We start from the raw sequence: 144,179 nt of genomic DNA, 5'->3' as shown, positions 1-144,179 counted from the left end.
ATTATTCACAAAAACACCATTCATACATTGATACAATACTACGTTCATTTACAATAAATGACATTTGACCTTTATCATTTGACCTAAGACTTGTCAGTGATACTAGATTACCCCTATATCCACATTTTATAAACTGTATCTAAACTTTGAAAGTTATGACAGTAATATAGTATTAATCTCCAAAATGGCCAAAGTTCAATAACCTTAAATGACCTTTGACTTTGGTCATGTGACCTGAAACTGACATGAAATGTTCGGTGATACTTGACTACTCTAATATCCAAGTTGATGAATCATATCCATAAGCTTTCAAAGTTATGATGGTAATTCAACAAATACCCCCAACATGGCCAAAGTTTATTGACCATAAATGACCTTTGACCTTCGTCATGTGACCTGAAACTCGCACAGGATGTTCAGGAATACTTGATTACTCTTATATCTAAGATTCATGAATCAGATCTATAAACTTTTAAAGTTATGATGGTAATTCAACAGATCACCCGAACATCACTAAAGTTCATTGACCTTTGACCTTGGACATGTGACCTGATATCCGCACAGGATGTTTAGTGATACCTGATTACTCTTATGTTCAAGTTTCATGAATCAGATTCATAAACTTTCAAAGTTATAATGTTAATTTAACAAATACCCCAATTGGCCAAAGTCCATTGACCCTAATTGACCTTAGTCATGTGACTTGAAACTCAAGCAGGATGTTTATATACTTTAATAACCTTATGTCCACGTTTCATGAACTAGGTTCATATATTTTCTAAGTTATGATGACATTTCAAAAACTTAACCGTAGGTTAAGACTTTGATGTTGATTCCCTAAACATGGTCTACGTTCATTGACCATAAATGACCTCTGACCTTGGTCTTGTGACCTGAAACTCGAAAAGAATATTTTGTAATGCTTGATAAACCTTATGGTCAAGTTTCATGAACTAGGTCCAAATACTTTCTCAGTTATGATGCCATTTCAAAAACTTAACCTTCGGTTAAGATTTGGTGTTGACGCCCCCTCCGCCGGCATCCATCTTTGAGTGCCAAAAATGTGCATTTCCCACCCCTAGGTCGTATGAAACTCTTATCACTCGTAACAAAATCTTTATAACTCGTTCATAGCTCGCTTTAAGTCGTATAAAGGTCACCGCAACTCATACTAAGCTCGGCCTGACTCGTTTCGCGCTCGGTTCACTCGTACAACGAGCGTAGTGAACTCGATGTTGAGTCGTTTGTCACTCAAGCAAATTCCAGGGAAAAATGTAAATTTCACGCGAGCTTGTGCGAGCTAAGGCGAGTTAGAGCTCGCGAGCTTGTGCGAGCTAAGGCGAGTTAGAGCTCGCGCAGCTCGCGTATGACTCGCAACTCCAACTCGCCAAAGTGGAAACCTTGCTTTATTGTGTTTACCTGAACTTATATCTCAATTGCTATGTAGGGGGCCTTTCATATAATCAGTAGGTATCTTGTTTATGTACCTGTTTTATAGATGTATTCCATTTCTGTTAAATATATACATATCACTTATAGATACATATTTACACTTACCTTCTTCTCTTAGTTTGTTTAATGCTTTATCATATATACTTATATGTCTTTTGCACATTATCAGTTGTTCCCCATTCTTTTTCTTTTTTCCCCCACTCTTATGCACCAGTTTATTAAGCCTTTCTTTGTAACCTGTTTGACCCACCTCTCACTAATTCTCTTGTTTTTCATCCCATTATCACTGTTTTGTTCCAGATCCTGTTTGATGTTGCCTGCCTCATTATTTTAATCCCTCTTGGCTTGAGGTCTTTTACTGGCCTAACTTCCCTTTGTGTCTGCCTACTCCTTTTCTTTCATCCCCTTCACTAACCTGATTGGTCTTCTCTACTCACTAATGCCCCTTTTGTCTCCTTGTTTCTAGTGTTGCTGTAGCTTGTTTGTGGTCTATATTATGGTTGTTCCACTTTATATGTTTGTCATTTTGCCTCCGACGAAGATTCTGCTAGGATCGAAAGCTTAGGCCCCTTTTTGACCTTCTAATTTACTCCATTGGCTCTCTTTTATTAGATAAGCAGTTTTCAGCAGCTTCTTTTTGCCAAATATATATACATGTTAAAATGCCCTTTTCAGAGATTTCTACAATGCTGCTCTTTTCAGTATGTGCTTTTATTTTAGTATATCAAATTTAATTGGATATGCTGTTTTTTAAATCTATTTCTTTTAAAATGTGTTTGAAGATGATAGGTGATTACCATTTGTAATATTGCATTGCGGTTCTTTTTTAGATCGCCAAGGAAATAGCATGATGTTAAGTTTGTGCAGAATGTCATTTACATGCATGTAGATAGGTCTATGCAATTTAGCTTTGACTTTGGTTTAATAAGCTTTGTTTAGTGCTTCCCTTATAAAAATCGCCAATGGTATTTGAATGGTGGCGAATGGTAGTTGAATGGTGATCTGAATGGTAAATGGTACGCGAATGGTATTTAAGTGGTGTTTCAATGGTAAGTTCTTAATGGTAAGTGGTAGTTTATGGTAGTTGAATGGTGATCTGAATGGTAAATGGTACGCGAATGGTACTTAAGTGGTGTTTCAATGGTAAGTTCTTAATGGTAAGTGGTAGTTTATTTAATGGTAAATGGTATACCATATACCCAATGGTGTCTTAGTGGTATGTGTCTAATGGTATGATTGGTATGATGAATGGTATACCATACCCAATGGTGTCTCAGTGGTATACAATGGTGTCTCAGTGGTATACAATGGTGTCTCAGTAGTATGTGCCTCTAATGGTATGATTGGTATGATGAATGGTATACCATATACCCAATGGTGTCTCAGTGGTATTCAATGGTGTCTCAGTAGTATGTGCCTCTAATGGTATGATTTGTATGGTGAATGGTATACCATATACCAATGGTGTCTCAGTGGTATACAATGGTGTCTCAGTAGTATGTGCCTCTAATGGTATGATTAATGGTATACCATACCCAATGGTGTCTCAGTGGTATACAATGGTGTCTCAGACTCTCAGTAGTATGTGCCTCTAATGGTATGATTGGTATGATGAATGGTATACCATATACCAATGGTGTCTCAGTGGTATTCAATGGTGTCTCAGTAGTATGTGCCTCTATAATGATATGATTGGTATGGTGAATGGTATACCATATACCCAATGGTGTCTCAGTGGTATCCAATAGTCTCAGTGGTATATGTGTAATGGTATGATTTGTATCAATGGTATACCATATGCCCAATATGGTGTCTCAGTAGTATGTACCTATATAGTGGTATAATTAATGGATAGTTGTTGGATAATTGTAACGCAATTGTGGCTTAGTGGTGTGTGCCTAATGAATGCTATTTATGTTAATGGTGAATGGTATGCCCAATTGCATTACCCAATAACATAATTCCGAAGATTTAAAGAAAAAAAAGATCAAAGATTAAAAATTAGAATTATTAAAATTTTGAGTTGTGACTTTTATGCGAGCAGCTTCCCCAAATCAGGCCCATTCGCTCATGATGGCAAACATGGTCTGTTGCATTCTTTTAAATTGTCTTTGTCTTTATTAAAGGTCAAGTCCACTCCAAGAAAATGCTGACTTGAATAAATAGAGAAAAATCAAACTAGCATAGTGCCGAAAATTTCATCAAAGTCGGATGTAAAATAGGAAAGTTATGACATTTCAAAGTTTCGCTTACTTTTTACAAAACAGTGATATGCACAACTAATTGAGTCAGTAGATGATATCCATCACTCACTATTTCTTTTGTTTTTTATTGTTTGAATTATACAATATTTCATTTTTTACAGATTTGACAATAAGGACCAACTTGACTGAACCATATAGTATCAAACAATGCTAATTCCACATGTTCAGGGAGAAATTAATCATTGTATCACTTGACAATGAGGAGAAAATTAGAATATTTCATATTTCATATAATAAAATACAAAAGAAATAGTGAGTGGATGACGTCACAGTCTCCTCATTTGCATACCAGCCAGGATGTGCATATAACTTTTTTTTATGAAATTAAGCGAAACTTTAAAATGTCATAACTTTCTTATTTTACATCCGATTTTGATGAAATTTTCAGTGTTATGCTTGTTGGATTTTTCTCTTTTTATCCAAATCAACTTTTTGTTGGGGTGGACTTGTCCTTTATTAAGTAAAAGGCCTATATGTGTTTAAATATTATTGAACCAGTGCTTAAAATACAATATTATTAATTTGTTATATTTTACAATTGTACATATTACCTTCTAAATTTATATCTGATGCATTGAGTGCAAAAATAAAAGGAGTCAATGAAATCTTATTTGATAAAAAGGGTTTTTATTGTACCTTAATATCAACGGACAAATTATTTCACAGCCGCTCCCGAAAGGGAAGAATATAATCATCATTTACCGTAAAAATCTTGAAATTAAAACATGCAATATTTAAAGAGCATGAACAAGATGTGTATCGTACTAAATAAATTGTACATTTCACCATCCTTTCTTTTCTCTTTTTGTTTCTTGGTATAATTTGAACGGCACAGCACCTCTCCTATCTGTACGGTATACAGTTTTTTTATGTAACGCCCCCCCCCCCCCCTTCTTGAAAGTTTTGTTCTATTTTAAAATTAATTTTCTTATTTAATTATGGCCACTTTTTTATAAAGAGAGCTATGGGGTGTTGCAAGAAAATATTTGCAGTCAATCCCAAAATTCGGTTGCAAATTACAAGTGATAGACTAATTTCATCTAAAGTAAACCAATTTATAGATTTATTGATGGAAGAAACAATAAATCAGTTGCAAGTTTGCAATGAAAAATAAGACTTTCAATTGATTTTGGAGTTTGAAATTGACTTGCGTTCAATTGCAAGTTTCTTGCAATGCCCCATAGGTCATTATTTTGCTTAAAATGAATTCACTGTTGGTTGTCTTCCTCCCCCGACCCCTATTGAAATTCCCATCGGCAAACCCTGATTTTGGTCTGCAACGACCAAAGCCCCCTCCCGGCCAATTTATATATCGCTACTACTGCTTTTTATCATAAAACATTCCTCTTTTTTTTTCTTTACAAATTGTGTTTTAATTATTTTTTCTCACTCATGGATGGTGTTTATAAAGAGGAGAGCTATTCTAGGCCGGTCATTACATGCTTAATTGAAATGATTTGTCTGTTATTGTTATTGCCCCCCCCCCCCAGTATCAAAATTCCCTGCCGCCAGGCTAGTACAATATGCAACAGAAAAAAATCTAATGAACGAAATTCTCAATTGCAATCAAAACAAAAGCGAAATTAAACAAACTATAAGAGAGAAAAGGAAAAAAGAAATAAGTAAAAAATATATATATCGAAAAACAGAAAAATAAATTTTAAAAAAGAAAAGAAAAAGACTAAGACAAAGAAAAGAAGAAAGACTGAACAGAAAAAAAGATGGAAAAAGAAAAAAAGACAATGGAAAGAAAAAAAAGAAAGACATGGAATTATAGAACAGAAAAAAATTGAGCTAAATGATTTTTTTTCATAGATCCTTTCAAAGGATAAGCAGTGGCAAAAATTGACTGCATGGTTAATTGCCAACCCAGAACCAATCAAGAAAAAGACACCCCTGATTTGGTCTTACATGCAATTCACTCCTCCCCCATATCGGGATGTATCTTGGCTAAGAAGCCCCCTCCCCCTGATTTGGTCTTGATTTACCCCCCCCCCCCCCAATATCGGGATGTGTTGGCTGCGCTGCTAGCAAGCTCGCTCTATGTATATGTAAGTGCATGTTGTTCTCGCACGCGCGCGCGCGCGCACGTACGCATGTAACCGCCAATTGCAATATTTGAAAAAAGAACCCGATCAACCACTGTTTTGCTGTTCAGAAGTCCGTCTATAATTCATCATAAACTAAAGGAACACAGGTCAGATTCGGACAACGACTTCAAATTCATTCGCAGAATACGCTAAACAGTAAGTTAGATAACAATTTTCTTTGATATTGTTTTCGTAGTTAGTGGCTCGGCCTGATTTTCTAGAATGTTACTGTTAGTGTTACTGTTAGATGTCGTTGTACTGCCACGGGGATTCACTGCCACCGCCACTGCCCCGTTGGCGCGGGCCGGGACGCGCCTGTCTCTGGCGAAATGGATTATGGGGTGCGTTAATATGCTTTGTATTGGATGAGGTGAGCTGAGCCGAGCATTGTCATTGAGTAGTAATTCGCTCGTATGGCCTGATATCTATTGTCAATGTTTTACAAAACCATCTCTGAATACCGGTATGAATTAATGAATGAATGACTTGTTAAACTTAAATTAATGCTGTACAGTGCAGTACTGTCATGACATTGACTGTCAAAGTGTCAATTAGGCCATTGGTTACTGCACAACATTGACATTGTTTCACTGAAATGGAAACCTTGCCGAAAAATATTGCTCTGGAATGAGGCCTATAATTTGTTGTTGTTGGTAGATAATGTTGGTAAATTAAGATGACATGGACATGGTAGTATTCAGGTGAAACATGGTAAGGTGTCCTAAATTTTAAAACATAAAGTAAAGCCTTAAAGCCAAAGGCTACGCAGGCCCTAAAAAGCTACGCACCACTTATTGCGCATGCAATTTCAATGGTAAAATGTGCACTTTGTGTGCGGAACTGTGACTGGAGAGAGTGACAAACGATTCCTATTCAATTTTTCTAGAGAGACTGCAATAATTATTCAGAGAAAACCTACAACTGTTTGGAATTAAAATATTTTAGAAATTGAGGCAGAGAAATATTCCATGATAAATCAAGAAGTGTTCTGAAAACATGGCGGGATTTTGGTATTAGTGAGTTATGTGATATTTTCTTCTTGGTTAGGCCTAAGGTTTTTTAGAATATTTATTACATATGAATACGATATAATTTGTTCAAATATAAAAATTGGCATAGTTTTTGACGTTTGTAAACAAAATTCGTAGTTTACATGTATATGTAAATGTATCCCCCCAAAAAAGGGCCTATACTAATCTGAACTCAGCCATGCCAGCTGACTAAAATCAAAATTTCTGAATTTTTTCCTTGGGATTTTTCCGTGGGATTGGGCGCTAATTTCGCACCGACCAACTTCGAGCAAAATTCACCACCAAATGTTGTTCTCAAATGTCGTATCAAGTCTGAATTGCATTTGAATGTCCATATGCCCACCGCTTTTCCAAATATCGGGAACAGCTGTATATCGGCTTCGATCTCTACGTCATTGTTTGAATCCTCATGCGTTGCTTTGCCGTAAGTTTGATATGGACTGAAGTTCGTAACCAAATCATGCAAACTGCCGCAGGCAAATCTTTTGGTCGCTAACTTCAGTCCTTATAAATAATGGCAAAGCCAAGCAAAGTGATGTCTGACTGAGAATTTGAACGATAACGTAATGTTTAATGTTGGGGCCCGCAAAGATAACCTGGCTTGAGCCCGGACCGGAAGGTTTAGCAAAACAAATTCTGGGTCCTGGATCGGCCCGGAACTCGGAGCCACCGCTCAACACCGCTGCTGCAGCCCTAAGAAAAACCTGGCCCCGCTAATCCCGAATGCACTTTCGTACCCTGCGATGTTCGCGAACTAATTTAACCTAAATATTTGTCCGAATCAATTCACTGAGCATCAGGAACATCTTTATTCCGGCTTCCACCATGATTTCATCTTTCGAGTTATCAGATTTAGGGTCTCACTCCACCGTATATTTATTTGGATATTTGCTGAAGTTAGCGATTACAACGCGCAAACACGAAGTCAACAGTGTTGCTGCCCTCTGCGTTCGTTTGGCAAAATCTGACTAAGAATTTTAACTAAGACGTCAAGATCAAAGCTAAAATAATGCTGTTTCAACTGCTCAAAGTGGCTGAAATTCATGTAAAGGATAAATTAAGTTAGATTATTCGAGAAAATAGATGAGCTTGGTTCATGAATATTGGTAAATGGTCACATTATCTTGGTGTTTATTTGGTATTTTTCGGAGACATAACAGCTTCTGATCTTCGCTGTTTTGGCTCTCAACCCGTACCGGCTTGGCCTGGGGAAAATCCCCCCAACTCACTGGTCTCTGAATTCCACCCCGGCATGGCTCCCACCATTACGATAACATCGGGAATGGAGCCAAAATACCGCCGTTCCCGATCGTGATGTTTGGAAAAATGGTGGGCATACTGTGTATTGACCTCAAAATGTGTGTAGACAATTTCTGGTGGAAAATTTTGCTCGAAGTTGGCTGGTGTGAAACTGCATTAGTGCGGGAGAATAATCTGAGATCCTTTCATAGGGCTAGGCATATCCACTTTTAAAGTTAATTATATTCTTTTAAATTAAGTTTGTCCTGTGATCACTTTTTATCTGTGTTTATTTATTTACTGATCAAAAACTTGCCCAAAATAATGTCTAGAATTCACCCACTGGCATATGATTGTCCAGGGACGGATCCTGGATTTCTCAAGGGGGGGGGGGCACATTTTCCCAGGAAACTTTAACAAGCACAAAAAAAAGAGATCTTTACTTGTGTATGAGACAATTACCGTGTTTACACTTGATCAGCTTTTGGTTCAGAACCAAAAGCCGATGCAGAATCGGCTTTTGGTTTATCTTGCACTGCATTTACACGCTGTTACAGCTTGAGGTGCAGAATCGGCTCGGGTGTCAAAAACCTCAATTGATACGCTCACCAACAATATACGTCATAATAAAGACAACGCTGGATCCGTGCGCTTACAATTATGTCACAATGGTAAAGTAAATGAAATGCGCACCAATTGCCGATGCAGAATCGGCTTTCTGTTTACACGTAGTAAAAAAGCCGATTCTGCATCGGCTCGCGGTTCTGAACCTACTACTTTGGTGGTGCAAATTGCTGATTCTGAACCGCGAGCCGATGCAAGTTAATCGTGTTTTACACGCTATGAAAAAGCCGATTAAGTGTAAACACGGTATATATTTCCGTTAGAAATATTTGCTGTATCTTTCAAAAGGAGGGACACACCTGTGTAAAGACGCCATATTTACATTAAACGCATTGACCCGAATTCACAAAGGTGGTTTTGAAAACCCACAGTTGAGTCCATGGTGTATGCAGATTTCCTGTATAAATTACGCTTAATTTAGCACGTATCTGGCGCGTGTATAAAAAATGTCCAATTCTAATGCGCACTTTTGTCGCAGTGCGCCAAATTGACGCCTGTTACCATGGTTAGATACGCTATTTTATTCATGAGTCCACTGTTTGAAGAGTGGACTCATTAATTCAAAACAGTGGACTCGTGATTAAAATAGCGTGGATAACCACGGTAACAGGCGTCAATTTGGCGCACTGTGACAAAAGCGCGCATCAGCATTGGACATATTTTGATCTACGCTGTAAATAAGCGTAATTTATACAGGAAATCTCCATAAAACATGGACTCAACCGGGGTTTTCAAAACCACCTTTTTGAATTCCGGCCATTGACTATTGCTCTCAAGGGGGGGGGGGGCACAGGTCAATTGTGCCCATCTGGATCCGCTACTGTGATTGTCAATACCAAGAAAAGAAAATCATATTGAATGTTATCAATTAATTGATTAGGCCTACCTTTTGAAAACTGCTGCTCTGGAAATATGACTTCAGATCATTCTTTTTCTATTAGATAATTTTCTCTTGCATATCTACATGATTGCTGATCAAAACACGTTACGCAGCAGAGTAACTGTGTTATATTGATCTATATATTTCCAGCATGCACACACATAAAATCTTTGGTGGGGGAATTTTATTTCTGTGACATCAATTTCAAACATATTTTCAAGTGAATTTGCTGCATATGTTGAAATAAAAATGATCATGATGCTGTATATGAGTGAATCATTGCATTTTGGAGCTTAAAGAAAGTTTTACTATATTAGTATTATATTTTTGTTTTTATCTGCACATGCATATTTTCCAACACTCAAATTGATTTTATTTCATTTAAGATTGGACGACGGATACACTGGATGATAATGTAGATGGTCCAGGATTATCTGGGAAGGAAACTACAGGTGTTGAACACAGAAAACCGTTTACAAGAAAACAACTGGAGTTTGTGAAAGGTAATTGTGTAAGAATTCACTTCAGTGGAAAAAATTGCAAAGCTTCCTATAAATAAAACAGATTGTACTCCTGCAGTGGCATAGCTGAAAAAAAAACTTGTGAGGAATGGTAAAACTACTGAAAAAGGCCAAATGTCATCCCCATTTATAGGATTACACGTCCTTTCTAACACCCCCCTGGAAAAAAAATCAAAATGCTGGCGGGGGGGGGGGTGGACACTTTGGCCCCAGGTATGCATGTGGTATGGTATTTGTCATCATTTGGGCAACCTCCCATTAATATAACGGGTTATTTTCTGCTAATCTATGGTTAAACATGAATTTCTTTATCATATTGTACGAAATGTTTTGTTGATATTTGTTAATTGGTTCTATTCAATTGAAGGGTAGTGTATTATGCAAATTTCTCGATATTTTAGAAAAATATATCAATTTCTCAAGAAAGCTTGCACGCACAACAAGCATTGATGTTTTGAACCCGTAGCTGACATACTGTCCTTTGCATTGTTTTCATCCCATATTCCTTATTACAGCTGCAAGAAATTAATCTTGCCGGGTACGCATTCACTTCACCTTGGTCGAGTGCAGCACAGTGGATAAATGTGTTGCTGAAGAAAAACACCATTGCTAGGATTCAAACCCACGACACTCTGTTGAAAGGTGAGAGTCAGAACCACTAGACCACGACGCACCCACAATTAACAAGCTGATGTCATACCCCCACTTGTTCTTTTGTATTTTATAACAAGAAGTCATGTTTATTCACATTTTGACCTCCAAGAACTAAAAAGTGGAGTGAAGATTTATTTAATGTAAACACATGCATTGCTTGAAATCATTTTATGCTACGTGGGACATATCATACACACGTGTACGAAAATATGAAATTATTATGATTTCATTTTATAACATAAGCCTAACACATATTCCTGACGATCATGTGCACATTCCAGTAATTTTAACGAAATTGTCAACATTATGCTTTTCTGATTAATTCTCTTCCTACCTAAATCTCCCCTTTTCTCATGCTTTCTTTCTATGGTCCCCTTCATTATCCTTATAACTATGTTATATGTAAAATGTAACCGGTCGTCCAACCCATTTGATTGAAGGGGTAGGTACTCTAGACTGAAAGTTATGTGATTTAAATTCAAAGAGTACATCAGACAAAAAAAAACACTGAAAATTTTATCAAAATTGAATGAGGATTAACGAAATTATGACGAATTAAAGTTGTTATTTTTTGGTAAAACTGTTCTCTGCAAGTCCTCATGAATATACAAGATCCCAATTTATATTTTTTTTGTATTATATGAATTCAAATTTTGTCCAAGCTAGGTTGTAAAAAATTACGATTGACTACTGATTTACTGTGTAAGACAAAAATTATATTATTTTCACACATAGTTGAGTTATTCATCTGATTCAACACAACAAAAATAGACAAAAAAGAAATAAGTGGGAATCTTGTATATTTGAACTATGGGAAATAGTTAAAAAATAGATGTGCTACTAAGAATTATTTTCTATATGATTTGCAAAATATAAAAAAAAGATGTCGCTATGTTTCTTGTTTTTTTTTCTATTTTCATGATATATTCTTTATTATTCTATTCTATATATTCTATTTTTGATATAGATATTATTTATTTCTTTATGTATCTTTAATGTATTTATGATAAACTTTTGGCATGTTTCTACAGAAAATCATTAAAAACGATTTATCTTTTCCGGACTCGAAAAACCTTATTGCCCTTAAACCAACCTGCTTCTACAAACCGAATAATCTGATTAATTCGCTTTTCGCGTTGCAAATACGGCGGAAATCGGAAAATTCAACCTATAACCTCACGTTGCATTGTACATATGCCCAAAATTGCATCTTCTTAGGAAAATTTTCAAAATTTGTGGTAGATCTCACTCAATGTAGCAGGTATACGTGTTGCACGATCAGCTGGCGAGATCGAAAAGGCCAGAATGTGCAAATATATGTACTGCAAAATTGCACTTCCGGGATTAAGCACGTCCGCCAGACACGATACGCTATTTTGCCGTGTGATTTACAGAAAAGTTAAACGGATTAACATGGCAATAACCACCTCTCAGAGATGGTTATGAGAAACCATATTTTGCTTGAAGCAGTTTATCAATAAACCGCATCGCGTCTGTTTCTACAAAATTCTACAGGAAAGATTTCCGGGATTCTGGATAATTACGCGGGTAATACCTTTTAACGATACTATGTAGAAACACGCCGTTTGATATATCTTTTAGGTGAAAAGAAAATAGAGAAATATTAGGAGGTTCTATTTTTATGGGGGTACTATTTTCCCCCCTTTTGGGGATATTTATTTCCTCTAAGTTTGGTACTCTTTACCTTTAATGAATCATTTGGCCATGTGAAGGCTATCACACATTTTGAGTTTAATCTTCGAAATTTGGTGTTCATCAGTTTGTTGTCCAAACTCTGTCTTACATGTAGATTTGTTTATAGGAAGATTAACATAATATCTATGTGGAGTGCAATCATTGACCTCTTGTAGAGTCGTGCAGTCACATGTATTCATAATGCTGGTGCTTTTATGCCATACATGTACTTGTCAATACTGGGTTCCACTCTTTTGTACTTTAACTCATTAGTAAAAAAAATATTTTATTAATGTCATTGAAGTAGCTGTGTGAAAGCAATTACACACAACAGATTTAAAATCAAGGTTATTGTATTACAAGTATCAGGTTTGTTTGCAGAACAGTGGTTTTGCCAAGTACTCAATCCACGTAAAAAGCCATCAGAGAGAACATGTTTATTCTTGGAAATGTTATTCATTTGTTGTGTTTTTCAATTAAACTCTGTCTTGATACATGTTTATTTTAGATACCAAGATTGACAGAGTATAGATGTCAACGAGGAGCAAAGTCATATATATTCATAACTTATGTGCTTTAATTATAAAGTCTATACTTGTGAATACTGTGTTCCATTTATGCTGTACTTAAACTTCTTATAGTAAAAACATTTGACGTTCTTGAAATAACTGTTTTCATCATTTTTTTCTTGTGCATACTTAATCCATTATCAAACCTACCATTAACCCGAGCTATATATGCTGTTCACCATTGGTCTACCATTCACTGTACTTTATTGGCCTACTATACATTGTACACCTTTGGTCTACTGTCTATCATTCAGTGTAAACCATTGGTCTACCATTCACAGTACACTTGTGGTCTATAATGTATGGCCAATGGTGTAAATTGAATGGTTGACCAATGGTAAAGAGTGTATGGTATGACAATGGTGTACAGTGAACGGTAGGCCAATGGTGTACGGTAAATGGTAGGTCAACGGTGTATGGTAAGCCAATGGTGTACGGTGATTGGTAGGTCAATGGTGTATGGTGTATGGTAGGCCAATGGTGAACTGTAAATGGTAGGCCAATGGTGTACAATGTATGGTAGGTCAATGGTGTATGGTGAATGGTAGGGCAATGGTGAACGGTGTATGGTGAATGGTAGGTGAATGGTGTACGGTGAATGGTACGCGAATGGTGTACGGTGAATGGTAGGTGTACGGTGTATGGTGAATGGTTTATGGTGAATGGTACGCGAATGGTGTACGGTGAATGGTACGCGAATGGTGTACGGTGAATGGTAGGTGTACGGTGTATGGTGAATGGTAGGCGAATGGTGTATGGTGAATGGTACGTGAATGGTGTACGGTGAATGGTACGCGAATGGTGTACGGTGAATGGTAGGTCAACGGTGTATGGTGAATGGTAGGCGAATGGTGTATGGTGAATGGTGTAAGGTGAATGGTAGACCAATGGTGTCCAGTGAACGGTGGCTGAATGGTAAATGGTAGGCCAGTGAATGGTGGCTGAATGGTGGTCAATGGTAAACCTGTCTATAGTGGCCATGGTAGATCAATGGTGAATGGTGTTTGATCAATGGTATATGAATGGTAAATGGTGCTCATGAATATGGTAATAGTAACGTCCCAATTATTTAAATTAGTTTGAATGGTATACCATTGGGGCTTGAATGGTATACCATTGGTGTATGATGGGTGCTGTGCGAATGGTATTCCAATGGTATATCAATGGTGTATGGTGTATGGTATTTCAATGGTATACCATTCAATTTTTTTTATAAGGGTTTGAACATGATTTTAACAATGAATAGACCTGTTTACTAATGTACTTCATTTCATGTTTCTCTCTATAGTACATGGTAGGGGTGAAATAAGAATACAAAGGTTAGAAGGAAAAAATAAAGAAGATTGGGGAACACTGGAAGACATAATAGAGGGAGAACGAGAGTCACAGGCGGAAAAGGGAGAGGGTGAGAGAGTCTAACAAAAGAGAAGGGCAGAGATAGATCGAGACATCGCAAGAGAGAAAGAGGGAGGCAAGGAAGGAGTGAAGGGAGAGGGTGAAGAGTAGAGAGAGAGAGAGAGAGGGATGCAGAAACAAAGCAAGAGAGAGGGGCAGAACAAGAGAGGAGAAGGGGAACATAGCAAGAGAGAGGAGAAAGAGATGCAATCGAGGCACTCTACTAGCATAAATAGATTTGAATATTTACTATATAGAGAAAGGGAAAAGTTATATAGACATAGACGATGATGATCATGATGATGATGAACATGAAGGTGATGGTAATGATAATGTTAGATGATGATAATAATGATAATGATGATGTTGATGATCATCAGACCATCACGATGATGATGATCATGATGATATTGATGATGATGATCATGAGCGTGATCCTGACATCTTAATGAAAAAATGAGGGGTGGTTTAGATAGCATATAGTCTCAGCTACAACATACTCGAAAATCAACAAAATCCAAGCATAAATAACGGCGAAATTGCTCGCAAAAGACAGGAATGTAGAATCCAGATTTGAGAAAAAGTCATCTCGCATAGAGATTACTAGTCCAGAATCTGCACGGTCCTTATTTTCCCTACACACTTGATTCAAGCCGTCGAAGATGGCGTTATCAACAAACTCATAATAATGCTACGCAGCCCGCCCAGCCTTTTTCGCCGGGCGTCCTAATTTAATGATCACGCCATCATCGGCTGGTAGCAAGTAAGTAGGGAGAGGTAGCGTCAGTGTGGTGGAGATCAAAATTAAATAGGCCAGATTCTGGACTAAGGGATTACACGCCAAAAGTAATGGATCAAGTGATAATAGGGTAATAATAAAGTAAATAGGGTTGTTTATTACATTATTTGCGATTCTACGTGATTCAATATTCAAAGGAGACGGTACTGTACAGTGAAAGGTCGAATAGACAAAAAAAGTGAAGGAGAAAATTGTTGGAGACGCCCGGACTCGAACCAGGGGTCTCGAGGTCCGAAGTCAAGTGCGTTACCGATATACCAAAACATTTCCTATAGCGATTAAACGTAAACGAGAAATGGAATTCTCAAATCCCACGTTGCAAGTGAAATATGAGCATGATTTCGGCATCTGATCGAAAAATAAAGGGCACACTTGTGATAGCTTATTGTCTCAGCTACAACATACTCAAAGCTCAGCGTAAACAAAGATAAAACGACGGAGATATTGCTCGCGAAAGACGAAAATGTAGAATCCAGTTTTGAGAAAAAGTCATGTCCCATAGAGATTACACGTAAAATGAGGAAAAATGACATGCCTCTTTTCATCGCAATTTTACACCATGATGCGTTTTTCAAAATGAAAATTCATGACAACTGACGAGAAAGACTACATTCTAAACTACAACATATCGAAATCTGGGCGAAAAATGATCAATATTCACGGAGTTATGATCAAATTTACATAAATTTGATGACGTCATTTTTGAAAAAATGAAATTTTCAGTTTAGGCGCAATTTTGATGACGTCATGATCAAATTGAGGGACAATGCTGACATGAAATCAAATCTACAACTCATACTCTATCGATATATGAAAAAAAAAAATTGGGGTCAACGGACTATTTAAAGAGCTACAGTGAATTTTCAATAGACATGTTTTTGCCCATATATGGCCTGTAGTGAGAGCTCGCGCGCACACGTGCTGCAAAGTTTAACGGGTGATAATTTCGTTATTACTTGTCGTAGAAGGTTGATCAAGGTATCAAATTGTTCAAAATTATATTATCGGTGCATTGATATAAAAAAATTTGGCGATTCTATGTTGGAAGATGCAATTACGCGCGAAAACGCGCGCGCATGTGCGTGCGCGCGTTTTTTTGCAAAATGCTTAAAATGGCCTAAAACGTATGGAAAATTAATTTGGAACGAATTTGAGCATTTTCAAATCATAATGCGCGCGTACGTGCGCGTCGAGGTGCGCGCGCGGAATTTGATGAAATTTTTAGTTGAACGTTGACCTGAAGTTGATGTATACCAAATATAGTTGATTTTTGATGACTCGTTATCGAGATATGATAATGACCTGATTTTTACAAAATGGCGGCTGGATGACGTTACGATGACCTAATGACCTTGAAAAAGTTGATTTAACTTGAAATCATAGGGCTTGATGACTGACAGAAATTTGAAGGAAATTGACCATGTCGATTTCGAGTGAACGTGTGTACAAAAAAGTGTACGGAAGAAATAAAAATAAATAAAGAAATAAAGAATAAATAAATAAAGAATAAAGAAAGAAAATTCTGGCGAAATCAAGAGGTGATCTGTCATAGACAGACCACCTAATGATCACGGACGGACATTAATTTCATCACGGACGGACAATGTAAATTCACTCAAATTCAATTCACTCTATATAGTTTTATTGTTTTCAAAGTTACTCCAATTTGGTTTGGATTTTCTTGTACTCTGAACATTAATCTATCATCAAACATAAATTAGTAGAAAAAATATGGGAAGTAAATTTTTCTGTTAGATGTTAACATTCCATTTTGAAATTTCCGTCCGTGATGAAATCAATGTCCATCCGTGATCATTTTTATTGAGTTTATGATATGGATAATATGTATGGATTCAGCTTTTTATTCTTTATCAGAATAGAAGCAAAAATATAAGTGTGTAGAAGCATCTCACTAGACACTGTACATCATTTCATTTAAATATAGCTAAAATCCATACATTTTATCCATATCATAAATCAAAATAATCGCAGACGGACATTAATTTCATCACGGACAGACAATGAGCAAATACTGAGCAGATTATGAATTTAATTTTAGTTCCAATTTGCAGTGAAAAGTGGTACTGAGAATTATTCAAAACTCAAATGGATGGAAACCTACAACTCTTCACAATTTTTTGTGAAATCTTTCTTTGGCTGTTATTGGGGCTTAATTGTTGTCAGGAATTTTTTTAAAACATAATTGGAATGCAGATAGAGTTGGAAGCTACATGTATGCCAAAAAGCAGGAAATGAAAAAGAGCAAGAATAAGTCAAAAGCTGTATATTTCATCAATTGAAGCTTGCAGAAAGTGATGGAAAGGAAGAAAGTAGAATGCATATTCTGATAAGCAGAAAAAAAAAAAAATCCATGTACAAACCCATGGATTCACAATGCTTCTACTAAACAGAACATGACATCACATTCTTGAGGCTTGTGAAAAGTACAAGAATTCTTTTTTTAAAGTCCATTTTGGAGCTAATTTCGAGCAAATTGCTGATCTGGTAATCTGAAAATGCATACAATTCATATAAAGCTTGCACTGCAGTGTTTACAAGTCTAATTGGTATTTGATTTCAATTTTAGATTCGGTCAGGGCCTAAATACATGAGGGCTGTTGATGTGAAGGGGTGTCTCCACTTTAATATGGACAAAAGATGAATTTGAAGAGAGCCTGGACAAGTGTTGTGGTCATACTTGATCCACCAAACAAGCATAATGATCAGCAACCTGTGAATCTTTTGGATTTACTTAATGGACATAAAAAAAAAAGTGCTCTTCAAAAATTTATGCCTAAAAATGTATGAACATGTATCATCATGATATATCATAAAAAGTATCAACATGATCATTGATCCACTGGATGTTGATTTGGTACCAACTATAGTATTCTCTAATACAGTGTTTACACTTAATCGGCATTTGAATGGGCTCGCGGTTCTGAACCGCGAGCCGATGCAGCATCGGCTTTTTCATAGCGTGTAAACGCGAGTAACTTGCATCGGCTCGCGGTTCAGAACCGGCAATTTGCACCACCAAAGTACATGTAGTAGGTTCTGAACCGCGAGCAGATGCAGAATCGGCTTTTTTACTACGTGTAAACAGAAAGCCGATTCTGCATCAGCAATTTGTGCGCATTTCATTTACTTTACCATTGTGACGTAATTGTTAGCACACTGATCCAGCGTTGTCTTTATTATGACGTATATTGTTGGTGTGCGTATCATTTCAGGTTTTTGCATTGGCTCGCGGTTCTGAACCGCGAGCTGTAACAACGTGTAAACGCAAACTAAAAGCTGATTCTGCATCGGCTTTTGGTTCTGAACCAAATGCCGATTAAGTGTAAACACGGTATAAATTGAAAAGAAGACAATGTGCATTTGGATGTTTGATTTGAAAAGAACTGTGTTTAAAAGCAATCATATGGCTAGATTATTTTGTGTGTCTAGCATAGAAATCATGTTGCTACAACTTAAATCAAGTTGTAGCAACTTGACTGAAGTTGTAGCAACTTGATTGTGCAACTAATGTTGTTTAATTATATTTAAAAATGTACAAATCATCAATATAATAGCATTTGTTCCCCCAAACAAGTAATAAGAACTTCTTACAAGGTACTTCCAATGTATTTTAATTGTGTCCGTCCGTGATGTCCGTCCGAGATGTCCGTCCGAGATGGAAAATATTTGCAATTCTCTCAGAAGTTTGATATTGGTTAAGAATTCAATATGCTGAACATAGAAGCTAACATACCTGAGTGTAAGTTGCATTAACAATTATTGGTCAAAGTTAAGCTATTTAGATAGAAACAATAAAAATGTTCAAAAATTCTGAAAACCACATTTCTATCATGTCCGTCCGTGATATGGCACATTTAGTGCCTACCTATGTTTGTAGGTAACCATGGCAACAAACTTTTTTCATCATTCAGCATACTTTGTCCTACCCTTCACTATAAAACACAAAGGAACCATGTTCATCTTATTCCTAATTTGTTACAAGCCTTCAAAGTTTTCAAAATCTATCAAATGTCCGTCCGTGATGAACCGATCACGCTCATTTATGCTTGTTGGTGCCAAGGCAAGTATTAAAAATGTATTGTTAAAAACATTCCAATAATGCAGGAGGATATGCCTTCTTAACTCATTTAAAGCACTTGTACATGAACATAAAATGCATAAAAAGGGTAAAATTACAGTACTGAGCAGAAGGTTTTATATGGCTTTTAATGTATCATAAACAGCAAATTCAAGGAAAATTGTATTTAAAAAGAAAGGAAGGGAATTTGCTGTCAAGCTTATCAAAATCAGGGATGTGGGGTTAAAAGTATTATTGGAAGAAAACTTTCTTGGATATCTGTGCAGTGCAAGACTCAAAGAATATCAACTATGTACTTGTATCAACAAAGTCTTGTAGATTGTCCATAGAAATGAGAGTGTAGAGTGCTGCAGCCCTTAGGGTCCTTTTTATGTTTTTTAATGATATTTGTGAGACAGTACTTAGTTTATGTGTAGGATCATAAAGGCAATCTTTGTGGGCCAATTATATGTATTTAAAGTGTACAACATTTGTAGAACAGTAGTTCCACAAGTTGTGTGTGGGATGAGTGTCTTTGTGGGTCATTCACTTTGTTTGGAGTATGGCATTTGTGTGACAGTAGTGAGAAAAAGTGTGTAGGATAATGTAGTTTTTGTGGGTCATTTATTTGTGTTTGGAATATATTACATTTGTGGGACAGTAGTTTGAAAGTGTGTGTACAATACTAGAGTCTTTGTGGGCCATTTCTTTGTGGTTCGAATGTGTGACATTTGTGGGACAGTATGCAAATGATGCAGTGTGTCAGCACAAATTACTTGCATGAGGTAACTATATGAACCATTTAAACCCACGAGATAAAGCTGACTGGGATTAGACTAGTTTTCATAGTTACCGCATGCACATTATTCCTACTGATACACAAACAAACCTGTGCATCATCTGTTTTATAAGATGGGCTCTGAAATCCCTGAAACTGTAAAATCATGCGTCTGGTGATTATTGGACACATGATATTGGCAAATCCATCCAATAATAGTTTATGTGTAGGACCGATAGAGTCTTGTGGGTCAGTTATTTGTGTCTGGAGTAAACATTTTTGGGACAGTAGTTAAAAAAGTTGTGTGTAGAGTGATAGAGTCTTTGTGGGTCAGTGATATTTGTGTTTGGAGAATATGGCATTTGTAGGACAGTTGTAGCAAAATTAAGTAAGTAAACTTGGCCGGAGCTTGACCCCTCAAATATTTGTACAAAATGAAATTCTTTGACAAACTCGCAATCAATGGAGCTTTCTCAGAAAATTCTTAGATTTCTTGCAGAATCAAGGGTTTAACATTAAAAAATCCTACTTTCACATTTTCATTATTAATAAGAAAGAAAAAAACACATTCAATTATACTCAATGGTATACTGCTCAAGTCAAATAGTACTAGTAGAGTGACTCTCTGTTTGTTCATTGCCATCAGAATGACACTCTTGACCTCAAGACTTTGTACAGCGACCAACCCGTTCCTGTAGATGGGCATTAGTCTTTTTCATATCTGCATGTCTAGTAAGTTGTCTTTCATGGTTCAGAATGATGAGTGACTATGGCCACTAATATAGGCCTATTTCTACAGGTCTTGCTCACCTTGACATATCCTGTTATCTAAGCAACGGGTTGATGAACCAGCTTATTCCCCCCCCCAAAAAAAAAAAAAAATCGGTTTGGATTCTTTTTTTTTAACCAAAGACATTTATCAACATGATTTAATGGTATACTTTGCCCCTTTGTAGAATGTGGATATATATGTAATAAAGCAGCTGTTTGCCAGTAGCCTTTAGGAGTTTCTGTTCATACATGCGGTAGGCAATATAATTTCCCGAGTTGATCAAATTCATCCCTTTGTGTAAGATTCTGGGCCTGTCGATCATCTTCCTGTTATCTGTCTGTCCTGACATACTTGCTGCATGATCCACAATTGTGCCCTGCATCTTTTTGTTAATCCCCAAATCCTGCAAGTACCAGATGTTAGTAAACGTGCTAAAGGATGCCTGTGGCCAGTGTGGGGATTCAGCTATTCTCCAAGCAATAGATTGACTCAGCCAGCATTCAGCTGGTATGAGACAGGACTTCGATGATTGGCTCTTTGTCCTTATCCTTCCAAGAAAATAAAACAGTATATTGTTGAGTGTGGGTATAACTTTTAAGATGAAAGGCATTTAGCATTGACCTTCATTTCCATCATTAGGTCATTGATGTCTGCAAAGTCATCCATTTCTCCTTCTCATCGTTGTTTAGACTGGTGAATGGCTGTGGTTGCTACCTATGACAAATCATGATTTATCATTGTAGCTTAATGTTATACTTCGTCTTTGACCTTTGGGTGGAATCTTTGGGATGGCTGAGGCAGTTGCAGTTGCATGTTTATAGCCTGTGAGGAATTGTTCGTACCTGTGAAGGCATCCATTTCAAAGATTGATCATACTCATCCCTTTGTCTTGTATCAGACTGTGGGCCTTTCCAGAGACTCAATCCTCCCATTAATCTGACAGGAGACCTCCCACTTTGAGTCAATTTCCACAAAATCTTCCGCTCTCCCACTTGAGTTTGATTTCTCCCACCTAACTGCATGTGTTTATCCTTAATTGTCCGGCCCTACCACTTATTTGACGAAAATGAATATGAATCAGATGATTCGATTATCGGCTTCAATTAGAGTCGTTATATCAGGATGTGTTTTAAAAATGGGTCTAACATAGCACCAGAGAGCTTCTAAGACCTAGAAATGGCCTCCGGCCGCAAGGAATTTGTACTTTGTACTTTGGTGATGTAGGCTACATGCACATTGATTTAGAATCTATTATTTGTATAAAGGTGGTCTCGATGTTTGGTGTTGGCTTCTCTGCCTGTCATGTTCTGACCTGTACGAAATAACAAATTATTTGAGATTTGATAATTTTTCCAGTGTTGTAGGGCTTTATGAGACTGGTCTTAATTAAGACCATCGATCTCTAGATCAGTTTTTAACTCTTGGTCTCAAATCTTCTGATCTCTGCGCCCCCCTTTTTTTTGCTAAGACTAGCTTGAGACTAGCACTAAAATGCACCAGCAACCCTACCGTAGATGTTGGCATGCCAGCACAACTCATGCGTATGTTATCAATACATCACATTAACACATTATACACTTCATCCATTTATTTGTCTCTGTAAACTTCACAATTGCAAAATTAATAGAGATCAAACTCAATACATGTTGATGTAATTAATTATCAAAGATGCAGCATGTTTGATTAGCGTCAACATTATGAATCTTGGTCTCTGGCAACAGCGGCCTAGATCTCAGGGTCCCTGGTATTATCAAAGGTCTGTTTCTTTTTCCTTGGATTTTATTGGCTTCAGATGGCCTAATTTTGACTATGATGAAGATTTTTAAAGTGTTTTTCAAGTAACGTATAATTTTTTAAATATGAATTACTCATAGTGGTGCTTTCCGTATGCTTGCAAATATAACTTTTTATCTGTTATCTTTTGCAGATCAACGGTGTACACATTTCATCTGATGTAGAGGCAGCCATATCAGATCTTCTGTGTAAAGTTGAAGAAAATCCACTGAAGAGCAAGCTTCCTGTAAGTTTATCCCATGTCATTTTGGCCTTATAAGTTACATGGCTCCAATTTTAAACTTTTTGATATACAGTGCTAAAGAGCATATTTTGTAGGAGAAGGGTAAAATCAAATGCTTTCATGTACTTTTTAAAAAGTTTTTTTTTGATATTCTCTTTTGATTAAGTATGATTAAATATGATTAAACATTGATATATACATGTACATGTAGTGCAGATTCAGTGGTACTATTGTTATACTTGCATGTATCTAAGCATGGGCAAAAAGGATATTTGTCTGATGAAATGCAGTTTTTGGTCTATTTAGATACAGTGATTGGGGTTATAGGGTTAGATTTGGTATATTTATATCAGTAGATTAATCAATAGTTCCACAAAAATAATAATGTGACTATAACATGACGTGACACGACTTGACTGCTGATCCCTCAGGAAGTACACAAAATGCTTTGATTGTGCTATTATGATAATGATCATTATCATTATTGCTATTATTATTTTTTTATTACTATTACTATTATTATCAATATCATCATCATCGTTATCATATTTGTTGAACCAATTTATCTTCACTATCATAGTTCCTGTTATCATCATCATTATCATTATTATCTTGGGGTATAACTCAAACAATTGAGGAAAACAGTCATACTGAAGTACTCAGCCTTGTCTTTGCAGATTTTTTTCTTCAAGTCTATTACTTGTACCAATATGGATTCTTACATGTATTTATCCATTTATCTTATCACAGAGTCGACTGCATCTGAGTATATTAAACGGGGAATCAGATGACTGCTCACCATCACCAAGTTTTGAGGACTCAAATGATCCAGACTACGTCCCTGAGTTAAAATCCCCTGATTTGGACTCCTCTGATTCAGACACCACTTCGTCAAACACAGAAATGATAAAGAAGTCAAAGCAAGAACAGAAAATTGGGTTGAGAACATAAAAGAATAATCAAAAGAAAAGAAAATGGGACAGAAAACATGCTTGTCTTTTTTGTAAACGACTGGAAAGCAAATTGCCAAGACATCTGGAAACTCACCATAGCAATGAACCATTGGTAAAGAAAGCACTTATTCAACCAAAGTTTTCGAGGTCAAGGAAAGCCATCTTTGATGAGATCCGTAAGAAGGGTGATTATGCATATAACTGTGAGGTACTAAAAAAAAGGACAAGGAGAGCTGTTAGTGTATAAAAGACCATCATCAAATACAAATGAACATCCAGCAGAATACCTACCTTGCAGTTCATGCATGGGCTTCTTCAAGAGAGCCAATATCTGGAGACATAAGAAAAAGTGTACAAAAAACAATGAAGCAAGCACTTCAAGACACAAAAGACATCAAAAGGAAGGTGTTTGTCTGCTGCCCTTATCCAGTGAAATCTCTGAACAGCTGAAAGATGTGTTGAATGGAATGTCAGCAGACAATATAACCCAAATCATCAGAAATGACAAGCTACTGTGCAAATATGGCGAACATGTTATAGATCAAACAGGTTATCAAAAGAAAAAGAATTACATCTCCCAGAAACTCAGAGAACTTGCTCGGCTTTTCAGCAAATGTCAGCAGAAGAATGCGTCCGTCTTCAAGAGCTCAGAAGATATGGTGGACCCATCAAATTTTGATGAAGTTATTGCATGTGTAAAAACTGTATCAGGTTATGAAAAGAATGAGCAAACCTTCGAGACACCTTCTCTCGCGAAAAAGCTTGGACACAGTCTAGTTATGTTGGCAGATGTCGTTCATGCAGAGTCAATCAAGGAAAGAAACACTGAGAAAAAAAATAAAGCATCCAACTTCAGAAGACTGTACAAGATTGAATGGGCTGGGAAGATCTCCCGACATGTTTTAAGGCAACAGTCTACATCAAGGTGGAAGGAACCGAGAGCTATCCCACTTACAGAAGATGTAGTCAAACTAAACCAAACTCTGTCAGAAAAAGAGGATGCTGTCAAACAGGAGTTGCAAGAAAAGGTCACCTGGGATAATTGGCGAGAACTCTGTAAGATCACCCTAGCTCAAGTGGTGATATTTAATCATAGACGACCAGGAGAGTCTCAGTACTTGAATTTGGCTGATTATGAATCGCAAACTTCTTCAGGAGTACCTGTTCATGATGAGATCTATGAAATCCTTCCTCTTGCACAAAAAGTAGCAATGAAAAGACTCAAACTTATAATAACAAGAGGTAAAAAGGACAGAGGTGTACCAATCATGCTAACACCCAACATGAACAGATTCTTAATAAGCTGAGACATAGAGTTGGAGTTGCCATGGATAATCCCTATGTGTTTGCATGTCCGACAGCAGCATCGGTTGAACCTCTTCCAGCTCACGACTGTCTGCGAAAGTTTTCAAGGGAGTGTAAGGCCAGTAATCCAAGTTCTCTTACAGCAACAATGCTGCGAAAGCATTTAGCTACTTGTTCCCAAATTCTCAGTCTCAAGGAAGATGAGTTGGAACAACTAGCCAATCATCTTGGTCACAATATTGCTGTTCACAGGCAATATTATAGACTTCCTCAGGAAACAATCTTCCTTGCAAAGATTAGCAAGTTACTACTTGCTGCTGAGAAAGGGGACCTCCACAAATATAAAGGACTTTCACTACAGGAGATTAATGCAGATCTGGAACATGAAGATGAAGGTAATGAATCAGATGGTGGAGTGCATGATGAGATGCAGAATGATCCAGGAAAACCTATGGATATACAAGAGAAGATTCCTGAAAGTGTGAAGAAACGTGATATCCAGCCCCACTCTTCCAGGCAAAGCCTATCATCAGAATATGAAGATGAGTATCAACCAAGCCAGAGGAAAAGAAAAAAATGTGGTCAAAGGAGGCCAAGGTCATGTGAAGAAAATGATGCAGTACTAAAAGATCCAGAAATGAAAATTGCTATCGAGTCAATGCATCCTCCATCATACAAAGTGTGCCAGATTGTGAAGAGTAGGCATCAATGTTTAGCTGAAAGGACCCTTAGTCAAATCAAATCAAAGATTTGGAATGTCATAAAGAAAACAAAACGGGACCTTAAGGAATGTTAATCTGCCATCTTCGCATAAGCAGAGCTAGTTTTATTCCAGACTGGGCTGAAAGGATCAGTCATTAGAATTAAATGCATTAAGCTATTTAAATATACCATTTTCATTAAAATGGCAAGTCTACCCCAACTAAAAAAAAAACAACGATTTGAAATAAAGACAGAAAAATCAAACAAGCATGACACTGAAAATTTCATCAAAAACCGATGTTGAATAAGAATCAAATACAGATGTCAAATATGAAAGTTGTATGATTTTAAAGACCAAGGTGAAAGCAAAAACAACTTTCTCCTGGAAAGCTACAAATACTCAGAATATAACAATGCAAATTTCATGTATTTTAACTGCTTACCAAATGAGTATTTTGCTTTAGGAACACTCAAATGGTGCGAGCCTTGAAAACGGGCACTATCACGCTTGTCAGTGGCCTGAATTCTATGACATCATTAAATGTGAATGGTGCTTGCATGTGTTTGTATGTAGAACAGATTGCTTATTTTGTGTTTCCAAATTACAAATTTCAAAGTTGTAAAATGAGATCGCAAAGAAAAGGAACTTCCTGCACAAATTGATAAAGCCTAAAGCTTTAGAACTTAATTATTATCAACTTAATATGTGTTCCTACTTTTTACCCTTATAAGTGCATTTATAAATGTATCACCCTTGCCTGACATAAGTAAACAATGATATCATGAAAAAATGGTCCAGAGCTGTATGTTTCTTTTCGTTTAAGTTAAATATTTCCACTGATTTCTGTGCAAATTGTTCAAATATATATATTCAGATTTGTAATCTGGAAAACAATAAAAAGTAATCACAGCTTCGTCCACACTGCAAAAAATCCGGTGTTAAAAGTGTAACACCAAGCAGGTGTCATACTGCGGGTGTTAAACTTGGTGTTGAATTGAATCCATTTGGTGTCACTTTAACACCAATGTATTTTCAATCATTGGGTGTTAGATTCTTGGTGTCAAAATGACACCAAGTGGTGTTACAATTTTGTCATGGAAAGAGAGTATCATAGATAGTTACATACTAACACACCATATTGGTGTTAGTTTCCCGCCGACAACGATCATGTGATTTTCTCTGGCGGGGAAACTAACATCGATATGGTGTTAGTTCTTCACTGGCGGGAAACTAACACCATATCGGTGTTATTTCTCCGCTAGAGAAGATCATGTGATCGCAGTCGGATGATCTCATTGGTTCGAAGTTCTACACGTATACGGCCGGCCGCCGTCGCGACGTCAATGTTCAACGTTTTTAATATGATAGTCAGAGTAGTTCTGTCCCGTTCGGGGCTAAAAAAGATAGTAAACTATGATGGAGATTTTGTTAAGTTCGTCAGTAGTGGTAAGTATCTTTTCAGTTAAATATATTCCTTACGAGTTCTGTGCTATTCTGAAAGATGAGTGTGATTTTAACGGATTCGATTGCATATCATTGACAACTTTTCATGTATGTAGCGCAGCCCAATTGTATATAACCTGCCATGCCCATGATAGCACTAGATCTTACTTTAGTCTACTAGCAGATATTGTGTCCAAATTTCGAGGATGTCCATATTTTATAGTGCTTAGGCCTTGGCCTTAGGGTATATAACAAAAAATAAAAAAAGAGATTTCTGAAATCAAATAGAATCAATAGATAGAGCCCGGGGTGGGGGGGCACTCAAATTATTTTTTGATGGGGGCGTGCCTCGCGAAACACTGAAATGGGGGTCTAAGGAACTGACTACAAGGGTGAAATACGGGGTCTTGGGAAATAAAAATGTACCTGGCCGTGTGAAAAACAGGGTCTACGGAACTAAATCAAATCAAACAGGGCGGGGAAAATGAGGTCATGGGAACGGCACATTGTACCGTAACGACTGCGATCGCGCATGCTCTATAGCTGGCGCTGTATTGTAGCTGAGGACTTTTGGCTTGATGGAGCCGTGCGTGTAGCTTGCTCTCCGATCCGGGGTACGGTAGATTTTCACGGCTCGCGGTGGACAATTTTGGCAGGGCTTGGGAACGGAGGTATTTCGTAACAGGGGTCTTGGGAGCTGATGGGGTGGCTTATGAACGGAACTTTTGTAAAATGTAGATGCTAGAGAAATGAAATTTTGGTCTGAAAAGGGGGGTCTTCAAATCGGCACGTCGCCGTACCATCAATATATGTGAGTGCCCCCCCCCCCCCCCGGGAGATAGAGGAACATAGAGTCTACCTTAGGATTTTTTTTTTTTTGAAATTGGGGAAGAATTTATGAAAATATTCACAAATATCGGCAGATGTTCCAGAAAAAAATTGAACCAACCTACCGACAAGGCAAATAATTGAATCAAGGGGGTGGAAAAATCTGTATTTTTAGTGAAGATCTTGTCAAATTTAAGTTACATGTAGACTGATTGATGTTGGAAGCTGGATTTATACTGGCATTGGAATGAAAATCCAAATTTGAAGTTGTTGGAGGAACTGTTAACTTTATGAACTATCTCTTCCACTCCAGTTGCATTGTTCACTTTTCACCACCCTGGCAGAACAGGAAATTGCCAAACCAATATTAATAATAATGATAATGTGATACTTACTAATAATAATGATAAATCAATCAGTATTCGGGGGTCTTATTTTCTTTAAGATAAAAAAATTCAAATGAATATTAAATAAATTATACACAGACTTAATGGGAGCTATGCTCTAGCAGGAAATATTTCTACATGAAAATGAAATTCATTTTCTATAGATGAAAACGAGAAGCTGCTCAAGACAAGGTGATGCAGTAGAAATTTCCCGGAGGTTTATCAGGGATTGCCGAGATCCATCCTGGGTTGGCGAGAAATGGATCTCAGAGTTGAAAGGTACATAATCTTTTTAAAATATTTTCAAATATCTTTTTAATCTGCAGAATAATGGAGGCACATACAAAATCAAATTATTTGTGGGCAATTTTATTATAATCACATTGCCAGTATCACTAACACAATTGTATTTTAGGAAACGAAATTGGAAAATATGATGGAGTAAGAAACAAGAACGAATTACAAAAGAAGCTTTCATTCTTAATAATGTAGTAGTCGCTTAATTCTGTGAAGTTTTTAATTTTTGCAAGTGCAAAGAATACCTTTGAGGCTCTCTGATTTTGTACTCTAATCGTGCAATAATTCTTGTAATTAATGTGATTTTCTTTATTTTTTTCAATAAAGACAGAATTATAAAAAAGAGTAAGATGGGGTTCAGTCAGAATCAATGGCACTGATACCTCACCTTCTAATTTAGGAATGTTCAAAACATTCCTTTAATGCTCTAAATTAAAATTTCATTTTAAAATTCATTAAATGAATAGGGAGAGGTGTGATCACCACCAAAGATGTTCCCCAAAGAACCTTCATGCTTCAGTATCCTGGAGAATTGGTTACAGCACGAGAAGGCGAGAAAAGGGAGAAGGAAGTGGAAAGTGTTTTCCGATTCTTTTTTCATGGAAAGGGAAAAGTTTGTGGTAAGTCCAGCATAGAGCAGAAAGGTCCACTAGGCCATAAATGTGTGTACATATATATGTAAATAATGTAAACAATGTTAATGATATTAAAGAAGTACTAAATCCTGCCTAAAAATAATTTTTCCTGTACCCTAACCTCAGGTGGCTCACACCAAATTCTTTTTAGTGCAGCAAATGTAATTCTCTTAATTTTTTGGTTGAACTTAAATATGATCTTTAAGGGTAATTAATGGAACCATAACCCAACATTTTCTCATCAAGATTTGCAAAATTGATGAAATTGATCATGTTATATTTTGCAGAACTGCTGGACTTGACAATCAAATTCCAAAATTAATAATCTTAACTTCATTGCTTTCTGTTTAGTGTGGATGCTACCCCAGAGCCCCTTTCCGAGTGTCCATTGAGGCTTGGACGCCTAGTGAACTATGCTAGTCAAAAAGAAATTAATTGCAAAGTGAAGATAGTTCCCTTTGAGGGACAACTGTATCTGTGCCTTTTCAGTACACGGTACGTAGATGATTACTTTTATGCTTATTAAAGTTATATTAAGTCCGTAATGCATTGACATTGAATTGAATATTCCTTAGAAGCGTATGAATCACAATGTGTCCCCTGTACAATGAAATGGTCCCTGATCCTATATTTTGTGCTCGTAAGTTTTCATGTACTTTGAAATTACATGTAGTCGAATTTTCCTAGAATCTTTGTGCAGACAACCTGATGCCAAAATGATTATTCAAATTGCCCTATCCGCTTACCATAACAATCATGAAACCAGTAGAGGCAATATAACTTAGGCAATGTCTTTGAAGCCGGTTGCGAATTTGGGAGGTAAAACTATGAAACCGTCAAACCGGTATGTTTTTGTTTTGATTAATAAAAAATTCTAAGATCTACATATCAGACATTTGACCTTTGACAAAAAATGAATAAATAAAGTTTTTGAACAAAAAATACATAATAAAAAAAAGAAGTGTTTTTCCTACACTAATGTATGATGTCAGTATTCATTTAACTTTACGAGTGGATCATGAGGAGGCTATAAGGCAAGATTCAAGCAGCAACTTAAATTTTAAAGAATTACAGTCTTCTCATAAGAATAAAAAAAGAACAAAACTGAATACTGCTTTGTAGTCACTGCCATGTTTTGAGCCATCTAGATTGCATGCACATACTATCACAACTCTGAGCTAAGTGACTGTTTAAAGCTTGATCGAGGGCAAATCTTAATTGCTACAGAGAATATGCCCAGGCCAAGCTTCGCCCTTACTGTAGTTCATGCACACAGGCTTCATGGGCTCTGTCTGAACTTTGCAGTAAACACATGACAAAGTCAGCCAATCTTAGAAAATGTCCGGTATCAAAGTTCTTTTATGCCAAAAACCAAATCCGGCTTCCTAGACACTGCGCAATAAAAATCCTTTCACAATAGTCAGGTAGACACATGACGCGTATATCTAGCAAGCATATTTAATGTTAAAAGGTTTTATCAGGTAGTGTTTCATTATTAAGAAAATGATACCAAGATCATCAGTTATGGTTGAGTAATTCTGCTTAGTTTACGAATTATAATGACCATTATTATCCCTATCGATACCTTAAGGAGACAATTGAAAGGATTCACAATTTAAAGGAGACAAGTGTCTCCGTAATATCTTGTAGTTCTTCACATGTATACCTAAATGACACTTAAAGGAGACAGTATGGATTTAGAGTGACATAATATGAATCAGAGAACACTAGTTATGGAGACAATTTTGTATCATTTTAACTGCTTTTATGTTTTAGTCAATATATAGTTGAAACCTGATAGAAAGTTACTCAAAGAATTACAAAGCCCAGAAGCTTCACAGACTTTTTGCATGGAATGAACTTGTTAAATAAAAATCCTGCGTCATTCTAGAATGCGAGTTTGAATATGCAAATTATTGTGCAAGAAAGGTTTCATTTTCAGTGCAAGTAATGCATACTACACATCTGATTTATTCACCAGCTAGAGGGTGCTTTTAATATTTTCTCTTCAGGGAAGTTCCATGTGGAACTGAGCTGCTTTTTGACTATGGCTTCAGAAGTGGGGTGGAACCATGGAATCAGGTACATGTACAAGTCTGCTAGGTGTAGAATCTTTATTAAGCTTATTACAGTACAACCATTTAGTTTGCATTCAGCCAAAATTATTTATAACTAAACTGAGTTGGAGCTTTTTTTAACTGTACTGTATACCCCAACTGTATAATCCAAAGTCAAATGGACTATTGTTGTGAAGGATGGGGTCTAGGATTTATTACCCAAACGAATCAAATAATAAAACTTTAGAAACATGCTGCTAGAATAGTACCAAGCTAACGTCCTTACCCCGTCTGAACAATTATTCAAAGATATAGAATGGTTTTCCTATCCTCAAAGAATAATGTATTTCAGATGTATGTTTATATTCAAGAGTCTAAATAATTTATCTTCTGATTTTTTGTTTAACGATAGCTTTAAATTCTATCCGAAAAACATAACGTAAGTACAAGACATGCCGCCACAACCCACAACTCGATGTCCCAAAATACAATACTGATTACTATAAATGCTAATTTATTATCACTTCAATATCAATGTTTTCCTTCCCCTTCATTTAAAACCCCTAACCACCCTCTCTAGTTTAAAAAAAGAACTCAAATCATATATTATGTCCTACAAATGTTAGACTGTTAATGGTTCTTGTGTTTCAACCACTTTAATGATTCTGACATTGTGTGCCTTTTTGTATTCCAAATATTATAATGTATTTATTTTGTATATATTTTTATCATTTGTATATACTTGTTTTGTTTTTATGCTTTTAGGGCCCCTTTTAATACTAACTTTTGTTGAAGACCACACTATTAAAATATCATGACGAAAGAGCTCCGTTTGATAACACTATACCCCTCTTCTCCAAGTACGAAAACCCTACTGCCCCAGGCATGCAATGTAAGTATCAAAACACCTGTTTCTTGACCTCGGTCCGAAGATAACACAACAGCCCGAGTGCGGTCCGGGAAAACATGTCGCCATTTTTTATTCACTTACTTTCCTTATTTCGAGGTTGATTTTCTTTGTTCGAAATTGAAAATGGGCTAGCATTGAATTTCTGAATACAATATGCCTTTGAAAACGTGATTAAATATCGAATACAATAATTTAATTCCGAAGGTCCTTCTACAGGCAGAGAAGACTTACGTAATAGCACAGCTGTTGTTATCATTTCGTCCTTGGCTCAACGCTCATAATCTGGCCTGTGGGGATTACCTGGCCAAGCGGGGTTGATCAGGCGGGTGTTTCATAAAGCTGTTCGTAAGTTAAGAGCGACTGGTGATCATGTCTTGCGGTAAATGGTACAATTGGCGATGATCACCAGTCGTTGTTAAAGTCGCTCTTAACTTACGAACAGCTTTATGAAACGACCCCCAGGGCTTGGAAATGATGTTTTAGATTTTCAAACGCAAAATGGGGTGAAATACCGCAGTTTGCAATCCGAACTGCGGTCCGTTCCCAAACGGGGGTAAGACGTAATGTTGTTCAAATACATAAAAATAAATAAATAATATGAGTGTACAGGAATTAGGAATCAGCAATCAGTTATGTGTTCCATTGCAAATCTTGCAGATTGAAATTCTTTATCATTTTTGAAATTTTGCACATGTAATGTGATATTTAATTCAGGATTTGCCAAACCACGGCCAAAAGAAAGTTTGCAAATAACCTACTTGATAAAACATGCAGACCAAAGAATACAAACTACATGTACCTTGATGGAATCGCAGACTGTGCTATCAAAAGTACTATATAAGAACCAAGTTTACAAAAGGTCTACCCGTCAAAACCCATTTAATTTATTTTTAAACGACTAACAGCTAGAGCAAGGAGACTGTGGATTAGAATATCAAGTATCACCACTAAACTAAAGCTGAATTTTGAGGTTTGTTTTTGAGTTGCTTCTTCTTAATACAAAATGTCCAGGAGCAAGGCCTTTTATGAAATTGCATAAGTGTGCTTTATTTCAAATACCAGACAGAGTTGGATGACATTACATCTGAGCCGCATGAATCCCCACCTAGATTGAGACCACCTTTTGGTGCTCAAACAGCTAGCGCAAAGACTCCAAGCCCAAGTCCTGCCAAACAACCAAGCTCTGCTAAACAACCAGCACAATTAAGGTCCAGTTCCAACCAGTCTAGTCCAAAGCCCAGCAGACGTCTACGCCAAGCACTTCTTCAAAGGTTTGTAAAAAAATTTGGATACAAGTTTAAGACATGTTCATGAGGCTTAACCCTAATCCAGCGGGGGGTCAATTTGACCTCTTTTTGACATTTTGGATAATAATTACAAAACGCATTAGATTTTTCTGCGCCATTTCATGACTTTTCCCGCATATTTTTAGACCAAATTTGCGATGTTCGGGTACATCGTTCAAAAGTTTCATAATGTTTGTACATTTTTTTTTTCGTGCGAATCCAATACAAATTGTGCTTTGGGGGTTAAATTTATAGCAATTACATTATTTGAACTATATAAATCATTGAAATCAATTTTAATATTCTAATGTAAATAAACTTTAAAAAGTGTCCCAAACAAATTTTGGTGAAAAAACAATGGGAAACAACAGGTCAGAAAAACAATAGAATATATTTTATAAGAAAATAATAAAACAATGAAATTTAAATCTATTAAGATTTCAGATATTTTTTCATTCATTTTCATGATTGCATTAATAAAAAAATGAAAACCTTTATCTAAAATTTAACCATATAATCATACAGTTTAGACCTGGCTCTATGTTTCAGCAAAAATGTGCAGTAATTGAGAGATCATTTGCCACTATCTGCAGGGGAGTCAGATTGACCCCCCCCCCCCCCCAGAAACATGGTATCAAATAGCCCAGTTGAATAAGGGTTAAAGGGGAAGTTCAGCAGTGGGTGAGAGGGCGCTTCAGAAGGAAAATTACTTTAGCAGTTGGCATGGAAACCACCATGAATATTGATGCATAATGATAACTTACAAATAAAATTGATCTTTGAGGAAAATCCATTCAGAAATGGCTGAAATATCAATAATAAAAATCAAGTAAAAGACGCGGCCGTCATTTTTTACTCGAATTTGAAAGAACCGTTGTAAAGAAAATCTGCATTATTTACGCATATTTTGTTATTCTTGATTTTAATACTACTTTTGTGTCAATACCGTAAAAGCTGGACTGGAGGACACAACGACAGAAAGGCTTTTAAAAGAGCGCCCACGTGCGACGAACAAGTCTTTATGAATATTAATAGGCTCCACCTTCAACAATGCCCCGATGTGTCTAATGAATATGTTCAATAAAAATTTGGTGTAGCATCCAGCAAAAAAAGTACACGCATACAACACACACACACACACATACACACACACACCACACCACACAAACATACACCACCCATAAACACACACGCAGACTGACACACCTCTCACACACGCACACACAACCACACACAAACTCATACAAGCACTTTCATTCTCCTTCACGCACAAACACAGATGCGCACATGCAATTACGCTTGTATGTCTCTTCGTGGGGGGGGGGGGAGAAATTGCGGAAGGTAGCCTAATATTCATGCCCAATGTGCTGGTCTGTCCCTGCCTTTGCAGAAAATTTGCTGATAGCGAACCCGCCCCCCCCCCAAAAAAAAAACTATATGGTTTATTTAAGAACCACCTCCCCTTTCTCCAATACATAGAACTGGCTTGACTCAAATGACTAAATCACTTGATATGCCTTCTTGGGCTTTGTGTGTTTGTGACTTATGGCTCGGTCAAGTAAATTTGTCCAATGTTCTGCAGAAATACCACAGGAACAGGTTCGCTGTTGCTGTGCAGTCGACAATTTGAATTAGTATTCCCAAACTACAGTGAAAACGACAATGATTGTTACGTAATGCTGTTTCAGAACAGCTTGCGAGGAATGCACAATATCGTGGTTGAATTTGTATTAGGGGCTTACTTTTCAATAAAACATTAAGGTAGCAGGGTCAGCCGTATACAGAATGTTCTGAATCTGAACTTTGTACTTTATAAGTAGCCCACTATTAGCAAACGTTCACTGTCCCTCTTCCTTACAATAATAGGATACAATGTCATGCATATCACTTGTGAATCCGGGGTCTCTCACACGCACACTCTTTACAAAGACTTTTTCCTGCTGACACCTACACACAAACACTGGGGCATGTGCACACACACACACACGCGGCCAGCTTGTACAAACAGTACAGTTGTATACTTCCTGTGGAGAATATAATTTGTTTTTGGCGTCTCCAACCAGAGCCTTCTTATGACCACCAACATATTCTCCCAGACATCCGTGAAGTTGCCTTGTTTGTGGTCGTTGTTACCGATGTGTGAGTGGGGGGGGGGGGACACGAATATTGCTTTGAGGGCAAATATCTCCTTTCATGGGTGGAGAACAGCCTCAAATTAATGTCCAATGTGCGTTGTCCTGCCTTTAACTCTGCTGAAAGCGGAAAAAGAGATCTGCAGGTGTTACTTAAAGGAGAATGAAACTCTTGGAGCAAGTTAGCTTTTGTGAAAGCAGAAAAATCAAAGAATAAGATCAACAAAAGTTTGAGTAAAATAGGACTAGCAATAGAAGAGTTACGAGCATTTGAATGTCTAGATCACTAATGCTATGGAGATCCTCATCACTAATGCTATGGAGATCCTCCCATTGGCAATGCGACCAAGATCTATGATGTCACAGATGAACAACTTTCCCCTTTTGGACACTGAAAATATACCCCCAAACATCTCTTTTTGCTCATTCTAATCATATGACAAACGATTCATCAATGATATAATGTTGTGAAATCTCTGTACTTGTCCTCTCAAAAAGAGAACACCTCACCTTGTGATAGACTCTATAAAAGTGAGAATATAGTACTAAAGTAATGAGGAAGTTGTACATGTGTGACATCACAGATCTTGGTCACATTGCCAATGGGATGATCTACATGGCATTAGTGATCTCAATATTCAAATGCTCATAACTTTCTTATTATTCATTCAATCTTCCTCAAACTTTCAACAATATGTTTCTTTGATTTTTTCTTTGATATGGATTCAGCTGGTTTTAAGGGTTTCATTCTCCTTTAATAATCGATTTGACAGTCCCATAGGCTCAATACACCAACCTAGAAATGTTCTTTCTGATGAAGTTTTTTTCTTGATTCGTGTTTCCTTGGGGTCCTAGAACAAATTCAGATTGGTTGCCCAAAGTTGCTGTTTGGGCAATTTTGCTAATTTGCATAAATCCAAAATGGCCGCCAGATGCCATCTCGAAAACCTAACTTTTGAACCCCTTGCCCCAAAATTATGAGGAATGACTCTTTTTAGGGGTTTAGGGGTGTGTAGAGCCGATTTCTATCATCATTTTTGCAAAAAAGGTCATCTTCAGGTCAAATCCAAGATGGCCGCCAGATTCCATCTTGAAAAATTAACTTTTGATCCCCTTGCCCCAGAATGACGAGTAATACCTCTGTTTATGGGTTTGGGATGTGTAGAATCTCTTTCTGCTATCTATTTTGCAATATAATGTCATCTTCAGGTCAAATCCAAGATGGTCGCCAGCTGATGCCATTTTGAAAAATTAATTATGAATACCTCTTTCTGTGAGTTATTTGGTATGTTGATTCCATTGCTGTTAATAATTTTGCAATATTGGATCATCTTCAGATCAAATCCAACATGTTCAAGATGGCCGCTAAACGCCATATGAAAAAAAAGACTTCCAAAGACTATTGAACCGTAAAGAAGTACTCTCCCTAAAAGCATACACGCTTTCCTGATGAGGTTAGTATTATGTGTAGGAGCTCATTTTAAGAAGATTTCATTAAGAATGACTCATTTCTTTTAATCACTCCATTTTTAGTTCGAGGTTAAGTCATGTCTAAGATGGTCAGAAGGTTGATAGATTTCTATTAACCGATCACTTTGGATTGAAACAATTCAAGGTTCGGGCTATGATCTATTTCGGGCGTCCATATCATTTTTTTACATCCAACTATATTTTTCTAGTGAAAGGACTTCGAAGTGTTATTTGAATTAAAAGTTATTTTTCAGAAAATTAGTTAACTTATTACCTTCCTTTATGATTATCTCTGACAGATCACGTCATAGACAAATCAGTCAAATCTTCATCCAAAAAAAATACTCACAGGATGTAAAAGAAAGCCGGTCCAAAAGGAATCAACGATCAAATCATGGAAATTGGACTGGCTTGGCATCGAACGCTGTTCAGGATCCATAGTTGTCTTCTGTCAGGCATGTCGTCGGTCGTATGCTGCTACGGGGGCTACCTCCGCCTCCGGTCCCGTCGGAAAGGGGTAGTTGTAGGGGATCAGTTTGTTACAGGCTCCTCTCATGTGAAGAAGCATTCCGCTGCTAGACACGCGAAAAGTGCATCACACCAGATTGCTTACGGTAAGTTTTGGTTTTAATTTTGTATGAGATTTTTAATGACCCAGTCCCACATGTACAATTAATTGTTTTCTTTAATCAAGGAATATGGAATTCTTCAAAATTGATGTTTCCGAACGAAAAATGAACCAATAATTTCTCTTTTGTTTATAAATTATTATCAAAAGAAAATAAATAGAATTTTCAGTGCATGCTTTGATTTAGACTACAGTGAAAAAAAATTATTGGTGGACTCAGAATTTTTTTATTTATGCCGGTGAAGGACTTTTTGATTTGGGCAGTGCAGTTCCAAGGTAACGGAATGACATTCAGAAACAAATTTATCACCCATATTTGAATTGTTATTTGCGAAGAAATGGTACCTGATAGTAGGTTCTAGTTCATGAAACCCACTTTTAAAAATAATAACATTTGTTTTAACATTTGTTTAATAATTAATGAGATATGAATATTCATAAACATGGTTACGGAGTGACAGAGTTTGGACATGCATTTTTTAGGATAAAACATATCGCTCAAACTACGTGAACTTTAAATGGCTATCACAAGTTTGAGTTATTGATTGGATTCTCTGTTGCTCTAGAAACAATATGCTGCATTACATTAAAAATTGGTGTATTATTTTCTTAATTACGACCTAAAACGTAAACCCATACCCAGTTACAGAGTGACATCTGAAATATCCACACACAGGCAACGTAAAATGAAAATCTTCTTTTAATATGATGTAAAATGGTGATCTTCAGATTATCCAAAAGAAAATTTTACAAAACAAGCAATGGTTTTTCTGTTAAATTGAAATTAAGTTTTTTTTAAATATGTAGTCTATCAAATATAGGATTTTTTTGTATGGCTTCAATTCTCCTCTAAGGAGATGCGTAGGAAAAAATTGTGTAACTAATTATGTTCCCCTTTTGTATTTATGAAATTCCATATGAGTTTTGATAGAAAAATTTGATCCAGATTCAAATAGAGCGAATATAAATTTTTGGAAAATGTCCACTTTTGCTTGAAATTACCCTTTTTATTATTTTTTTTTTATCTGATCAAATCCCCTTTAATTTTAAGCCTTGTGGTAAGTCAAGCTTATGCTATTCATTTTGATTTTTTTAAACAGATGCATGGAAAATGCAATAGAGAAAAAGGAACCAATTGTGGAGAGCATTCTTAAAATGGATTCCCAGTTGCACAACAGAATGATCAAGCTCTTTGATATATCGTATCATCTGGTAAAACACGACTTACCCTTTGCATACTTTCCAAGTTTGATCAGCCTTGAAAAACGTCATGGAGTAGATCTTGGCAATACGTATGCTAACCCGATTCAAGCGCAAGTATTCACTGGATTTCTCGCAGAAGATGTCAGATTCAAGGGAGATGAGGACATCAGGAAGGCACGTTATATTAGTGTGCTTATTGATGGCAGCACTGACAAGAGCACAATAGAAAATGAGGTTCTGTACATCAAGTATCTTCAAGATGAGATGCCTTGCATGAAGTTTCTGGGGTAACTATAGCTAATTACATTATTGTTATTTTATTTTGTGATAAGTTGACATTTCATAGTGTTTATTTTATTGTACTATTAAAAATAAAATACTGTCAATGAAATTGAATCCTGAAATATATAAATTATTCCCCAAATTAAAAAAAAATGTTTTGGTATTTCTCTCATACTTTTTTCTTCTGTGCACTTGTTAGTTACCTTCTTTTAGTTCTTTATTTCATTATTGTTATACATGTAACTGGTGTGGTCTCTCCTGGAAGACCTGGAGGCTTATAGAAATAAGATTATGAATCATGAGGCAGCCAGTGTTACGGTGTAGCCAACTAACTACCACCTCATAATTTTTCAGATATACTTTGAAGGTGATTAATTAGCCCACAACATTGATAGAACAAAATTACATGTTTTTTATTTTATCTGATTTTTTTATCTTCATTTCAGCATCAGTGATGTTGAAAATGCTACAGCTGCTGGCATCGTGACTTGCATTGAAGAGGTGTTCACTACCCACGACATCATGGACTGGAAGACAGAGCTGGTTGGATGTGGAGCAGACGGGGCAAGCACGAATTTCGGCATCAGGGGAGGTGTTATTTCAAAGCTAACCCAAGACATTCCGTGGCTCCTCGGTATCCACTGCGTTGCCCACCGCTTAGAGCTAGCAGCTAAAGATGCCTACAAGAACTCCTACTTTAGCTCAGAGGTACATATATTGTTTTGTCATTGAAAACTTTGCCCAGTTGTAATTAGTAAAAGTGATTATTGATTTTCAGTATAAATTGGTAGCCATTTGTCAGTTGTTAGTAAACTTTCTATTTCATCAAAAAGGAATGTGCAATAAAATCCATGTGATATAAAAGTGAAATCACTCAAATTTATCAGTTATTTTTCTTTTGATGATTTGTTAAATAACTGCATTGACACAAGCTTTTTATGCCTCCATCACCAGGGATGGGTAATCAAAATTTGTAATTGTAATTGATTATATATTTTCCAATGAAATTAAAAAGTAATTCATTACACAATTTTAATTGAATAATTGTAATTACAAATTTTCAAGTAATTGTAAATTTACAATTTTGATTTCAAAGTAACTGGTTGTAATTGTGATTGAAAATGTAATTGAACTCACCCCTTTTCATCACCCTTCAAGAAAATCCTGCACACCATGCTGAATTTCTTAATTTGTTACCAATATATTTTACAACACAGATCAATTCAGTACTGACATCGTACGCTTCGTTCTATCGGCGGTCGCCGAAACGCCTGAGGGAGCTCAGTGACATGGCTGATCTGCTGGAGGAGAAAATTCATCGACCTACAAGGGTTGATGGCACGCGCTGGCTGGACCACAGACGAAGGGCACTTTCAGCTTTTGAGAAAAACTATCCCTCAGTTGTAGCCCATATGAATGAAATTGGTTCAGGGGAAAGATCAGATGTTAAAGGGGAGGATGTATCAAAAGCTAGAGGAATGGTGAAGAAGATCACATCTCTCAAATTCCTTCTTCACATGGCATTATACATCGACAAAAAAAAGATTGCCATGGCCTTTTTTCGTTGTCTTCCCAATAATTTTTTTTTCAATAAAATTATTTACCCTAGTTCGAGGGTAATAAATCTGTATCTGGATGATGCAACTCTTGCATACTTAGGATTTTTAGATATTCAAGTTGGCTGCCAAAACATAGAATTTCTCCATATTTGCTCCAAAATTGTTTTAAAGTGCTGATGGTGATCTATTTTTGTGAAGGCACCTGCAACTACTGCACAACTAAAGTTTCCTGGACTCCATCCTTTCAATAAGGGGATTTTACAGCCTGAACACCCCCCCCCTCTCCCTAGAAAGTCCCTCCATGCTTCTGTTGGTGTACACATGTAAAGTTACTCCCTGTTGAATTTAATTTGGTTGGTTTTAATTTTAAGTATTTTGGTTTGAAACATTTCTTATATAAAATGTAAACCAGATCGTGATGTACAGCAATACAATCCAGTGCATCTCGGGAAAAAAAGGAAACTCATTTTTTGAGATGGATACCATAATAATCATCAAATACGATTTGATTGATACTTTGATATAAACAGTAACAGTAAAATCTTTTCTTTCATTTGATATCAGAAATACTGTGAATCATTCATGCATGACTTATTACAGACAATTACAACTCCTGCCTGTCAGAAATGATGTGCACATAATAATGATCGTTTTCAAGAAGATGCTACAACTAATGAACCATCCATTTCGTAGGCAAAGTTGTTGCATCCTTACTAATCTTGACCACTCATTCTGTGCAACTTGATTTTGACATTTAAAGGTTTAACTCTTCTTGCTCATCTGTGCGTAGCAATTTTGTATTGTGATAGGTATCGAAAGAAAGAAAAAATACTGAATTTCATAATGGGGCATATAATATTTCATGAATTGTTTTATTCTACTGAAAAATACTGACAATACTGGTTTCCTTTTTCTGGGACGCACTGTATATCCCTCTATTGGGTTCATGAGGCATGATGTTTGTGGACTAATGATTGAAAAATCCCTGATTTAGAGACCTACAGGAATCACACAGCACAATGTTCTCCTTTATTTGCTGTCTTACTTAGGTACATTCTTGTGACACTTTCTTTTATTTGTTCTGTTTTCATTTCAGACTACATACAAACTCCATTGCCATGATTTGCCAAGTAATGAGAGAATCAGAGAGAAAAAACAACCCAGACATATATGTCAGGAAAATTATACAGTCCAACAAAACAAAGGCTGGGAAGGAGAAAAAAAAAACAAGAATTCAAAACTCTGTTCATGCCTGCTATTTTGGTGGGAGGCTTGTGCAACACATTCAACCACATGTTCTAGCAAAACATCCAGAGCAACAAGCAGTTGAAAAAATCAAATCTGAACTCCAATCAAAGAACAAAAAGCAGAGACAAATAACATATTTAAGGTGCAGGGGTGATGATAAGCACAACATGCTAGTGAAGACAGAAAAGAAAGGGGAACTCTTATTGTATAGGAGACCAAAGGAAGCATTTGACATTGAAGACTTTGGACCATGCCCATACTGCAGAGAGTGGATGTTAAAGGATTCACTAGTGAAGCACAAAAAGACTTGCCCAGCAGCAAAGTTAGAAGGGGCATCAAATGAGACAAAGAGAAGTATTTTACTTCAAAGTGCAATACTACTTGGTAACATTAAGGAGTCCTCTGAGAGAATGAGAAATGAGGTGTACCCAATAATGACAAGAGATGAAATAACAGCCATTGCACAAGGGGAAAAATTGATTTGTATATTGGGGGAGTCGTGGTTGAAGCGCAGTATAGGAAATAAACTGAAATGCAAGACATTGATTAGTGTGTGTTTCTTACTTTTGATCAAGTATTTCATGTACTTATACATTTTTATTATACGCCCATCTAGACGGGACGTATTACATCATGCTCGGTGTCCGTTTATCCGTCAATATGTATGATACTGGCATGGATCTCAGGAAGCCTTCCGATTTTGAGGCCAAAGGTCAAGGTCACAGTGACATATTTTCATGTTACCCTTCTGCAGTCCTTGTAAACGCGATAACTTCAGATTAACTTAACCTAGGCTCATATAATTAGGTATGTATGATACTAGCATGGATCCCAAGAAGCCTATTCATTTTGAGGTCAAAAGGTCAAAGGCCCGGCCCCCCCACTCCGGGGTCGGAGGGACCGCATGCGTGTTCCCAAAATGTCCGGTAAAGGGGTACTTTTTTGCGGGACAAGTCCGGCCCTCGATTGTAAAGAAAAGGGGTGTATTTGACTTTTTACCCAGAGATTTCTTTAAAAAGGGGGTATGTTTTTTCCTCTCTCTCTCGGGTTCCCACAAGCAGCCATAACTGTTAGTAGAGGACAAACAATAAAAACATGTGCTATCAGACTATGAAAAGTCATTGTTTTCATGGTTTTGCTATTGTTTTTTCCTCCATCAGGACATCAGGGAACCGCTATTGTATAATGACAGCTTACCTGAGATGAAGTGGGGGGGGGGATGTTGTCTGTCCTGAAATAGGGGGTTGGAATTAGAGCTCACCAGAGATAGGGGGGTACATTGAGCAGTGTTCAGGATTTAGGGGGGTCTCCAAGGCAGGAAAAGCCCGCAAAAGGGGGGTTCAGAAATTTTGGCAGACATGAGATAGGGGGTGCTTTCAAAGGGAGGGAACAAGCATAGGCTTACCCTAAATAACACTGAGTGGGGGACCGGGGCAGAGACGAACGTTAGCCTACACAGCCTAGCCTCGGTATACAAACAAAGAACTACTAATTACAATTCGTTACCTGAAACACCCCCTCTATAGCCTTGCACATAACCATTAAGTTCGGTTTTTGGACCTCTTGATGATTGAAACATGCATACTAGTGAAAATAATTTGCTACTGAAGAGATTGGGCTGGTATTTCATCCACTAGGGAATTCCCCTTGTAATAGGCTATAGTCTTGGTATAGGTATCACAGGCCTAATTCATTTCCCATAGACTTGTGTGTTAAAGTGGCTCTCATCAAAAAGAATTCATAAAAAATAAGGAGGAAATTCGAGGGTTGAATGTTTACTAGCAGTGGATAGGATAAATGTCTGACATTCCATATCTGACCAGAAAAGGGTACCTCGGCCGGCTCATTTAAAAAATAAATCAGCATTTATTAGGACTACACCTGACGGGGTCAAATTCATCACTTGAGACAGTAAAATGGCCCAGATTCTTCCGCCAGTAAAAATATAGTTCCACAGAGGTGATATATCTTTCCAATTTGGAAAAAGGAAGTTCAGTAGGTACCCTCCCTAGAATCAGTGTTAGATTGTCAGTCATATTCATTCATTTTTGTCAATCAGCAATATCAAATTTTAAATTTGAGCTATGGGTTGGCTCGAATGAATATCTTTTGCCTGCCAAATGTAGTGTTGCCCGTGTAACCTCTTATGGGCATTTTCACGGTAACTGACATTACACGGCACAATGTTTTCACACCTTTCATTGTGTGTATCTCTAAAACAACAAATGATGGGAGTTTGCTTTTGATAGAGTTAATAAAGTGAACCTTGCTGTATACTCTGATACTAAGTTTTCCTATGTAACCACATTTTTTTACGCATCAGCAAGCAAAAATGTGTCGGTAACTGACATTACGCAAAATGACATGCAATTTCAGGGTGTTCATTAAAATTGAAATATCTCATGTCCCTGAGTAGATAGAGTAATAATTTGAATATGTTAATATACCTCCGTTACTAGGTTAAGATGTGTCAAAATATTAACCCTAAAATGGCCGGGGGGGGGTTGAATCAACCCCCCTCAACATTTTCTGCGATCATTCCGCCGCGCGAAATTTTTTGACCGCGCCACTCACAGAGTTTATACTTTTAAGTCTCGCGCATCTTTTGAGACCAAATTTAAGACCCCCGGGTACGCGGTTCCGAAATTACGCAACATTTTGTAAGTGCATGTCAGACCAAAAATTGTTCCAAAACGTGATTTAGTGTACAAAGTCAATGCAAATTGAGTTTTCTCATCTTATTCATAAAGATATGATTATTTTTACTTTATACAGCTGAAAGCAATTGATTTTAGCATAATTATGCTTCAAAAAAGTTGTGCAATAAATCTGGTGAAAAAAACAAAGAAAAACAAAAGGTTGAAAAACAAAGAAATACATTAAAAAATTCATAAAACAATAAAATACATAGGAAATTGATTTCCAAACCGAAGTTTTTTTCAATTGCCATTGTTAAGAATGCTACAAAGAATATTTTTTACCAAAAATTAGCATTCTAGGAGCTTTATTTAGTGAATTAGAGCAAAAAGTATGATTTATGCATAAATTAGCATAATTAATTCATATAAAATGAAATCTCATTATTTTGGAAAATTTTACCATACAGCCTTGTAGATTACATCGCACACTACCAGCGTGCAAATTTTTGCGGCGCTCGCGCGATCGGCGGCTGAGATCTCAGGGGGGGGGGGGTTGAATCAACCCCCCCCCCCCGGCCACAGAACAGCCAAAAAAGCCAGGCCTAGTTAGGGTTAAACAATTTGTTTTTGTCTTTTGGGGGCTATGATAATTTTTCCACAACCATGCTGGTAACTGACATTACACTTAATTTGCCATAGAGATAACACATGGAAGTCAAATGCATTGCATTGTATCTTATGTGCAGGGCTTCACATGAAAGTGAGCTTGATGTGGAAGTATACCAGAGTTTCTAGGAACATTTCAATGAAAAAACTTTTTTCTTTTTCTTAATTCCTTTCTTTGATTTGAACATTTTTATCATTACTTGTCGGTAACTGACAATACACATTAACATTTTACCAGTGCTATATGATTTTCAAAGGCATAATTTTCTTGGTAATTATATGTAAGGCTTTTTTAAATCATAAAAGTTTCATGATACTTCACATTTTTAATTATCAAAAGATAAGAAATGTATGTTTTACTTACTGGGGGGTCATAGCAGCTACATGATTTCCTATAGTAATTTAATATTGCATTGACTGTACACATGGATTTTTCTGACTATACACCCATATTATATTCATCAGTTTTATATTGACTGTTTAAACCTTTTCCTTCTCCAACCTCCCCCTCCCCTCAAAAAAGGCAAAATGAATAAGGGTCTCCTCCCCTAGGCTACACGTACCCCTACCCCGAATCTCATGCAGCCATGTAGTTTTATTGATTTCTATTCTGGTCAGTGCAAGCAATGCTTGTTCATATCTGTCGGATTTCAATTCTCTTCATAATTTGTTTAATCATTTTCTTTGCTAATTTCTTTAAGCTGTCAACAAAAAATAAACTCCAGCTTCTAAACTGAAACTGAACTATTTGTAAATTAGGAAAAAAAAAACAGTTTAATAGATCCATGCAACATTGATCAGAACTGTCAAATTTCACTTTTCATCTATACTTGTAAACCAAAAACAAAATTGTATCACACATCCACACTACTAACAGGTATAAAAACCAGGAATTTACTTTTAGCGAGGCAATACTCAAAAGAATCCTAGAAATTAAAAAAGGGACCCTGGAAATCCCCTTCATCACAATGTTAAGCTTAAACAAGTGGAATGCCTCTGGCCGTCTCACCTGCATCACGCGATTCAATATAGCAGCAGTGCTGATTTTGAAAACTACTATAACTCGCACAAGATGTTCAGTGATACTTGGTTACTCTTATTTCCACGTTTTATGAACTAGACCAATACACTTATAGAGATATGATGGCAATTCAACAAATACCCCCAACGTGGCCAAAGTTCTTTGACCTTACATGACCTTCGACCTTGATCATGTGACCTGAAACTCGCACAGGATGTTCAGTGATACTTGATTACTATTATGTCCAAGTTTTATGAACTAGACCAACACACTTTCAAATTTATGGCTGTAATTCAACAAATACCCCAATTTGGCCAAAGTTCATTGACCCTAAATGACCTTTGACCTTGATCATGTGACCTGAAACTTGCACAGGATGTTCAGTAATACTTGATTACTATTATGTCCAAGTTTCATGAATCAGATCCATAAACTTTCAAAGTTATGATGGTAATTCAACAGATACCCCCAATTCGGCCAAAGTTCATTGACCCTAAATGACCTTTGACCTTGGTCATGTGACGTGAAACTCATGCAGGATGTTCAGTGATACTTGATTAACCTTATGTATAAGTTTCATGAACTAGGTCCATATATTTTCTAAGTTATGATGACATTTCAAAAACTTAACCTTAGGTTAAGATTTTGATGTTGATTCCCCCAACATGGTCTAAGTTCATTGACCCTAAATGACCTTTGACCTTGGTCATGTGACATGAAACTCAGGCAGGATGTTTAGTAATACTTGATTAACCTTATGGCCAAGTTTCATGAACTAGGTCCATATACTTTCTAAGTTATGCTGTCATTTCAAAAACTTAACCTCAGGTTAAGATTTGGTGTTGACGCCGCCGCCGTCGGAAAAGCGGCGCCTATAGTCTCACTCTGCTATGCAGGTGAGACAAAAATGTTGCAGCTTTAGGCAATAGGTTGGGAAAAGTACCCCCTACCCCCCCCCCCCCCCCCCCCCCGAAAACCAAACAAAAACTTGTCTGATACAAACAATTAGGTACTTGGTAAGTGCATGTACAAAACAATTTCATAGTAATTTTTTTTGCACGATGGGAATGCAACTTCCTTCATAATTTCATATAGTATTCCTTGTGAACTATACCTTTTAAAAGTCAATAGCAAGCTCCTTCTGGTGTGACTTTTAAAGTGAAAGACTTAAATAACAAGTATACAATATTTCTTCACCATAAAATTGACCACATATTTGCATTTCAATATTGGTAACCAACGTTTTATCATGGTAACTGACATTACATCTCGGTAACTGACATTACATTTTCCACTTGGTAACTGACATAACATATATTTAATGGTACCCTATGGCTTCATTGTTAATTGGTAATCTTTAATTTTGGTGTAGAAGGGAGGGGTGTTACCTAGAGAGGAAATCTACCAAGTTTCATATAATATATCCTCTTTTCCAGGAAATGAGAAAAAAAGAGTTCATGTTTTCGGTAACTGACATTACATACCATATCACATACTTTATCAATGTTTTTTTATCAGATGAATGAATTACTGGTGTTTCTTTCTGTGGGATTTTAAAAAGTGTTATAATAGCAAGCTAAATCACAGGCGAAAACATCATGATCAAACCTGTTCTTTAAAAATCTGTCAAAACAATATATATCAATATACTATTTTCAACACTAATTTGTATCCATACTTTGGCAGCCATTTTGAAATAAAAAATGGTTGCTAGAGTCGGAAAACAAATTGTCTCAGAAACTTCAGGTCTTGTTTTATTAAAAAACATAAAGCATTTGACATGAATATCAACTTAATTTTTTTGCCTCTGTCCATCTGTGGTGATGCCCTTATATGTCCAAGTTTTATGAACTAGACCAATACAATTTAAGAGTTATAATGGTAATTCAACAAATACCCCCAAAATGGCCAAAGTTTATGATGACCTTTGACCTTGGTCATGTGACCAGAAACTCGCACAGGATGTTCAGTGATACTTGATTACTCTTATGTCCAAGTTTTATGAATCAGATCCATAAACGTTCAAAGTTATGGTAATTCAAAAAATACCCCCAACTTGGCCAAAGTTCATTGACCCTAAATGACCTTTGACCTTGGTCATGTAACTTGAAACTCAGGCAGGATGCTAGGTAATACTTGATTAATCTTATGTTCAAGTTTCATGAACTAGGTCCATATACTTTCTAAGTTATGCTGTCATTTCAAAAACTTAACCTTTGATTAATATTAGATGTTGATGCCGCCGCTGTCGGAAAAGCGGCGCCTTTAGTCTCACCTGCATAGCAGAAAAAAAAGTGACGAATGGCACCAAAAAAAATGAACCCTGTAATTTGGGCAGATGTTGATGAGGTGATGGGTGTGAAATTACAGGTTACCTGAAATAAGGCACAGTCCCATAGGTGCAAAATCATGGGGCATTGCGGTGTTACTGTTAATACATTTGTTGTTAGTTACATGTATTCATTTTCCAAGATAAGAAACTTGTTTGCAATGGAATTGTAAAAGTTACATTGTACATCAGAGTGATTTGCAGAATTTTAAATTTGATTTATCATGAAATGAAAAGTACTTTATTTATTTATTTATTAAAATGAAGCAAAAAGAAGGTAATCACAAAATGAAACTATAAAATTATTAGAGCAATTAATTCATGATTGCATAAATTCACACGATGCAATAATCATACATGTACATGATTGCATAATTGCATAAATTCACACAAAGCGATGATCATAAATGTGAAGATGCTACAAAAGCCTAACGCCATAAGATGGAACAAAAATTGTTGAAAAGATAAGGAAGTAGAAGTCAAAATAGATATCCTCATTGAATCTTCAATGGAAAAATAAGTCCCGTCACATGACCTGCCAACTTCATCATCTCCATCACACTGATGTGCAACTCCCTATCATCTCCATCACACTGTGTCAGCTCGTATCTAATCTTTAAAAATGTGGTAAAGACTTAAAAGACTGATAAGATTTCAATTCACAAATTGAGATTAAAATACCACCCTTTGATTAATTTATCAAACTTTTTTCAATCTCAATGGCATGTGCTCATGAACATGAATGGAAAGATTTTTTTTTTTTTCGTGAAATTCGCAATTTTATGCTGTGGCATGGTTTTCTATACATAAAAGATAACAAACAAAAAACTGTTGACCGTGATTTCATTACGCTTTCATAGAAGTACAGTACATTACTTTATGTTCATGGCATGTAATGTAGGGAGTGTGATGTATTAACTAAATTGTAACAAAAAATCTAAAAATTGTGCAGACCTTACGTGACGGAGCTGACTCAAATTCAGTCAGTGATGTGAAAAGGTCAGAAATATAGTAGCTTAGTCGCCCAAAATAGCATGCCAAACTATATTTTCCATTTTCTGGGATAGGTATCAATATAAAAACACTAATAGGAATCATGGATGAGTTGTTTGGATTTCCTTTAGTACCTATCACTGGAAATATACACTTACTGACTATTCACCCATACACAAAAATCTTTTAATTGGTCGCTTTTTTACAAGAAAATAAAAATAAAGCATATGTGTTTAATATTGAAAAGATGACAATTCACCTTTTAAAGATTATTTATTGTGATTCACTTTTGTTATTTCCTGATTCAGTTTTGAATAATTTTTGAGAGTTCAGAGAATTTATATTATAATGTGATCTTTGTTACCCAACGATTGATGCCACATGTGTGGCATATCAACAACACTACAGTCCCATGTACTTCTTTCTGTGTTTGTAATGTGCTTGAAAGCACTTGGCATCAATCTTACAGGATCAAAAAGGAATTGATAAGCTATCTTTTTTATAGTTGCAAATAACAAGATGAAACCACTTTCAAGAAAATATGGGCTTTGGAGAACATGTCATATGAGTGGAATATGAATTTGGAGGTTGTCTCACGTTACAACTTTACAGATCACATTTCTGATTGGGGTAGCTGCATTGCTTTGCTATGACAATTTAATCAATCTTAGTCATATCTGGATAAAATAATGATAGAATATTCATTCTGTTCTTTTCTCTTTCTACCCTCATTCTCTACTTTCATTTTTTTCCTTTGGAAATGTTATTTAATTGAAAATGAACAAAGGGATCATTTTTATTTTTGTTCCAAAAAGAAAACAAAGATACTTTATATATCCATTATTGACACTTGTCACAATAAATGCTTAGGTTGCTCGGTGCTAAGAATCTTATTTGTTATTTCATAATTTGTTTAGTCATGCATAGAGGTGTTGTGGCTCAGTGGATAACTCTCTGGACTTTGAACCACAAGGTCCGGAGTTCAAATCCAATCGCAACACTCGCCTCCTTTGTCAAAGTGTTTATCTGCATCTGCCACTCTCCACCAAGGTGTAGTAAATGGTTACCATGTAGGAAAGAATTTCTTGAATCAGGGATACCACTAGGTGTCCTCCAAAAATACTGAAACTTAGTGTCCAAGAATAGTGAATTGGGGCAAATTTAGGGGGGGGGGTCCACCTGAAATTTTGGGATGGACACAGGTAAAAAAATTGGACAAGCAAAAAAAAAAAGGGGAGGGGGGTCCGTCTCCCACCTCAAATTTAGGGGGGACAGGACCAAGTGGCTTCTTACCTGGTTGTGATCAATGACTTTGAAGTCAAGGTTTGAAAAACTGACGGTAGTTGTTGTGTTTTGCTCCTAGAATGCTAGACCATAAGCTTCAGTCTCTGTATTTTGGTTGTTCCGCTGATACGCATTGGCTCCACTCACCAATACATAAACTGAGGAGTTGTTCGCCCGTGCGTGAAGACAACGTATCAGCAGTAATGTTAGATCTCACATTCGGCGGAAACCCGATTTTCAGATCGTTTTTTGTACATAAAATGTCACATTATAAAAAAATAATTACATCCAAATTTACGAGAAAATGTATAAAATTCAGAAACATCGTACCTTAGACCGCAGTTACCGCTAATTCCTTTCAAATGATGATCAAAACATGGTCATCCTCGATCCTTTCATTGGTCATCGTAAGTTGCCATCTTGGATGACGTCATCATCCTTACAGACGTATTTACCAGTCGCTATATATCGCAATTCGTGCCGCTGCTTTGTGCTTGTCTACATGTATGTGCGTGCGTTCGGAACTTGTCGCTCACATTGATTGGCCAGGATATCGAGAATTCTAATCAGAAAGCCTTGATAAAAGCATAACTCAATGAACGTAGTGGGTAGTGCACATGTTTATAAATTATGTACTGTATAATACCAAATATCTCAGGGAAATATCTCTCACTCGGTCGATCGCAATCGAAAGAGAGAGGGGAAAAGGAGGACTTTCCAATTTTTTTTAATACACAGAAAACAGGAAAAGCCGGAATTCCGTATAAAGACGGAAAAGTGGCGTCCCTGTTGAATGCTCGCGCGTCTGATCAGGGCAGCCGTGCTAAAGACGGGGTAATAGTATACACCGCTTAGAAACATTTGTATTCAACGCTATATAAATGTTGCATCTTATTATTATCATTGCCAAACCCTGACCAGAGTTAGGGGGTAAGAATGTCAAACCCTGCCAAACCGAACAAAATTCGAACATGGCACCTAACTTGCACCACTAATATACATGTATGTATAAGGCGCAACCTTCAGTTCATGATTTAGCCCATGCGCCAACGGATATAGGCGTGCAGGGGCTAAAAGATAGCCCTCTTGGGTTGTGCATCCTTTGTTAAATGCTCCTTGGGCTAAATTAACACCCAGGATTTGTTGGCCCATCATTGTTGGCCCATGGACCAAATACAACCCCTGACCCACCTTTGAGAATTAAGGCCTGTATGGTTGTCTATTGTACTCTTCAATTCTTACCAAATATGCTTTCATCACAGGAGATGAGGTGAAGTGGTTAAAGTGGTAAAGAATCCCTCCATCCACGTTTGAGCCTTGTGTGTAAATCTTGGACTAAGTCAGAAAAGTCTGAATTGTCTGCAACGTTGTCATTTTCAAGCGGATCTGTTGCCAACACATAAAGCTCCCTCGCATGAACATCCTCCCAATCTCCCTGAAAAGTTGAATGGTTGAATCCAATCCACTCTGTGAAATGGTAGTCCACAGTGCGCATGGAATAACCCATTATGGTGATGTTGACTAGATGGGGGAGGTCAGACTGGTATGTTGGCACATCCCCTGGTCTTGGGTATTGACTGAAGGTAGCATTCTTCCATCGGGTGTAAGGACTCCCTTTCCTTGACAAATCTCCCATTATGAGGGGTGCAAAGCTTACCCCTTCTGTGCAAAAATCAACCTTAAATGGATTTGGAGGGCAAGTATTTGGGACTGGAAGTCCCGCTAATTCTGCAAGAGAGGGGAACATATCTACCAACTCAACAAATTCTTTCACAACTTTACCCCCTTTCAGACCATGAGAATACCTTGTTTCGCGTAACGTCTTGTTGTCGAGTATATTCCTCAGAGGAAACTTCTTTGTCATTTGTTTATCTGCAACTCCTGGTACATGAACCATAAGCGGAACCCGTGTGGCCAGTTCAAAGTTTGAGAACTTACACCATTCTGAATGCTCACCCAGCTGCCATCCTGATAAAAGAAAAAAGAAAAACTTTTCTGTTAATTTCTTTCAACATTTCAACATTTTGTGCAATCGCTACATGGCTTCATGACTTTTTTCTCTGGTGTGTTGCATAACTTTTGATACCACATTTCGGATGGTCTCATACCACTAGTCTACTTATCAGTTCATCTAACTTCACATAGTCTAAACTCATTTCGTCTACAACCAGTTCATCTAATATCCAATTTGTCTAATTCCCACTTGGTCTAATATCCAATTCGTCTAATGAGCAGTTGGGCTAAAACCATTTAGTCTAATTTCCAGTTGGTCTAATGACCAATTGGTCTAATATCCATTTGGTCTAATAGCCAAATGGTCTGATGACCACTTGGTCTAATCGCCAATTGGTCTAATGCCCAGTTGGGCTAATCGTCACTTGGTCTAATTTTCATTTGGTCTAATGTCCATTTATTTTAACATAACATCATTCATTAGTAATAGTATTTATTTGATCTAGAATTAACAAATATGGTACGTAATGGAGAAATACCATGCATCAGTTATTGTCGCCAGGATCCGGAGGGGTAGAGCTGCTGGGCGCAAAACCTTACCGTGAAAGACTATCAACGATGAGATAGTTGCTCATCAAATGGATCATTCTAATCAAACATAATTCTTATAATTAGGCTTATATATTGATTATATAGATGATGATGAAAATCATATACGGGAAGGCGGGGTAAGTTGAGCATAGGGGCAATTTGAGCCACCACCCCCAGGCCAATACTGAATGAGTCAGACATTGTGGTGGTGCCATGTACTGATGACCCATTGCATAACCCCTAACCCCACCCCATTGTTTTCAACTTCAAAACAAACAGTACTTTTTAGAGGGAAAAATACAAATTTCAGCCAAAAAAGTAAAAAAGCATGTGAAAAAGATAAGTGCTTTTTACACGCACAATAAAAATATAATAAAGACATAAGAACAACATTCTTAGGCTAGATGTGAATCTTCATTCTTGTCATAGTTTTTACATGATGGATGCATAAGAAATGTGTGGATGCGAAATTATCGCATTAAGTTAGGACTGGGGTAAGTTGAGCCAACCAACATGGGGCAAGTTGAGCCATGGTAATTCTTATGGTAATGTACATTAAAAAAACAACCTTAAAATGCCATCAATATGCAGGCAGAAAGGAGCAAATTTATATGACTGTTCTTTTCCTTTTAGAGGATGTTGGTATTTATAGAGAATTAGCAAGTGAAAAGACTTTAAATAAATAAAATTGACATGCTGGTTCTTCCCCCATACATTTTGTACATAGTTTTTGTGGCTCAACTTACCCCAGAAGGTGGCTCAACTTACCACACAGATGGGGCAAGTTGAGCCATTTGACATCTCTTTTTTCATAGGTGACAGTGACTTTCAGTGTGGGGGTAGAAAGTTATATATAGGTGAAAAATATTTCAGAAGAATTAAATTTTATTAAAGGCAAGGTACTTGTGTCTACAAGATCATTAATCATATCAATTCTATCATGCAAAAAGCAGTGTCACAACTTACCCCGCCTTCCCCTACTCATAATCATTACATCACCACATGCACATTACAGAATAATAAGTTGGGGACCTGGTAGCTTATAATGGTCGAATGGTGGGGTTTCATCAGAGTAACATTATTATGAAGAAAGGAACGAAAATACAATATAATTGATTGTGTGGATACGTATCTGGTAAACATGTTTATGCCTGTTTTAAATCATTGTTATGCACCATTACGGACGATACTTGAACTTGATGGAAAATAAGCAATAGTTATGCAGTTTGGGGATTCAAAAAGTTGCAAAGCCATTAGATTATGTAATTTTGTTATGAATATTTTGTTTAGTTATTTCAATAGTTAGTTTGGAGGCAAATAACAGACCAGTTAGAAATAGTTTGATAACACTATACAGGTTTATTGGGTTAGCTGCGACAACATCACGGCGACCAACTTGGTAGCAGCCATGACTCATTCTGACGTGTAATAACATAGTATAGTCTACGCTCGCAGACCTTTATCAGTTATCACTACTGTAGTCATTCATCTTATATCTTCTCATTCTGTTTTTTGTTCTACTTCTTCGCCTCCTCCTTAAAATGGATTGGCAGGGTTCCCAGCTCATCGGGAAATCAAGGAAATCAGGGATTTTTTAAATTATTTTTTCCAGTCAGGGAAAAAATCAGGGAATTTTGATCGGCCCAAAAGTCGAAAGCACGATAGTCAGTCAGACTCTGTTATATTTTGTTGTATATTAAAACAACATTCATTGAATGACATGTTATGGTAATTTCTTTTTAGTGTAGCCTCTTTTACTACAGTACAAGTAGGCCTACGGGTAAATATAATTGAAAATAATAATAGGCCTAAAATAATACAAGTAATTCACTGCAACAACTTATAAAACATGAGAAACTGGAATGGATTTAAATAATAATCAGGGAATTTTTAAACTTGGCAGAGAAAAATCAGGGATTTTTGCTTTCTTGAAAAGCTGGGAACCCTGATTGGGTTAAGCCAGCCGTTAACTACATGTATCTACAGTAGATAGTATAGGCCTACATAGAGGTGGATAAATAAAAATCTTACTTTTTTCACCCTATGATCGTTTATCAGCATTATTTTACAGAAAATTAGCTAATTTTATTGTTTTCACCAAAACGTTCAAAAGTTCCCTTAAATAGACAAAATATCCAAAAATTTTGTTTAATCCCCCAATTTTTTTTTTCATCCCCAAAGGCTTTTTTTGAAAATGCCAAAATTTACAAAAATTTGGGGATGGAAATATACCTCACTCTAACTTTACTCCAATATCTAGCGGCGCGCTTGTGAAGATTCAAAGCTGGCGCACGAGTAAATTAACAAATTTCACCAGAAAAATGAAAACAAGTCACCAAACTTTACAAATTAGGCCAAGTGGCAGGTAGAAAAAATGAATGTTAGACTATCTGGAAATTAGGCCAAGTGGAAATTAGCCGACGTGGAAATTAGACCATGTGGAAATTAGCCGAAATGGAAATTAGACCAAATGCACATTAGACCAACTGAGTAATGGACCAAGTGAGGATTAAACCAACTGCAATATAGACCAAATGAATAATGCATAGGCGGATCCAGGGGGGCCCGGGCCCCCCCTATTGGCGGAGCAAAAAAAAAGGAAAGAAAGAAAAAAAAAAAAGGAACAAAAAAACGGAGGGAAAAGAGAAGAGAAAAAGAAGAAGAAGCGAGTGCATAAAATAAGATGAGGGGAAGACGTGGAAAATAAAACAAATCTTTCATGCCACTATAAAAAAATTTCGCTCGCGCTTCGTGCTCGCATTACCTGTTAGGTGACTGACATATCTTGTCCAATATTGAGCTTGAATATCAAGTTTGGAAGTCAATATACAAAACATATTTCACCTTGGATATCGAACTCTCATTATTTTGTGTGATATACAAATTGATTTTCAAAAAGTGCTGTGTAAAATGTCAGTTGTATGGTCTGAATAGCAACATTTTCTACTGGCACTGCGCGCTCGCAAATTTTGATGTATCAGGTACCTATTATTTTTGTGTATTCCATAAAGTTTTCAAAATCTCCCTTTTCAGGTCTGATTGTCAAAACGTATCAGCTAGCGCTGCACGCTCGCATTTTGATTGGCGAGTTATGTATGTCTCAATAAATCCCCTTTTCATGACAGTTCAGGGTTGTTGATTTTTTTGATTTTTTTAAAAAAATCAAAAAAATCGGATTTTTATGATTTAAATCGGATTTTTATGATTTAAATCAGATTTTTTTAATTTTTTTCCAACAAAAAATAATGGTCACACTTAACAAGTTTTAAACTATATTTAAACTGGTTTACACCAATAATAGTGGTCAAGTAGTCTTTTGAACATTGTGTATTGTACTATTTGACACAATAATCCACTTATATCCAGGTAATTTTTTATATATTTTTTTTTAATTATTTGCATTATAGAGAGGGACATTTTATGGAAGCCCAAGTAATGTTATGTATTATGTATACATTTATACTCTTGAAATTTTTATATCAGTCAGTTCAAAACATCCGAAGTGTTACTCCAATGCATGAAGTACTCAAAGAACTTGAGAATTTCCAACAAAATTGACATTATTAAAGGCATGCAAATATACATGTAATTCTTATCAAATGTACACATATGCCTTCAACTTAAGTAATTGAAAGAATGGGTATTAACAAGAAGGAGGTACATACAAGTAGTTCAGCTGTTTTGTAAAAGTATCCAAGTTGTGGACTTTGAGCACCTTTGTAGATTTTATATATTATTTTATTGAAGATTTAACAGTTTGGTGTACATACAGAGAGTTATTTATCATTACTTCGTTAGAAACTTGTTGTTTTCATCAGTTTTGCTTGTTTTACAATTTGAAAATAAAACAGTGGTGTTAAATCAGACTCCATGAGGGTGTATCATTCTTTTAAAGTATCTCTAAAGCATGTGGAACAGAAATGAAAATGATTACATTGAAAGTATCTGTTAAAAAGAAGAGAAAATAGAGAAAACTAATTTTTTTCATAAAAGTTGATTTAAATCAGTGATTTTTTTGAAAAAAATCAAGTGATTTAAATCGCGATTTAAATCATGATTTAAATCGACATGATTTAAATCAAACAACCCTGTGACAGTTTATCAAAAATTTTAGCTTCAATTTGCGCTCGCATTAATGCTTAAAAATATATTAATTGATGCATCCTATTCATAATTACAAAAGTGCTTGAAATGTCCAGTTTTCACACCATAATATCATCAGATTTCGCACCCTCATTAGACATGATAAGATATTAATTTAATAATTAAATTGCCCCTTTTGTTTCATCTCTCGCGAGGAAAAGGAAGATAGTCATCATTTTCATATGATGACATGTCCTAGGGATGTCCCGATCCTATGTCAAAATTCAATGTAATAATAATTAAAAATAACAGCTCTTTATTAAGTGCGATCCATATCCACCTCACAATTTTCCTACAAAGTGCTTGACATAATAATTTGACTCTTTTTTTTCAGATCGGAATATCATATAGTTTAAGCTCGCGTTTCGCGTCGCTTTGATTTTCATGATAAAATATGTATTTAGAATGCCTAGATTCTAGATCTAAATATGAAACACGCGCGTGCAGATACTCCACTTGTTCTCTATTTAAATCATTATCCAGTTTCAGATCACAATATCAAAATTTTTCTGCTCGCGCTTTGTGCTCGCATTATTAATGTAGGAAGATCCCATATTACTCATCCTTTTCATGATTTACTAAACATGAATAGAGTGGCTCATTTTTAGTTCTAAATCTCGATTTTTTCCGCTCTCGCTTCGCGCTCGCATCAATTGTTTAGTTATGTAACTATCCTGTTCACGATTACAAAAATTGATTAAAATTTTCCATTCTATATATGTCGAAATTTTACAGCTCGCGCTTCGCGCTCGCATTATTTGATTGTTGAAATATATGTAACGTCTTCATGGCTAAGTGCAAGCAGTCCTTAACAGGTACCTTTTCGATCAGTTCAAAACGTATATAAAAATTTTCTGCTCGGGCTTTGCGCTTGCATTATTAATGTAAGGAAGATCCCCAATTACTCATCCTTTTCATTATTTACAAAACATGAATAGAGTGTCTCATTCATTAGGACGAAAAATCTCGAATTTTTCCGCTCGCGCTTCGACCTTGCATCAATTATTTAGTTATATACCTTCATATAGCTATATTACTTTTATTCCTCTAAATTGGGATTTACAGATATTTGTGAAATATATCTTAATAAATAAAAGAAAATGCCTATATCGGTGCATTGACCACCATGACATATAACAAGGCCTGTATAGAAATGAACTTTCATGAAATCCTTGATTCTGACTTCTGAGGTTGAAAATTAGACTGTGAAATTCATTTTCAGCTGATGTTCATGCTGTAACCCTATATGTAACATAAATTGCACATTAACCTCACATGTATCCTATACGTGCATCACATTTTAGCCATATCTTCTTCATTTGGAGGCATTTTTACCTGGTTGTGGTGTCTAACCCTATGTTTATGGGGAAAGTTAACTACCATGATAACGCTGATCACCAGCCAGTCAGAAACAAGGATTTTATGCAAGTTACCATTGGATGGCAAAGGTACCATTATATGGCAACCTTTATGTAACAGGGCCCAGAATAGCTAGGCCTACAGTGAAAATCAATAATGTGGGGTTGACTATAATCTATTGTTAATGATATCTATCTTTCTCCACCCCTTGAATTTAGCATATTTGACAAAACATGACTTAAAATTTTGAGACGAAACATATCTTCAATTCCTGAGGCATCTTATTCTAAACCTAAGAGCTAATTTCTATGACACTATAGTTTACATACAGACCTTGTCATGGTGGTCAATGCATGGACATACATGTATGCAGTGCAGTATGTAAAGTACAATGTATACCCACTCTAGCCCCTATGGATAAATGATTTTTTTTGTTTACCAAGATGTATTGCGCAAATATCCGTAAAACCAAAAGTAGAGGAATAAAAGCAATATAGCCATATGAAGCTGCTTGCTATTGCTGAATTCATATAATCTAATATCCAAGAACCACAGGACAAAAAAAACTACTTTTTGACTGAATAAATGCTATCAAAATTGATAAATTTAGGAAATATCACCTTTTAACTCAACAAATAATGGTTTAAAGGTACTAATCTTAGGAAAAATAAAATGCCTGCCCCAAAAAACATATGAATAGACACAAAAACCAGAGAAAAAGACCATCAAATAAAGAAGTGGTGCCCAAGAAGTTGTTGGGCTCTGTTGGAGGGCCCACTTTGTTTTCCATTTTTATTTGACAGGGCTTCAAGATATTCTAAGCATCACTCTGTTCACTATCATTTATATGCAGATGATATTCAGATTTTTGTATCATTTTTTCCCAATCAAACTAGTGCCACATAAGCCCTGTGTAATCTTGAAAGATGCATAATGGATGTTGACACTTGGTTGAAGTCAAACTTGTTACTTATGAACCATAGTAAATGTGAGTTTTTAGCTTTTGGCTCAGGGTTTCAACTTACAAATTCAACATTTCATTCCATTTCTATCTCAGACAATGACATCCCCTTGTCAAAATCATGTCGCAATCTTGGAGTTATTTTTAATTCTCACACGTCCATGTCCAACCAGATTACAAGCATTTGCAGATCAGTTCATTATCAATTGCACAATATTGGCTTCATAAGAAAATATTTCACGCGCTCAGCAATAGAGAAACTGGTACATTTACTAATTTCTTCAAGATTCAATATTGGTAATAGCCTCCTTTACACTTTACCAGATTCTCAACTCGGAAATTACAAAGGTTGCAAAATTCAACTTTGCCTATTGTAACTCTATCTAGCAAGCCCAGCCGCATCACCTCTATATTGAAAATTCTTCACTGGTTGCCCCTGAAGGAACGCATAGTCTTTAAAATCCTTCTTTTGATTTTTCACATATTCAGTGGAACTTCCCCCAGTTACAATAAGTTTTTGATGCATAATTACCAAAGAAATTTACGATCCTCATCATCTAATCTCTTACAAATTCCAGTTGCTAAGAAATCATGCGGGGAACGGGCCTTTGCTCACGCAGGGCCTATCCTGTGGAATTCTCTTCCACAGAGTTTGAAAACCCAGGCTTCAGTGACCACCTTCAAGGGCAACCTGAAAACATACCTGTTTAAGAGTGCTTTTTGATAGACATTGACTTATTGTTCAGACATGTATTATATGTAATAGTTTTTGTTGTTCTGCTTTGAAGCGCCATAAGCATCTAATCAAGATAGAAAGTGCGCTATACAAATCTCATGTATTATTATTAGTAAAACAGTGATTTTAGGAGGTTTTGGCGGCCATTTTGGATATTAGCCTGGCACACTTTTTTCTCGCACCCGAGACAAAAATATTGTCATTTTATGCCGAGATACATAACAAGGAATTAAAAAAAACTGTTGCCATATTAAAATGACAAAAAGTATTTTTGACCCATGTATAGCCCACTCCTAGTAAAAATTACATAAGTGTATGTCAGATCTGAACTTGGTCCAAAATTTCATATACAAATTCAATGCGAATTACACTTCTGAAAATAAAAATGGATCCCCATTTGTCCTTTTATTGATTAAAGGAATTGATTTAAAGTTGTTTATGATTATAAAAGTATCACTGATATCCATTGTAAAAAAAAATAATAATAAAAATAAGAAGTCAAACAATGGAAATACATAATACAGAATTACACAAGCTAAGTGAATATTACATACCATGATCTCCAACAAATACAATTATTGTATTATTTGCAAAGCCATTTTCTTCTAAGCCATGAAGTAACCTTCCTATCTGGAAATCTGTGTAGGTGGCAGCTGCGTAGTAACTCTGTCGCAGTAGGTACTATAGAATGAAAAGCGTACAAAACAGAATAAAAGAAAAATAAATGACAAAATTTGAATGGAAATCCAACTTTGCATGCAAGCAGAAATTAGGGAAAAAAAAGAAATTGTGAAATATCTGGACAAAGAATATGACAATTCACATTTTTTTTCCTAAATGAAATCTCTGTCTGAATGCACCAGAATGCATCTCATACTGGCAATTTGATGAGTATATTGTGCAGTTAATGGGAATAATAGAAGTCAGCGTGAAAATGGAGTATTATCTGCCCTTTTCTTTAATACTTACATGATAAGGTCTAGGTATAGGACCGTAGGGAAAACTGATATTGAGGGCACCAATGTCTTCCCGTTCCATCAGGCTTAAATAGGGCTCGAATGCCACGGGTGGTAGCTTAGGAGGCAGGTCAGGGTTAGAGGCAATCTCCACCTCTTCCAGAGGGTACAAAGCCTGGTACTCCTGAGGATACTTGAAAGGTATGTGAGGTTTATGGTACCCAACACCTAAAAAGAATGGCTGGGAAGGGTCCTTAGAAATACAGGAACCATTCTCTTTCATGGTAGACTTGCGAGATGGTGGGGAAGCTGGTGACCTTGAGGCAAACTGCTTGAGAAGGTCAATGGCGTAGTCGGTGCTTTGAATATCAGGAAGGCTCTTCAAGGGCATTTCAGTGACATTGACAGGGCATACGATGTTCTCATGTAGTGTGCCATCCAAGTTCTTGCACACCTGTAGAGAAATAATTATGGTAACTATTTTAAGGAACTCAACATTACAGCAGTTAATCATAAATGGCAAAGGCAATTGAGTGTGGCAACAACATCTCAAAAATTTGTTGAATATAAAACACAATTGCCTTTTTTTCTTTTAAATCATACAATATATAACCAAAAAAACAGACTTCTCCAAAACTTTGAATTCAGATTCTGTAACCGAAAGATACCAATAAATGATTGGGGAAAATAACTAAGTAATAAAACCATTGGATTACTATGATTTCCCTTCTTTGCAAAATGTATTAGAACTTTAGGGGTTGGAAATGTCAATGATGCTGCCTGCTAGAATGAAGCGCCAGCTGCCCTCAGTTAAAATTGTCTAAAACCCAAGGTTGTCGGGATCTAAAGTAAAAAGCTTTTCAAGCTCATTCATACATATAATTATTACTTTAGTATATTAATTCCATATTGTATATCATCATCATCACTATTTGTCATCACTGTCATTATCATCATATCATTGAGGATGATTTGATGATAAAAGTAATACATGTAGTCATTATCATCATTTTCATTGGGCATATCGTGCAACAACAAAAACATTAGTTTCATGCAGATATGTAAAATATTTAGATATGGGTTCATAGGGCTGGGAATCTAGATGGGAATGGAATAATTCTGAATAAAATATGTATCAACATTTTGATGAAATGGAATTGTGCTTAATGTAAACTAATGTCACCTAATGGATAATAACAAGTATCAACAAAGGAGAGCACTATTCATGGGTTTAGAAGAAAAACAAGTGGAACGCCTCTGGCAGCCTCGCCTGCATTACTTGAATTGATATAGCAGCAGTGCTGACTTTGAATACTTGAATACCCTTATGTCTATGTTTCATGAACTAGATCCATAAACTTTCTAAGTTACAATGCCAATTCAACAAATAACCCAACATGGTCTAAGTTCATTGACCCTAAATGACCTTTGACCTTGGGCATGTGACCTACTCAGGTAGGAATTTCAGTAATACCTTATAATTAACAAGTTTCATGAACTAGATTTGTATACTTTTGTATAGTTTTGCTGTCATTTCAAAAACTTAATCTTTGGTTAAGTTTTATATTGATGCCCCCGCCGTCCAAAAAGCGGCGCCTATAGTCTCACTCTGCTATGCAGGTGAGACAAAAACTTCAAAACTAATCAACATAAATCTCATCATCATCATTACATACATGTACATCAGTGCTGTTATCATCATCATTGTTATCATCAGTGACCACCTATCATTGTTGCAGTTACCATGATTATCACCACCATGATTAGTATCATCACCATTACCATTAGCATCATCATCACCACCATCCCTGGTCAGTCAATTGCCAACGTATAATATATAGTTTATTTAAACAGTACCTTCGCTCTCTTATACTTTTGTGTTGGAGGATGCCATGGTTCTACTGACCAGCTGTATGGGTAATCATCAGTTCCATTTGAAGCTTTACCTGTATACAGTAGATTTATAAAAAGAATGTTGATGTTGATCTAAATGCCAGTTTAAAAATTCTATTTCATATATTTTATTCTTGCATAATATGTCAGTATACAAGTGAAAATCTGGTAATGTAGTACACGTACTCTTTCTTTTGAGATTTTAAGTATTTCAATTCTTAATTGAACTCATAGCCATCTAAAATGATAACTTTTTTTTTATTCAAGCTCAAGTTCGTCTTTATTTATCTATATCGGAAATTTGTTTTGTTCACAACTTCGAACCAATGAACATCAAAATACCATATTATACATATAAAGCCATTATTACATAAACATTATACATGTATACAGTGAATGTGAAATACCATACAGACATGTAAAGGCTACAAGGCAAGCAATGGAGAGCTTATTTTTTATATATTAATCCAACAAACTTAAATTCTAAAGGTGAAAATATTTTGTGGTTTGGACATTGGCTGAATATATTTTCAACACAGGGCCCCTTACATCATTAAAAGAATAATACTGAAAAAGAGTGAAAGTGTTACATTAATTATAATTTATACTCAACTATGCCCAGTTTTATTTCAATATCTTTCCTTGCATGCTGAAAACTAATTCAAAGAAAAAGTAAGTAAAACATTTAAATTGGTATCCCTGTATGTCCCCTTATCCATGCAAATAGGCAAATATTTATTCATTTGATCTGAAATATTTTTTCTCATTTCTATTAAAGGTAAATTGTGACATTGGTTTATTTCAAAACTTTCTTTTAGATTTCACTCTTCGCTTTTCAAAATACTCATAAACAAGTTCTGAGTCCATAAAATGTATTGCATTGGCCAAAAGAAATGTTTTTATTCTCAAAAAAATATATAAAGAAGAGAAATTTTGCCAAGTGAGCTTTCTTTTGATGCAGATTTTGAAATTGATATAAAAAATGAAGAGCGCCACCTTGAGACCAAATGACATCAATACCTGCTCATGAATATTCATGTCCATCGCCTCTGCGCTTGTCTCACGTGCCGATCTGTATACCGGCTATACAGTACAGTATCGGATTGAACGGCGGAGTCTGTTTGCGACTTTTTCATTCATATCCTGTAGGAGCGTGTGCATTCGCGCAGTCCCTCGACGGCAAATTAAATAACTTGGAAACAACCAAGGAACTTTTTTAAATGACCATCATAATAAGTGTGATGTTATGCACGTTGTTTTTCAAATCGCGGAGAATAGGTCCTACGTACATCTTGATATCTGGGCAGAGTACCAGGTACCGAGAGACGGCTTCCTTCCCTTTCCTTGCTTTTCATCTTTGCTTCGTTTCTCTAGCTGTATTTTTTTTTCTTTACTTGTCCAGGGTATGAAGGGAGGGAGAATTATGGTTGCTTGTGAAAGGGCTATTCTTATTTTTTTTCCCGTTTTTTATTTCTATTTTATAATTATATTTACATACGCATTTTTGTTTCGATTCCGATTCACTGAATCGTTATCAATTTCTTCAGGTTCTGTATTTTGATTTGTTCATTATTATAACGTGTTGTAACATTTTTTTTAAAGGAAAAGGAAATCATTTTGTATTGAACTAGCTTTGCCGCCATTCTTCATTATTTTGCTTTGTGCGTTATATAGGCCTATAAGATGCTCTTTCTCTTCCAGTGATTATTTGTCAATATACTGCCTCAATGTATTTATCACAAAAAAATGACAAATACCGCGTGGCCTATGCCTTTTTTTTTAAACAATATATTCTGGGGCGGATCCAGCTTTCACTAATAACGGGGCCGGGGTGAACAATATTTTCATCCACATTTTTCCCGATCGATCGGCAGCTCAAAGCTAGTTTTTGTTGGAATCTATAGTCGTAACAGTACTAAACCCTATAAAAAATGCGAGCGTGAGGTATTATTTTCGGACTGTGTATTGTGTCCTGAAAATTGATCTGAGCAATATGATCATTAAACAATTAAGATGCACACTGACGGATAAGGTGCTCAAAAATTTGAATAAGTAAAGGCCTATTTAGTTCCCTTGTTCGTTTTACTATAAGCCCTTCAACAATGTTTCCGTGTTTTGTATTACATTGATCAGTTAATATTTCTTTATGTCTCATACTATTTCGATATGAATTATACCTTGTCATTGTACTTGTTACTATGATTTTATATACTAATAACTCTGAACTTGTGAACCTGTTTAACCATGACTGAATGAATAAATCAATAAATGAATTGGTATAGATGAATATATGTTCCATCGAACAGGCAATGCGAACACAAAGCGCGGGCTAAATTGTTTTTATACTTGTGTAGTGACATGATTGGCTCCCACCCCTCCCCAAGTCTGAATTCCCCTCACCTTTTTTTATTCATTCTTCCTCTTATATTCCCCCCCCCCCCCCTCTGCTTTCGTTCATATTACTTTGCGCCGCCAATATCGGGGGGGGGGGGGCGTAACGTCGGCCTCCTGGATCCGCCTATGATACCGGTGCGTAGGTCTGTATGTTATAACCATGTAACATCGATCCCCCTCCAAGTTTCTCTTTGCATTTTTCTTTTCAACTTGTTATGGTAGTATACTGAACAAGAACAAGTATGACGTCTCCTAGGTGCCTCTCCCTCCACCCACTCCTCCTCGGTCCGCTGCATGTGCTCGGATAATAAAATTACGTACTTATCATGGTGATATATATATATAATAAAATTGCAAATTTTATTGCAAAAACTGCATTACTCGTGAATTTGTGTTTCGCATTTCTGATGTCTTATTAAATATATATATATATATTCGAGGACATACAGCTAGGCGGAACTATTTGGGGGAAGGGGTCTTCCATCTCTGTGTGATTCCGAAGTTCCGATGATGGTTCAGAGAATGTACTTCATGCAAAATCACGTTTTGGCATGACCTCTCAGCGCTGGGCATATCGACGGACAAAAAAATGCAAAAATGTGATGGATCGAAATGGTAAAAAATATATATTTTAAAGAAAACCATCGTTATAAAATGCAGTCATACCAACATATTTTTGTTAATACCAGTTTGAACTTAGATAAAAATTATAACCCGAGGCTATATTAGCAGCAGGGGCGGCGGAACCGGGGGGCGGCAGGGGCACTTAACCCCCTACATAAAAAAATCCCAGTAGGAAAAAATGCCTTTTTTAAATGGAGAGTGCACTTATTTCAAAATGATGTACATGAATGTCCCTTTTCAAAATAAAATACCCTTTTTGAAGTCAAACGATACATTTTAGGTTGGAAATCACAAATTTTTTGGCTCGCGCTTCGCGCCCACATCATTTATTTTTTAGGAAGGCACTCACTTTGTTTTGGTTACAACTTGTGCTTATAATGTTCAATTTTCAGGTTTAAATGTCACAAATCTTCAGCTCGCGCTTTCCGCTCGCATCAAAGGTACACATTATGTTCTTGGTTTCAAACTGCTTAGAATATCCAGTTTTCAGGTTGAAATATTACAAATTTTCGGCTCGCCGCGCTTCGCATCAATTATTATTTATTAAGACACACAATTAAGTTCTTGGGTTAAAAAAGTGCTTAGAATGTCCAGTTTTCTGGTTGGAATATCGCGCTCGCATCCATTCTTCAATTAGATGCACATCTTTTTCATAACAAAATTGCTCGGAATGTTTGATTTTCATGTCTTATTAGTCATGTTAGTACAAGCAATGTCTAGAATTTATAGCTCGCGATTTGCGCTCTTAACACCTCGCAAGAATGCTCTTTTAACAATAATTTGCGCGATTTGACCAAAAAGCGGCGAGTTTCACAACTTCAGATTTGAAAATGTTCAAACTGTTTGCTTGCTACGCTCGCTCCCGGAAAAATAAAGCCTAAATAGATATTTTATCAATCAGAAAAGACTTTAAAAAGGTTTTGCTCAATTTAATTACTACAAAACGCACAACTACTTAACACAGATGATAATCTCATGGTGAAAATATAAGTTTGCATAAAAAATGCAATTTTTTGCATATAAGTGCCTTTTTTCGCTTTGTCCCCCCCCCCAAAAAAAAAAAAAAAAAAAAAAATTGAAAATACGTTCCGTCGCCTATGATTCCGTCACCTATGGCACTCGCTGGTATTTGAATATATCATCATTTACACCCTCTCAAAGAAAGCAGACTTACTTTTGCCCTTTATTTTGCCCACAATGGAACTTACAGGAAAGCATATCAAACAGGGTGCAAATGGAGGTCTATTCAGCCGGACGTTATTATACGCTTTGGAGTTTGGATTCTTGTTTGCCTAGAAAACGTAAAGTATTTCAAGAGTTTTTATATTTTCATTACATCTTTGTCCTTATTTCTCTATATCCGTAGCTCTACCATGTGCGTATTCGGGGGCGCCAAAATAGGGAGAAAAGGGAAGGAAAGAAAAAGGGTTGACGAATTGCTGTTTGACATGGGGGGGGGGTGGATGCGCCGAATTGATGTTCAACCTATAGTATGTATATAGCGGGCGCCGAATTGATGTTCGACCTAGGATGTGCCAAATTGATCTTCATCCTAGGGGGGGGGGGGCGAATTAATGTTTTACCTCGGGGCGCCGTATAGATGTTCGACATAGGGGCACCGAAGGGCACCGAAATGATGTTTAACCTTGGGGATGGGGCGCCGAATAATTTTTTTCTATATACGGTTGTCGAGTTGCTGTTTGACATATAGGGGCGCCGAATTGATGTTCAACCTAGGGGGTGCCGAATGGATATTCACCACACGCCAATTTGATATTTGTCTCGGTGCATCAAATTCAGGTTCAATTTACCTAGGGAGGGGAGGGGGTGCCAAACTCATGTTTGCTCCCATCAATTACCAATCATGTTCATGATTACCAAAAGTGCCTAGAAAGTCCTAATTTTAGATCAGAATATAAAAACAAATTCATCCTACTCTTCGCATTAATTGTTAAGTAAGGTGGCGATCCTGTTCATGGTAAGATAAGTGCTTAGAATGTCTGACTTTGTATCAAAATATATAGATTTTTATTCAGCTCGCGCTTCGCGCTCGCATAAACTGTTTTGTTACTGATCATCCTTTTCATGATAACCGAAAATGCTTACTCAAATGTCCAAATTTTAGGTAAGAATATGAAAAAAATTTCATCTCGCTCTTTGCGGACGCATCAATGTTTAGTTAGATGACAATCCTGTTCCTGATTACCAAAAGTGCTTAGAATGTCCACATTTTAGGTCAAAATATCAATCACTTTTTAAGCTCGCGCTTCGCACTCGCACAAATTTACGAGGTCAGAATATCAAAAAATTTGAACTCGCGCTTAGCGCTCGCATTAATTATTTAGCTATATACCCATCCTGTTCATGGTTATAAAAAGTGCTTATGATGTCCAGTGTTGGATTGGGAATTCAAAAATTGTCAGTTCGCACTTCGTGATCGCATAAAATGTTTTGTTACTGATCATCCTTTTCATGATAACCGAAAATGCTTACTCAAATGTCCAAATTTTAGGTAAGAATATGAAAAAAATTTCATCTCGCTCTTTGCGGACGCATCAATGTTTAGTTAGATGACAATCCTGTTCATGATTACCAAAAGTGCTTAGAATGTCCACATTTTAGGTCAAAATATCAATCACTTTTTAAGCTCGCGCTTCGCACTCGCACAAATTTACGAGGTCAGAATATCAAAAAATTTGAACTCGCGCTTAGCGCTCGCATTGATTATTTAGCTATATACCCATCCTGTTCATGGTTATAAAAAGTGCTTATGATGTCCAGTGTTGGATTGGGAATTCAAAAATTGTCAGTTCGCACTTCGTGATCGCATAAAATGTTGATAGATACTCATCCTGTTCTTGATTGCCAAAAGTGCTCATAGATTTTTTTCCCCTCAAATTTTAGGTCAGAATATAAAAAAAATTCAGCTCACGTTTCGCGCTCGTATCAATAATAATTGTTTAAATAATTCATATACATATCATGTTCACGGTTGCAAAAAGCGTAGAATGTTTGATCGGAAAACAGATGAAAATATCCCCCTCCCCTATTGGCGAAAGCTGGATCTAGCCCCGGTTAAGAAATTACAGCTCCCGCACATAATTTTAGTATGGTCTACCACTCTGATGAAAAGTTGAACTAAATTGAAACCCCAAAACGCTTAAAAATTCTATGCTTTCTGGTCGCATTTATTCTTTTCAAGAAGTGGATACAACTTTGATCTTTTTTTACATGGACACACTATGGACACATTAAAAAAAATGGTCTTCGATTGCCTTTTTCACGTGGTTGTGGAATAAGACAATTCAAAATGCATTTAGGCACTTTGATTGCCTGAGTGGTCGGGTCGGGGTGCAATTTTCCGAAAAGTTCACAGGGGCGCAAAAATAGTGACCCCCTCGTGGTGCAAAATCCTGGATATGCGCATGTCCGTCGGGCATCGTTTCCACTTTTGTACCTCTTTATCTATACCGGTGTGATACTATATAAGTCCATGGATCAGTTTACTTCCATTTCGTCTGATGCCAAATCGTCAAATTGCCAACTCGCCTACTATCATTAAAGTCTACCATAATTATGTTCATCCACTATCGTCTAGTAACCAGTTGGTCCAATAGCCATTCAGTCCATATACCATTTGGTCTAATTGGACAACGTGCTATTGTGCAAAATGAATGAAAATGAATTGGATACTGGACCAAATAGTTGTTCGACGAAATATTGATGGACGGAATGGATATGGACTAAATTAAATCAGACCATGTGGTGAGTGCAAGTTGGCACTTGGCAGTCGACGACTTGGCAATTTACCAATGGACCTACTAGGCCACTAAATTGAACTTGTCCGAGTGTGCCATAACACCTAAACTGCAGGCTTTCTCATATCCGATAACCCCCCCCCCCCCATCCCCGCCGCCCCAAGAAAGGGAAGGGGGGCATGGAGGAGAGAGAAGAAATAAAGAAAGAAGTAGATTGTTGAAAGGGAATCAAAATAATATGAATCAAAGAGAATGTAAACGCAATATCATACTCTGTTTGAATCGCTTCTCTTTCATGGAATTTATATTTTGAATAGATCGTTTCATTTCAGTCTTTCACATTATTTTACTTTCAACCCTGTATTTCATCAGCTTTACTATCAAAAGCCTGCGTAGCGAATTACAAAACGTCCCATCCTTGTTTCACCACCCATGACATTACGTAATTATCATTTTATTATTATCATGTAATGAAATTCATACTGTGTTTACACGCTGCATCTGCTGTCAGTTTGACTACCTTGTAAATATTTATTTACAAGGTAAAGCTTATTTCCAAGGTAATATTTATTTACAAGGTAAAGCCTATTTCCCCACTGGAAAATAGCTTTAGAGCTTTCGTGGGTCATCCTGTGTAAGCCTGTTGTTTTTAATGCTACTGTATATATATTATGGTGACTTGCGAAATAAAATCAATCAATCAATATTTTTTGACGATATCCAGTTGAAATCAGTGGCGTTCAAAATAATGGGGAAGGATTGGGGCTATATGGATTCCCAAATTTGTCACGGCCAATACAAAAAGAAAGCGAGAAGGGGAACTAATATCTGAATATTATGTCAAAATCTATCACCGATAAAAAATGATTTGTGCCCGACACATATATCTGGCCCCTTAATTCATATATTTTACGTTTATTATTTACGCCAATAGTTCAAGCAAGGTTCCTAACATCTTTCTGTATTTTTCGATGTTTACACAATTCCTAGCCTTGGGTTGGGGGTTGTGTGTATTCCTTATGTTCGCATTTTTTAATGTTATTTTTCTATTTATTTCAATATTATCCTCTCCAACTTTATTATGGTATGACTATTCAAGGAATTATAATTACTCGTTTGCTTGCATGCTCCATGACCGCTTTGCCTTCACTCCGGGGGGGGGGGGGGCACTTACATTGACGAGTGGATACCATGCGCGACCCCAAAAACACGTAAAAAGGATGTCTTTTTGTCAAAAACACAAAAATATTAAAAAAAGGGTATCTATGTTGCTAGGAAAGCTACGTGTTTAGGGTAATATTTTCGGGGATGATGAAACAAAATTAAAATGTTTTATAAAGGATGTCCTTTTTGCCCCAACACTACGTGTTTAGAGTCCGACTTGCGCGAGTTGTGGAAGGTGCATGGGGCCGTACTAAACCAAAATAATGATGTGTAAAGGTAAAACCAACGACCGACGGACCCGACATAACAATAAAATATCGCTGTACTTGTTTAGGGGTTCATTTCGGGAATACTTGCCAAGAGTATCGTTTTGTTTCCAATACTTGTTAAGGGTCGGTTTGAAACGCCAATACTTGTTAAGGGGTGCAGTTTGAGAATATGGAAAATACGTGTTTGGGTGCTTTTCGAGACCCCATGGTCGCGCATGGTATCCACTCGTCAATGGAAGTGCCCCTCCCCCCCGGCCTTCACTTCTCTCAGTGCGTATTCAGAACTATTACTGTATTCTCATTGATCCCCCTGGAGTTGTAAAAAACCCATAAAGGCAAAATATTATATTTTCATCGGCAGCACATGTGCATTAATTACATCATCATAAATTAAGTACATCAGGGTCCATGATCAGAAAAAGCGTATACCCATTAAACCTCGCCAGATGGGGCTTGTCCCAAAATAAAAATTTTATTTTTGTCTCGTTTCGAAATTTCATTTTTATTTTGGCTGCTATATGCTTCAAGCACATATTTGCTTACTGTATATAGTTTGCCTATGCATTTTACTCATTATATATATATATTTTTTTATATATTGTATTTCTCCAGTCACTACATATACGATTGTCACTTGTATTATGATCATGTCTCAAGCATTGTAAATTTGTTTTGTATATTATTCCAATAAATGCAAAAAAATCCTGCAAAAAAAGCCACATCACCACATAGTTGAACCATTCCAACTATTTATACGATCAATACGATCGCCTCGACTGATCTGATACGATTAATTATTCCGCGATTATAATTAAGGCCCTTGGAACCGGGGGTGCAAAGCACCCCCAAGATTTTACAATGGGGTGCGGCGTGCATTATTTTCCATGTAGGCAGCTCCCCCTGGAATTCTGGTATAGGTGTCGAATTGGATAAATGTAGGAAAATTACCAACATTTTGTATTGGAACCTTTTTTAATGTTTTTCTTTTGCTTTGTCAAATTTTCCTCAGCACCGCCACCAAAAAAAAAAATCGTGACAGTGTGAACTTGGCACTTTTTTTTCAATCATAAAAAATGATTATATTATTTTCCCGCATGAGTTTTGAAATATTGACACGTACGCCAGAATCTCTTTGGTCCTAATATGAAGCATAAATTTCCACGTCTATAAAACAACAGTTATCATTCGTTTTTCCTATAGTTATAGCAGGGAAATGGGAGTTACAATTCCATTGATAAATAAGTCTAAAATGTTATGCCAATCAAGATGCAAGTCCCGGATGCAAGTAATGTCTTTGTCCTGCTCATGTCGCAGTCATTCACATTTTTTCAACGGTTGAACTGCTCGTGCACACTCTGTATGCGTATAGGCCTTTCCCGGAGGCCTTTCTTCCTCTCATTTGTTATAAAATTTCATCTTTTTATCAATTCTTTCTACTTGTTTACTGTCTATGAAGGGGTAGCAAGTTGATCTCCCATGGGGTGCCCCTATCTATTGCTGCATCATTTGTATCCATTTCTCTTTGACCATCCATTTCTTGGGAAAATACATCAATTGGATGATCCATTTATATATGCCTATCCATCCATTCTTTCAGTCATCCATCCACCGGTCGTGCTGATGGTTTGATTATAGCATGGACGTAATAGGTCCATGATTGTATAAAGTATAAAGCGCCCTACTATATCATTATAGGCTACCCCCACCCCCTCCCCATACTACATAAAAACTCGGCGACCCATGTACACATTTCAAAGCAGACGTAATGTACATGCACAATTCCCTTGTACATGTTGCACCTTGCTGCTTCTCCAGGTTTGCTTAGTCTTCTTTCACATACGTTGTTGCACTTTGCCCCACGGCGTGCCTTGTAAAGTTCTGTTGTAAGACTCTACATGCTGGTCGGCCCTGGAAATCACAACTCTGAAGCACGTGCACCGCGCAATACTCAACTTCTCATTTTTCCATATCTCGATGCAAGCTTTCTTGTGTGGATGCAAAAATAAGAGTTTTCCCAGAAATCTTGTCCCTGACGTCATGTCTGCCCCCCGGGTCTGCCCCCCCTCATTTTTTGACTCATGACGCCTTTACTCTGCTTGTTCGACCTTGAGCCGTTTGTCCCCTGGTTGCTTGCTCACAGGCATTCGTGCTTTCTTAGCAGTCAGGTAAAAACCTCGGCACAGAAATAACAGAAATTAGCAACTTGATGCGTACGTTGGTCACATTCATGCTATCACGGTCTACACAATGTAGACTACACGTACGTACTTCGCATCAACAGGTTTCTCAGCTCACCTTTTGACCTCGCGAGTTCAATCTAAACAAACGAAGAGTAGTCAAGTGTTGCATTGGGATTGTATCTTCGTTATGTTTTACTACAGGCCTATATTTAACCCCGCATTGGGGTTGCATCTTCGTTATGTTTTACTATAGGCCTATATTTAACCCCGCATTGGGGTTGCATATTCGTTATGTTTTACTATAGGCATATATGATTGCATCTTCGTTATGTTTTACTATAGGCCTATATTTAACCCCGTATTAAACAAACCCTGTTTTATATCGTAGAACCTGCTCTGAAAGTGATCGTTTTTCTCTTCGCCCTTTCCCTTCATGCTTGGCTGTAGACAGAATGGTGGTGGCCGTCTGTTTAGAGTTTTAAATATTTTTGGTCTAACTTTTTTTTCCAATTTCTCCTCTGTACTTTGCGAGTGGATCTAAATAATCTGAAACTGACTGAAACATTCAGGAAAGATAAAAAAACACCAAAATATCAAATTAGGGTATGTTGTATCCATATCCCTTTATGATGGCTCTCCTGATTCTCTTTCACCAATCCACTTCTTTCTTTCTTCTCTCTCCTCCCTCCCCCTTTCCTTTGGGGAGGGCCAAGGAGTCAGTATACAGAGTATACATACAGTGAGCTGCGCTATAGCGCCTCGCTGTAGTTCCCGTATATGTATCACGCCAAGCTATACATGAAGGGAAAGGTGCATAAAAGAGCTACAATCCACATGAATAAAGATCAAACTCGGAACTCGGCCCTTGCCCATCTCTGGGATTCTCGTATCTCTTTTAGTCTTGGAGTACTTTCAGATTCATGACATAAGAGTCCGAAAGTAAGCCGTATTGGGCAATCCTTTGCTTCGTCATTCACGTCAGATAATCAACGTGTCTGAATCCTTTTTCACGCGTACGATACATTTATGGATATAGCTCAATATAGTATTCTTATCCTGTGTGTGCTATCGCAAATAGTGGATTATATCTGAAACTAATGCAGAGCGCAAGCATGTCGCTAGCCGCCTAGCATCGGCTCATTGAGCTTGCACGCACCGTTCGATGTTTGCTTTCTACTCAGCTACACACACAGAGTACTGCACTTTGTTGATACGGGGATTTCTTGATACTGCGCATGCGCCATGACGTATTTCATCAATATGCATGAGTCGTAATGAATATGCATGATTCGAACGGTGTTCTAATATCAATTTATTTTTTAACCCGAGAGGGCGTCAATAAGAAAGTTCAAACTTTTATCGTTTAACCGAGATTTGTTATAATATATGTTTCACCCCTCAATATCATGAGAATATAAAAGTTATGCAAGTTTCTTTTCCGTGATAAAATAGAGCAATAATATAGGTATTTAATGAATGTAATAATTTCAAAATTGATTCATTGCCCTTGTCTGAGATCAACCAATCATACACTATACCTTTAATTTGTTTATTTATCATAAAAAATAAAGTAACTATAAAACCTTATTCATGCTACCAAATGGAATAACAGCTGGGGCCCAGTGCAGAAAGAGTTGTATTTAAAAGCAACCCATAGGCAGTAATCTAAAGTAAGGTTTAACTGAGACCACGGTCTAACTCTGCCAAAATCATGGGGAGCAATAGATTTAAAAATGTTGTTTATATTGAATATATTTCTTATGTTTACTATTTTGCTTCCCTTTGCTTTTATATTGAAGAAAAATTCTTCAAAATACTTTAGTTATCATCTAGACAATGTGGGTATCATATGAGTTAATACATTGGATGTGTAAAGTTAGGTATTTGTGCCCTAATTGGCTCTCCATAGTTAGACCACAACTTTAAACCAGAGTTTAATTTAAACCCGAGTTCAGAATACGGGCCATAAACTCAAGCACAGGTCCATATGATTCTGATTAGGTGAAAATCATGTTGTGTTTGAATGCCATTCTTTGTGCAACAGGCACCAGATCAGATACAGTAATGGTTTCAAAAGTTCTGCAAGGGTTGTATACCATTATGAAAGACTTTTCCAATGGAAGCAGTAAAGTATCCATGTTCTTTGAAGTGTTGTGGTAAAGTAGTGTAGTTTCCTGCTGCATCCCTCCAATAAGAGTAGAAATCATAGAGCTTGGTGGTATCAGGTCTCCTACTAGTTAGGAATGATATACGACTGGGTCCACACACTGCTTGCTGCAAGACAATCATACAAAATAATTACAGCCTGGTTCCATGACATTTGCTCTGGCGACAATTGCTCCCCTGTAAGTTCAACACACTAATGGAATGACGAACCCTGGATGTAACACTGTAACTTATCCTTAACCTAACATAAAACCCTATTGCGACCCTAACCCTACATGTGTATCTTAGATGAAATAAAGCCTGGATTGCCACTGTCGTGTCACCGTCTCCGTAACAAGGTGTCCAATCTACACCCCTACCTAGGCTACAGCATAAATTTTACAGAGCTCAAAGCAAGTACATAGGAATTTTGTTCAGTAGGTAGGAGGTGGATAGTGGCAATCTAAGTGTCTTGTCATGGGTTCCAAACCTTTTCATGGTTCAAAGTCTGGGGATTATTATTTAGGCATCTCAAAATGTAGACATTTTTTAAGTGAGCTTACTAAACAAAAAAATAAAAATAAAATTTAAGTGTCAGGAGACAGGTTATAATGGGTCAACACATAGTAGATTAGGGATGATTAGCACTAATACCAGAAACAGAATTCATCAAATTCTCTGCATAAAATCCCTGAATAATGACAGTTTTGCCTTTGATATATGCCCATCCCATGACTTGATGGATCAATCAAAACTTCATGTGGAAGTTAATCATTCAATGTCCATTTCTGCCAGTTAATTTGGGTAAAACAGGATTTGTTATAGTATTTCGGGGGAGGGAGGGTGGGGGTGATTCCACTTCAACCAACTTTGAACTGTACGCTTCTTTTCCTCTTATAATTGATGCCTCAAGCATGGGTTAACAAAGGTCAGCAATGGTTGACCGTAGACATTGGCCCATATTTTGAAGTCAGGTTTAACTTAGAGTAGACCACGGTCTAACTCTGTACTAAAATTATGGGATGCCAAAATATAAAAATTCTGTTTTAATATATTTCTTCTTATATTTACTACTTTGGTTTCGTTTGCTTTCATAATGAAAGTACTTCAGATATCATTCACAGACACTTATGGATAATTTGAGTGTCAAATGAGTTAATAAATTGGATGTGTGCTGTTAGGGATTTGTGCCCCAATTGGCTCTCCATAGTAAAACCACAAGTTTAAACCAGGGTTTAATTTAAACCCGAGTTCAGAATACAGGCCATTGTGGTTAACTTTGAAATATTGCGCTATGTATGTACAGTGTTTGACATTTGCACAGTGTAGAATGAGTACCAATTGTAGCACATACTGTAGCTGCATAATGTATTTCATCGTCAATCATCAAGTACTTGCTTGATCAACCATGACCTCAATCATGATTGAAAAATAATCAAATTCTAATTGCTATTAATTCTAGTCTTTATAATTCAAGCATTTGGAACTGCTATTTATTTATATAGCAAGCCTTGACTTGGACCGTAAGCTTCCACTCTGTCCTACAGGGAGCCTATAGATGTCGTAAAATTAAATATTAATTATCAAAAGTAAAATAACATCTTCATCAAAATATAGGTCTTGGTATACAATTCTGTTTGATTTCTTACCCTTCATATGGGAAGCATGTATTTTCTGCTGTACATAGTCATCTAGTTACCAACTATACTGTGCTACATATATTTTTTTTTATCTACAACTCACATCTATTTTCTTCATTCATCTTATATCTACATTGTTTGTACTATTCCTTGGGAATTCTGACGTGTTTCAATGAGGCCAATTTCTTCAAGCACTACTACCCGGGTACTGTAAAAGATTATTATCATATATATGATTAAATTATGAACATTGTACCCATATATATACTCTGAATGTGAATTGATGTGGATGAGATATCCATGAGCTGAATTGCAGGTCAACCAACCAAGCAATGGTGAGAATTTGATTGAATTTATTTATGTTGGATATCACTGCAATACCCAACAATATTAATATATCAAAGCAATTAAAATCATCTTGGCATAATGAATACACACAACCTTTGGGGACTAGGTCCCTCACACTGTGTGCATGTTTGCTAGCTGTCTGTGTAGGCATATGTATGTTTTACAATTCCTCAGACGGATTTCAGCTTTCTAACCTTGACTATTAAAATGTCTTACCTGAGCCATTGCATGCTGGAAAACAGCAGATTGTGATGCAAGGCCATCAATATTAGGAGAAATAATAGGACCACCATAGCTAGAGAGAGAGGGTCGGAGATCATCAACCACGATGAACAAGACATTGGGTCTGCCTGTAAGGAGAAGAAAACATTGCAGGAAACATGAACAGGGTGGGACATAAGCGCTTGCCCGATTGCCCGGGCAAGTAAAAGTTAGAGTCGGCAAGTGTTTTGAAGCAAAAACAAAAACTGCTTGCCCAATTCGGGCAAGCAAAATTCTACTATTAGGAGTGGGCTATAAGCTATACATGGGTCAAAAATACTTTTTTTTTGTAATTTCAATATGACAACAGTTTTTTTTTATTCCTTGTAATGTATCTCAACATGAAATGACAATATTTTTTGTCTCATTTCTATGACACTGTAGTTTATAAATTATATACAGGCCTTGTCATATGCCATGGTGGTCAATGCATGGATATATGCAGTGTAGTATGTACAGTGCATTGTACACCGTATAGCCCCTATGGATAAGTGACATTTTCTTTTATTTGATAAGATATATTTCACAAATATCCGTAAACCCAAAGTGGAGGAATAAAAGCAATATAGCTATATGAAGCTGCTTGCTATTGTTGACCTCGTACCATCTAATATCCCAGAACCCCAGGATGATAAAACCTACTTTTTGGCTGAAAAAAGGCTACAAAAATTGAAAAATTTAGGTATAATTACCTTTTAACTCTACAAATAATGGTTTAAAAGTACTTATTATAGGAAAAACAAATTGCCTGCCCCCCAAAACATATGAATAGACACCAAAACCAGATAAATTGACCACCAAATAAAAAAGTTGTGGCCAAAACTGTGATTTTGGGGGGTTTTGGCGGCCATTTTGGATTTTGGCCCGGCACACTTTTTTCTCGGACCCGAGACAAAAAATATTGTCATTTTATGTTGAGATAAGGTAAAAGGAACACAAGAAAACTGTTCCAACAGTAAAACCAAAAATCACCCATTTATAGCCCACTCCTACTTCTACTTCTTAGTTTGTTTAATGCTTTATCATATATACTTATATGTCTTTTGCACATTATCAGTTGTTCCCCATTCTTTTTCTTTTTTCCCCCCACTCTTGTGCACCAGTTTATTAAGCCTTTCTTTGTAACCTGTTTGACCCACCTCTCACTAATTCTCTTGTTTTTCATCCCATTATCACTGTTTTGTTCCAGATCCTGTTTGATGTTGCCTGCCTCATTATTTTAATCCCTCTTGGCTTGAGGTCTTTTACTGGCCTTACTTACACTAACTTCCCTTTGTGTCTGCCTACTCCTTTTCTTTCATCCCCTTCACTAACCTGATTGGTCTTCTCTACTCACTAATGCCCCTTTTGTCTCCTTGTTTCTAGTGTTGCTGTAGCTTGTTTGTGGTCTATATTATGGTTGTTCCACTTTATATGTTTGTCATTTTGCCTCGACGAAGATTCTGCTAGGATCGAAAGCTTAGGCCCCCTTTTTGACTTTCGAAATTATATTTTAGAAAGATTCCCCATATTTCACCATCAAAATATAGAAAAGAAAAAGAGACAAAAAAAAGCAATATCATTAATTTGTTCTTTCAAAAAGTTTATAATTCGAATTGCAAAATTTGCGCCATTTTCTGCAATAAACACACAGCTCAGAGACGTACACACACACACAGAATCAATGGCTGTCTAGCATACCTAGCTAGCTAGGGCCTAGTCCACGCAGCCGATGCATGTAGTTAAGTTTCTATGGAGTACGGTGCTGCACGAACGAAGTTTGCTCTGGAAGAAATCTCCCACAGAAGTGACAGAACTGTCAAAATTCACATTTCTTACCAATGAAAATTCTTGTAATGTCCATATTTCCTAACAAGTGGAACGCCTCTGGCAGTCTCGCCTGCATTACGCAATTTAATATTGCAGCAGTGCTAACTTTGAAAACTACTATAAAATAATCATTCACAAAAACATCATTCATAATTTCATATAATGACATAATACCACGTTCATTGACCATAAATGACATTTGAACGGAGACTTAGGACTGTCAACTACACCCATGTCCACATTTCATTCACTCTATCCATAAACTTTCAAAGTTATGATGGCACTTCAACAATTACCCCAACATGGCCTAAGTTCATTGACCTTTAATGACCTTTGACCATGGTCATGTGACCTGAAACTCGTACAGGATGTTCAGTGATACTTGATTACTCTTATGTCCAAGTGTTATGAACTAGATCCATAAACTTTCAGAGCTAGGATGGTAATTTAACATATACCCCCAACACGGCCAAAGTTCATTGACCTTAAATGACCATTGACCATGGTCATGTGACCTGAAACTCGCACAGGATATTCAGTGGTACTTGATTAACCTAATGTCCAAGTTTCATGAACTAAATCCATAAATTTTCAAAGTTATGATGGTAATTCAACAAATACCCCCAACTTGGCCAAAGTTCATTGACCCTAAATGACCTTTGACCTTGGTCATGTGACCTGAAACTCAGGCAGGATGTTCACTAATACTTGATTAACCTTATGCCCAAGTTTCATGAACTAGGTCCATATACTTTCTAAGTTATGATGTCATTTCAAAAACTTAACCTTCGGTCAAGATTTTGAAAATAATTTTCCCAACATGGTCTAAGTTCATTGACCCTAAATGACCTTTGACCTTGGTCATGTGACCTGATACTCATGCAGGATGTTCAGTAATACTTGATTAACCTTATGTCCAAGTTTCATGAACTAGGTCCATATACTTTCTAAGTTATGATGTCATTTCAAAAACTTAACCTTAGGTTAAGATTTGATGTTGACGCCGCCGCCGCCGCCGCCGTCGGAAAAGCGGCGCCTATAGTCTCGCTCTGCTATGCAGGCGAGACAAAAATTGGGGTAGCTCTGTCATTTGTAGAAAAGGAGAAATTTTCACTTCTGTTATGCTTCAAAAAGATCGGGTTTCGAATGATCATCTGTATCGTACACACTGAAATACCTTGTTTGACAGTCCCACATGCATTTGTGTGTATGTTGATAAACGTGGTTTCTTTCGTAACTATTTTTTTAGCCAAGGAAATTAATAAATTTTCTTCTTTATTTATGACTGGATAGTTTGAGCTTTCTTCCTCTCTATTTTCTTTCTTTCTGCCTATCTTTCCTTCTTTTTAATCTCTCTTTATTTCTTTAAATTTCCTTCCTTTTGTTCATTTTTTCTGTTACTATAGCTGTCTTTCTTTTTGTCATTCTTTTCTTTCTATCTTGTTTTCTTTCTTCCATCCAACCTCTGTTTACCTCTTTCTTTAATCCTTCCTTCTTTTTCCCCTTCCTTTCATTCTTTCTTACTGTCTTCCTTCCGTCCATCCATTCTTTACCTTTAAGCTTCCTTTCTTCATCCCTTTCATTCTTTCTTTTCTTTCTTTCCTTCATTCCTTCCTGTCTTTTTGTCTTTCATTCTTTCTTTCTCCTTCCTTTCTTTCCTTCTTTCTTTCTTTCTGTTTTTCTTTATTTCTGTCTTTTGTTCTTTTGATCTTTCTTTTTTCCATCCTTCCTTTCTTTTCTTTCTTATTTTTTATTTCTGCCTTCCTTCATCTCTTTCCTTCATTCCTTCCTTCATTTCTTTCTGTCTTTCGTTGCATCTTTCTTTTCTTTTTTTTCCCTTCCTTCCATCTATCCTTATCCCTTTTCTTTCTTCCTTTCTTCCTTCTTTCCTTTCTCTTGTTTTCTTTCTTTCCCTTTTCCTTCCTTTCTGTTTAAATTTTTTCTTTCTTGTTTTCCTTTTATTCATTCCTTTCTTTCCTTCCTTTCTCTTCCTCTCATCTTTTTTCTATTTTTTTTCTTTTTTTCTTTTTTCTTTCCATCCTCCTTTCCCTTTCTTCCTTTCTTTCTATCTTTCCATCTTTCTCTTCCCCACAGCCATTCTCTCTCTCTCTTTCTTTATTTATTTTTTTCTTTTTTTTTTCTTTCTTCCTTCCTTTATTTCTTCGTCCTTTTTGTCTTTCTTCTTACTTTTTTTTCTATCATTCTCTCCCCCTCTCTTAATTTTTTTTTCTCTGGTTATTTTCAGTGATTTCCCGTTTTTTATTTGTGTGTCCTAGTCCCCTCCAAAATATAAGGAAAATATATGAGATTAGGAAATTAATTAAAGAGCATATTTACCATTTATTTTGTCATAATGTTCAAGATAGAAATCATTAAAAAAAAGAAATACAACTACAAGGTACATCAGTAGTCGTGTTGAAAAATGTATTTTTAAAGCCATCAATGGTATGGTATGTAAAACTATAAGGCTATAACTTGTTTTGAAGCAATAAAACTTTGTTTTGAAGGATTTTTTCGGGCAAGTGAAATCTACAATCGGGCAAGTATTTTCCAACTATTTGAAAATTTACTTGCCCGACTGGGCAAATGCTTCAAAAAGTTATGTAGCACCCTGCATGAAGAATGCTTTATTTCAAATTTCCAACAAATTAAGATACCGGTAAATATGACTACATACAGGTGCTGCAGATTGCAAATTGCATATTCAAGAATTAATCTTTATTTTAATTGTATTTTAAAAGAAAAAGGCACAAGTTTCATATGTTCCTTGACCTTGAGAATTTTGACAAATTAGAAAGTGACATTCGTGTAATTTAATTAGAATAGGTTGTGACAATGGCAATCCCAATATTCAAGGAGGAATCAAACCTTGTTTGTTTATTCTTATGAGAGAAAAAAAAAATCTATATTTCATATTTCACACAGCCCGGTTCCCCAATTTGAAGGCTCAGATGCAGAGCCGTTAAAGGGACAAGTCCACCCAAACAGAAAGTTGATTTGAATAAAAAGAGAAAAATCCAACAAGCATAACACTGAAAATTTCATCGAAATCAGATTTAAAATAAGTTATATTTCAAAATTTCACTTAATTTCTCAAAACAGTTATATGCACATCCTGGTCAGTATGCAAATGAGGAGACTGATGACATCATCCACTATTTCTTTTGTATTTATTATATGAAATATTCTAAGTTTTTCCTCATTGTCAAGTGAAACAATGATTAATTCCTCCCTGAACATGTGGAATAAGCATTGTTTAATACTATATGGTTCAGTCAAGTTCGTCCTTATTGTCAAATCTGTAAAAAATGAAATATTGTATAATTCAAACAATACAAAAAAAAGAAATAGTGAGTGAGGGACATCATCGACTGTCTCATTTGCATGTCACCGAGTTGTGCATATCACTGTTTTGTTCAAAATAAGCGAAAGTTTAAAATGTCATAACTTTCTTATTTTACATCCAATTTGGTGAAATTTTCAGTGCTGTGCTACAGTTTGATTTTTCTTTATTTATTCAAATCAACATTTTTCTGGGTTGGACTTGACCTTTAATATTAAACGTTAGATGCTACCTCTGCTGTGCCGACTTTGAAAACTACTATAAAATAACTATTCACAAAAAACCCCATTCATATAATGATTCAATACTACATTCATTGACAATAAATGACATTTGACCTAGATCATGCCACCTATCACTTGTCAGTGATACTCGATTACCCCTGTATCCACATTTTATAAACTATATCTATAAACTTTGAAAGTTATGACAGCAATCTAATAATTACCTCCAAAATACCCACAGTTCAATGACCTTATATAACCTTTGACTGTGGTCATGTGACCTGAAACTCCAATGAGATGTTCAGTGATACTTGATTACTCTTATGTACAAGTTTCATGAATCAGATCCATAAACTTTCAAAGTTATGATGGTAATTCAACAGATACCCCCAACATGGCCAAAGTTCATTGACCTTTGACCTTGGTCATGTGACCTGAATTTCGCACAGGATTTCCAGTGATACTTGATTACTCTTATGTCCAAGTTTCATGAATCAGTTCCATAAACTTTCAAAGTTATGATGCTAATTCAACAAATACCCCCAACTTGGCCAAAGTTCATTGACCTTGAATGACCTTTGACCTTGATCATGTGACCTGAAACTCACACATGATGTTCAGTGATACTTGATTATTCTTATGTCCAAGTTTCATGAATCAGTTCCATAAACTTTCAAAGTTATGATGCTAATTCAACAGATACCCCCAACTTGGCCAAAGTTGATTGACCCTAAATGACCTTTGACCTTGGTCATGTGACCTGAAACTCATTCAGGAGGTTCAGTAATACTTGATTAACCTTATGGCCAAGTTTCATGAACTAGGTCTATATACTTTTTAAGTTATGCTGTCATTTCAAAAACTTGACCTTCGGTTAAGATTTTGTGTTGACGCTGCCCCCGTCGGAAAAGCGGCGCCTATAGTCTCATACCCCTTTCAGACTGGCCTCTTCATTTCTCCCTGGCGAACTTCTCCGGCGAAGAAAAAAAATGTACCCTTTCGCACTGACATCTCTTCCCTGGCGAAAGTCGACTGGTGATTCGCTCGGGGGAAGTAAATGCAGACCCAGAGTCAATGAAAGCGCACGTTTTTTTTTTATTTGAATTTCAATCTTAATCTTTCCTTATTAATTGCAGATACCTAATTAATTTTAACAGTGAAGTTTTGGAGATGACGTCAGGTAAACACTGCTCAGCTGCTGCTGCTGCTGCTGCTCAGCTCACTCGGCACATGCATGCAGAATTAGAATAAATGAAAAGAAAATTGTAAACATTGCTTCTTTCCGATTATAAAAAGGTGTTAAAAAAATAGATTACAACATATTCTAAAAATATTAGAAGCAAAACAAAAAATCAAAGTATTTTGATATTTCAAGCGCATTTTCAGCATGCAAAATAACGCTTTTATAATAAATATTGTTAGTGAAAAAAAATGTGTATGTTCAAGGGTATTTAATTCTATGGAATGATCGAATCGCTCATAAAGCATGGCCTTCTATATTTAGCCACAGAAATAATAGCTAGCTAGCGCACAGAATCTCAGTTCAGGGGATTTCGGGGAGAAAAAAAAATGACTTCTGACATCATTAAAGAGGAGAAGTTCTCTGGTTACCTTTCATACTGGCTGTTTCACCGGCGAAGTTCTCTAGAGGTGGAGAAGTTCGCCAGCGAAGTTCTCCTGTGTACCTTTCATACTGTGTACCTCTCACACTTTCCCCTTCTCTGGCGAAAATTCGCCAGCGAAGTTCACCGGGGAAAAGCGCACTATGAAAGGGGTATCACTCTGCTTCGCAGGTGAGACAAAAATGGTATCTTCATTTAAGAGAAGATATGCGTTCATGACATAATTTTTTTCTTAAATTCGGGTTTTGTGAGATGTCAAGTTTTTTTTATTAGTAGAGGTGCTGGTCCGAAATTGGGATTGTCCCAGAAAACAAGGATATCCTCATAAACCAAGACAAATCATGTCTTGATAAATTGAGACTGTCCTTGTTTATGATTATGGGGACAGTTTTTTTTCACTTACCCTGTGGGACATACACGGCAATTTCAGGGATTGCGAAATAGATTCAGTAACCTCAATACCTCCCACTAGTCCACCGTCTAATTTTCACAACTTGCCGTCTTCCGTATAATCTTGTAATGAAACCTGATACATTGATAGGCTAGGCAATGGTACTAGATTTGTGCTGTAGGTTACATGTATGTACCCAAAAAGTCAACAGGGGAGTTGGCCTCAAATTTTCTTTCTATATTTTGAGTGAACAATGTACATGTAGTTAGCAACATCTTCACATTTTCTGGCAGCCAAGTTGATTATCTAGTATTGATGTGACATGTTTCCACAGCTACTCTCAGATGCTCAAACAGTCCTAGGTCAGCATAAAGACTTTAAAATGCCTATTTTAGCCACTAACCCACACATGGATAGACCATAAGCTTCGGTCTCTGTTATATAGGTTGTTCCGCTGAACTCGGTTAGCTCCACTCACCAATTACAGAGACCGAAGTTGTAACTCGATCTGTAGGCCTACAGGGACTTAATACCATATATGTTAATGTATTTAAGTTCGGATAAACCAGGGAAGTGGGAGTTGCGCGACAGCCGAAGTAAGTCACTTTGTCCTTTTAGGTTTTTTTTCCCGTTTTGGTGCACTTCAGACAAAAACAGAATTTTAATCTTTATTTTGGTCCAGTTCTTTTTATATATTTTTATGAAATAAAGAGAAAAATTGACAAGCCTCGGCAGGGGGGGGGGGGGATTTAACGTGTTAACCCCCTAATGGCCGCTGCATGATCGCGAGCAGGGACTCGGTTTTAAGGGGAATGAGAGTGATCACTCGCTACCGCTCTCCTTAATCCATATTTGGTAGAGCGATTTATCACTCGCCTCAGCAAGTGCTTAACAAGAGTGTCAGTCAATGATCAAACTGTTCCAGTCATCCTTGAAAACTTCATTCGCTGTCAAGGTTTTGTAAATAACACACAATTATATTGTAAGCAATTAAACACACTTGCAAGAATGACATTAAAAAGTTTAATGAGATAAATATTGATCCAATACAAAGGACTCTGGTGGAGACTTTGGTAGTGAACGTATATAGTTTTATTATACAGGCCAGGCAGGTCAATCAACAGGCATGGTATCGATGTTGCGGGAGGTGTATGAAGTGCTTAGATATCAATACTGATATCGTAACATCCCCCTTCTTCTGATAAGATTGAGAATTTCAAATTTCAATGATATTGTTTTCAAACAATACTTTTGGTAGTCTGCAAATTTTGGTAATTTGGCTATCAGACAATAATATAGAAATTGTTTGGTTTGTGAGAATAATATCAATTTGTGATAAACTGTATGCATCTTCAATTTTACATAACTTCAATCTTGTGCAAAACTGAAGATAATTTGGATTTATATAACCGGATTGATCCTGAAATCAATTTTTCCAAACAATAAGTTTTGGCTATAGTGCCTTTTTGATAATTTCGTAAACACTATTCGACATACCAAAAATAATGTACAATGATTATACATGCATATAATAAACTTTTAAACTACACTTATGTCTTCAGTGTTGTTCTCCTTTCTTCTCTTTCTCTTCTTTGTTTGAGAGTTTAGAGTGTTCATAATGTTCAATCTTCAAACATGAATCTCTCTGGTTTGCGAATAGTGCGTCCAGGGGCCTGTTTCACTAAACAGTACTTAGTGTAACGGGACTTAGTGTCGCTGCGACGCGTCATACACTAAGACGGGTCTTACTGACGTCCTGTTGGTGCGTCAGTTCCACTAAACAGTTCTTTACTAAGTCCTGTGTGCGACGAGTCTTCAACAATAAAACGTCTCGATTTTGAGTCTACGAAGCCTTATTTCGTGACCTTCGACCTTGTGTGAAGATAAAAAGTAGTAATTTCCCGCAAGTTTTCGTCTGCATCGTCTGCGACTAAAAAGCGAAAGGAGGAATTTTGTCACTTTAACATAATTTTGACTACTGTAGGATAATGGGGAAGGTATGGTATTAACCTTTTTCTTTAGACAGCATAGAAGTAAAATATTGAAAGTGAAATGTATGCACTGGAAGTTTGTGATGGAAGTTGTATTTGATACCTCGACGAATCGCGGCCGATTTAATAATTAATTATTAATTGGCAGTGAACCGTGCGTGTGGCGGTAGCGAGCCCGCTGTCAGTCTGTGGTCGTGGATTACAATCATGCTATTTCTCATGCACGACCAAACTATTATATTAACTAGACTAAGTTGTAGTAGGCCTAGGTCTAGTATCAGTACTGGCCCGGGGTACTGGCAGTAGGCCTAGACCGAAAATTTCTGTCTCTTTCCTTCGTTAGCCTCTGATTTGGGTAGGGTCGGCTCCTCTCTTGAGACCGACCCTACCCCATCAGACTCGGAGTCGGAGGCTAACGAACGAAACTAAAGTCGTAAAGTCTAAAGAGACATAATTTTTTGGTCTAGGCCTACAAGTACAACTTACAAGTAGGCCTAGTACTTCTAGATACTACTAGTAGAGATCTAGATCTAAATCTAATGTTAATCTTAGTCTTACTCTTAGACTTTTAGTTGGGGCCTAGACTATACCCTAGACAAGTAGTAGTAGACTCTCTAGGTCTAGGCCTACTCCCGACCTACGGTCCTTAGTGAGCAACTTAGTCTTACTCTTAGATTTATTTAGATCTAGGGACAGGGTCTATAATCAATACTAGCAGTAGCAGTACCAGTGGCAGTACTACCAGTATCAAGTAGATTTCTAGATCTAGCAGGGTCAGGGGACAGTCACATAGAATTAGATCTAGATGATAGATCTAGAACTCTAGACTCTAGGCCTAGACTCTAGTAGATCTAGGCCTACTAGTAGAACTAGAATAGAAGTAGACCTCTAGCCTAGAACTGAATTGGACAAGATTGTTAATGTAACTGTTACTCTTACTCTTAGTGTTAGCAATAAAACTGAAAATATTTCTGCATTATAGACCTAGATTTAGACTAGTCAAGACCCTAGACCTATTTATAAATTGAAATTAATATTTTGTAGATTCTAGGCCTAGATCTACACAATTGGTCGTACGTGAGAAATAGTGTGGATGTAGACTAGACCTAGATCTAGATCTCTATATAGTCTATGGCAGTACTATGGCTCATTTCTATTCACACTGTCTATTACATGCCCCTGAATTTGATCATGATGATGCCAGACGATACATAGGTCTACTGTCCATGAATATAGTCTATGAGTATGATATCCGACTCTATGTATCATTGAATGTGACACCCATTACTGCAATGGCGGATCCAGGGTGGGGAAACAGGGGGACCGGGCCCCCACCCTTGGCATAAAAAAACAAAAGATTAACCAAAATTTTACCTTTTTGTTTTTTCTCAAGGGAGGAGGGGGGTGTTGAGTACAAAAAATAGTGCTCATTACCCCCCCCCCCCCTCTCTACTATAAACATATTTGGTAGTGTACATGACATTACACTAAGAACAGTTCCTACGTCTCGTCGAGAGGAGACGTAGGCTACACTCTGTATGCAACTTAGTTAAATGGGTACAAAGTACGGTACGCGTCTTAGTGGTCTTTGTGAAACTCCCGCTAAGATGCATCTTACACTAAGTCCTATAACCGGACTTATGGATGCTTAAGACGCATCTTAGCGCTTAGTGAAACAGGCCACAGATCTCGTAGTTTGTGAGTATGTCTGTTGAGATTGATTAGCATTAGAGTTGGACATTGGTGTTCGTTGGACGTTGTCTCCCTCTGGTTGAGTTTCTGTGGTAAGTTCTTTGTCGAACCTCACACGCTTCGGAGTTGGGTTGGTGGATGGAACTTCCCTCAAGTGAGATCTATTTCTCCTCAAGATCCCTCCGTTCGGCGTTGAAACTTCGTAGGATGGAGGTTCTTCACAGACCTTGGATACCTTAGCTGGTATCCAAGTGTTGTCTCTTGGATGCAGAACCCTCACTGGCTGTCCTACATGCAGTGGTGGCAGATCAGAACTTGCATGTCGATCATGCACTTCCTTCATTTTGTCTTGCCTATTCAAGAGAAACTCGGTGGCAGCAGAATCTCTCGAAAGATAGTGACTCGGCAATGTGGTTCTGATGGGTCGTCCAAACAACATCTCTGCTGGTGATCTCAAGTTATTGTCAACTGGTGTTGCTCTCAGGTGCATCATGGCAAGTTGACTGTCTTGGCCAGTTTGAGAACACTTCGTCAACAGATTCTTGATTGTACGAACCATTCTCTCAGCTAATCCGTTGGATCTTGGATAGTGCGGTGAAGAAGTGATGTGCTTGATATTCCACTTCTTGCACATGTCTTGGAATGGTTTCCCGACAAATCGTGGACCATTGTCGGACACAATCTCTTTTGGTGGACCGAATAGACTGAAGATTCCCGTCATCTGTCTTGCTATAGCTGCACTGGATGTATCGGTTAGCTTAGCAATGATTGGATACTTGGAATAGTGACAAGTAGATACTCTTGTCTATTAAGCATGAACAAGTCGGTTCCCAGTCTGGTCCATGGTGCTGGTGGCACATCATGGGGATGCAGTGGCTCTTTCTGCTGTCTTGCTTGATGTTTCTGGCATGTTTCACACTGCTTTATCAACTGATCAATGTATTTGTTGATGTTTGGCAAGAACACTGTCTCACGAGCAAGTCGCCTCGTGCTTTCGATTCCCATGTGTCCTAGGTGAAGCTGTCTAAGGATGTCATTCCTTAGTGTCTTCGGTATGATGACTTGACTTCCCTTGAAGAGTACTCCGTGTGGTACTCCGATTTCATCTCTGTAAGACCAAAATTCACGAAGGGATGTCTGCAATTCTTGGATGGTCTCAGGCAATCCCTGAGTGACTATTTGCCATAGTGATCTGAAAACGGGATCATTAGCCGTTTCTCTCTGAAGCTCTGTTCTCTTGTGTTGTCCGAAGAATATCAAGTCAATCTGGTGCGAATCTTCGGCTTCAGAGCAGATGGATTCCACTCTGACATCGGAACATCGCATGCTTCCTTGGGATTAGGAAGTCGGCTCAAGGTATCGGAAAGAATCATGTCTTTTCCTGGTCGATACTTGACTTGACATCGGTATCCTTGGACTTTAATAAGCAATCTCTGTAGACATGGTGGTGCACTTCTAAGAGGTTTCTTCCATATCATCTCCAATGGTCTGGTCTGTGATCTGTTATGACGGTGAATTCCTTCCCGAACAGATATGTATGGAAGCGGTTGATACCAAACACTAGGGCTAAGGTTTCCCTCTCTATGTTGGAATAGTTGGACTGTGCAGTGGAAAGACTTTTGGATGCAAATGCGACTGGTTTGCCTTCCTGGAGCAGGCATGCTCCTAGCCCTTTCATCGATGCATCTACCTCAAGAGTTGTCTCTTTCTTTGGGTCATAGAATTGTAGACATGCACCTGATGATACTGCACGTTTCAGGCTGTTCAAGGAATGTTCATGATCATCGTCCCAGATGAATGGTACTTCCTTGTGTAGAAGTTCTCGAAGTGGCGCTGACTTCTCTGAGAAGTTAGGAATGTATGCTGCTAGGTATGTAAATAATCCTAGGCATCTCTGAACATCTTCCTTGTCCTTGGGTGATGGCACTGATGTGATAGCTTCTACCTTGCTTGGATCTGGGTAGATACCTGATCTAGTGTACTTGGAACCAAAGAAGTTGATGGCTTCCTTCTTGATAGTACACTTGGAGCTGTTACACTAAGCCTTCTTGCTTTGCTGTCTCCATGAGTAAGTAGAGATTCCTATCGTGTTCCTCCTCCGTTCTTCCTACGATCGCCAGGTCATCTGCGATGCATATGCAGCCTGGCACATTTTGGAAGATCCTATCCATAATATGCTGCTGGAAGATATCCTGACTAGTACATAACCCGAACGGTAGTCTTTGGAAGCAGTACCTTCCAAATGGTGTACGGAATGTGGTGAGATCCTGGCACTCCTCTGATAGGTGAACCGACCAGTAACCAGCCTTCGCGTCTAACTTAGAGAAGTACTGGGCTCCTGCGAAGACAGGTTGGTACCTTGTACGGGCATCTCTTCAAGGCATCATTTAACCTCCTGGGCCCGTTTCTCAACACATGGACAAGTTAGTCATATCTTTATCCACCAACCACGGAGTTAGTTCCAATCTTACTAAACCTGTTTCTCGAAAGGCTTCCTAACGAGAATACCTTGATATCGATACTATCGGTAAAAAGAGCAGACGAGACGTAGCCTTAGTCACAAAATAGCATAATTTTCCCCAAAAAAAATTATTACAAAATTGCAAATATTAATGATGAATTGGGAAATAAATCTTTTAAAAATAATAGCACAAGTGAATTATGCATCATACTTACTTAGACCATGAAGACTGGAGCATTCAATTGCAGAGAAAATTAGATTATGAATAATTCATTTCATGACTAAAAAATCACTTGTGGACGTTGAGATGGGTACCCCGGGAGACCCAATTTTAATAGTTTACGAAAGTAAACCATAACGGTTTTCTTTGTAAAATGATGATAATTATACAGCTTTTACGATTCCAAACGTCATCAACATATAGTTTAACGAAACATTTTTAATCATTGATACCGAAAGATACGATATTGGACAAATTATATGCATAAATTAGAGATAGAATTCATCCAACTGTTAATAGGGGTCTGAAAACAACAAATACGAGTTCAGTTATGGATGGCCTGACGTGGTAGAATCTTTATCGATTTAAATCATTTTACTATTTCAAAATTAATGGTTTTGTGGCGTTTACCAACAGCTTTTATAGTTTCTTTGTATTACAATTATCATTGAATGCATTAACCAACTTGTTTTGTGATGTAATTTCAACCTCTATGATTGATTAGGTAAGATTATAATTTCAACATTTCTAGGCACTTTTGCATGTCATAGTCTACCCACGTGATGGCACTACGTCATTAAGAATGAAGTTATGACAGGTTCGGAGGCGTCATAAATATTTAGTGAGGTTGTTGTACCCGATCTTGGTAAAGAGGGCTTCGTGAAACGGATAGCGGACAAGTAGCTCACTATCTCCGATTTAGTCAAGAAGTTAGACTTATGACGGTGTTGAGAAACGGGCCCCAGGGGTCAAGACAAATCCTGATGGATCCATCTTTCTTCACAACAGTGGTCATGGAGCTGCACCAATCAGTGTGGTACTCGATTTTTCTGATGACTCCTTGTTGCTCCATATTGTCCAGTTCCGCCTTGATTTTGTCTTTCAAGTGTACGCTGCACTTGCGGGGTGCGTCTATGGTAGGTTTAGCGTTGTCCTTGACATGAAGCATCGCCTTCCCCCGGAAACTGCCAATAGCGTCAAACTGATTCGGATATGCTTGTTTGAGATCCCTTACACTTGTGAAAGGTGTTTGTTTAGGTTTAGGATTGGGTGTAGGTGTTTTGTTGTGCATTGAGTGAATTGTGATAATTCCAAGGTCAGTGCAACCTAACAACCCTAGGATCGCTGGACCCTTGACATCTGCTATATAGAATGTCTGTGTTGACCATTTTGTACTCTTGTATCTACATTTTATGTCTAGTGTACCCTTACATGGAATTGGTGTCTCTCCGTAAGCTATAACTTTTACTGTTGTTTGTTTCACTACTGATTCCCACTTTGGACCGTATATTGCTTTGGCGGTACGTACGGTGATAGTGTTAGCACTTGCCCCCGAGTCCACTTTTAGGTAAAGCTTATGTTGACCTACTCTCTGTGGGCATATTATGTCAATGTTAGCAAATGCTACAGTACCTTCTGGATTTACAACTGTGTGTGGTCCATTAGTGTGTATGGTGTCGAATTGTGCTACGTTAATTAAATGGACTATCTGTAGATTGATAATGATCATGTTCTGTGGTAGTATCATGTGTAATGTCCATTTCGCCTATCGGTTTACTCTTTCGACTTTTCGAATTTGATCATGATTTGTTTTGTTTTGGTTTACGATCATCAGATACCGTGTCAGCTCTTCGGTCATCTGATCTATGATTCTGTTTACGACTACGATCATTTTTCGATTTACGCAGAATTTGGCCCAATGGCCCTTGGTGCCACAGGCACGGCACTCATCGTCACACGAGGTTTGTGGAAACGTCCGCAGTTACCACACGCTTTTCGTCCCTGTTTACGCTTGAACAAATCGATATTCTGTTTAGGGTCTATTTACGACCTTCTACCAATATTTGTTCGACCTTGTAACCTTTCGGTTGATCTAGCAATGACTTTTGGAATTCGAGACTTGGAGTTGACGCAATCACTAGCTCCATGATTCGCTCATTTAACTCAGCTTCCTCGAAATTGCAATTTTTGGCTTTGACCCTACACCTGATTACGAATTCATCGATCGTTTCATCTGGTTTCTGCCTGTACCGCATTAGCTCTAAGCTGTGTATGCGAAAATTGATATTGACCTTTAACTGTGCCTCTAATAGTCTCCATAGCTCTTGCGGTTTTTCTTTATCGGTCTCTGATAGCCCCGATTCATTGATTCGACGCAAGCCTTCATTGCCTACAGCAATTTTGATTTTTATAGCCACTTTTCTCTGATCAGTTATGTCTTGGTCTGCTAGAATCAGCTCCATTCTTTGTCTGAAAAGCTGGAACTCTTCGGGTAGGTCTGTTGCCTCCCAGTTCATTTCTGGATATTTTCCACTACTCATTGTGTATTTTCGCTGTACATATTAGGTATTTAAATGAATGAGTGTAGATATCAATGTCTGATTTATATCCACGTGTGAACTGGTCGACTGGTAATGATACCTGCAACGCACTCACAGCCCTGCGTGAATGTCATTAGGTGTTTCATGCAGTGAAAATGCTGGTCACTCCCACTCACTTCTCACACTCCAGATTTAAAATTAATATTAGGAAAATATTAATTCATTGTTCACACTCCAGTCCAGAAAATTAAGTAATTTAGGTTTTATCAACTTTTAGTGTATGTTGATCTTCTGATGCAGACCTCTGTGCCAGTGATTGAACACAGACTTTATAACTTATTCAGGCTATATTTGACTGTTTACAGTCACCGTTGGCATCTCGCTCCTTCACACAACACGGTTTGGTTTGCTGTGACAGTGCATAGGGTATGCACAGTACGGTATTCACGTACAGTAGCGATGCGATAGCCGGGGCGAGCAGTCACCCGTGGCTGTGCCAGCTGGGTTAGTATAGTAGGTTAGGAAGCATGCGTATTTCGGTAAAAAGACATGCAGTTTACTTCCAAATAGTAGCTGGTTCCTTGATCCTTGTCATTTCAAAGGCGATCACTAGTTTCAGCTGCCACCATGATCCAATAGTACAAAGGACTCTGGTGGAGACTTTGGTAGTACATGTATATACAGTTTTATTATACAGGCCAGGCAGGTCAATCAACAGGCATGGTATCTATGTTGCGGGAGGTGTATGAAGTGCTTAGATATCAATAGTGATATCGTAACAAATATTGCATGGATCAGATCTATATCTGATTGTTTGTCTCCTTTGGTTGTGGGTTATAACTTTATTTAGTGTACCAGGGTGCTACATAACTTTTTAGAAGCACTTGCCCTGTCGTGCAAATAAATTTTCACATGGTTGGAATATACTTGCTTGAAAAAATCTTTGAATTTTTTGTTTACCTCTTCAAGAGAAAACATTGCGTTTTTGAACCATAGACCTTTTTGTCTCTCTTTTGACATGAACTGATGTACCTTGTTCTTGCATTTCTTTTTCCAAAGTGATTTTATCTTGTCCGCCAAGACCAAATTTAGGATCGATATATCTACTGTGAGAATTTTTGCTTGCCCAATTCGGGAAAGAAGTTTTGGTCTTTACTTCAAAACACTTGCCCGACTTTAACTTTTACTTGCCCCAGGCAATCGGGCAAGTGCTTATGTAGCACCCTGAGTGTACATTCCTCCATCCATTTTGAAATCGGACAAGAGAGCTCCCCTTGTATGTCAAAGAAGGGCTCATTCTAGTGCTCCCCTAATGCTCCCCTTAAAAGTTTTAGAGCTTTTTATTGCTCCCCTCATAATTATAAAACCCTGTGTATGAGGAGAAATTAAAAAAAGTTTAAAATGTTTTTTAAAAATCCTCGAAACAGACAGCTGCCACCTGTCGAAGGGATGGACCAATATGCTAATTGCTAAATGCATTTCCAGGAACATTTTATGGAGTATGTAAGCCTTATTTTTCACTATTTAGGAAATTTTGAGGTTAAGTTTTGAGCAATGTCTGTGATAATAATGCTAATAAAGAATTTTACGGTAATGCTTTTTTTGTAGAAATGATGTTTCGTTTTTTTTTCATTGTCTTACCTAACAATAGCGCACCGCACTTGATTGGTGTCGGCACTTGACCATGTTGACATGGTTGACAGGTGAATGAAATTTCCTAATCCTAGTGCAGGGTTTAAAACTTAACACCTACTTGATGAGAATAAAATAATCAGTTTTAAAACAACAGCATAACTCAGGAACTCAACAGCATACATAACATATCAGGAACAGAAGACAGAGAATAACTAAACGAAGAGACTGGATCTGTAGTGTCATATCTAGGCATCTGTGTCTGTGTGTCTTAGTCTCATGCATTTATTGAAATACTGTAAGGGTTGAATTTTGCCATGTTTAATCTAATTGTTTGTTTCACACTTTGCTTTCCATACTTCTCTTCACTTCTCATTTCTATACCATTGTCACACACCTGTTTCTCTCATTCCTTAGTTTTTAGATAACATCATTCCAGTGCCATTCCAACTCCATGCAGCTCCACATGTTTCTATATTGTTCTTTTCTCATATGTATTCAGAACATTCTTCTTCATTCATATCATCCTATCTCATCCTCATTGGTTCACCTTCCTTTCACCCATGGTTCTTCCACTTTTCTGGGTTATTCCATTCTCTGTTTCTCTATTGGTTGAATTTATCATGTGACACTATTTTTTAATATATTTGAATATATTATTTGTAAAGGCAATGCCTAGTGAGGTCTGGATTTCAGGCCAAAAAATCAGAGCATCACTGGACTTCATTATGTTGACATCTTTATTTTGAGTTTAGTTCAGCTACAATTATATTTTACTTTTTTTTAGGTTCTTCTTATTTGGTGCTTCTGGCTGTTAATTGACATGATTTGAGTTTGCTTATTTACGACTGTTTTTGTGCGGTGTATCTTTGAACATTCGGCCACTATACAATACTCTCTGTATTTATACCTTCGGCCCACATCAAAATTGTTGCCACAGTAAATATTATTTAAAATTCATCTTAAAGCTAACCAATGAAATTAAAGAAAATAGAAGAACCCAACTGAAATGTAGTAATCCAATTCATAATAAACCAATGAGGAATAAGATGAAGGTGATAAAAGATGTCTGAGTGATTATGTTATTATGGCATTAGAAACTAAGGAGTCAGGTGCAGGGATGGAATAAGTGGAACACCTGAATAGAGAAGGAATGAAGATGATAAAAAAGAGAATCAGAGGAACAGAATCCAATGAGAAGGATGAATGAAACTGAAAATAATCAAACTCAACATAAGTTCAGACTGCAAGGGCAGTGCTGAAAAGAAATGCAAATGAACTCAACTCAATTCTAGACAGAACAGAAATGTAAAACAGCTGAAGAAAAAACACAAGTTAAAGAAAATGGAAAAAATAGGAAATGACAAAATAACCATCCTACACTAGATTTCTTGTGAAGTTGTGTGGAGGAATCTTTGATTGAAAACTGAGACAGTCCCTGTAAACTGGGACAATCCTAATTTTCTGAACAGCATGCACCTCAACTAAGTCAAGACAAAGACAAAGTCGACCTCCGTCCTCGGACTCTGTTATCTAGCATTAAATTCATTTTCTTTTATTTTAAACTAAACTTTGTGAAATGTCAATCAGGATTGCTAATTAAAGTAACCAGATAACCTGCCTTGCAACCGACGTGAGCTGTGTCCTGCGGATGTGTGTGTGTGAGACTTCACCTGGCCTTGGATCTTGGATTGAGACTGAGAGTGAGACGGAGTCAGAGAGTGAGAGGATGCCTTGGAATTGGATGCCAAAAGCGATAGAGAGAGCGTGATGAAAAGGCAAAACTTAAGCCACATTCTGACGTATCTGAGCTTTAAAACCGCGTCACTACCATTCATATTTGCTACAGTGTCCTTGGTTTAATTAACTGCCACGACATTGGAATTGGAGGCTACAGAAGATGGAAATAATAGTGTAAGGCCTAACTATTTTAGTATTAATAGAGTAGTCCCTGAAGTTCTGAACTGAAGTCAACAGTTGTGTTTAGTAGTATCCGCGCGGATCGACCGGATCGACCATGCGTAATATAAATATAAAGTATGGTACGCCAAATAGGGATATCAGGATTATCAGCAAAGAATCTTTGATATACCCTACCTCACCTTACCGCAAATACTGGAAGAATACTGAATTAGCAGTCGAGCTTCCAGGTCTATCTTCTTGTCAGTTTCCTTCATGCTTCAAAAAGTTTAAGGAGGCAGTGGGGCAAGTTGGTGAAAATTGACTTCTCATATCTAATTAAGAGAAGTGGGAATCATAATGCTTATCTTTCCAGTGTCGGTCTAGCCTGATTTTGAAGGTAACTGTGGGAGCTTCAACTAGCTACCTCAGCTGGGAGAGGGTTCCAATCATTGACTACTCGGTGACTAAAAACTTGCTTTCTCACATTTGTTCTGCATCTTGGCTTTACAAGTTTGAACCTATGACCTCTTGTATGACTTCTTGTATCAGCTACCAGACAATAAACCAGAAATTTTACCGTACTTTTTAAAAATCAATTTGTAAATCAAACAAAATATGAAAGTTCGATTTCCGAGCTGAAATATGTTTTGTAAATTGACTTCCGTGAAAATTTGATATTTTAAGCTCCATATTGAGCAAGATATGTAAACCACCTAAAAGGCAATAGGAGCGCGAAGCGAGAGCGATTTTTGTTTATATTGACATTTTTCCAAGTCTTCCCCTCATCTTATTTTATTCACTCATCTTCCTCCTATTATATTTCCCCTTCTTTTTTCTCCTCTCTTTTTCCTTCTTTTTCTTTTTCTTTCCCCCTTTTCTCTTTTTTTTTGCTCCGGCCGCCAATAGCTGGGTCCGGGCCCTTCGGTCCCCCCTTGCCAACAAAGAAGAAGTGCTATATGTCTATAATACCATTGTAAAGTGCATTGATGAAATAGACTTTCATAATGTATATATATTTACATGAAAGATCTTCAAATATATGTATTTGTATTTGATGTAATTTGGTAACCAATTGGAAGTCATTTCCAGTTACCCAACTGGATCCAATTAGGATTTCCAGTTACCATGCAACTGGTTCCAGTTAGGATTTCCAGTTACCCAACTGGTTCCAGATAGTTCTATCATTTCCAGTTGGAAGTCATTTCCAGTTACCCAACTGGTTCCAGTTAGGATTTCCAGTTACCCAACTGGTTCCAGTTAGGATTTCCATTTACTCAACTGGTTCCAGTTAGAAATAATTTCCAGTTGGATGTCATTTCCAGTTACCCAACTGGTTCCAGTTAGGATTTCCAGTTAGGATTTCCAGTTACCCAACTGGTTCCAGTTAGAAATCATTTCCAGTTGGAAGTCATTTCCAGTTACCCAACTGGTTCCAGTTAGGATTTCCAGTTACCCAACTGGTTCCAGTTAGAAATCATTTCCAGTTGGAAGTCATTTCCAGTTACCCAACTGGTTCCAGTTAGGATTTCCAGTTACCCAACGGGTTCCAGTTAGGATTTCTAGTTGCCCAATTGGTTTCAATTGGTTTCAACTGGAAATTGTTATATTCCAGTTAAAACCAATTGAAATCAGTTGAAACCAATTGAAACCAATTGAAACCAGTTGGAAATCCAACTCTGGTTTCAATTGGATTTTGGTCCTGGGCAACAGGTTCCAGTTAGGATTTCCAGTTGCCCAACAGGTTCCAGTTAGGATTTCCAGTTGCCCAACTGGTTTCAACTGGAAATTGTCATATTCCAGTTAAAACCAATTGAAAACCAGTTAATACCAATTGAAACCAATTGAAACCAGTTGGAAATCCAACTGGTTTCAATTGGATTTTGGTCCTGGGTGCACGGTCCGCCTATGATAATCATCCCCCAATCATCCCAAGAAATTGACACCTATATGCTTGCATTCATGATATTTTACAATTAGTATGAAATCGTTCATCGTTGAGTGATAAATTGATATATTTCTGACAAGTTAGCTATTTACAAACTGTGAAATTACTCATGTAGCTTGGATAATCAATGAAAAGTATTGGCATACATCTTTTACTTTAATCCGACTTGGATAGATGACAATTAAATGTTGAATAGAAATAGTAGCAATGGCGGAACCAGGGGGGGGGGGCGCATCCATATCCAGCCCTAGACAGCTGGCAGATCAGCCATTTGTTTTGAGGAGTTTTCGAAAAAAAATTATTTCTATATTTTCAAACTTTTTTATCTCCTTAATTGGTGATCAGTGGAGGCAACGGAGTTCAGCGGAACAACATAACAGAGACCGAAGTCTAAAGTAGCCCGTACCCTCCCCCTTTTAAGAGGCACAACAATTTTAATGGAATATCACGCATAGGCCATCAGTGATGACTTTTTTTTTTCTTTTGCTTGTCAATTTTTTTTTCCTGGGACATATGGCCTAGATTTGGTAATGAAGACATGGCCCTGGGAAGCGGGGTGCTGGAGTTGCTGGGCGTATTATTTTCCATAGGCAGCACCCCCATTGCAGAATTATGGACGGTGTGACAATATGGAGTAATGTAACCAAAATGACCTGAATTCTGAATTTCTTTACAGAACCCTTTTTTCGGTATTTCTCGGGACGAAAATTACCTTCATATATTGGAGTGAAACCTTTTTTTTCCTTTCTCTTTTCTACTTTTTTTTTGCTTGTCAAATTGACATCAGCACCCCCAGTCAAAAAATCAGGGACATTCCGATAGTCCGCGGGGTCTTCAATGACCTTCCAAAATAGCCATGATGCAGGCATTAATCGCCTCTGAAAACCACCCCAAGGGCCGCATAATTATTATACACTAGCTCTAAACAACTCAGTCAAATCATGGACCTTAGTAGGTCCATGGTCAAATTGACTAGACCAGTAGTAAGCTGGGGCCCGTTTCTCGATCAACACCGTCAAAGTCTAACTTCTTGACTAACTCGGAGATAGTGAGTTACTTGTCCGCTAACCGTTTCACGAAGTCCTCTTTACCAAGATCGGGTACAACAACCTCACTAAATATTTATGACACCTCCGAACCTGTCATAACTTCTTTCTTAATGGCGTAGTGGCATCACATGGGTAGACTATGACAAGCAAAAGTGCCTAGATATTTGAAAATAATAATCTTACGTTATCAATCATAGAGGTTGAAATTACATCACAAAACAAGTGGGATAATGCATTCAATGATAATTCTAATAAAAAGAAATGATAAAAACTGTTGGTAAAACGCCAAAAAACCATTCAGTTTGAAATAGTAAAATGACTTAATCAATAAAGATTCTACCACGTCAGGCCATACATAACTGGACATAACATTTGGATAAATTCTATCTCTAATTTATGCATAGAATTTGTCAAATCGTATGTTTCAGTTTCAAAGATTTATTTTTGTTTTTGTTAAACTATATTTTGATGATGTTTGGAATCGTAGAGGGGCGTATAATTGTCATCATTTTACAAAGAAAACCGTTATTTGATTTGATTTGATTTGATTTGATTTTACATATTTCACAAGTACAAACAAAATTATGGAACAATATCAGAAAACTTATTAATTCAAATTAAAGAAAATAGCGATTTGGAATTAAAGACAATTTAAAAGAGTGAAATATGAGGGAACCTGCATAAAAAAGCAAGGCTTGTTAAGTCTGCAGGATCCAGAAAAAAAATCGGTCATAATGAGGAGAGGACAGGTAAGTAAATTGATTATAACAAAGTAATGCCAAAAATGTGACGATTGTGTAAGGAATACAAAAAAATAAATAAATAAAAAAGAGTCCGCCACTCTATGACTATTATTTATTACTCATTACTCGGCCAGAGCGTATTAACAAAGTGCATGAATATAAAAGTTTACAAAGGGAAATTATAAGAATTGATAAGCATCGCTTTCAATTTACGTTTGAATATATTAAGTGAGGCACTATGTACCATATCATCGGGAAGATCGTTCCAAAACCTGGGCCCTTCAAATGCGATTGTTCTTTGAGCAAGGAGAGTGCGAGTACGCGGAAGGTGATAGGAGTCACTTAGCCGGGTGGGATATGTGTGGATTAAATTGTTCATTTGAAACATAGAAACAAATGTATCAGGCAATTCACCTCTTGAAAGCTGAAACATAAATATACCAACTTGAAATGCATATATATCAGAAATTTTGAGTACTTTATTTTGGAAAAATAATGGGTTTGTATGGGAATAAAAACCAACTTGATTAACCACCCTAATTGCTCGTTTTTGTATCGTGAATATTTTATTAATTAAGGTTGTATTGCAATTACCCCAGGCCAATATTCCATAATTCATATGGGATAAAACAAGTGTAGAATATAATGTTTTTAAAATGTGATCAGGAAAAAAATATTTTAGTTTATTCAAAATGCAAGTGTTGCGAGAAGATAACTTACTTATATAATCAATTTGACATTTCCATGATAATTCATGATCAATGTAAAGACCGAGAAATTTGGTGGAATTAACTTGTTGCAAATTAACATTGTTTATAATTACATGGTCCGGCAAAGAATTCAAAGAGTTACTGAAAAGCATAAAATTTGTTTTGTTTACATTGACAACTTATTTGCTTGAATCCATGTCTGAACAGACCGCAATTCCCTATTCAAAATGGTAAGTAGTAAATTAGGGTTACAGTGTTATGGTTTACTTTCGCAAACTATTAAAATTCGATGTCCCGGGGGTACCCATCTCAACGTCCACATGTGATTTTCTAGTCATGAAATGATTTATTCATAATCTAATTTTCTCAGCAATTGAATGCTCCAATCTTCATGGTCTAAGTATGTATGATGACAGATGCATAATTTACATGTGCTATTATTTTGAAAAGATGTATTTCCCAATTCATCACAATATTTGCAATTTTGTCATAATTTTTCTTTTTCAATATTATAGTATCGATATCAAAGTATTCTAGTTAGGAAGCCTTTCGAGAAACAGGTCAGTAATTAAGATTGGAACTATCTCCGTGGTTGGTGGATAAAGATATGACTAACTTGTCCAGGTGTTGAGAAACGGGCCCCAGGGTGCAACTGAAATAACTCTGTCCTAGTGAAATGCGACTAGAAAATATTCAAATGTTTCTAGAATAACAGTTGCACCCAGTTGACCCTATAATAGTCATTTCTTCTTGATTTGTTTTAAGAGTGTAGTTCGCGGGGCCAATTGACGCAACAGTAATTCACGCATTCAGCCCCCCCCCCCTTTCCCCGCCCAACTATACACGCAGTGACGGGCGGGGGGGGGGGCAGGGGGCAAGTTGCCCCCTGGCGGATTTCACCGGGAACTTAAAAAACGGGAAAAAGAAAAAAGGGAGAGAGAGAGAAAGGGAAAGAAAGAAAGAAAAGAGGAAAGGGAAAAGAAATTAAGGGAAAGGGAAAAATGAAAAGAAAGGAAAAGAAAGTACATGGAAGGAAAGCAGGAAAAGGAAGGATAGAAGAACATAATTGTGAGGATCGAAATACGCGTACAACTCCTGAAATACTAATACTTAGCATGATTAGCAAGAGAGGGATACATTGCACGGGCAAGAATGGCGGGAAAATGAGAGAAAGAGGCAAAAAGAAACAGAAAATGAAAGTAAAGCCAAAAGGCATATTGGGGAATCAGAATCTAAAGAAAAGGGACAAGAAAAAAAAAGAAAAAAAAAATAATAACACGACCGGGCTGCCGAGGATTGAAATATATAGAACGGGAAAAAAGGTGGATGGCGTTTATAAGCTTGCTAAATGTTTTGCAATAATGGTCGCAATCATTAGGACAGGGTTAGCCAAGGGCTAGTTATGTCCCCCTATGTCCTAACCTAAGTATAAAGCTTTACGCTGGCTAGATTCCCCGCAAAAAGCCTGTTTACTTTGGCTAAATTTCCAAAGCTTACTAACTGTAGATAATCCTGAAGTTAATATGTTATGTACCCGGATTTGATAAAACAGTGGCCAGCATCTGCAATGTTTAAAAATATCATGAGGTTCCGGGAGCTCCGCCCTAGACAATGTGGCGGCACCAAGGAGGGGGGGGGGGGGCACGGGAAGCAATTTTCCCAGTGAGTTGGCCCCACCCCCGTAATTTTGAAAAAATAAGAAAAATGTATAGTAAATGTTGTGATAATCATCCTACTAAAGCTGCAAAGTGCTCGAAAACAGCTTTTTCGTTCTTTAAATTAAAAAAAAATCATTCATTCACTGTAAGCCTCTAACAATTTTTATCACTAACATAAATATTTCAGATCATTAAATGAAATTCAAAATGTCGAAACTGTTGACTGAGATAAGTAAATTATCTGTTCACATGGGCTTAAAAATCCAATGTTCAGGTCTATATGCTTCTCGCGATTCGTCGTTCGTTTTATAGCGAGATACACATCCTGGATATTCATAATTTTCATAAATGAAAAATTCTCAGCTCGCGCTACGTGTTCGCATCAACTGTTTAATTAGAGAGCCATTCAGTTCATGATTGGAAAAAGTATTAAGAACAGCTAACAGGTCACTTTTCAAGTCAGTAGGGTCGATCTACATTTAAAAAAAAATTAGCTCGCGCTTCTTGCTCGATTTTGAGAAATAGGCAAAATATTTGCGTGTGCATGCCCCCCCCAAAAAAAAATGTTATTTTGCCCCCCCCCCCCCCAGGTTGAAAATCCTGCCCGCGACCCGATCCACATATAGCACTGGCCCCAAAAAGTTCTAAAACCGAGAACAAAAAAGAAAAGATGAAAGAAAAGGAAAGGAAGATGTAATTAAGATACGATGTTGTTTTGTGAATACCATGTCAAAATCAATCTCAAAGTTATAGATTCTCATGAAAAGGTGATTTTTTTTTCTCGCTCGCTTCGCTCGATCGGGACTTATATCTTTCCACTGCGCGCGCCATGCTGTGCCCCCTCCTTTTTGTACTTATTGTCGTGTTGGGATCGGTAATCATAAGAAGGGAAGCGTAATGAGGAAACTTTGGATAAGGTTATACAGTTCAAAATCACAAAGTATTTGATCATCAATATGCAGCTATATACAGTTCGAAGTACATGAAGATTCAGATATCATAGGAGACGATGAATATAAAATAATTTAGAAGTATCAGATTGAGATTCGGAGTGAAGTTAAAATAATATTCGATGGACGTCCAAGTCTTGAAGTCAGTCAGTCTCTATGGATGAGTGTTGGTCTAGTATTCTATCGTTGTATTCTCTATCTCCAATGATTAAGAAGTCTTATTTATATCATTAGTTTTGGGGTGTAACAATTTAAGGTGGGATTGATCTAAACTTGATCTGATTGGTCTGATCTACAGGTAACTGTCTATCAAACTTTCTCTGGTATAAGGGGTGTGGTGATGCTCTATGCAAGTGACTGGGGCTGGAAGTGTGAGTCATACTTCTTCCTTGAAGTTAGCTGACGTCACTGAGGGTTGGTCTTTTATGGTCAAGGTTTAGGAGTTAATTAAATGCTATTGGGGGTTTTGGGAATCTTAGATGACATTGGGGGAGTTTGTAAACAAGCGAAGGTGAATGACTGAAAGGAACAGGAAGTTAGATACATACGACATAACATTATCACGCATTGAGCTTCGCCCTAATGCTCGGGGCACAAATCATAAAAAAATCATGTTCATACCCGATATGACCGGCCTGTTGGCTCTTGCCCCCCCCCCCTTGGCCACCGACCTCTGTTACGCCCCTGTCTTAGTTCGGTAAATCCTTAACTGTACTCCAAGGCATTTCCTCTACAGGGGCCGCGGAACGGTTTTTAAAGTGGGGGGGGGGGGGGGGCTAAGCAACAAGTGGGGGGGCTGACCATGCAAAAAAATCACAATCGTATGGTCATTTTTGCGTTTTTGTACATGGTTTTGGAAAAAAGTGGGGGGGGGGGCTGAAGCCCCCCCCCCCCACCCCCCCCCCCGCTTCCGCGCCCCCTGCTCTATACCGTAATAGCAGAGCCCGGTAGCAGAGTTTACATGTATAATGATCGATCGTATCAAAGACCTTGGAGAAGTCTTGGAATATATTCCAACAGTATAGATTTACCAATGGCTTATAGGCCATAGCGAGCTGTTACGTGTTTTTCGCGGAAGCCATTATTGAAATTCGTTGAGAATCATTCCGGGGGGGGGGGGGATGTATCGCTGTACACACGCGTGGCCAAATTATTTCCATAAACGAGTTTTTCTGTGTGTGCAAAATAACTCCCTAAACAAGTTTTTCGCGGGCGCTTAATTGTCTACACATATACATTCAGTTGTCGCCAGGATATGACCCCGGGGAAAAAGCTTGGGGGAAACAACTGATTAAGTGCATTAGTTATTTACTGCCGCAAATTATTTTATCATAATGGAGACACATCATTTACACATGTATGAAAAAAATGTAATAACAATTATAAGAAAAAGGGAAGTGGGGATGTGACATCATCAGCCCACCTATAATGAATATTCATGACGATGTGCACATAACTGTTTTCACAATATATTGCTATAAACTTTGATATTAAATAACTTCGTTATTTGTTATCCGATTTTGATGAAATTTTCAGCATTTTGCTCTGTGATTTATTTAGATTTAAATATTTTCAGCCCGGACCATCGCTGTAGGACCTATATGTATTACACTTTAGATTTGGGCGAGTACTGTACGTGTAATCAAAATGATATATGTTTTAATGGTGTCACAGTTTCTGTGATGACATGTTTTAAAGTCCGTTATTCCATCAAAGCCAGGGCTTCTATGTAGGTTTGAATTATTTACAATAATCTCTTTTTCTAGCTCTGTTGATTGCAAAAAAATTGGAAGTGGCCGAGTTTCCAGATAATTCGAGAAGAGTTTTTCCGATGGTTGGATCTCTTTGGAAAGATTTGGCCCAATATTTATAATCATTCCAGCTTTGGACAATCTGATTGCGTCTTTTACAGTCCCATGTGTATTGTTTTCCTGAATAATTGATTTTTTTTGTATTTTTATTCAGTGCACTATTGATTACTTTCATGATTTTCAAATTAGTTATAGAGAAATAATTTTCTCTTAGGCTCGTCTTAAAGTACTGGATAGGCTATTTTTATATCGTTTGTATTTGTGTTCGTTAAGTATGGATGGATTTGCCTTGTATTTATATAATAATCTGGTTTTCCTGTTGATATGATACGTAGTATAATATGATTGTTGAGGTCATCCTTTTATATTGTTTGGTGTGGTTAGTTGGTGTGTTTTATGTCTGTGTTATAAAATGTACCCATGAACAACTCAAAAGCCTCTTCATAATTAAAAATTTCCGGGGGCAACTGCCCATATGCCCCCCCCTGCTGCATACGGCCATACAATGACCCGGTACAATCAGCGGCATAACAGGGGTCGATGGCCAGGGGGCAAGAGCCAAAAATTTCCCGGTCATATATGAACAGGCGTAATCAGTGGCGTAACTACGGGGGGGGCATGGGGGGGCACGTGCCCCCCCAATCGGCTGACCAAAAAAAAAAAAAAAAAAAAAAAAAAAACGGGAAAAGGAGAAAAAGAGGGAGAAAGGAAGAGAAACGTAGTGGGAAAGAAGACATTATTGTTCATTATAATGTTATATTATATCATAATTATGTTATGTTATATTACATAAGGAATATTTTTTTCATAACTTTATGAAACATAATTTGCTCAGGGCCTATGTCTTCATTGCTCCTGGTGCTTGCATTGCCTGTTTACCGAGATATATAATCCTGTTACACTAAAACCTCCCGTTTTCAAGTCAATATACACCAAACTGCCAAATATATTTCCTCGCACTTCGAGTTATTATTGTTTTATGTACAATAGTATGCTTCTTTTTCATGACTTCTTAAAGTGATTGCCCCATTTTAAGGTCTTAATATAAAACATTTCCTGTCCGTGCTTACGTTCGCAGTAGTGGATTGGTGAAATATGTCTGCTCTCCATGAATTCCTAGAATCAGTCCTTAAAATGTCCCTTTTCTGATCTGAATATTAACATTTTTCAGCTCGCGCTTCGCGCTCGCATCATTTGGTTAGTGAACTACGTGTGGTCTTCGTGAATTCCTACAAACAAGCCTTAAAATGCTCCTCTTCAGGTCTGAATTTCCTAAATTTTCGGCTCGCGCTTCGCGCTCGCAAGATTTGATTAGTGAGATGGGTATGTTAATCATGATTACAAGTGCTTTATGTGCATGTTATTCTAACAAAATCAGCAAGCGCTTACTGGCAGTCACATTAGATGACTATGGTAAGATGTGTATACTCTTAATGGATTCCTAAAATATAGTCCTTAAAATCTTCCTGTTTGGGGGTCAATATTTACAAAAATTTCAGCTCGCGCTTCGCGCTCGCATTATTTAACGAGACAGGTGCGTATCATGATTACAAAAGATTGATTATAATGTCCCTTTTTAAGTCTGAATATCAGAAATTTTAAGCTCGCGCTTCGCGCTCGCATTGCTTGACCAGTGAGATACATATCCGTTTAATGGCACTGTCCTTAAAATGTCTCTATTAGGTCAGTATACCTGGCAACTGGGCGCGCTTCGCGCGCTCACTAAGTGACTCATAATGCTAAGTGACTCATTTTGCTGGTGCCCCCCCAATGCCGTGACCCACGGTACGCCACTGGGCGTAATGGTGTAATGAGGTGACGATTTTGAGAGGGCCAGATATTACGTCAGGCAGATTTATCTTTTAAAAAAAGTTGCGAGCGAGCAAATTTTTTGACAGTTTTAATACAAAAATCAAATTTTGTGATAGATTTTTACATGATATCCATGCAGAAAATAATATATTTCACTCTCCTCTAGCTCTTTCCATTCCTTTTTTTGTGGTCTGTACGTACGCCACTGTGAACAGGATTCTTTGCGGCAGAAGCGTGAACAGTACAAAAAAAAAAAAGAGAGGCGCAGTATGGCGCATGCATGTGCTAAAAAGCTGCTTAATATAAGTTCCGAGCGAGCGAAGCGAGCGAGAACAAAAATCAACTTTTCATACCCTACACTTTTCCTTTGCTATTCTTTCCTTCTTTTTTTGTTGTTCTTGGTTGTAGAACTTTTCGGGCCATTACCCAACCCTTCCATACTCAAATACTGCAGTGCCCCCGGAACTTCTTGATATCAAAGCCATTTAAACCTCGCAGATTACCGCTATTCTTTAATCTAATCGCGGGTATATACAGAATATAGCTTTTACAAAACACCACTAGCGTACTTACGGGGGGGGGGGGGCAGAGGGGGCAGTCTGCCCCCCTGACGATCGCATAATGGTTAGTCGCGTGCATTTGAGTGTCCGAAAGTCCCCACACAGCTTCAACACAGGGAACAGTGCTTATCATTAACGCAATATTGCAGAAATCCGGGTATATCTTTATAACTATTTATAATCTCACACCAGATTGATAATAGTGTAAAAATGTTATCCAATTCCATTAATTTGATGTAAATATTATTACAATTAATTCTCTATTTACGTCTCGCTGTTCATTTGAAAGTGTCCATGTTCACAATTACTCTTGCTATATGGCAAACGGTCTAAAACCACCCATATATTTTCAAGACGCTGGAACCTTTGTTTTCCCACTGGATTGACTGGAATATCCCTAAGGGTAAAAAAGGTCGAGATTGATTGTCATCTCAATGCTAAATAGATTACCTACAGTTTGATGTATAATACTTTATGACTGGTATAATGGTTACATCTCATTTTTTCTCCCAAACTTTGAGATCGAGCAGGCAGAACATGGCATATTTCTGTGTACAACGTCACGTGACTAACGTATGATAGTTTCCATTCCTAGACCCTTTTTATTTGAAACAATTAATACAGTCCAAACAAACTTAATTAACGCATTTATTGTTGAAAGTAACAATGTTTTTGTACTGTAAAGCTTTGCCTACTGATATCTATGATATAGCTACAGTTTGAGGAAGCAAATATTGAGTCCGGAATTGATTTTGATTTGCAATAGGGTCTGCGTAAGTATACTATATACTAACAGAGTAGCATCGTCTGCTACGTAAACCAAATGAGCGAATATGACCGAAACTAACCATTATGGCCATGCACAACCCATGAAAAGGACGCATCCCTGCCCCCCCCTGACGAGCTTGAAAGACCTTTTTTGCCCCCCCTGACGAGTTTGAAGACCTTTATTGCTCCCCCCTGACGAGCTTGTTTTGTTTTGTTTTTTTTTGCTTGTCAAATTTTTTGGCGGACGGTTTTGCCCCCCTTGTGAAAAATCCTAGGTACGCCACTGCACAACACATTCATTCAACGGCCAGTTGCGTAATAAACCAAATATTTTGAGGGGGCAAAACATAGCAATGTGGGGAAAATTTGTATTAGAAAAATCGCCAGCGAGCAAAGCGAGCTGGAAAAAAAAATTCCTATTGAAATTAAATTATAATTATGCGATAGATTTGTCCGTTATATTCAGCAAATAACACATTTCCTTGTTTCCATTCATTTCATTATACGTTGTCTCCTATAATTTCTTCTTGGGTGTGGGCCCCCCACCCCTGCGCCTGTATGCCAGTGATTGAACGTAAAGCTTAATGTAGGAAGGGTCCCTACAGGCTACAGGGGGACGTTATAGAGCCATTTGAAGGTTCCTGCGTTGGGTCTGGGGCAAATCCCCGTTAGCTTATTTGCATAAAATTTAGCAAGCTTATAGCACAATGTTGTATGCAGTCCATCTTTCTTCCCGCTCTTTATTTTCAATCATCGGCAGCCCGGTCGTGTTATTAAAGAACAAGTCCACCCCAACAAAAAGTTGATTTGAATAAAGAGAGAAAAATCCAACAAACATAACACTGAAAATTTCATCAAAATCGGAAGTAAAATAAGAAAGTTATGACAATTTAAAGTTTCGCTTAATTCCAAAAAACAGTCATAATTATGCACATACTGGTCGGTAAATGAGGAGACTGATGACGTCATCAACTCACTATTTCTTTTGTATTTTATTATATGAAATAGGCCTATATTCTAATTTTTTCGTCATTGTCAACTGAAACAACTATTAATTCCTCCCTGTTGTGGAATAGCATTGTTTAATACTATGTGGTTCAGTCAAGTTGGTCCTTATTGTCAAATCTGTGAAAAATGAAATATTGTATAATTCAAACAATAAAAAACAAAAGAAATAGCGAGTGACGGACATCATCAACTCTCTCATTTGCATAATTATGCCATTAGTTGTGCATCACTGTTTTACGATGTAAGCGAAACTTCAAAATGCCATAACTTTCTTATTTTGCATCCGATTTTGATGAAATTTTCAGCTTTATGCTATTTGTTTTTCTCTATTTATTCAAATCAACATTTTTCTGGGGTGGACTTGACTTTTAATTTTTTGTTCTTGTCCCTTTTCTTTGTTTTCCAATTTAGCTTTTGACTAATTCCATTTTTACCCTCGTTTCCCGCTATTGTTTGCCACTTTGTCATCTTTTATTCATTTCCAATCATGCTATTGCATTACATAGGCCTATTTCGGTATGATTTGTTCTTTCTCAAATGTTCTCTTTCGTTCTTTTTTCCGCTTTCCTTCCTAGCTTTTCCATTAAATTTTTTTTTTCTTCGATCGTTTTCTTTTCACTTTTCCCTTTCCTTTTCCTCCTTTCCCTTTCTTTCTCCCTCCCTTTTCTATTTTTCCCATTTTGCTGGTGAAATTCGCCAGGGGGGCAGCTTGCCCCCCCTGCCCCCCGCCTGTTACGCCACTGGGCCAATAGTCCACCAATTATATATATGTCGACCGATAAGTTTTTTTCTTCAAAAAAAATATCATCACTGGCCGGCCACGGTAGCGTGCCATATACCACATCACATGCCTGCACTGGGGAGAGATCAGTGAGTACCGGTACGTACATGCATATATGCACGCGCACGCACACGTTACGGTATATCCTAATCGCACGATCTGATTCACGCATGAATCCCGTTGCCCTCCACTTAGAATTGCGTCGTCCGATCCGTAATTGCTGGCCCATATTTTGCTCAAAATCTTGAGAAGACGCTATCATATTGGAATTTGAGGCGAGGTAAGGTGAAAATTAAGGCCTTATCGTAAAATTTGTCACCTCTCTTCCACTCATTCAATGAAGAAGGTTATGTTAAGTAAGGCGACCGCACACGGGCCGCACACCAGCACACCTTACGAATACGATTAGTCTGCGACCCGATTTCAGAATAAAATGTAGGCCTACTAGTACTAGACTTTGATGCTAACATTGAGACTTGGAATATCTTACTGTGTAATGTTCTAAATGATCTTCGTACGAATACCTATGTTCAAATATGTGACTATGCTGTCATCCTTCTTAGAATAAAAGCAAATTTAATATCTACAATCTAACTTTTAGTCGTAATGACGTCTCATAAGTTACAACTTGTCTTAGTAGGATGGGGGATCGGGTGTCCGGACACTTTATATTTTTGAAGCCTTCTTTTTTGTCTTTGGTTTACACTAAGAATATGAATTCAATCTTTTTAGTCACCTTCTATTTTGTTCTTAAGAATATTTCCTAACATTTTGTACTAAAATTGCTGAAACTTCGCTTGTAAATTTATCCAAATGACTTTCTAAAATTGATCGTCCGGACACACAATCCGTCCGGACACACAACAACTGGGTATACTATATTAGTTACTAGCAGTCGTACGATTGGCTACGATTTGAAACTTATTTGGCCTTTACTCCGAAATAAAGGCTTGAAATGTTTCAAAATGGTTATATTAGTATTCTTTCTATTAATTTAAACCTCAAAGAAAATAATATGTTACATTCACATTTTTAGAAAATGAGCAAAATGCGATTTGTTCCAAAATCGGATCGCGAACAGTCGTAAGGTGTGCGGTGGCCTTTATATGTACCGGTACTTATGTACGGACTAGGCCTAGTTTGTTCCCAGTTACTTACATCTTCATCAAGTTCATCATATGTATATGTGTGGCCAAATATAAGGTTGGCAATGTTTGGCTTATTAATATTTTCACTTTTTCTTTGGGACTAATGCTTAATTTTTTTACACTGTCAGTTTCCATTACAGCTATTCATCATATAACTTGGCTCTTAAGTAAATTTGATTCTTTAAATTATTTTTTTCTCAATTAAATATAGAGATTGAATTTGAAAAATGAAAATTTTCTTGCCATATTACTTTCAACCAATAGAGGGCGTACACAAAAATATGCCCAAAATTCAGGTTTTTGAGCGCTCTGGTGAATACAAAATTTTTTCCCAATTTACTAATGAAAATAAATTGCAACTGTATGAAAATTAGTAATTTTGGTCACAAAAGTGATATTTTAATGATTTTTTGAAGTGTGTGCTCTGTATGATGGGGGGACCTAAAGCTACGCACTTTGTTTACAATTTACAAACGATAAAAACTATGCCAATTTTAACATTCTAACAAATCATCTTTCACAAATTTGTGTTAAATTTTGTAAAGATTCATAACCAAAAAGAAAATATCACAAAACTCACTGATACGAAAATCCCGCCGTGTTTTCCGAACACCTTGATTTCGCCGCCCGATATAGAACAGGGGTCTTAAAGCTACGCACTCAATTTATCATGCAAAGAAAAAGTATTTCCTGTGCCTTAAGTTTCTAAACTTCTAAATAATGTTCATATTCTTATAGGAAAATATGAAATCAAAGTGAATATAACTCCAAAATTCCAAGCAGTTGCTGGTTTTCTCTGTATTTAGTGATTTATTCTTCTTCTCTATAAGTACAGGCCACCGTCTGGCGTATTGTCGTACTGTTGTGCAGGTGCAATGTATGTACAGTCACTGTGTCTCAAATGAGGGGTCTAAAATAAACTCTAAGAGTGTGCAGCTAAAAAGACATCCGTAGAAAGTTAACAGAGCTGGATTTTCTGTACCTCCCTTTTGAAACTTGGAAGAGGGGTACATGAGACGGCGACCTGGGGAAGAGCGTTCCATAGCCTGGTTGCATCAGAAAAGTAGCTTTTTTGCAGTGTCTGTGTCCTAGCAAATGGTACTTGTAATTTCTGGTTATGACCTCTTTGTGAGGAATGGAGAGATGGGATCAGAGTCGCCTCGGGGACGGATATTAACGAGTTCTTAATGCAGAACATCATTGCAACCTTTGCCTGGGCTCTCCTTTCTTGCAGGGATGGCCATTGCAGTTGTTGGAGCATGGAGGTGACACTGCTTGTTCTGCGGTGGTCATTGCAGACAAAGCGAGCATACCTTCTTTGTATCATTTCAAGCCTCATGATGTTAGCTTGAGTGAAAGGATCCCAGATGATGCTTCCATATTCCATGACTGGTCTAAGTAGAGTGAGGTAGCAGAGCACCTTGACTTTGCGAGGACATGATCTAATGTTCCTTTGAAGAAAAGCCCTGGTGGAATTAGCCTTTTTTGCTACCTGACTGATGTGATGATTCCAGCTGAGCTTTTGATGTCCAGAGGTAGATTCCAAGATATTTTGCTGTGTCTCCTTTGTCCAAGGTGTAACCATGAAGGATGTATGGCAATATGATAGGCTTCCATTTGTTGGTTACATGGAGGACTTGGCATTTCTTGGGGTTGAACTCCATCAGCCAGTCAGCTTCCCATTGCTCCAAGGACTTGATGTCTTCCTGCAGTTGAGCACCGTCTTCCTCTGACCTTATCTTGCGATAGACTAGGCAGTCATCTGCGAAAAGCCTAACAGTGGTGTCATTAGACAGGTACTCTGGTAGGTCGTTGATAAATATCAGAAACAACATCGGACCGACGACACTACCCTGCGGAACTCCCGATGTCACTTGGGTCTTGGTAGAGATGGTTCCTTCAAGGAGTACTTGTTGCGTGCGACTGTCAAGAAAGTTGGTTTTCCTGGCTGAAAGCCGGGAAAACATTGCTATGTATAAAACATTGCAGCCTCTGTAGAAAAAACTGAATAAGAATCGTTCGTTACACTGCAGTCACTAGCTCCACACACAGAGTGCGCATCTTGCAATTGAAATTGCATGGGCATTAGAGTGGTGCGTAGCTTTAGGACCCGCGTAGCTTTAGGACCCCCTACCATACAGCATTGCCATTGGCATACTACGTCCATAGACCTACCTGTAGGCTGTAGATTCCCAACAGGCAGGATGGTTGCAGTGAACAAGTGCTCTCTTGTGTGTGTGTGCGCTCTTTGTGTATACCTCGAGCGAAGTTCGTGTAGGCTCTCTTCACTTCACTACCGCTACACTACGCTCCACCTACCCGAACTTCGAAACCGTGAACTCTATCTGATATTCCGAGTGGCAAAGGTGGGATTTTATGGGGGGAAAATATAAAATTCATGCAACATCACAATCTTTAAAAACAATTAAAACCAATATTCTTACTTAACACAAAGTTTCACTTCTTTTCCATGCTTCTATCAGTCTCAAAATTGGTGATTTAGAGCCAACAAGTTCCTCACACGTATAAATAATTCGCCGCCGATTTCAAAACATCGCATGCACGCGATCGAAGGTCCGAGCTCAGACACTCGCGCATATCGATTTCGAGTCCCTACAAAGGTAAGCAAGAGTGAAAAAAATAATATAAAAATCTGAAGTGAACAAACGTTAAGTCTCAACAATCTTGTTATTTTTGGTGGGGGTGCTAGCGAACTCTTTCCGAAACAAGTTGACACCAACAAGATTCAAGAACATTTTTTCCACCCCAAATTTAAGCAAAATTTTGTCTCACCGAGGTCAGAACTTCAGAAGCTCATATCGGGTGGATGACAAATTTTTAAAGATGTAGGGCCTAATGTAAGATGGTGAAAAGGGGTATTGGGCCAGAGTTCCATATGCACCCCCACTAAGATTGAAAATAAAAACATGGAGAAGGTTCAGAAAAATATATCTAGCCCTGATATAGAAAGTATAATATGATGGGGGAGTGGAAATACATACCAAAATATGGCTTTATTTCGGCAAACTTTGAGCAGGATCTAGTGCGTGTAATTGTCCATAGATAGGGTAGGCAATGGCACCAGATTTGTGCTGTAGACATGTGTCCAAAAAGTCAATAGGTGAATTGACCTCAAATTTTCATTCTAGATTTTGAGTGAACGATGTATTATGTACTTAAATGTAGCGACATCTTCACATTTTCTGCATTCTTGCAGCCAAGTTGATTATCTATCAATGTGACATGTTTCCACTTTCCACAGCTCCTCACAGAGGCTCAAACATTCTAGGTCAGCATACAGATTTAAAAGGCCTATTTTTAGCCACTTGCCCACACAGTAGCCTAGATGTATGGGGGTGGGCCAAAATGCTGCATTTCCAGGCACATTTTATGGAGTATTTAAGCCTTATTTTTCACTATTTAGGAAATTTGATGTAAGTTTTGAGCAATGTCTGACAATAATGGTAATAAAGAATATATTAAGGTAATGCTTTTTCATTTTTTTCGTTGTCCAACAGTCAGTCGGCAAGCCCTCAAAAAGTATTTTTTTAATATCGAAGTGATGTTCATGACTTGAGGGTTTTTGCATTGTTAAAGGACAAGTCCACCCCAACAAAAAGTTGATTTGAATAAAAAGAGAAAAATCCAAAAAGCATAACACTGAAAATTTCATCAAAATCGGATGTAAAATAAAGTTATTACATTTTAAAGTTTCGCTTAATTTCACAAAACAGTTCTATTCACATCCTGGTCGGTATGCAAATGAGGAGACTGATGACGTCATCCACTCACTATTTCTTTTGTATTTCATTATATGAAATATTCTGATTTTCTCCTCATTGTCAAGTGAAACAATGATTAATTCCTTCCTGAACATGTGTAGATAGCATTGTTTTATACTATATGGTTCAGTCAAGTTGGTCCTTATTGTCAAATCTGTAAAAAAATTAACAATTGTATAATTCAAACACTAAAAAACAAAAATAGTGAGTGATGGACATCATCGACTGACTCACCTAATTGTGCATATCACAGTTATGTGAAAAATAAGCAAAACTTTAAAATTCCATAACTTTCTTATTTTACATCCGATTTTGATGAAAATTTCAGCGTTTTACTTGTTTGATTTATCTCTATTTATTCAAATCAACATTTTTCAGGGGTGGACTTAACCTTTAATGAGCTTGGTGCAGACAAAAACACATCTTTTTATTCGGCCATTGATGCTCTCAATATTGACCAAATTTCATGTTTTTTGTATCTTTATAAAGAAGAAAAGTCATTCTTTCATGTGTTTGGATTTTTAAAAAGATTTTGTAATATAGGTGAAACTTTTGATCTAAAACATGAAAGAAAATAATTATTTTTATGCAACGAAAGTTGTTATTTTCCACTTAAATTCTGTTTGAGCCCAAATCATCTTATGCCTTGGCGTGGCGTCCGTCGTCTGTCTTCCGTCCAAAATTTCAAAATGCTTCTTCGCCATTTCAAGTCCGATTTCAATTCTGTTTGCTTTATATGATAGCATTAGGTGGGAGATTCAAAACTTCTACACAGAATTTTCAAAGTCATTAAATATGCTAATTTATGCACATTTTCAAAAATTAACATAAAATGCTTCTACTTTAATTGTTGACCGATTTTGATTTTTTTTTCTTCCATCTGGTAAAACTTCATGAGGTTCACCAAACTTCTACACAGAATTTTGAAATTTTCAGTAGAAAATTATATATGCTGATTTATGCGAATGTATTCATAAATCACAGAAAATGCCTCTTCTTCTTTATTTGTTGACCGATTTTGATATTTTTTTTCTTCCATCTAGTAGAGCTGCATGAGGTTCACCAAACTTGTACACAAAATTTTGAAGTTTTGTCTAGAAAATTATTTATGCTAATTTATGCAAAGTTTATTCATAAATCACAAAAAACATTTTTTCTTCTTCATTCATTGATCAATTTCAATTTTGTTTGCTTCATGTGATAGCTCAAGGTGAAGATACAAAATTTCAATACAGAATTTTGAAACTCATTAAATATGCTAATTTATTCATATATTTTCAAAACTCACAAAAAATACTTATTTGTAAACATGTATTTGTTGATTGATTTTGATTATTTTTGTTCCATCTGAGAGCTACATGAGCTTCACCAATGTTCTACACAGAGTTTAGAAATTTTGACTAGAAAATTATTTATGCTTAATTTATATGAAATTTATTTATAGATCACAAAAAATGCTTCTATGTCATTTCTTCATCAATTTCAATTCTATGTATCCTCAATTTATGTAACCAATGTAATTCACTACAGTGTCAACTGGGCTGAAATTAAAATTGTGTTAAATTTCGTTTCGAGATGCCGGATGAGCTCCACATCATTGATGTGCTAGTTTTTAGATTATGATAAAGCTGAAGATCTAAGCTTTAATGTGATATAATTTTTATAAGAAGCGGTATTTTAGATGGGTCAGCAGCCAGCTTTTCATAGGCCAAGTACATTAAGCAGCTCAAAAACAAGAATACTGCACTCTGATTGGTCATAGAGACCACACACCCATGCAAATTCCAATGTTTCCCACACTGGGCCTCTGCAAGGTCACACCATGTGGTAATCTCTTCAAATTACTTGCGCCTTTTGTTATGAAAACATTAGCCAATCAGAAATCTGGATTTTATGTTGTAAACTCAGAAATTTCAGAAATCTCGTCTTTGCATCTTGATGGAAAAAGCTGGCTGCTGACCCATCTAAAAGATGCCACATATCAAGAGTCACGTTGTAAGAAAGTAAAGAGTTTGAGCTTTCTGATGATATAAATAATGTTTGTGCCTAAAACACAAAATTTTGTACAATTTGCAAGTGAAAACAGAGGAAGAAAATTCTGTTTGAGTCATCTTTTCATGCCAAAAAGTCACTTATTTATCAAAATATTTTATTCAAAAGAAATAACTAATATAAAAGAGTAACATTTACTCTTTCCTATGGTACAAAAATAATCAATTTTACTCAAGGAGAAAGTGATTAAATTATGTGAGAAAGAAAGTCTCATGAGACACTATACATGCAAATTAAAGAATAAATCACTGTCTTTTGAAAGCTACAATACTTACACTGCCTATAATAATAAACTGGAATATAGTATTGTAAAAAAAGAATGCCCTAAGAAAATGGGAATTTAAATTATGTTCATTAAACTTTGTGTTTGTCATGGTCTGTAGAACAAAGTCATATTATGTTTTTAGCAAAGAGAAGTTTACAAGAGTTCAAGATGACTGTCATCATATTAGGTTTCTAATTTGTATATGTATATCTTCACATGGATATAAGCTGCTTTTTGGTATGCATTATGTTAATGTCATTCTTTATTTTTGTTATTATTATTGTTAAAATCATTGATATTTTTTGTTTATAAATGTTTTTTTATTATGTTGATTCAATAAAACACATGAAAAAAATTTATCGATATTCAGTAAATTTCATACATATTCATGCGGTGCTCCAAAACCATGCTCTCCATTGACTGTGTACACGTAGCGTTAGATTCTGGAAACCCTGACAAACACGATGCAACACTGGCGCTTTTCGGTATGATTTTGACGGAAAAGCAAAAGTAACCAAAATATGCCATTCTTTAGCAGTGAGCTAAACACTAACAAGCGACCTTATATACCCCACTCTCCCCTATACTCATCTTGTGTGTAAGCATCGCCGCTCGCTAACGAAAATCCATTGAAATTTATAATGCAAGCCTATATGGCATCAGTATGCATTGTGTGCTACACTTTGCTGGCTTTACATGGCCACCCACGGAAACTTAAACAATTCTAGCACTATTTAGCACTCATTGCGGATCCTAGTAAAAGCTTATCAAATATTCCAGATTTAGACTGTAAGTTATAAGAAGTAGTCCCCGAAAATAAAAGAATAATTTTTTGCCTGATACACTCTCAAAGTGAGCTCAACTTGTTACCCTTTCTTAACCCATCAGGGTTTATGATATTGCTTAGATAAATTAATTTGTTTAATGATGTAAGTTATATGCCTGATCCACACTGTAAAATTTTCAAGATTGATGGTAGAGTTCAAATAGAGACTTATTTCTTATTAATTTCAGCTAGGGATTAAGGGAAGATGCCGAAGAAAAAGACAGGTGCTCGTAAGAAGGCTGAGAGACAGAAGCTTCGTCAAAAGGGAATCAGGTCTGGAATAGAAGCCAGGAGCGTCGTGGAATGGCCTTGTAACTATCTCATGGTAAATCATTACCCATTAAAGGATTGGGAGGGGGCTGGGATTGGACCCCTTGAACGGACATCCCATTAGAAGAGTTTATATCATTGGAATTAATCAATACACTTAACTTTCATGCCTTGTTATTTGCCATAATTTGTCTTAAGCCCTGCCTAATTTATTTTATTGCCCTGGGCTCTATACAGTATATATTTGACCTTAGTCAGAATCATACATAATAACATATTTGTAGAGTATGGGATGTCTATTTAAATACACTTATCTCATAACAAAATCCCTTTAAGCAGTTTACCAACCTTATCGACATCCTTTTCATTTCCCCCCTTATTCCGGCACAGTAATATTTCATCTTCAATTCTTTTAAGAGATACCATTTGTTTATGATTTCTGTTTCTTATTTTATTCATGCAAGCACATGATAGAATTACTGACTTTATTCCCATAGAATCATACTGTGGTTACAATTATCCAAGATTACTGTTATCCCATGTATACAATTCTACTCTACTCTTTTTTTAAAATGTCAACATAAGATTTATTTAATTACTTTTACGTGTCATTTAGTTATGGTCATTGATATTGTATATATTTTGTATTTTACCTTGTACAGAATTTCGCAATTCAGCCTTCAGCTGCGATGAAGTTTTCTTAAACCATTTCAATTTCAATTTAGACCCCACTTTTTCTGCATATAAAAACTCACTGTCTGTGTCCTATAATCATTTCAGTGAAGAGGAGGTCCTTGTGCAGTGCATAGTACTGTCACTGTGTTTTGCAATTAGTTCACGATGGAAGTGGAGAAAATGTTGAAGCTGATATATTTTCTCTCAGACAAAATATGATTAATTTTCACAGAATCTGAATATTCAATGTTTCATGAAATAGTTTATTATACTTAGTTTTATTTTAGGTCACAGCTCTTGGTAAAGCATGAGGTATCATGCATACTTGATTTAACAGTGCCTCTACCTCATAATTTGCATTCATTATTTTCTTCCACATTGCTGTCACCTTTACTTGGAGGGCAAACAATTATAAATAATTGAATATTGACCAACGCAATCCCACTATACTGGTCTAAAGGCACCTGCACTTAGAATGTGGTCCAGGTCCCGATTCAAGTATTGTTCATTAAAGCAATAGAAATGAATTGTTCATGTACAGTATTCCCTTCTAATGTGGCTGTTCTCATATAAACGACAACCTAACAATTATTCAGATCGCAAGTGATTTGATATGGTTTGGGACATGGTTACCAGGATAATATTCAGCATACTAGACAGTATTGTACATTAATGGTATTGTTTCTATAGTTAAAGAGAAATTCCAGTAGTTGCAGTAAACACTGATTTCATGAGAAAGTCTGTAAAACCAGGCTTACTTGTCAGTATATCATCGAGGATCTAGATCTGGTACAGTTACATAAACTGAACTTTGTGAAATCTTGAGATCTACGCTGAAAAATGTTCAGACTGAACTTCCCCAACACAGATAAGCGCACGTGGGACAGTGTATAATTATTGCTTTGAGCGTCGGGCCCGACGCTCTACCCGAATCCTGTGCTTATTTGCTGATTTCTCAGCAATTACACAATTTCTTCCAGAATCCTTTGGCACATGCGTTTTATTTATACAAACAGACACTTTGGTGATCATTTCATTGGATTCTGTACGAACTCATTTTGATATCGTTACCAAAACTAGCATTTACCTTTAATGCCAATAATTCAGCATTGGTTTATTATTACTGATCAGTTTTCTCTTCTAATTTCATTTCAATGCAGGAATGCGACAGCTGTCATAGGTGATTATCATTTGACATAATTTTGTTAATCCAGGCTAATGTGATACATTCTTTATTTGGTGAAGAGATCTAAGCTATTATGTGCATATAACTATTTTTTGAATAAAGCAAATTGTATTATAACTTAATTTATATAAGATATTTGATGAAATCTACTTTAGTTAGGCTCATTTGATTTCATATTATTTGGGTAGTTTTGGTCCTTCAAGCTGATAATTTTTGCTAAGAGTGTTTTTTTTAGTTACTCTATCTTCACTTTGAATGATCAGTATCAATAGCCATCAATTTTGGGATGCAATGAAAATATAAATCATTCACAGGGACTATTCAGGTTATTTCTTTAAAGGGACATCTGTATTCTTGAAAATGATATGTGAATACTTTGGGGTCGTACATTAAAGGTCATTGGTGTACTGTACATTCTCCAGCTGACCTCTAATTGCTTTAGATTTTCTCTCTCTCTCTCTTGAGAAGATTTTATTAAGAGCTGTATACACACTGTGTTTTGTTCATGAAGCGTCATTTTAAATTGAGTAAAATAAATAATATCACCTGTAGTGTGATATACTACCTGCCAGTTATCAGGGAAATTGATGAAGCTTTGTTTGATGCTGGGATACATGATTTTTTTAATGCCAAAAATGTATGCTACATGACATTAACCCAATCGATTTTCCCGTCTTTTTTTTCTGTAGAACACAGAAGAACAGAGCCTTCTGTTATTTTTGTGCAACTCTACAAAAGCTTCCTATATGCGCACATTGTGGTAAGTAGCATTGTTTCAAAAATTACTTGCATGGGTTTAATATGCCACTTGGATTAGTTGGTCTATTGCCTAAAGCCAGTGTAATAGTAGCCCTTAGTATAAACTTTACATTATTACTATCTGTTTGGTCTAATTACCATTATACTAATTTGGCCAATTGCCATTAGGCCATCAACAGCCTTCTTCTTTATCCCATTTGGCATTACTGTATATTCAAACTTCCAACAAAAATAAGTTTATTACAAATTGGTTACAAAGTCAACACTCTTGTCCTATTGAATTATGTAATGTAGGCAAGAATGCCAGGGCGTTCCTCTTTGTCTTGTATTATAAATTATTTTACCTGAAGTCTGTTCACTGTTGCATGTTACTGTGAGAAGCGGAAGTCTAAAAGCTCTGGCATGTAATACTCAGAGCCATATTTAGATTTTGATGGTACCAAACGTCTCCTCAATTCAATTTGGTATGATTCCTAGCATTTATTTCTAATTGATTTTTTATCTTGGCAGGTAAGATGAAGTGTATGATGAAGACAGGTGACTGTGTTATTAAGCATGCAGGTCGATTTACAACAGGCTTAGGTATGGTGGTAAGTAACATATATCCTGATATCTACAATCATATTTGACTGCCCAATTGGAAATATTCACTCAATGAGTTGTCAGGAAGATTCTCTGTGATAAGCCAAAATAATGAAGAAAAAAAAATGCAAAAAAAGAAAAAGAATTCAACTGAAAGTTCAATGTTTTCTTTAAAATGTCATAGTTTTATTATCTCTTGTTCGATGTTTATGAAATTTTAATTGTTTGTTTTTCTTATTTTACTTTTTTGTTTGTTTAAATCACATTATTTCCCTGTCTGGATTACCACATTTATAAGACATCCTATGACTTTCCTTTCTTAAGGCAGGTACATTAACCAATTAAACTGGAGAATTACAGTAATTTTCATATTTATGACCATTTTTGTTCACCAAATACATGCAGTGCATGTATTTGGTGCATGTCATGCACTAATAGCCTTTCCTGAAATATCAGGGGTCCGTTTCATAAAGCTGTTCGTAAGTGAAGAGCGACTTTAAGAATGACTGGTGATCCTTTCTTACGCGCTAAACCATCGCCAATGAACATTTTTGTGTACACCATTTTAAGAAAGGATCACCAGTCGTTCTTAAAGTCACTCTTAATATGAACAGCTTTATGAAACACCCACCTGGTCAGTTCTATGCTGTATGCTGAATATATACCAGAACTTATTTCATATAGCAGGGTTGCCAAGTCTCCCTAATTGTCAAGGAGACTCCCTGAAAATTGATTGTTTTTGAGCGAAAAAGCCACAGATTTTTCAACTTCTCCCTGATTCATGCCTTGATTTTGTTCATTGGATTGTGTGTGATTGAGAAATATCTCCCTCTTTCCTCAGTAGATTGTCCTAGAAAAGTGAATATTAATTTAGCAGCTTTGATATAGATGACTTCTCTCTCAACTTGTGTTTTTTTTCTCAAACCAGGGTGCAATTTGTGATCATTGTGAAGCATTTATTTGTCATGGAAGAAAGTGTTTAGCTGTTCATGGATGTGAATGCCCACTTATTGATTCAGTATGCTTGGAATGTGATCGAGGGGTGTGGGCACATGGTGAGTACTTGGACTACAGATCAGTTATTAAGCACGAGTAGTTTGACTTTTGAATGTATGTTGTTCTTTAACCGAGGTTGTAAATATATGCATAATCATTATGCAACACCAGTCTATTTTATGATGATGATTCCATTATTTTTGTCATTACTATAAAAACCATGAATCTAGGATTCCGCTTCACAAAGATTTTAAGGCTTGATTTATACCCTATTCTCGTCTACATCCTTAAACCAGTTTAGTGGAAACTAATTTAACAAGTAATGGGAATGCTCAAAGTGGGTCATGGAAGCGTTCTTATTATTGTCTCATCTATTTTGGAAAACCACCTCGGAATGTGGTTTTTTAAACCGCTTTGCCCTGTTAAACTGGTTTAAGCCTAGGTGGGAACACAACCGTTCTCCAGAAAGCAATCCTCGCCTGGAAGTATGAGTGTGTGCATGCTGTGCACTCTACTCGGTACACACTGTAGAATGTCTACAAATTTTACGTGAATCATAATACTCGACTGAGAGCGTTCCAATAGCAAACAAGACCACTTTACCTGAAGTGGTTCTCGATCCTAGTTTAGCAGATGGTGATGAGGACGTTAGCAAAGCGATCTTCTAAGCTGGTTTCCTGAACTGGCTTAAGGGAAATTAGTTCAAGAAAGTATACTGAGAATGGGGCCTTATATTCATAATCTTTTTTATAACCTTGAAGTATCAATACATACGCATTCAACATCAGTTACAAGAAAAGTCAAGTGACTCTTTGAGTGCAATCTCACACACAAATCTTATGTATGACATTTTGAGTAGTATGTGTCTCGTGATCATAATCTGACCATTGTGATGATGTTTCATATGTGGCACGTAACTTGGAATTGAGCAGTATCCATTTATCTGGATGAAAGATACCATTGGAAAATGAAACTATAAACCAAAATTTGCTCTGTTTCAAGACCCAAGTAAAGCAATATTCCTTACTGGTTCTTATACATGTAGGTCTGTCAGGTAAGATATTTCAATTGTATAACCTGGTTTTGGCATAGCTCTCTATACTAGGCTTTATGATTCAAACAAATGCATCCCGTGGTGAGACAATCACCCTTTTCTGTGGGGCTACAGCAAATCAAGGTCCACAATTTTAACCAGAGCCAGTCAGTGAATGGTATATTGTTTATTATTTCAACCAGAGCCTCCCATTGAATGGTATATTTCAATTACAACCAGAGCCTCCCATTGAATGGTATATTTTAATTACAACCAGAGCCTCCCATTGAATGGTATAATTATAATTACAACCAGAGCCTCCCATTGAATGGTATAATTATAATTTCAACCAGAGCCTCCCATTGAATGGTATAATTATAATTTCAACCAGAGCCTCCCATTGAATGGTATAATTATAATTTCAACCAGAGCCTCCTGTTGAATGGTGTATTGTTTACAATTTAAACCAAACTCTCCTGTTGAATGGTGTATTGTGTATAATTTCAACCAAACTCTCCTATTGAATGGTATATTGTTTGTAATTTCAACCAGACTCTCCTATTGAATGGTATATTGTTTGTAATTTCAACCAGAGCCTCCCATTGAATGGTATATTTATAATTTCAACTAGAGCCTCTGATTGAATGGTATATTGTTTATACATGTAATTTCAACCAGACACTGACTCCTACTGAATGATGTATTGTTTGTAATTTCAACCAGAGCTTCTCAGTGAATGGTAAATTGCTTACAATTTCAACCAGACCCTCCCATTTAATTATTTTACCAGAGCCTCTCGTTGAATGGTATATTATTTCATAATTCAACCAGGTGGGCGTGTCTTCCAGTGTGCATACTGCAGAGGTCATCTTTGTGAGGATGACCAGTTTGAACATCAAGCCAGCTGCCAACAACTCCAATCAGAAAACTACAAATGTGAGTCTGTATATATAACACAACGCTCTAATATAGGCTCAGTGAAGAAGGAGTCATAAATTGAGGTCATTGGGAGGAATAGAGGGAAAAATTATGATTTGGGATATGAATATAAATTTGTTTACAAACAATATGAAAATGTTGATCTTCATGAATTACTGTAAGATACTACTTACTTACTTGACATTCTCAACAGGTGAAAGGTATTTTCTCTTCTGAAGTTGATCTTCATTTGAATTTAGGAGCACACTTAAGTAAAAATTAATTACTTGAAAAAAAATTGTGGCTGATTAATTTTTGTGTACTCGGCTTTGCATGAAAGTCCTGCAAAAAGTTTTAGCATGTATGTGTGTATGGGCGTATTTATGTAAGTATGCAGAATTAGAGGGAAATCATTATGAAATAAAAATATTTCATATCGCATTATTGAATGTGATATAATGTTGATTACAAAGAAATAATATGAGTAGTGACATTCTTTATACCCACCTGTGTAAATTTTGCATCAATTGGACTTTTCTTGCGATCTGAAGCGAGGGTTAAATGGACACCCCCCCCCTTTATCTGGTATTTGATTGCTGCTATTGAAAAGATGTTCGATTGATCAGTTGTTTTGTAAACTCCAGACACTATGCGAATCTTCCAGTCATTGTATGTTATTTACTTTTCCTAGTTCCTACGTATTTCAAATCTTTCATTTTTCTGCTAACAGGTGGCTCATGTAATAAACTAGGGCAATATTCTTGCTTGAAATGTAAGGTAAGAAAACTACATGCCTTCAGCTTCTATTAGCAGCATTAGATGCTATCATCATATGTGACCACATGTGGCATATAATGTTTGATATAAATTTTGTTTTTGGTATGTTTGATGGTTGTTGTTTGCAAATTTTTGTGCAATGATATATTTGATGAGAGTATGACCTTATATACAGTGCGTCCCACAAAAAAAAAAGATAAAAGGGGAACTCCAGGCTGAAAATAATGATTTGAACAGATAAAGACAAATCAGACAAACAAAACACTGAAAATTTGATCAAAATCGGACAAGGAAAAACAAAGTTATGGCATTTTAAAGATTTTGATTATTCCAGTGAAACAGTTCTAGGCATGTCTTCATAAATATTCAATGAGCAAACAGATGTTGTCATATCCCCACTTGTTCTTTTGTATTTTATTATGTGAAATTAGGTTTATTCAAATTTTCACCCCCAAGAACAGAAAAAAATGGAATGACAACTGATTTAGTGCATTAGATATTCATTGCTGCAACGTATTTCACTACAAGGGAGACATCTCATTCACACATGTATGAAAAAGTGAAAGAATTATGATTTCATATAATAACATAAGAAAAGAGAAAGTGGGGATGTGACACCATCAGCCCACCTAATGAATATTCATGACAACGTGTATATAACTATTTTCATTTTAACAATATTTTGCTAAACTTCAAAATTAAATAACTTCACTTATTATCAGATTTTGATGAATTTTCAGCTCTTTGCTCTGTGAATTTTCTACTTAGATATAAATATTGGCAGCCCGGAGTACCCATTTGATGGCAAATTACATGAGTATAATGTGAAAATTACCAAATCATATTGTTATTTTGTAATCGTAAACTGGCATTTGTTTTATACAAGAGGCTAAAATTTTATGCAATATTGTCCGTTGAACGCAGAGATATGACCCTTCTTTTAGTACACAGAAATATAAATCTGCATGATTGCCATGGCAAGAAAATTTTAGGTGATGCAATCTCCGAGACTCAAATCTTTTTTTTCACTAAACATAGTTTTTATGTTATACTAATTTATGTATGAAATTATTTTTCACTTAGGGTCACTTAGGGCCAACAAACTTTGACCATATGGGGGTATTTGTGGAATCGTTTTTATTATTTAAAAATTTTATGGATCTAGTTCATGAAACTTGGACATAAGTGTAATCAAGTATTACTGAACATCCTGTCTTAGTTTCAGGTCACATGACCAAGGTCAAAGATCATTTAGGGTCAACAAACTTATTAATATTGAATATTTAATTGTTATTTTTACTTTTTTTATAGATCTGTTTCTGTGACGATCATGTTAGAAGAAAAGGTATAAAGTATGCTAGGAATCAAGCAATACCTTGCCCTAAGTGTGGCTACGAGACAAAGGAAACTAAGGATCTTGCCATGTCTAGTAAGTCTAACATCTCAGATCAAAAACAAGCTTAAGGACGTTCCACAGTTAAAATAAAATTTATGTCATTTGTTAATAAATATTCATCAAATTTTGTGCATAGTTACTTTATTTCAAATGTATGCAAAAAATAACGTGGGTTCATGTGCTTAATTTTTTGCTTTTGAGCTTTGAAGTTCATAAAATGTGAAGTTCTCAAGAATTGCTCATTCAAAAGAATTTGGCATTTTTAGACCCCATGAGGTTACGTTCAGGTTAAACATCCATTACTAAGTCAAAATCCATGTAAATGTCATCAAATTTTACAGTATAGTTCTAAATTGTATACTGAAAATGGAAATTCATTCATATTGCTATTCCATTACCCCTTTATTCGAACTCATGGTCATATTTGTCATACTTTGCAGCAATTCAGAGTAAAGTATTCAGAAATTATAGTGGTATTTAAATAAAAGGATTGGTCCATGGATTATTTTCAGCTAATTAGTTTTTTAAAATAACACATCGGATCTGCAGTCAAAATGTAGATAATGTGAAAAATCTGCTGATACCTATAGCTGATTAATCTCCTGTTCATCCATTGTGATGTCAATGCGCATTGTGTAAAATATGCGCAGATCATGATGCGCAAAAACGTAACTGTGAAACGTCCTTAAACTGTTAAACCCTAAAAGCTATTTTGACGTCCAAGATGAGGGGACGGGGTGGGGATGAGGGGAGCTTCAGGCCCCAAGGTCTTGGCTCTTGACCACGCAGTTGCTACGAACATTTGGCATTTCTGTTGCCTGTGAATTAGTCTCCAAACTGAAATATTATCTTTTTTCTGAATATCTTCAATATTTAAGTTATGCTGATTGGTCTAATTTATTCTTGAAATCTTGTCTTTAGGGCTCAATCACTATTGATGATTTAAATTGGTTTTATTTTAATCTGAATACTCTTGACTTTGTATTTGTTTTATAGTTCGTAAAGTAGACTTTGGAAGGCAGCAAGCGAGACATTCAGATGACGATGATGATGATGATGGAGGGGGCGGAGCTTCTGGGTACGCTGCGTACTGGGCCAAACTTGAATCAGGAAATGGAGCAGGTAACAATATAGTTTGTATTGATATACTCGGATAAGAACATTTTTTACCATCCGTAAAGAGATTCATCTGATTCATAGAATTCAATTCAAACAATTTTTCATCGTTTCACAATCGCTTTGGTTTTTACTGCTGAAGTCTTACAGACTTCTGCACTGCCGATACTATGCCATCCACGGCAAGTCAGCGCTAGTCTGAAGAAGTCTGCAGAAACGAGTAGGCAAAAGCTCAGAAGGTAAATACCAAATTGATAGTGAAAGATGAAAATTTGATTGAATTGAAAAACATTTCTTTACTTTTCTAAGATATATACTCTCATATCATACATACACTTATATGTTTTTCAACTGCCCATACCCAGGAGTGTCATTGGCCAATGGTAAGACCCTTGACTGATAATTGAAAAGAATGTATGTTTATATTGTATTGTTATTCATGTGCTAATTTTATATGTGAAGAGCTCACTTGCAAAGGGGTTAGGTCCATTTTTCATCTAATTTGATTTTTATGTCTCAATGTATAGATTTTTAGTAGCTCTTTAAGATAATACCAAAGAAAAGTTTAAATTCTTATTAAAAATTGAACTAAAATGGCAAAGAAAAATCACTTTTTTTCAAAGGGGTTAGGTCCATTTCAGTTTAGTTGCAAAAGGGGTTAGGTCCACACATAATTTTTTTGAAAAAGAATTTTTAACAAAATATGAAGACAGGTAGATTTCTTTTATACCCAATTTTAAGTTCTCATGGTAGGGTATCATGAAAATTCAGTTTCGCATAAGAATATTGCAATATGGGAGAATTAAAAAAATGATTTTCTTGGAGTGGAACTAACCCCTTTTGCAACTAACCTCTTCTGAAGAACTCATATGTCAAAAGGGGTTAGGTCCATTTTTCATAAATTTTATTGTCTTCTGTCTCTAAATTTTTAGTCACTCTGATGATGCCTAATACCCTTTTTACACACGCTAAAATTTCCTTAACCCCGTACTATAGGTGGGGCTAAATTGCCATTTAGCCCCACCTATAGTACGGGGTTAAGCTTAGCCCACTTTCTTTTTACACAGCATTTTTGCCAAGTGGGCTAACCCCACCTTTAGTACGGGATTATTTGGCCCTGCAAAAAAGCAGGGTTATCCCAGCAATTGCGGTGCTTAGAGCGATAGTACGGGGTTAAGATCGCTAGTGTAAAACGAAAGTGGGCTAAGCTTAACCCCGTACTATAGGTGGGGCAAAATGGCAATTTAGCCCCACCTATAGTACGGGGTTAAGGAAATTTTAGCGTGTGTAAAAAGGTACGAGTGAAGTACTTGTACTACGAATGATCGACAAAAACCACTAGTCCGGGGTTAGCGAGTTTCGTGTGTGAAAAGCAAGCATTCCTTATCCGGGGTTAGCGATAACAATTTGGCATGTGTGAAAAGGAAAAAAAATAGTACGGGGTTAAGGATAGTACGGGGTTAGCGATAGTCCGGGGTTAAGAAAATCCTGTGTAAAAAGGGTATAAGAAAATTTAAAGTTCAAATAAAAACGTGAATGAAAGTGGCAAAGAAAAATCACTTTTTTAATCAAAAGAGATTGGATTCATTTCAGTTTACTTGCAAAAGGGGTTAGGTCCACGATGATAATTTTTAGAAAAATATATAGAAAAAAATTGAAGACAGGTAGATTTCTATTATACCCAATCACATGATAGGGTACTACATCATGACAATTTAGTTTCTCATAAGAATATTGCTATAAGTCAGAATAAAAAACATGTTTTTTCTCGGAATGGTCCAAAGTGGACCTAACCCCTTTTGCAACTAAACTCTTCATGTATTGATATGATTTTTGTCTCGCCCACCAGAGGTGAAGGCGAGACTTAGGGATCCAAATGTCGTCCGTCCGTCCGTCACAAACCTAATGACACATAACTCCACAACCGTAAGTTGCTTTTCAACCAAACTTGGATGGTAGATGGACTTGGGGGACCTGCATGTTTTGCTGCAGTCGGAGGTCAGATGGTAAGGTCAAAGGTCATTTTCAGGTCAACGTTAAAGTTTACATGCAAGACTCTTATGACACCTAACTCCGCAACCGTAAGTCACTTTTCAACCAAACTTGGATGGTGGATGTACTTGGGGGTCCTGCATGTTATGCTGCAGTCGGAGGTCACATGGTAAGGTCAAAGGTCATTTTCAGGTCAACATTAAATTTTACGTGCAAGGCTTTTATGACAAGTGTTATTCCATCCCAGTCATTTCACAATGAAGTTTCGATACAATTCTGTTGCGTGCCCTCGCAAGTCACGATATTTCTGGTTATTTTCATAAGTGGGCGAGACACAAATTCGCTTTTGCCTTGTTTTGTTATCAGTAAGGGGCCAATTTAGACAAGCAGTTGTGCTTCCTTTGACCCCTCCGCATGTGAAATATCTGTTAATGTCAATGATTTGTATATATATTTTTTTTTTTTGAATTTTCATTTTGAATTTGAAATTTTGATCATCACTATGGTGTTTCGTGTCTAATCTCTAAATTAAAGTCATCCTAACCACCACCCTATAAAAATTTTTTTTGTGAAAAAGAAAGGAAGAAAACAAAAGAAGAAAAGGAGAAAGGAGAGTACCAAAAAGAAAGGTCTGGGTATCTTGCACCCTTATTTCATCTTGCCCCCCTCCCTATCAAAATAACTTAAAGCTGCTCTTGAGTCAAAATGTATCGCTCCAAGAGATATTTGATTATCTAATTTTGACAATATTTTCCCTCAGTGCTCGGGGGAAAACAAAGTCACTTGGGGTAAAATATAACTCAGCCAAGGATATGAAATACTGTAGTACTAAACTCACATTTTAAGTATATGTAATTTCTGTACAGTTTCGAAGGCATTTGCCTCACATATATACCTTTCTCTTTTGTACATGTCTACAGATGATAGTTACCCAGGTGCTAGCTATAATGATGACGATGATGATTATGACTATGATGATGAGGATGATGAAGAGGAAGATGATGAAGAAGACGAAGAAGATGACGATGAAGATGAAAAGACGGTCACAGATAGTGTAGACAGGTTAAAAGTCGATAATAACTCTTGATAAGAACATTTGATTAGGTTTTATATATAGTTATGAACAATTGGAAGATACTATTGTCCGGCTTTGCTAATCTAGCCGTCCTTAATCAGTCAACCTACCACAAGTCCTAGATAGCTTCCCTCTTTTATTATGCTTTATGCTTTAACCCTTATTAAACTGGGGGGGACCCCCCTCAACAAATTTTGTCACTACGCCGTCAAGTCTTGCGCATCTTTTGAGACCAAATTTGTGACGCCCGGGTACGCGGTTCCAAAATTACGCAACGTTTTGTAAGTGCATGTCGGACCAGAGATTGCTCAAAAACCCAATTCCGTGTAAAAAGTCAACCAAAAATCATAAATATATGACTATTTTTAGTTTTGTTGGTTTAAGTGGATTTATTTTATGCTATTTATGATCGCAAAAAGGTCCTCGACAAAGTTCATCAGGAAAAACAATAAAAAACAAAGGTTTGAAAAAACAAAGAAATATATAAGAATTTAAATAACAATAAAATACATAAGAAATTAATTATATTTTTGCTATTTTTTAAAAGATATTTGTTAGAAATGTAATAATTGATACTCCCACCAAAAATTAGCATTCTACTTGCTATATAAATTGAGTAAAAGGCAAATACATACACAAAAAACCAAATTTATGGCAAATTTCATATGCTTAATTGCATAATTAATTAATGAAAAATATTTAAAGAAAATTTTTTGAAAATTTTACTGTACACTCTTGTAGTTTAAATCCAGCTCTATGCGCTTGCAAATTTTCGCGGCGATTGCGCAATCAACGGGTGAGATCTGAGGGGGGGGGGGGTCAAATTGACCCCCCCCCCCCCAGTATTTACTGGTCTGAAAAAGCCCAGTTAAGATAGGGTTAAATTCGTTTGTCATTCGGGGATTTTATGATTCATGATATTTTATTTTCATATTGAATTCTCGCTACCCCAAATAGCGATTTCGCCGAGATCCGGGAAAAATCCCTGTAACGCGCATTGCATTATGGGATAGCTTTTCGGTATTACAACTTCCTGTTCGGAAGTCCAATGCACTGTTTTGCCATTCAGATCAACAGTGCCGTCATCTTCAACAACAGAACGTCGCTTTCGCTTGGAAGGTTCGTGATCACAACCCTCTCTTTCACGATACAGTTTAACAGCCTTTTCTGCTAAAGTCACTAATTCTGCCCGACGCTTTCCATTGCACGGTATTCCTCTGTCAGTTAAGATTTGTTTAAGTTCCGAAACTGATTTTTTATCCATTTTGTGGTCGATGAAAAATTGAACGGAATGAATGCTGTATTGTATATATTTAGCGTCTAGTCGAATACGATCGTGATGTCAGGCCGGTCGCTAAATGCAAAATTTTAAGATATTAATTTTTTGTTTAATTTCTCTATAACCAAATAAAAACATGAATAAAAATTATTTTCACGTGAAATATATTTTTTATTTTTATTTATGATTCAAATGGAATCAAAACTGACCAAATTAAATAAAAAGTATTATAACCTGTACATATTACGCTGATTGGCATCGATTTCAGCGTGGTGGAAAACTCAGTATCGCGAACCTCGCGCGAGCATGACTCTGAACCGGAAGTGGTGATGACGACCCGACGGAGGGAAAATTATCTCGTCTCGCGCATTATGAGATTTTTTTTCCTATTTGGGGTAGCGAGAATTCAGAAAAGCATTATTGATGATCCATGATTGATATTGAAATTGTTCACAAATAGTCTACAGATAGCCTTCAATGTCCACATGCTTTGAAATGATTTCCAATCACATTACTTTTATGTCTATATACATGTAAATGAGGACAATTCAGAGTGCAATGGATCAGAGACATTGGAGAGGAAGCAACTCCTAATTTTTTTTCTTCAAAATTGACTTTTTTTTTATTTGGGATAATTTGTGTATGCCTACATGATGCTGAATGAATTAGAATAGCTTAGCCCCAATATCTGACATACAGACATTTCAAAACCAAGTAAATACTCCATCATAAAACGAGGATACATTTTTGTCATTTACTAAGAAACTCATTCCACAGAGTTGCCACCTTTTGTCATAGGACGGCAGTATTTCTCTCACATCACTCACAGAGCTGTTGCCATTGGTCACTGTATGTACTTTACTATGCTAGTCCATCTTGAAAAAATGAACTGTAAATTAAAGTCCTTCTTGAACAAATGTTCTGTACATTGTCATTATGTAAGTCATGCTCTTTATGTTAATTTTATACAAGCTGCAGTAGTGTGACTGCTACCCCTTGAAATTAAGCTATGCCATTAGAAATGGCAGCAAACTTACATCGTGGCAGTATCCGTACATGTAAATGTCTGAGCATGAAAATATCAATATAAAGAAATATTAAAGGGGAATCCAGCCTTGGCCATAAAATGTTTTGTTGGGAAGGAGAAAAATAAATTAAATAGAATGGTGAAAGTTTGAAAGAAATCAGACAAGCAATAAGAAAGTTATAGCTGCTTTAAAATTGGGATCACTAATAGTATGTACATTTCAAATTGGCAACTGGGTAAGTAAATTATGACAAGGGGCAAGGACAACTTTCCCATAGGCCATGTACTTTATTATCAGGGATTTGTGGTTTTCTCTCAAGTACCCATTCCCCTGGGGCAGTAATCTAAATATAACTCAGGTAGTATATTGTTTAATGTCCTCATGAAAGAAAAATATAATTTGAAGTAAAACTTTTGGGAAAAATGACATTTTAGCCATAATATGTATTGGAGTACATGGAAGAGTAGTCCTTGCCTTACATCACTATGACATCCCATATGCGGCCAATTTGAAGTCTCCATGAGTATAGTGATTACTAATATTTACAACTTTTAAAAATTCATAACTTTCTGTTGTTTGTCCAATATTGTTCAAACTTTCACCTATCAACTTGTCTGATTTTTCTTTTTCTTATAAAAACAAGTTTATATTTGGGTTGGATTCCCCTTTAAGTTATGAACTAGCTAACTCAATATAAATACATATGCATATGACATCTCTTTTTATGTCATTTGGCAGTTATGAGATGAGTTAATGACAGATGACACTCATGACAGTAACATACACAAATAAATGCATCATTCTAATTTTTAATTATTCGCCTCTTTTTCTATTTATTGCATGTGATGACATGATCACTCCTGTCACAAAATATATACTATAAAACATGTACAAATTTCAAGCAAGACATATATTTATAGATACAAAAATCATGTTTATGAAAGCTTAATCTTAGTGTTCCAATTTTCATCTTTTATTCATTTTTTGCATGGAATAAGTATCTTAAAACATTTTTTTTTTGCAAGTTCAGTGTAAGTGTGTATGGTGAAGGCATGCTTTCATTTCTAAATTACCAATTAATATACATACTCTTTGGTTTAACTTACACAAGTACATGTAAATTTATGACAATGACTTACACAGAAAATACAATATCAGGGCCTCATAACATAAAGCTTAGCAATTCATTGGGTGATTTCAAGTACGGTGTTGAAATCTGGTGTTGGTGTTGTGACAACACCAACACCAGCCACAACACGGTACTTGAAATCAGGCTGGTGTTGAGATTGACCTCGGAAAATATGACGTATTTCCGGCAGTTCGTGTTGAATGCTGGTGTTGAATGTCGTCTGCTGAACCCAGCACTGCGGCTGGTGTTGACGATATACGTGCAATTTCCCCATTCACCAACACCAACCCCAAGGGATTGGGAAAATCGTGATTTCAAGTTCGGTGTTGGTGTTGGCAATCTCAAGCTCGTGAATAGGCGGCGAACACGATGAAACATCCCCGTAAAATTAGCTTTTACAGTTAAGATGAGAACAAATCATTTGAGCTGTATATATTTTGATGAAGAATAATGTTCACTCTTTCGAATTCTTTAATTAATTAAAACATTGGTATTCTGTACGATGAGAATTTAATGCATTTCTCTCCGATTTCATTTTCGTCGTTGAGACTTCTCGCGTGAAGTTGAGATGATTTAGCAGCGCAGCGCAGAGGCGTGACGTCATGTGCTATCGATAACGCAATCGGTATCATTCCTCTGAACCCAGCTCGGTGTTGGAGCTCGGTTAAGCGGCCTTTTTACGCTCTCAACACCAACACCGAACTTGAAATCACCCATTGTGGGTGTGAAACCTATGATTGATTGTATTGTTTCTTCTGTTTGATCAATTAATAAATCTGCCCCATAATCAATCATTTTTATTTATGTTACAGGGCTTTGATCATATACATGTAGTTGAGACTTGTAAATACAAATTCTGGGGAGCGTTTCATCAACATTTTTGTCCGACATCTTGTCAGATCTGACAACTTTCCCTGATTTTGATTGGCTGAGAGGCAATGTTACCATGGTAACTGTCAGATAAAACAGGACTTGTCAGATACAACATCTGACATGAAATGCTCCCCAGCATTGAAATAAAATCTAATATCAATATCTTAAATATTATTTGCATTGATATTGAAATTAAAGCTAAGCATTCTTATAAACTTGCATTCTGGATAAAGTTTTCTTTGCTGCATATTTTCCCCCAACTTTTATGACTGTTTTGATGGGACTATTTAATGTGAACATATATTTGGCAAAATTATACATTAAAATTTATTGATAAAATATACAACTTTTTTTTTAATACACAATCTTAACATTTGTTAGGCTGTTAATAGTATATGCAGTGCATCTCAGAAAGAAAGTTAACCTGTTTTCAGAGAACATATCACAATCACCAAAAATGTGTTGATTTGTGGATTCAAAATTTAACACCAGATGTAAATTGTAAATGTAAATAGATTAATTAATATATCTCTTTTGCGCATTTGAGATTATTGAATACTATGGTCAATAAAATATGAGGCCTGTCAGCAAAGACTTGAGCAGAAATTCATGTGTAAATCTTTATTCAGAGATATAGTGAACAAAATATTACGCAAATATACATGTATTGAGAAGGTATAGTGGAAATATTTTATCCGAGGTTGGTTCGGCAATTACTTCCACTATACTTTCGAAAGAAACTCCTGGTATATTTGTTTCATATCCCTTCCATATCAAAGTATGAACGAAAAATATTGGTTACCTAGTCCTAATTGACCCATCTTCATGATCGGGACTAGGCTCTAATTTATGCAAAATTGGCTTATCATTCTAAGCTAGCCGGTTCCTGAATAGACTGCACGTTGCTAATGCCGGCTCCCAAGCATCACTCAGGGTGGTATGGTGTTGCGCAGCGGTACTGTGATAGATTGATCTTCTAATAATTCCACTTACCGTTTGTGAACAAACCTTGCTGAACTAAAATCAAGCCGCCAGAATTTTGAATGATTGAATGATTGATGGCCATCATTAATTTTATTTTTCAGCATACAGATTCATTATAATCAAGCAAGACACGATTTCACATTGACATTTAGTAATCAGAGAGTTAGTGATTCATCTAGCGTTGCATTTTTACCTTGGCTGATTGAGCTGCACTCAGCGGACCCCTGATAAAGTGTCTGCGCCGTCGCATCACTATACTTGCCCGGTGGAGGCAACCCGTCATGCGCTGCTGTGCCCGAGTGATTGCATGGTTTTCAGTCGACGCTAAATAGTTAAAAAACACTATTCTACTCTAATGTCATGAACTATTTTTATCTCCAATGAATTTCATTTTCCTGGTGAAATTATGATTAGTCATGTGAAGGGCTCTCTATCAATCAAATAGCAACAAATTCTCAGTAAGGGATGTAAAACAACATAAAGTGATGCTCATGAGCCATATCTCTCCTGCAAGAAAGTGATATCCTAAAAATTGTTGACCAATATGTGTAGCTTGACACTGAAATTGAATGTTCAAAGGCTGAAATATGCATCACCCTTTTACGTCATATTAATAAAGAAAAATGGAACTTTACATTGATCTCTCCAATCTTCTGGATGAAACAGTTCCAATCTTTCTGGAATGCACTGTAATACTGTACATTTATATTGAAATGCATCATATATATTTCTCTGAAATGGAATCCTTCGTGACTAGTCGGCACATCCATACACTTCAAGTTTTAATGCTGGGAAGTCTGTGTATGATTTGACGTAGATGTAAATAAATCTGGCCATCAAGAAATCACCAAGATCATGCTCCGTTACTGAACTGAAGTCAGACATTTCAAACACCTGTGTGCAAAATGATGAATCAAGAGTTTAATACAGGAAGTGATACAACATTTCCAAGTCAATTAAGTCATCCCCAGTCCTAAAGTTTCCAAGGTATACCAACAATATGAGATAAAAATAACGTTAAGTAAAATAACATGATACCACAGACAGACAAATTATCCACTTAAAACTGATGAGGCTCTCAGTCTAATTAAGTATGATTTTCACTGGAGGTGTAAATATTTTGTGAACGATGCAAATGTCGGAAAATAGCAAAGCCCAAATTCAGAGAATTATTTTCTCCTATTCCCCTAATGACTGATAAAGTATTCAGACTTACCACTGCTTCTGTACTACCAGGCTGTGTGAGGACCTCTAGATCATGATCAGCTCTAAGACGGTATCCAAGGCTAAAAGATGAGGCCCCCGTCCAGGTGTCTGCTTTGCTCATGTACAGACCCTTGGTTTCCAGCTGGTAATGAAAAGTGATCAGGTCAATCATTAAGTCTTTCAGAAAATGCCTGCATTTCAGGATCTCAGGGTACATTGAAATTAGGTTAGGTGTACAAGATGGTGAATGATTTAATATTACATAGGTTATGTGGATCCGAATCAGTGATAGGTCAATACGCCATCACGTGACCATTTATGTAGCTGCGGGGATCGCATTTGTTATATTCTAGGTTTTGACGTCACCTCAGTGAATATAACTGCATTTTATTGTAAACTGCGGCATTATATTCACTAAGGCCACGTCACTCGCTGCTAACAAGTTGCGTAATCAGGTAGTTTACTTGATGTATGCGCTAATGTTTACGCATCAATGGCATGAAGAATGCGCTTGCTGTATATTTCCAAAATTTGTCTATTAAGACGTAGATGGATCAGAGCTGCAGCAAGCATTTTGGGTTAATCATAAAGCCAGATGACGAATGCAGTCTCTGATGGGGAATCTACACAGACTATACATGTATAATATAACAGATATTGCCTTGTCCATCTTTTAATAAATAACATTTCAACTCCCCTCTGAAGCTATATTTTTCCCCCAGCGCTGCGCTTCGGGCAAACTATAATCCCTTGGGGAAAATGAATTATTATATTCAAAGTCTAGGTAGGCATATCTACTACTATTTGGGTGAGCACAATGCAGTTATATTGTATTACATCCTCTTCAATATAGTCAATGCTTTCATTTCCTTACTATTGATTGATTCTATGCATAGGCGGCGGAAGCGAGGGGGACGGGGGGGGGGGGGACATGTCCCCCCCTAAATTTGAGGTGGGGGGGAAGATCCCCCCCTAAATTTTTGTTGATTACCTTTTTTTTTTTTTTTTTTGCTTGCTTGTCAATTTTGTTTCCTGCGTGCCCCCCTCAAATTTTTGGTTGATAACCTTTTTTTTATTTGCTTGTAAAAAATTGTTGTGGTTCCCCCTAAAATTTTTGGCTTCCGCCGCCAATGATTCTATGTCTTCTGATTGACCAGATTCTTCTTGTATTGAAACTAATAACTCTGCAGAAACTTTGTTTTTATTATTGTTTGTAAAGTCAGAATAATACCATTATCATTACACTGGTCCTCCAATCATTACCCCAGTATGAATATTGATTTCTAGCATTACATTATAGAACAGGTCTTCCAATCATTACTCTGGTATGAATATCGGTTTCTGGGTCCTGCAGCATAACAAAAACGATTGTCTATGAATTATTTGCAATGTTATTACATTATTGATTTTAATTGTAAGTCTTCAACATCCATGTGTTAAATTGCAATCAATTGTAACTACTACTGATTCTATTGGTTTTTGTTACAGGGCCCTGGGCCGCTGCAATCTTGTATGTTCTGTATTGAGAAATTCTGTGACATTTGTTCCAAAATGAAAGCATGTCTTTTGAATCCCAGACCTGGGCTCCGTAACAAATTTTTGCGATGAATTGCAAATATGAAAGAACGACACTGATTGGTCCCTGGTCCGTATTTTAAACCAAATGCGCATTTAACATTGATATTGATTGGTCAGTTCATTTAGCGATTGATCGCTAATCTTTGTGTTACGGAGCCCAGATCATAAGTGAAACCATAAAACCATTAACCGAGGTCTTCCAAGGAGGAAAAATGCCATGTCACTGATGAATTTGTTATCAAGTGATTTGAGGAATCGTATTGCTCCATCTAGCAATGTGAAGCTGAGTGTGGCAGGCATGTTCTTTCCCTCTATCACCTGAATATTTTTAGAGTTAAGACATTGTGTATCACCAGCAGTGATACTGCTTGATTTAAATCATTAACTACTAAAAACATGCAGTTCACACAGACTTGGTATAGGCACCGCGCATTCCCAGAACTCAACGGATTAATTACACCTTCACATACCTTTGAGATCGTCCTTGGTCTTCCGAGGTCAATGTCAACTTGAAAGTCATGCTGTTCTCCTTCATTGGTGAAGTTTCCCAAGTCTACGGAAGGCGTATCACCCAGGGCGTAGAACCACAGCCCATAGTCATCAGAATCATCATTGTTATGCATGAGTGTTCCTGTCATCATTGTTGTGTTGACTTCAAAGGGTAGCGCACATCCTAGATGTGGAAAGAATCCAAGATTGTATAAAAGAACAAGTGGAACGCCTCTGGCAGTCTCGCCTGCATTACGCAATTTAATATAGCAGCAGTGCTAACTTTGAAAACTACTATAAAATAATCATTCACAAAAACATCATTCATATAATGACATAATACCACGTTCATTGACCATAAATGACATTTGAACGGAGACTTAAGACTGTCAACTACACCCATGTCCACATTTCAATTACTCTATCCATAAACTTTCAAAGTTATGATGGCACTTCAACAATTACCCCAACATGGCCTAAGTTTATTGACCTTAACTGACCTTTGACTTGGTTTTGTGACCTGAAACTCACAGGGGATGTTCAGTGATGCTTGATTCCTCTTATATCTCAAGTTTTATGAACTAGATCCATAAACTTTCACAGTTAGGATGGTAATTCCACAAATACCCCCAACACGGCCAAAGTCCATTGACCTTTAATGACCTTTGACCATGGTCATGTGACCTGAAACTCGTACAGGATGTTCAGTGATACTTGATTACTCTTATGTCCAAGTTTTATGAACTAGATCCATAAACTTTCAGAGCTAGGATGGTAATTTAACATATACCCCCAACACGGCCAAAGTTCATTGACCTTAAATGACCATTGACCATGGTCATGTGACCTGAAACTCGCACAGGATATTCAGTGGTACTTGATTAACCCAATGTCCAAGTTTCATGAACTAAATCCATAAATTGTCAAAGTTATGATGGTAATTCAACAAATACCCCCAACTTGGCCAAAGTTCATTGACCCTAAATGACCTTTGACCTTGGTCATGTGACCTGAAACTCAGGCAGGATGTTCACTAATACTTGATTAACCTTATGTCCAAGTTTCATGGACTAGATCCATAAATTTTCAAAGTTATGATAGTAATTCAACAAATACCCCCAACTTGACCAAAGTTCATTGACCCTAAATGACCTTTGACCTTGGTCACGTGACCTGAAACTTGAGCAGGATGTTCACTAATACTTGATTAACCTTATGCCCAAGTTTCATGAACTAGGTCCATATACTTTCTAAGTTATGATGTCATTTCAAAAACTTAACCTTCGGTTAAGATTTTGAAAATAATTTTCCCAACATGGTCTAAGTTCATTGACCCTAAATGACCTTTGACCTTGGTCATGTGACCTGAAACTCAGGCAGGATGTTCAGTAATACTTGATTAACTTTATGTCCAAGTTTCATGAACTAGGTCCATATACTTTCTAAGTTATGATGTAATTTCAAAAACTTAACCTTAGGTTAAGATTTGATGTTGACGCCGCCGCCGCCGTCGGAAAAGCGGCGCCTATAGTCTCGCTCTGCTATGCAGGCGAGACAAAAACAACTAATAAATAATACTGCCATTGATGAAATCTTGATTTTGTGGGAGTTTTGGTTGATTATGTTATGATTTTACAGTAATTATATCTCTGATCTTGTGAACTTGTTTAACTATGTCTGAATAAATTAAAAATAATTAAATAAATAATTTCCCATTTTCTTTTGATCAGCATTGGGGGAATGGGGCCTCCTCTTTTTTACAATGAATTAGTGAAAGAAAAACTGTGATAAAGGGCTCTTTATTTTACAGCTAAAAGGAGAAGGAGAAGATTTATAGTTGCACAGATCTGAAAAAAAGAAAAGAAATCCTATTAGTGCAAATCAGGCATTGAGTGGCATACCTGAGAAATACACTGCCTGTTTGCTGATACCACCGCATGGTTCATTATTCTGACCGCATGTCTGTGCACACTGATCATTTGAGGTCTCCTGATTGGCCATGCTGTTCCCGCAAGCGCACTCTCCGATGTCATTTCGCAGACCCGTGTAGCGGTACCCAGCGTCACGGCAAGAGGCGATACAGTCGGCAAAGTCCAAAGCGAGCGGAGTTGACGTGACCTCGCTAACATCACTGTTGTCATAGCAACCAATTGCCTTGTCTTTCTCTGTAATATAAGCAAAGATTAGCACAACCAGAGGGTCCACATTTTGTGCTTTGTGATGAGACAAAAATGTCATAACAATTATATGAGGATAGAAAAATAATCTGGTACCATTTTTAATTGCATCAATAAAATTTGTTTGATCCTGAAAATTCAATTGAATTATTGTTTTGCTGCATTTAAGTTGGCAACTGTTGATTTTTTATTACCAAAGCTGAAGGCAGACTTTAAATTGCTCTGTTAAGGTTATGTGTAGAAAAATCAGTCCACATCTAACTTAGATTGATATAGGGCTTTAGCGCATTTTTCAATCATAGATTCAATTCAAATTAAAGGTAAATTGTGACATTGGTTTATTTCAAAACTTTCTTTTAGATTTCACTCTTCGCTTTTCAAAATACTCATAAACAAGTTCTGAGTCCATAAAATGTATTGCATTGGCCAAAAGAAATGTTTTTATTCTCAAAAAAATATATAAAGAAGAGAAATTTTGCCAAGTGAGCTTTCTTTTGATGCAGATTTTGAAATTGATATAAAAAATGAAGAGCGCCACCTTGAGACCAAATGACATCAATACCTGCTCATGAATATTCATGTCCATCGCCTCTGCGCTTGTCTCACGTGCCGATCTGTATACCGGCTATACAGTACAGTATCGGATTGAACGGCGGAGTCTGTTTGCGACTTTTTCATTCATATCCTGTAGGAGC

General features: G+C 36.8%; 5 protein-coding genes and 2 long non-coding RNA genes across 12 annotated transcripts; 3 read left to right on the top strand and 4 right to left on the bottom strand.

The window, feature by feature from the left end:
• The first annotated feature begins 5,807 nt into the window (after positions 1 to 5,807).
• Positions 5,808 to 13,118, top strand: LOC129283572 (uncharacterized). Its single transcript, XR_010296681.1, has 3 exons — positions 5,808 to 5,962; positions 9,967 to 10,083; positions 10,617 to 13,118. It is a non-coding gene; the product is annotated as an uncharacterized LOC129283572 (long non-coding RNA).
• Positions 13,119 to 38,135: 25,017 nt separating this feature from the next.
• On the top strand, positions 38,136 to 42,992 carry LOC135157696 (zinc finger protein 862-like). Its single transcript, XM_064114320.1, has 4 exons — positions 38,136 to 38,167; positions 38,992 to 39,381; positions 39,823 to 40,084; positions 40,594 to 42,992. Exons 2-4 carry the CDS (start codon positions 38,996 to 38,998, stop codon positions 41,110 to 41,112), a joined length of 1,167 nt encoding a protein of 388 aa, XP_063970390.1. The 5' UTR covers positions 38,136 to 38,167; positions 38,992 to 38,995; the 3' UTR covers positions 41,113 to 42,992.
• A 6,059-nt stretch (positions 42,993 to 49,051) lies between these two features.
• LOC129261216 (iduronate 2-sulfatase-like) lies at positions 49,052 to 74,531 on the bottom strand. The gene is made up of 5 exons (XM_064114563.1): positions 74,468 to 74,531; positions 63,672 to 63,760; positions 61,828 to 62,268; positions 61,413 to 61,539; positions 49,052 to 53,083 (listed from the first exon to the last, which is right to left on the bottom strand). Exons 1-5 carry the CDS (start codon positions 74,529 to 74,531, stop codon positions 52,395 to 52,397), a joined length of 1,410 nt encoding a protein of 469 aa, XP_063970633.1. The 3' UTR covers positions 49,052 to 52,394.
• An 864-nt stretch (positions 74,532 to 75,395) lies between these two features.
• On the bottom strand, positions 75,396 to 79,969 carry LOC135157717 (uncharacterized). 2 transcript variants are annotated; one of them, XR_010296687.1, is made up of 3 exons: positions 79,805 to 79,969; positions 78,446 to 78,579; positions 75,396 to 76,370 (listed from the first exon to the last, which is right to left on the bottom strand). It is a non-coding gene; the product is annotated as an uncharacterized LOC135157717 (long non-coding RNA). The 2 variants fall into 2 exon arrangements; XR_010296688.1 differs by having other exon boundaries at positions 79,827 to 79,969.
• A 9,561-nt stretch (positions 79,970 to 89,530) lies between these two features.
• On the bottom strand, positions 89,531 to 90,283 carry LOC129261217 (uncharacterized protein K02A2.6-like). Its single transcript, XM_054899276.2, has one exon. The coding sequence runs from the start codon at positions 90,281 to 90,283 to the stop codon at positions 89,531 to 89,533; it is 753 nt and encodes a 250-aa protein (XP_054755251.2).
• A 21,637-nt stretch (positions 90,284 to 111,920) lies between these two features.
• Positions 111,921 to 135,861, top strand: LOC129261045 (zinc finger protein 330 homolog). 5 transcript variants are annotated; one of them, XR_010296728.1, is made up of 12 exons: positions 111,973 to 112,173; positions 120,155 to 120,291; positions 122,072 to 122,091; positions 122,787 to 122,857; positions 123,367 to 123,446; positions 124,367 to 124,493; positions 126,299 to 126,403; positions 127,116 to 127,162; positions 128,474 to 128,591; positions 129,555 to 129,680; positions 132,587 to 133,684; positions 134,431 to 134,937. XR_010296728.1 is itself a non-coding variant. In XM_064114516.1 (11 exons), exons 2-11 carry the CDS (start codon positions 120,172 to 120,174, stop codon positions 132,751 to 132,753), a joined length of 981 nt encoding a protein of 326 aa, XP_063970586.1. In that variant the 5' UTR covers positions 111,921 to 111,992; positions 120,155 to 120,171; the 3' UTR covers positions 132,754 to 135,861. The 5 variants fall into 5 exon arrangements, 3 of the variants coding, with proteins under 3 accessions (XP_063970586.1, XP_054755063.1, XP_063970587.1); XR_010296729.1 differs by having other exon boundaries at positions 112,030 to 112,178; XM_064114516.1 differs by having other exon boundaries at positions 111,921 to 111,992; positions 132,587 to 135,861.
• Positions 135,849 to 143,560, bottom strand: LOC129261222 (uncharacterized). The gene is made up of 4 exons (XM_064114518.1): positions 143,209 to 143,560; positions 141,289 to 141,491; positions 139,251 to 139,382; positions 135,849 to 138,928 (listed from the first exon to the last, which is right to left on the bottom strand). Exons 1-4 carry the CDS (start codon positions 143,543 to 143,545, stop codon positions 138,788 to 138,790), a joined length of 813 nt encoding a protein of 270 aa, XP_063970588.1. The 5' UTR covers positions 143,546 to 143,560; the 3' UTR covers positions 135,849 to 138,787.
• Positions 143,561 to 144,179: the final 619 nt, after the last annotated feature.

Source organism: Lytechinus pictus, unplaced genomic scaffold (genome assembly GCF_037042905.1).
Source record: "Lytechinus pictus isolate F3 Inbred unplaced genomic scaffold, Lp3.0 scaffold_19, whole genome shotgun sequence".
NCBI lineage: Eukaryota > Metazoa > Echinodermata > Echinoidea > Temnopleuroida > Toxopneustidae > Lytechinus > Lytechinus pictus.
This window is presented reverse-complemented; position numbering and strand designations above follow the sequence as displayed.

Excerpts from the sequence above, each read along its gene's own strand:
- LOC135157696 (XM_064114320.1), top strand. The coding sequence starts at position 38,996 with ATGGAAAATGCAATAGAGAAAAAGGAACCAATTGTGGAGAGCATTCTT. Across the intron at positions 39,382-39,822 it reads CCTTGCATGAAGTTTCTGGG|CATCAGTGATGTTGAAAATG; the intron begins GTAACTATAGCT and ends TCTTCATTTCAG. Across the intron at positions 40,085-40,593 it reads ACTCCTACTTTAGCTCAGAG|ATCAATTCAGTACTGACATC; the intron begins GTACATATATTG and ends TTTACAACACAG.
- LOC129261216 (XM_064114563.1), bottom strand. The coding sequence starts at position 74,531 with ATGAAGGGAAAGGGCGAAGAGAAAAACGATCACTTTCAGAGCAGGTTC. Across the intron at positions 63,761-74,467 it reads GTTCTACGATATAAAACAGG|GTAAAGCTTCAAATGGAACT; the intron begins GTTTGTTTAATA and ends TACTGTATACAG. Across the intron at positions 62,269-63,671 it reads AAAAGTATAAGAGAGCGAAG|GTGTGCAAGAACTTGGATGG; the intron begins GTACTGTTTAAA and ends ATTTCTCTACAG.
- LOC129261217 (XM_054899276.2), bottom strand. The coding sequence starts at position 90,283 with ATGACGGGAATCTTCAGTCTATTCGGTCCACCAAAAGAGATTGTGTCC.
- LOC129261045 (XM_064114516.1), top strand. The coding sequence starts at position 120,172 with ATGCCGAAGAAAAAGACAGGTGCTCGTAAGAAGGCTGAGAGACAGAAG. Across the intron at positions 122,858-123,366 it reads TCCTATATGCGCACATTGTG|GTAAGATGAAGTGTATGATG; the intron begins GTAAGTAGCATT and ends TTATCTTGGCAG. Across the intron at positions 129,681-132,586 it reads TGAATCAGGAAATGGAGCAG|ATGATAGTTACCCAGGTGCT; the intron begins GTAACAATATAG and ends ACATGTCTACAG.
- LOC129261222 (XM_064114518.1), bottom strand. The coding sequence starts at position 143,545 with ATGACATTTTTGTCTCATCACAAAGCACAAAATGTGGACCCTCTGGTT. Across the intron at positions 139,383-141,288 it reads GACCAAGGACGATCTCAAAG|CTGGAAACCAAGGGTCTGTA; the intron begins GTATGTGAAGGT and ends TTTCATTACCAG. Across the intron at positions 138,929-139,250 it reads CTGGTAGTACAGAAGCAGTG|GTGTTTGAAATGTCTGACTT; the intron begins GTAAGTCTGAAT and ends TTTTGCACACAG.